This window comes from Sphaerodactylus townsendi, linkage group LG07 (assembly GCF_021028975.2).
Source record: "Sphaerodactylus townsendi isolate TG3544 linkage group LG07, MPM_Stown_v2.3, whole genome shotgun sequence".
NCBI lineage: Eukaryota > Metazoa > Chordata > Lepidosauria > Squamata > Sphaerodactylidae > Sphaerodactylus > Sphaerodactylus townsendi.
This window is the reverse complement of record NC_059431.1, coordinates 59,240,695-59,384,873: the sequence shown is the minus strand read 5'-3', so window position 1 is coordinate 59,384,873 and position 144,179 is coordinate 59,240,695. Positions and strand designations below refer to the sequence as shown.

Below are 144,179 nucleotides of genomic sequence, written 5' to 3'. Positions count from 1 at the left end.
GTGTGAATGCAGTATTGTTATGAGTTGCCCAAGACAGCGACAGTCATACTCCCATTGTACTCCCATCTTTAGGAAATGGGTGGTGGGGGTAGGTATGCATATTTCGCCAGTTGCAAGCAAGCACAAAGAGACAGAGTAAAGAGGCCCTCAGGCCAGAGATAACAGCAGGCTAAGGTGTGACCTTGGCTCCAGGTCCATGATGGCAGGCCCCAGCAGAGTCCGGCCTGACGATGTGAAATGTAGGTCCCATTTGAAACTGCTCGTTAAGTATTTTTGTAATCAGTGCTAAATGATTTATGTTTTATGAAATTTCATTTTTTTTCATTGTCAAAAACTAATATGAAAGGAACATAAAGTTTGTTTCAGTTCTCTGGATTTATTATCAATATTTTATATTCTATGATTATGAATTTTCTTTAAAATATCAATATTTTGTGCTAATGGATGCCTTTTGACTCTCTTTACAATATCAGTAGACTTTATCAAATGGTCTTCTTTGTCTCCACTTGAGGGACTACACCCCATCAGAATTGTAGGCCCAGGCTAACTGACACCCACCCCCCATTTTGTGTGTGATGCCCAGAGATCACAAAAAGTATCACATTGCTTGAACCCATCACCATTCTGGTCAGTTACTCAATGAAAACTTTGTTTCAATCAGGGCCAAAAGGGCAGTTCTAGGTTAGACCACTTAATGTGACTTACCAAGTAGTGCAATTCACAAGGAACCAGACCTTGGAGACAGTGTCTAAGATAACTGATGTCTCTTTAAAATAGAATAGAATTACAGAATCAAAGAGTTGGAAGAGACCGCAAAAGCCATTATGTCCAACCTCCTGCCATGCAGGAATACAAAATTAAAACACTCCTGACAGGTGGCACCCAACCTCTGATTAAAAACCTCCAAAGAAGGAGACTCCACCACACTCCAAGGCAGTGTATTCTATGGTCAAATAGCCCTTACCATCAGGAAGTTCTTCCTAATGATAAGGTGGAATCTCTTTTCTTGTACCCTGAATCCAAATACTCCTTGTCCTAGTCTCTGAAGCAGCAAAAAACAAACTTGCTCTCTCTCCAACATGACATTTCTTCAAATATTTAAACATGGCTATCGTATCACCCCTTATCCTTCTCTTCTCCAGACAAAACATACTCAGCTCCCTAAATCTTTCCTCATAGGGCATGAATTCCAGATATTATACCATTTTGGTCACCCTCCTCTGGACCTGTTCCAGCTTGACAAAATCCTTCTTGAATTGCAGTGCCCAGAAGGTGACGTCTGATCAATGCAGAATAGAGAGATAATATTACGACACTCGATCTAGACACCATACTCCTATTGATGCAATCCAGAATTGCATTGGCTTTATTGGCTGCTGCTTCACACTGATGTTCATTTTGTGGTCTACTAAGACTCCCGGATCCCTTTCACACATACTATTGTCAAGCCAGGTATCAACCATCGTGTAATCTGTAAATTCCATTTTTTCTGCCTGAGAGTGGTATCTTACATTTCTCCTTGTTGAAATTCATTTTGTTAGTTTTGGCCCAGCTCTATAATTTGTCCAGGTAATTTTGATTTCTGACCCTGTCCTCTGGGTATTAGCTACCCCTCTTAATTGGGTGTCATCTGCAAATTTGGTGAGCATGCCCTGCCCTCTATTCCAACATACAAGTAAGTGATAAAAATACTGAATAGCACTGGGTACAGGGCAGATCCCTGTGTCACTCCACTATTCATGTTCTGCCCCCCCCCCAAGTGAATCTGTTTGAGGTGCCCTGTACTTGGCTAGAACAAAATGGGGGAGACACAATCCCAATTCAACAGTTCTTACAATGGGTTTATTACTTGAGAGAAACAAGACCCTAACTCCTCCCTTGGGTCTATCTAAGTCAGAGTACTTGCTTGTCTTGAGCAGGTTTGAAGCTGTAGACTGTGCCTTGTCTTGGTTGCTTTAGGAAAGTCCATTGCATCTTGCTTCCTTTCAGCTCTTTCAGTCTTTTTCTAGACCTAACTGCTATTAAACTTGACTTGTACTCTATAGACCACCATATATTAATATGGACGTCACGAATATTCCAGTTTCCAACTACCCTTAACACCTCTCTCAGACTGACTGACTAAAAACTAAAACAGGGGATTGCTGGGTAAAGAAAGGAAACTGTCTATTGGGAGATGTCTTAAAGGGACAGGGGCTAACTGAAATACCCTCCCATAGAAGACTTAACAAAGAACTAAAACCATGCTAACTATGGGGAAATTAAAGCTTAATGGGGAAATAACAAAAGCCCCTGTGGGGGCATGACAATTCACTTCTCTCTGTAATGAAGATGAATAATTGGTGAGCACCCTTTGGGTTCGGTCAGTCAACCAATTACAAATCCATCTAACAGTAGCATCATGTAACCTGCATTTTACTAGCTTGCTTGCGAGAATGTCATGGGGGACCTTGTCAAAGGTCTTACTAAAATCAAGGTATGCTACATCCACAGCATTCTCTTCAACCAAGCTAGTCACTCTATCAAAAAATGAAATAAGATTAGTCTGGCATGATTTGTTTTTGAGAAACCCATGTTGATTCTTAGTGATCACAGTATTACCTTCTAAGTGCTTACAGCATGTCTAATGATCTACTATGGAATCATTCCTGGTATTGGTGTCAGACTGATTGGGCGGTAATGGCTTGGGTCCTCTTTTTCCCCCCTTTTGAAAATGAGGACAACATTTGCCCTCCTCCAGTCCACTGGAACTTCTCCTGTTCCTACCTACAGTCCTGAGATGTGGAGAGCTGTGCAGGGTCCAAGTCAGGAAGTGAAATGGGAATTTCACATAATAGGATTTCACATAAATAGCAATAGAAGGCATTGCTAAGAAGAAGAAGAAGAAGAAGAAGAAGAAGAAGAAGAAGAAGAAGAAGAAGAAGAAGAAGAAGAAGAAGAAGAAGAAGAAGAAGAGGAGTAGGAGTAGGAGTAGGAGTAGGAGTAGGAGTAGGAGTTTGGATTTATATCCCCCTTTTCTCTCCTGTAGGAGACTCAAAGGGGCTTACAATCTCCTTGCCCTTTCCCCCTCACAACAAACACCCTGTGAGGTAGGTGGGGCTGAGAGAGCTCCAAGAAGCTGTGACTAGCCCAAGGTCACCCAGCTGGTGTGTGTGGGAGTGTACAGGCTAATCTGAATTCCCCAGATAAGCCTCCAAAGTTCAGGCGGCAGAGCTGGGAATCAAACCCGGTTCCTCCAGATTAGATACACGAGCTCTTAACCTCCTACGCCACCTCCTACGCCACTGCTGCTCAGAGAAGCAACTGAATCAGAAATTCCTAGAGTAAGCAACTGTGCTTTCATACAATAATGAAAAACCAGTGAGTTCTTGTGAAGTATACACCAGATCGTGCTAAGCCAGGAAGTGTGCCAATTAAACAATCCCTGTCAAATATACTTAGCATATCAGGCCACTGACACCAGAACATGTGGATGTCCATAAGGGAACCTCCAAATTTCACCAACATTAAGATGGGGCTCCAGGTATATTATACTTTGCCTGAAGGCACCCCTGAATGAAATAAGAGAAACAGCTTGAATATGTCTAACTTGGAGGTAACTGCATCAGCCCCTTCCCTGTTCAATAATGGAGGTGATGTCTATATGATTATAGTATAACACATCCTTAATGCACAGAAGTATCAAGTTGGCAATCATCCGTACCTTAAATCTATTGTTTCTACAGGATATGATCATTAGTTCACACTTGGCTCTTTGTCCTCTCTCTAGATCAGCCTTTGACCAGTTCAAGTAACCAGTTTACTCAGTAACTTCTGCATTTATTATTTTCCCACCTGGAAATTAAAATCAAATTAGCCAGTAAGATTCAAACTTTTTGACTCCAAACCAATCATAACTTTGGAGTCAACTTGCCACTTATCTTACATTTTTACAGTATAAATATACCCTCTCAACACCCAGAACTGTGCAGCCGCAGCAGCAACACTCCCAAACTTCCTTGCTACTGTCTTTGTGGTTCTTGAACACAGGATGCTTGGAGATCTTGAGCCTACCTTGATCACTACCACACATCTTAGTTTTGTGCTCTCCTTCCACCCCAAACCCTCAGAAACACCACCACCACACACACACACTGCATCAGATAGGATTGTATATTCTTATTTGGTCTCCATGACAGCATACTTTTATTGCTTAGGTGTTAGTTCAACTTGGGTTAATACTTGGTGTGTGCGTGCGTGCGTGTGCGTGTGCATGTGTGTGCGTGTGCGCACACACTGGTGGATGTGTGAGGCTGCAGCTGTCTGAGTGCCTCCCACTTTTCTTGATCTGTTTTTCTAAATAAAGATGTAGACTCTAACTGTATTTCCCACCTGCTATATTTCTCCATTCCTATAGTGAGGTGTTAATATAAAAATTCTGGACCTGGGTATACAAAGGCAGTGGTCTCTAACTTTATTTTATCTGGATACACATGTATGTGCTCTTAACATGCAATGGGGACACTTCAAATGTTGGGGGTCATACAGATATAGGCCATTTATGTAATGCCGCTGTGGAAGAAAAGGTTACAGTAGGCAAGAAGCAGGTGAAGTATGCAAGACACATCTGACCTATGTTGGTGACTCCCATAGGGTTTTCAAGGCAAGAGACAGAGACATTCAGTGGTGGTTTGCCATCACTCTATTATTCCTTAGAGGTCTCTCATCCAAATACTAGCTAGGGTCAGGACTGCTTTTGAAAATGTTGATGAGGTAGAAATGTGAATACCAAACACTAAATTATAATTCCAATCCAGGAATGGGAGAAAGTATGACTTCACAACAGGCAAAAAACAGGCTGGGGAGAAATCCAGAACTTAAGCCCTTTTAGAGGAGGCCTTTTGCCATGGTTTACTAACTGAGCGTCTTATCCTTGATAATAAATTTCACCCTTTTACAGTACATAGAGACCTGGTATATTGATTCACTGAAGGAAAACAAGGAGAATCGGTAGGAAAGGATGAGCAATATACTCAAGAGGGTACCCCAGAAAAAGGCATAGTTTATATGTCACTACAAGTTCCCATACTTTCTAAAGGGCATCTAGTCTTTGAGGAGGAATTGCTAGGAAGTTCTAAGGGCTCTGATATGACACTATAGGCAAAAGACTACTCATAACAGAGGCTTTGGATTTAGCATGATTCCCTGAATGGCAGGCCTCAATTATCAATGACACAAACTTGGCGTATAAATATAGAACTCAAACAATAAGACACACCCAGAAATCTTTCTGGTTTACAGATCATGAGCCTTTCTAAATGTATGTTACAGGTTTAATTAAAGGTGGGGGGGATGATATAACCATCCCTGCCAGTAGATGGTACTGTTGTCCATATGAATGTTTTGGTTTGGTCTAGTGCAGTGATGGCGAACCTTTTCGAGACCGAGTGCCCAAATTGCAACCCAAAACCCACTTATTTATTGCAAAGTGCCAACACGGCAATTTAACCTGAATACTGAGGTTTTAGTTTAGAAAAACCGTTTCTAGGCGTGCATTACCAGGGAGTAAGCTTGATGGTAGTCAGTGGCTTTGCTTTGAAGCAATCGTGCAACTCTTCCAATGGGTGAATCACAACCCTAGGAGGGTTTACTCAGAAGCAAGCCCCATTGCCAGCAGCCGAGCTTACTTCCAGGTAAAGGATTGTGCTTTAGTTCTTCACATGAAAATCAGTTTAACAGCATTTAACAGCGTTTAACAGGGTTACCTACACTGCTTCCCCAGAACTAGGTCTTAGGTTTAATGCTAATACTTGAGCCCAGCAGCCCAGGCCAGCCTAGATGTGTGTGTGTGGGGGGGGGGGGAACTCTGTTTGCGAGTGCCCACAGAGATGGCTCTGAGTGCTACCTCTGGCACCCGTGCCATAGGTTCGCTATCACTGGTCTAGTGGTTCTACATTTTGTGAAAGTGGACTGCTTAACTTTTTAAAATATTTTTTACAAAGATCTGTGCTACAGACAGTGCAGGAAATAAAGTTGCCACTTTCCAGGTAGGGCCTGGAGATATTCCAGAATTACAATTAATATCCGAATTCTTCTGGATAAAGTTATTCTGGAGAAAATGGCTGCTTTAAAAGATGGATTTTATTCCCTGCTGAACTTTCTCTCTTCCCAAACCACACCCTCAAATCCCCAGGAATTCCCCAATGCAGAGCTGGCAACCATATCAGGAGACCATTTGAAAACCTTTTATTAAAGTTTGTTTCTTAACAAGTGTGTAACACCAGTAGCATATCTTAGGGGAACAGGGGGTCATTTGACCCAGGTGCTGTTTGCCTGGGTCACATGGGGGTGCATTTTGGCTGCATGTCAGAACTACATGTCAGAACTGGAGAAGCTCTCACCCAGCCCACCACAGCAAGCTCTCAAACTGCTCCCTGCCCTCCGACCCATGTCCATAACTTGTCCACTGAACCCAAGGCAGCAGGGCTGTGAGAGATTATTCTTCCCATGCCCATTTCTGTCCAGGCTGCCAGCAGTGGACTGGCAGCATGGGCTGTGTCAGCAGCAGAGAAATGCACAGCACTTGAGGGCCACACTGTCTGACCTGCTTGGTAGGTCTTGGGAGAGAGGGCACTCTGATGTCAGGAGCCGGGTTGCGCCCTAGCTGAACTGGTAGTGCTCTGCCAGGTTACAGAGAACTTGTGGGTGCAGGTTTTTTTGCAGATCCACCCCTGTGTAACACTTCTTTTTAAGTAGATGTAGAAGAAAGTGTTCAAGTAGACAGTGTCTCAGACTACATCCCAAAGAAGTATTTATATTTAAAACTTTTAGTGTTTTTAGGATTCTCTGTCCTCTGCCCCTTCTGGTTTCACCCTCATTTTAAAAAAGTTATTTGAAGTCTTTGAGGCTTTTAAAACAGGTATGTCTGGGTAAAATCAAGAGTCATCTATTTAGAAAAAGAGGACCATATTTGCTAGTATTTTCCTTAGAAAATAAAGCAGGGCACTGTGCTGCCCCTAGACTCACTACAACAAAAACAACAATAAATAGTCCTATTGGACCCAGGCTTATAATTTTCTTTGTTTTTCTTCCCAAAGAGACTCCCTTGAGACAGGCAATGTAACTTATAATTTCAAAGGTCCAACAGCATTTTTTTTCCTTTTTAAAATAAAGATGATGGTTTGGTCAAAGTCAAAATAGCATGTTTGAAGGTCCCATTACCTGCCCGCAACAGGAAGGGACGTCATGTGAAAATTTGGGGGCGATCCGTCCAGCTGTTTTGGCGTTAGGGCAAGACCAACAAACGAATGGTTAGCTTTTTATATATAGAGATTGTATGGTGCCTTTTTGGCCTTATTGTTCACCGCTCAGAACCCTTCGGGGGTTAGCGGTATAGGAAAATTTAATAACAACAACAATAATAATAGTAATAATAATCCATCATCAACATAGCAGTCCCCGTGACAGCAGGGTCATTGAAAAAGAACACGAGAAGGTCACTAGATACCATGATTTGAAAATCGAGCTTCAGTGTCTATGGCACAAACCAGCTGAGGTTGTCCCAGTGGTAATCGGCACTCTGGGCGCCATTCTGAAAACACTAGGGCAGCACTTGAACATCTTTGAATTGACAAAATTAACATCTGTCAAATTCAAAAGGCAGCCCTGCTGGGATCCGCACGAATACTATGTCAATACATTACAACTTCCTAGGCCACTGGGTGAGGCTCGAATTGTAATGAAGGCCAACAACCAGCTAAAGATCTGGCAGCTGTGAAATCTACAATAATAATAATAATAGATATGATCATACAATAAACAATAAAATCTTTCTGCCCTGCTTTTTCAGATCTCACCAAAGCGTTAGATGTGGTCAGGCAAATGATATTCTGCACCAGTCTTTGGAAGATTTGTTACAACTAAGCTTTCTAGTTGCATCCAAACTTTTCATGATTATTTAATGGATTCACATCTGACAACTTGCAAGGCAAGTAATACTTCTGCTGCAGGGCAGATCTATTTTCACAGTCAGTATGATTGCAAGCTGTGCTATCTTGAGATCAAAATTTAACCCACCAAGTTACCTCTGCTCATAGATCTGCAGTTAAAGTCTGTGAACAAAGCTAACTACCTTATGGACTACCTTTCCCAAATTGGTTGTCATGTTCTTCATAAGCATTACAATGGACAAAATATCACATGATAGCCAACAACTCCTCACAATAATTATTTTGAGGTAGCTTATATATTCTTCTATTTCAGATTATTTGTCACTTAAAAGTGACTAAATTCTCCTATTAGGAAAGTAGCCACCTCTTTTAGCATACTTCAAAGTAGACCTACAATCATGGCAAAACTGCAAGACAAATATTATGATCTACCAGGCTCGCATTTTGACTTCTATGTTTGTATGGTAGTGAGACATGGGCCTGTTTAGCAAACATTATATCTATATAATATCCAGGAAAAAATAAGAACAGTAATGAAGCTGCCTTTGTCCAAGCAAAGAGAGTGGAATTTTGAGAGAGAGAGAGAGAGAGACAGAGACAGAGACAGAGACAGAGAGACAGAGAGAGAGAGAGCAAACAATCGAGGGACTACTATACTGACTTAAGAAGATGGATAAAAAATGGCCACATTCCAATGAGGTAGCCATCACTAAGAGAAAAATGGGCTTCCCAAAGCTCAAATATAAGACTGTTTGCAACCATGGCCTGACAGACTTTGACATTAATGGGAAGTATGGGAAATTTTGGCAAGCAGTAAGAACATCTGGAGTTGCAAATCATAGGTTGGCATGCAAATTTATTATGAGAAATCAAATTTACAGCAACAGAAAAGTGTGAGCATGAAAACAGAGCATCAGTTAGTACCTTTCTATTGAAAATTGTAGCTTTGACACATCCAGATGGTCCTTCTGATTTAGAAGAGCCTCTTTAGACATCACAGGAAATGAGTTTTGAATTAATTTATATAATTCAAAGAGATGCTGTAAGCAAATCAATCTTCTTACAAAAGTAGATATCTGCTGCATATAAACTATCAGAAAGCCAATTCCACCTGCAACCAAACTATCAGAAAACCAATTCCACCTATGTGTTTCAGTAAACAAGAGCATGGTGAATGAAAAGACTATTAAAATGAAATAAAACTGGAAATTCTCACCAGACATCTAAAATAATTGACAAGGCTTTGTTTGTCTTGATGCTTAAATGTAAACTTGGAACAAAGGGCTATACTGAGCAGGTCGGATTACACTTCATATTGAATATGAACATACCTTTGATGGCTTTACAATATAGTGATTGATATAATCACATGTAGTTACCATCTCTCAAATAAGAGATTTATGAACAGAGTCCCTCCAGTTCTTCAGAAAATGGAAAACATATTGCAATAGCAAACTCCAAAGCAGCATTTGTAGAAGCTTAAGGAAGGCATCTGAGCTTCGCTTTCCAGATGGCAGCCATACAGCAGAAGAGATACTTTCTAAAAACTGATATGTTTTAAAACTGTTTTTTAAAAACTGTTTAATATTTTTTAAAAACTTTTTAAATCCATGAGTATTCTCACCTGAAGATCCTCATTACTTTTAATGTGCTGAAGGAGCAATGCTATACCCTATTATTTGCTTTTAACCTGTGTCGGAAAATACATATGCATATAAAGAGGCTGATGCCTGTGAATTAGTATTTCCCTCAACATTACTGAACTCTCTGATTTCTCAAAAAGAAATCTATTACACTGCTTTCAAAATGGAATTAAATTTTATTTATTTATTGCATTAAGTAGAACAAATAGAGATCTTAGACAACCAAGCCTTCACAAATGTTTGTAATGCCTTCCTGCTCAACGTGCATAATCTTGGCTCTGCTCTAGACATTGCACAATAACTCTGTGCTCAATAAACATAAGCATAACTAGACATCAAATGATAACTGGGAACAATACTTCCACAGTTAAGCACTTCAAGGTTGCAATGATTTCATCTGAAAAATGGATTAGGACTTTAATTGTGTCATATCATAGAAACAACTGGGATTAAGAAAAGAGAAAAGTGGGGGACCTTCAAGGACTTGTGAAGGGCATCTAATTCTTCCCTACCACTTCTTCCTCTTTCCCTTCCCTGAAAGCTCTCCCCTTTTCATGCCTTCTCTCTTTCCCATCCAACAACAAACCTACCTTCATCTTCTCCTCATTTGCCTTCAGATTTCTCTCCTTTCCTACCTCTGACAGTTTTGCCTCTAGTCAAGTTGTGTAGTGCTGTCCACCAAGCCAGACCCAGTTCTGTGGTGGGGAGTCTAGAACAGTGGTTCTCAACCTTCCTAATGCTGTGACCCTTTAATACAGTTCCTCATGTTGTGATGAGCCCATGTGACAAATGCCCATATTTGGGAAGTGGTTTCCAGTGAGAGACTGCCCTGAAAGAGTTAAGTCCTGCCCAGTCCTGTTTGGCTAGAGGAAATTGCCAGGGAGAAGAAAAGGAGGCAGCTGGAGTGCTGAGGGTTCTTTTTCCTTGGTTCCTGCTTGGACCAGGATCCAAAGCAGAGAGAGCAGATCAGGAAGGGAGATATGTCGCTGCTTGTGTGTTCTGACAAGAAGTCAAACTGCTCTATTCAGGCTGAGGAGGCTTGATAGAGTGTGAGGGAAAGCCCTGGGCTTCGTGGAAGGTGAATCCGCCACTCAGGTGCTTGACAGCTTGGCTGTCCAGACTAGTGTCTGTCCAACCCCAGTTCAAAGCCCAGTCAGGAGAAGACCAGTCCATAAAGGGGGCAGTTAGGCCTTACCAGGGGACTGCAAGGGAAGGTGGCGAGTGTTGAACCAGAGTTCTGCCTGTCTTAAGACTTGGGTGGTTGGGTGAACTAGAAAGAGTGTGGATCAGAGAGAATCTAGTGTCTGTGTGTGTAACAACTAAAAGCTGAAACCTCTGTGAGAGAAAGCTGAAGTACAATAGAACCTGTGTGTATGAGAAGGCTTAAGAACCAGAACCTCTTTAAGAGAAGAAGTATATTGGCCACCTGTGTGTGACCAAACAGAAAACTTTATTGTAACTGACTGAGTAACCTCGCAAGTAGAAGCTCTTTACTTTCTGTAATCAACAAGCGTTTAAAACCTCTCAAGTCAACTGAGAAGCCTTCAATTCTAGTAAAATAAACTTTACAAATTCTGTTTCACGTTACCCGAAGCTCTGGTCTACTTTTTCAGCGTGCCTAGAAAGGGAGGTGTCTGTCAGCATATGGGCCAACACTCTCTCATACAGAGTTTCCCCTCCATTTTTGTCAGAGGTTCCTTCTTTTATTTCTCTGGGGGAGAATTGGAGTGAGGCAGTCTCCAAAAAGGGAGTCTGAGCCCCCAAACCCTGAACACCCCCAACCCTAACATTTATTCATTTTACAGATGAAGAACACTGATGCAGAGAGTCTTAGGCAACCCCTGTGAAAGGGTCATTCGACCCTCAAAGTGGTTCAACCCCCAGGTTGAGAACTACTGGTCTAGAGGAACTTTTGTTGGGCATCTCATTTTCTCCTTTATCCCCCTTCCCAGCTCAGAACCAACTACCATATATTTAGTCAGGGGTTTTTTTGTTCCAGAAAGCATCACCTTTAAACTTACTTTAAGCTGATCTGACCAGTTTTTGCTACAGCCCCCCCCCCCCCCTTTACATAGAACCATTTGCCAGGCATTGCTCTGCTGGGGAAAAAAACTCAAAAAAGAGAGGGGAAAGCAAGGGTCACTGAATGACACTGTAAAGGAAATAATGCTGTTAAGAAGTTGAACTGCAAGAAAAACCTGGTGCAAAAATACTTCTACAGTGAACTTCATTAGTCACATTTTTGCCCACTCACACAATTTAGACAGATCCTCCTATATCTCTTCACAATCCACCTTGGTTTTCACCATCTTGAATAATTTGGTATCATCCATAAACTCGGGAACTACACTGTTCACCCCCCAATCCAAACAATTTATGAACAAATTGCATATCATCAGTCTCAATACTAATGTTTGTGGGTCCCTGCTGATTACTCCCCATCATTATCAGAACTGTCTATATCCCCCCCCTTCCTACTTCTTGTCATTTAACTAATTTTAATCCATAACAAGTACTTCTGAAATATCTTTTGGAAGTCCATGTTTATAATGTCTGGATCACAACTTAGTGCTATATTTGTTTTGTTTCCTGGTTTTTCCTGTTGTTAATACACTCTTTCACATACTTCCTTCAATCTTTTTGGAAAGAACACAGGTCAAGCACATTAACATGTCATCTGGAAGTAATGGAGCACATCAGTGATGTAGGTATAGATTTTTTATGGGGTGGGTTTGGGGCCGGGACCACACCCCCATCTGCCCCTGGAGGTGTGACCAAGCCTCCCCAAGCCCCACCCCCAGCCTCAGTGCTTATAAAAGCAGCTCTCCGAGTCCAGGGATGGCAGACTCCCCTCCCCCCTGCCACCGGCTGGGCTCTCAGCCGGCAGCCAGCAGTCCCTTCTGCCCTCCCCCCGGGCAGAGGCATAGCTAGGGAAAATGGAGCCCAGTGCAAAATCTGAGTTTTGTGCCCCCCCCGGGGCAGCCACTGTGATGCTGGAATCCACCCCCAAACAGCATCACTTTCAAATGGTGTTTAAACTAGGGAGCACAGATTCTCCTTTTAAATCCACCTTAAAGGGAGAATCTGGGGTCCCCAGTTAAAACAACATTGAAAATGATGCTGTTTTGGGGTGGATTATCCCCCACCCTGAAACAGCATCACTTTCAATGTTTAAGCTACAGATAGAAAGATAGGCGTTCTTGGTTTGAAAATTCTGTTTTGAGTGACAGAACTTTCTGTTTCCTTTGAGGGAAAATTATGGAGAAATGCAGATTGCATTTTTCAGTTTCAAATATCAATAACTGGAAAGAAGGCACCCACAATTCTTTAATTCTGCAAAATATGTAAAATAGTTGTTTTGGAGAGCATTTTTATAAAGCTAATAAAAAACAGAACTGGGCACCATACCAAAAACACTAGGGCAGCACTTGAAACATCTTCGAATTGACAAAATTAACATCTGTCAAATTCAGAAGGCAGCCCTACTGGGATCCGCACGAATACTACATCGATACATTACAACTTCCTAGGCTTCTGGGTGAGGCTCAAATTGTAATGAAATGCCAACAACCAGCTAAAGATCTGGCAGCTGTGAAATCTACCATAATAATAACAAACAACTGAAAACACTTAAAATTACCCAAAGTTGGATAACAGCCTCCTGGTAGCATCTGAACTGTCACTGCTAATAACCAGCCCAAGTTGATATGGATGCAAGAGATTGTATCTGCAAAATGCTCAACAAAATGGTCACAGTAGGCCACCAAACAATCCACTTCCTCTGGCAGGCCAGATCCCAATAGGCCTCTGACCACCTTGAATAGATCCACTGGCCTATACTATGGAATGAAAAAGTATTGTTTCTTTGCTGCCATCAAATGGAATATGCTTTAAAATGAGTCTGAGTCATATTTGTTCTGGGTTTGTCTGAAGTCTTCCACTGTTGCTCTAGCTGGCTTTCTTCTCTTCATTTATGGCAGCCCCTCAGCAGGCAAGTTTTCTGTAAATATTTGAGAAAGGGTACCCAAGAGTGATCAAGTCAACTGTCTGGGTCATTTCCTCATTCCAGAGGAATTCCACAAATAGTATCCAGCATTATTTTTGAAAGATTTAGAAATGCCAGAACCTAAATTCTGTTTTTTGTGAGCTCAAGGCAATATAAATGTTTTACTTCTTGGGGGCTTTATAAAGTAAATTGCTAAATTACCTTTTAGGGGCATGCATGCAAGACCACTAAATGTGGTTTAATTACCCCCGCCCCCATCATATTTGTATAGACAAGATGGCAAAAGAACATGAAAGATCATGTTTTCCCACCAATCTAAAATGGCTGCTAAAGGAATGATGTTATTCTAATTTGCATTTGAAATTTTGATGCAAAAATATACCATGCCAGCTAGGATTAATGCAAAATTAAAAAAGAAGTTGTTATTGTGCATATGGAATAGCTTTCTATGGTGAAGCAGGAGCTAACAACTGACTACAGGTGAGAATGTATCAAGAGGTGAGTCTCAGTTGCCCCTATGTGGATACCTGAAATGACTAAATTTTTACCAGGTTAAGTACTCTGGTTATCTAATGTTTGTGCAGGTTGAATAAAGTGGTTCAAATCTGTGATCCTAAGTACAGACCTGATGCTAAATTTTATTAAAACTGAAGGCCCTGTCTTCCAAATAAATATGTTTATATTGAGACTCTGTTCTTCTTCTGATCATTTTTTTTGCAATGATTCATCAGCAAATACACCTCAGTCTGTAACAGACACTTTAAAGATGCATGGAGTGTCATATTTTTAAAGTGCCCTCTCAGGAAAGAAACTGGTTCTTTATAAAATAATTCATTTTAAAATTGTATTGTTATATATCGAGAAACTGGTGAAGATAAATATTGATTTAAATAATGACTTAATGTTCATGGGTGTAATGGAAGACAGAAGGGTGGATAAACAATATAGTTATATGTATAAAATAATGATTAAAGCAGCCCATGCAACAATAGCTTTGGGCTGGAAAGAAAAGAAAAAATGGACACTTCAGAAATGGTTAGAACAAGTGACACTTGATATTTTTGATATATTAACCAAAAATAAGATGTGGCAAGATAAACAGAATGAAATTTTGAAGATATGGATAATATACGTGGACTGGATGAAAGAAGCTCGAGTCAATGAAGAAATATGGGAGAAGAGGCTACAGAGAATGAACTTACTGCTGTTTGTGTGACAAAACTATGAAGAAGAAGTAATGGGGGGAGGGAGAAAAGGGGGAAAGGTATTGTTTGAAAATGTATGAAGAAGGAAATTAGTATAAACTGTAAAATTCAAATGATACAATAATTTTTTTTAAATAATCCATTTTAATAGATTGCAGGTAACACTTTAATTAGAGAAAAGTGAGTGATGGTTTTAGGTCTTTGACCCAGTCTCTTTATTTTACACAATGGACACTCTAGTCAATGGGAAATCATTTTTAAGTGAACACGTCCCTCACGAAGTCCTCATGTGACTCATACAGAGAAAAACAAAACTTGGTATGTATGAGTTTATTTGAGGAGGATTTGGGCCATAATGAAAAGGGCATCACAGGCAAGCATAAAGCTGTTGCTTCATTCTGCCACAACCAACTTTTCCTGCCAGAGGTCAAATTGTGGGAGAAGCGGATGGTGAAAATATTTTCCAGAAAACATGTTTCCTTTCTTCCTTACTCTGCTTTCTTCTCTCTGTAGTTGTGCTGATGATCTAATAGCATTTTTCTGTGTGCATATTTTGGCAGTGCCCCACCACCTGGCAGCCGGAGCAGTCTGAGGGAAGTGGAATGCCTGCAAGTTAACCCTAGATTGTAAAACGCTTACAGATTGTACAGCCTCTGCCTAGACAAGAGTGCATGTAGCTGGCTTGTTTTATTTGTCTGTCCGGAAGTCCACAAGCAGGTAGAAGACACGGTCAAGAGGAGGATGGAAAGGGAAGGGAGTAGATCTGAGGGGACTGTCCGGCTCGCACGTTTCAAATGGCATTACGCGAACAAATAACAAAGCAGCCAGGAAGTTTTTAAAAATCCCTCATCTCCTCCCCTTTCCTCCCGCCTGCCGCTTCGCTCCAGACACCAGCAAAAGCGAGAGGGAGGGCGACTGCTCGCCGCTGCGCCTCCTTTGCAAATTTTCCGGAGTCCCATGTTGGGAGGAAGAAGAGCGGGAGAGGAGGCCCGCTATCTCTTTGTGCGCTATTGCAAGAAAGGTCGCTTGCTCGGGTGTGGTTTTTGAGAGTGGGGGGGAAGCACTGAGGCGCTGCCGGCTTCTCCATCCATCCATCCATCCACTCACCTAACCTAACGGGAACCAACCCACTGCTTGGGCTACAGATACAAGCGGGGGTGCGATGCATCTCTTCTCCTCGCCGACGGGTTTCCTGGGGCTCGCCCAGCTACAAGCCTGCCTCTACTGGAGCTGCCTGCTGTGGCTGCCGGCCGGCGGGCAGCCGCAGAGAAACCCGCCGCCGCTGCCTCCCGCCGCGTGGAGGCAAAGGATCCAGTGGGAAAACAACGGGCAGGTGTACAGTCTCCTAAGCCTGGGCGCCCAGTACCAGCCGCCGCGGCGCAGACACGGCCAGGAACTCGCGCAAGGCGGCCACGTGTTGCTTCTCAGGGGAAACAGCAGCTCGCCGCGCAGGGCGCAAGTGGTACCCCCCGCCGCCACCAGCCCCACCAGGAGGCCGGAGGCGCGGCACTGGTTTCAGGCCGGCTACCAGCACTCAGCCGGCAACAATGGCGGCGGCAGAGGCCACAGGACTCAACACGACGGAAGCTCCCCAAGGGACCACTCGGCGCGTCGTCTGGAGAGCTCCCCGTCCAGGGCAGGCAATGGGAGCAGCCCCCCACCACTAAGCAACCTCCGGCCTCCGCGCCGGGAAGATGGTATGGTGGGAGACGACCCCTATAACCCCTACAAGTACACGGACGACAACCCCTATTACAACTACTATGACACCTATGAGCGGTCCCGCCAGGACGGCCGCTACCGGCCCGGCTACGGCACCGGCTATTTCCAGTACGGTAAGAGTTTTCTGGCAGGCATCGGGAATGGGAAGCAGGGTTGGTCGAGGCGCAAATAAAATCATGTCACGTCTGCATGCAAATTCCCATTTAGCCGCTTGAGCTGGACCAAGACCCATGATCTCGCTGAAGCTGGCTGCGTGGCAACCCCCGCCTTCCTCTCCCGATAGCGCCTTTAATAGTGGCCAGTTGGCATCCCACTGATTCCTCAGCCACTAACCAGTATCTGGTACCACATCCCCTCCCCCTTGCTTTCCTTTTGGCCAATATGCATTTTCTCGCATGATCTTGTAGTTGATGTTAATTTTAACTAGTCTGACTTCCTTGAAAAAGAAATTAAGATTAGAAAGTTCTTTAAAAATCAATTTCTATAATCATGACAAGTCACTACTTGGAGGGGAGGGGGAGGAAATATTCAAGGCAGAATTCCCGTCCACATCCATCTTTGTGATAGACAGACTCTCTCCCCTCGAAAAGCTCTTACATAGAGGTAGTGGGGTTCAGGCTGTGAGAACCAGAGGTGTAGCTCCAAGGGGACAGGGGGGTGCACAACGCACCAGGTGCGCCCCCCCTGTGGGGGTGTGGCAAGGGTGTTCCAGGGGCGGGGGTGTTCTGGGGCGGGGGTGGAGGACGCACCAGTGTACCGGGCACTTTCCCCCCTTGCTACACCTCTGGTGAGAATTTAGAGGTTAGTAAACAGCAAAAGAAAGGCTCTGTATATTTGCTCAGAGGTCCTTCATTTAGCACTAATGGATTTGGGGGCCGAAAAAGGTAAACTATGGTGTTCCTTCCTCCCAATACAAAGGAAACCAGCAATACAAGAATTTCTTTGCTTTTGGATACCTGAGTAGGTTGACTAATGTCGCTAATTTTAAGATTAATCTTTTCTTCTAAAGGACTTAAACCCAAACATCACAGTTTGCCTATGAAGCTTTATGCTACAACAGAATTCCAACTGCATAAAAAGAGAACAGCTCTTCTGTATCTAATAGATTCCTGTTATTTTGATCTGGCAAACTGAAGATCTCTTCAGCTGGCGTCCGTATGGGAGAATGCCTTTAAGATTTATGACAGCAAAATAAGATGCTATGCAGTTATCTGCTGATCTGCAAGACACACTGTCTTTTCATAGGCTTCATTTACTAGCATTGGGAGGTGTGTGGGGGGGAGGGTCTTAGAGAGCCAGCCTTGAGCATCATGACTCTTTTCAGCTAAGGAAAAATGTAGTGTGCTGGATTTGATGATGCTATTGTTTGATTGGGTTGTTGTACTGCAGGTCTTCCTGACTTAGTACCAGATCCTTATTATATCCAAGCATCCACTTATGTCCAGAAGACATCCATGTACAACCTGAGGTGTGCTGCTGAAGAGAATTGCCTGGCAAGGTAAGAAGAGCCTCTCTACTGACTGCAGCATCAGATTCCTTAGTGAATTTAATGGGAAGATCTAGTGATTGACAATAAGGAAGCCAGTAGCGTGTTCAGGAAAGGCATGATTGTTTATACAGCATAAAGGTGGTTTTGCAAAGTGTTCTAAATATTGCAGGGACTGGTAAACAGGGAGTTTAATCTTTTCCTGCTTTCACCAACCACATTGTTTTTATTATCTGCTGCTGAGAGGTTAATGGCCAACTTACCCTTATTGGTTGGGATTTTTTGCCTCTGAATGGCCTGTTTGCTTTAATCCAAGATTTAATCTTTTTGAACAAGTCTGATCTGAATACAATCTAACTTCGATCTGTAAAATATTTGTTTCTTTTAAAAACACTATTTTTTGGGTAGTCAGTCTCCTAGTTAATCTTATTTAAAGCACAGGTAGACATGCTTTAAAATCAACATGAAAATACATTAATTGAACAAGACAACATAAGGAAAATATGGGAACACTGCAACAGAAGAGATGGGAACACTGCAACAGAAGAGATGAATGAATGACCCATTCCTTCCAAGAAGAATCTTCAACTGAAAAAAAGTTCACTGAAAGCAGCTGGGAGAAACAAATAACGGAATAAATGCAATAGCAATAGAACTATTCCAAGCTATAGAGATGGAATTCATCAAAATTTGAAGAAGAATATTCCAACAAATATGGAAAACAAAATACCCCTCAGACTGGAAAAGGTCAGTCTACATTCCAATAAAAAAGGAGTTATCAAAGACTGCAGCAACTGTGGGACCATCACATTATTTTGTCATGCAAGTAAACTGATGCTTAAAATCTCACAATAAAGACCATTACCACATATGGAATGATAAATGCCAGATGTTTGAACAAGAGTCAGAAAAGGAAGAAATGGTAGAGATCATGTTGCAAATTTATGTAGCTTACTGGAGCACATAAAGAAGAGTTGGTTTTTATACCCTAATTTCTCTACCTTCAAGGAGTTTCAGAGTTGCTTACAATCATCTTTCCTTCCTTCTCCTCCCCACAACAGACACCTTGTGAGGTGGTGGGGCTGAGAGAAGAGTGGGGAAACAAACCTGGTTCACCAGATTAGAGTCCGTTGCTCATGTGGAAGAGCAGAGAATCAAACTCCAGAGAAGAGTTTGCTGTTCTTAACAACTATACCATGCCGGCCATGATAAAATTTCAGAAGAAAATCAGCTCGTGTTTCATAGATTACAACAAATCTTTTGACTATGGGGATCATGAAAAAGTTATGTTTTAAAAGAAATGGGTATGTCACAACATTTGTTTTGATGTGCAACACATACTTTGGACAATAAACTATTGTCAGAACAGAGTGTGGAGGAACAGAATGGTTTCCAGTTGGAAAGGTGTAAGGGCAAGGATGTATTTTATCTCCCTATCTTTATAGTGTGTATGCAGAACATGCCATAAGGAAAATTAGAAGGAATATCAACAATTTCAGATGTGCAGATGACACCATATTACTGGTAGAAAAATAGTGAAGACTTGAAATGATTACTGATGAAGGTTAAAGCAGAAAATTCCAAAGCAGGATTTCAGATGAACATGAAGATTACATTGAGGAATTACACAAGTTTAAGGTTGATGATGGAGAACTAGAAATTGTTGAAGACTTTCTATTCCTTGGCTTCATCATCAACCAAAGCAACTGAGAAATCTGAAGCAGATTGAAACTGGGAAGGGCAGCATGAAGGAGCTAGAAAAGATTCTAAAGTATAAGGATGGATCACTGTCAACCAAGATCAAGATTACCACAATCAAAGTTGGACAGTGAAGAAGGCTGACAGGAAGAAAGTGGATTCCTGTGAAATATGATGTTGGAGGAGAGTTTTTACAGATACTGTGGACTAAACTAGAGAATCGACATTAAAATGGCAAATTTGTTTCAGCGTGAGCAAGTGTAAAATGATGCAGACTGAGACAACAGATCTCAACTTCACACTAATGGGATCTGTGCTGGCTAAGAAAGGCATCTTGGGTGGTATTGTATAGCTCAATGGAAATGTCAACCCAAGGTACAACTGCTGTGGGGAAAAAAGCAAATTCTATGCTGGCCATAATTTAACCAGGAATAGAGAATACAACTGCTGCTATCATACTGTCTTTATACAAATCTGTGATGAGATTTCCTTTTTTTAAGTAGTAAAGGCCTATTCTCTTTATGTATTTATTCCTGTAATTATAAATATTATCACATATTTGAAATTAATTATGCTGTTTGGTTAAATATTTTGGCTAAAAAGTCATTCAAACAAGGTCCAAACCGTAAAGGCTATTGTTTGGGGTTCAGAAGGTGCCCTTGCATAAGTAGAAGGTACTTCCACTTGTAAATGGGTGCTTATGTCCCTGATTAACACTAATTCTTTCTTCCAACAGCAGTTTTCTGTGGAAGATCTTATTTGTTTGGGTCTCCTGACCATGAGTTCTGGGGGGTACAAGAGATGGCAGCAGGAAGGAGGAGATGGGAAAGTCCCAGTCTATAAGCAGATCTGTTCAGGTTACTTAAATAACCTAAACCCAACTTAGAAATGTATAGGTATTTTACTGCAAACTTCGTAACTTCAGTTCTTGGCAGTCTGGTTAATAAGCAATTCACAAGAATTGCTGAGCTATAAAAGGCCCTTATTATAAGTTAAAGACAGTCGTTTCAGATCTGTTTAATGCCTGCATGTTTTTATATCTTTATAGTTCAGCTTATAGATCAGATGTCAGAGACTATGATAACAGAGTGCTTCTGAGATTCCCTCAGAGAGTGAAAAACCAAGGCACATCAGATTTTTTACCAAGCCGACCACGATACTCTTGGGAGTGGCACAGCTGTCATCAGTGAGTTGAGTGTTCAGTATGGTACTTTAAAATTATGTTCTCTCATTATTTATTGTGAAGTGTTTTTTTTCTTTTCTACTGTGTGGAAATAAGCTACAAGACTTGGAACCCTTTCCATGAAACACATGTTTATGATCTTTTCCTAAGAATAGAAAATAAGTCTTGAGGAGTCATTTAAGATGCAACATAAATGGGATTGAAAATGTTTTTTACACAATTAGGCATAAGAGGCATACTTATTCAATAATTAGTGAGGTATTTAGGTGAATGACATCACTTTTTGTAATATAATGTTGATACCAAACTTGAGGTTGGTCCAAACTTCTTGTGCTGGATGGAAGTTTCTTGCAGTTTTTCAAATCAAGACATCTGAACAGAATGCAAAGATACAAATTAAACTGGTGATAGTTTTTATGAAGCAACCACACATCGGAAATAAGCTTTTGGTTCTCATCTGCCTAGACCACACACTTAGAAAAATATATCCTTTCCTTCTTTAGATCACGAGGAGAAACATTTGTGTTAAATAACTGATTGAGTCCATCTTGTAGTGTATATGTCATAAATGACAATAGTAGAATATTAAAGAAGATAGTGAGCTGATGAAGTTATCATTAAGTAACTGTTGCCATTAAAACAGTGCTGTGAAAGAATAAACAGCATGTAGACTATGACCAAGGAATAATCATAAATGCAATAAAGCAATTAAAATAAAATTAGAACAGGATACAAAAGTAACAAAATGTTCAAACAATATAGGATAATAACTGGGGCTATTGATTACAAATCTTCCAGAGATAGAAAGTCTTTGGAATTTGAAGTATGCAATGTAAGCATTTTCTGTGAGATTGGTAATAATTGGAGGTTGTACTACTCACAAGCATTTTGGCATTGCTGCTTTTTCATTAAAATAGAGTAATATGATTCATATTCTTAATTTGTTTAAACTTTTTAAATGTAATGTCTGAATTTGGAGAATATAATCTGTAAATAATATAATCATTGGGGAAGAAGATATTAACTCATTCAGATTTGAATACCTAACCACAAAGATGTGTTTTCATGGAAATTGTGGCCCAGCAAAACAGTTATGGTTGTTGGTTTTAACATGGGGTTGGGGGAAAAGGAGAGATCTCTACTAATTTGTGGTGATTTGACAGGCATTACCACAGTATGGATGAATTCAGCCATTATGACTTGCTTGAAGCAAGCTCACATAGGAGAGTAGCTGAAGGACACAAAGCAAGTTTTTGTCTTGAAGATACTTCTTGTGATTATGGATACTATAGACGATACGCATGTACAGCACATACACAGGTAAGACATAGTTATTAAAATAGTTATTAAATTAAAATAGTTATTAAAAATTAAAAGACATAGTTATTAAAATGGTTTTTCTTTGGTGTTAGAATACAAGCCAACTTCAATCACTTTAACTAATCTTAAGACTTTTGCACCATGTACAAATAATACATTGCCACCCTTATAACTTTTGCATGCATCTTCCTTTTAGGTCTATGGTAAGTAGGTTTTTAGAGGATAGCCAGAAAGTTAACAAAGTGATCTTTGTTGGGATTGGCACATATGAGTTAGGGCAATGTAGGGACCTAGAGTGCCCTGATCTGGATGGCCCAGGCTAGCCCACTATTGTCAGATCTTGAAAATTAAGCAGGACCAGCCCTGGGTATTACTTGGATAGGAGATCTCAAGGAAGCCCAGGCTTGCTATGTAGAGGCAGGCGATGTTCACCTCTTGCTTTGAAAAACCTACTGGGTCACCTTAAGTTAGCTGTGACTGGGCAACATTTTCCACCTCCAGCACAGGAAAGCACAGTAGGTTTAGGATGTCTAACAGAACCTTCTGTGAAGAAGTGCTCTGTTAGTCAAGCCAAATATCAGTCTTTGTACAGCATTTTGGGGTTGCAAGATAGTAATCTATTATTTATTTGAAATATTTGTGACTTGCCTTATATGCTTAGACAAGGTGGCTAACAAAGCACAATGTAGGGATTAGTGTGTTGGACTGTGATATGGGCAGAGGTGTACGGCCTATATGGACATGGAATCACCCATGTCCTGGGAGCACACCTTTCTGTTACATGGGCGGGGGGTGCTGTGTGCAAGAAGGATAAGCAATATTTGGATATCTGACAGGAACTATATAAATACATGTAAAACTGTCAATCATTGGCTATTAGGATTGCACCTCTGAATTCCAGTTATTGACACTTGGGGGGAGCAGCAGAAGATTGTTGCTTTCATTTCCTGATCATGGGATTCCTAGAGACATCTGGTTGGCCACATTAAGAAATGAGATGATGGACTAAATAGATCTTTCATTTGATCTTATATTTTATATGGTTCTGTATTTCGGAATATTGTATTCTAAACTAAACATCTATTGGAGAACTCTTGCAATTCATACACATTTGTGGCTGCTGAGCAGTGATGTTTTATCCTCTTCTTCTGTAATTATACTAGTTCTAGCATGGGAAAAAGAGACCCAATTCTAATTGAAATCCTTGATGAAACATACTGAAAAGGGTTGTGTGTTAATATTAGTTTCAAGTCAAGATCACGATAATTATTCATAGCATGTGGAACGTACACTGTATACTTTCTTGAACAGGTTTTGGATTTTCTGTTCTCATTATGACTGGCCATAGATACTGAACATCCTGGGCCCTTGTACCCTGAGCTGAAGTTTGGAGAAAAAATTCTTATGTTTTCATTCAGCTGTTTTGTAAATCTGGTAGAAGTGTGCTGTAGGTGGCAAGCCAACAGCAATACACAGTCATTGGTACTCTCTGAATAAGTTATCTAGGATCACAATAATTAAAAAAGAAATGTGTGTAGAGATTATTGGGAACTGCTGAATGAGAGCCCTGGGGTACATGGCCTGTTCCTTCTATGAACAGTTTAACTATCAACCATTATAAAATATGTAATATTACTCTGTTAGAATCCTTGTGGCTACATGCGTTGCTTCAAAACCTATGCTCATAGGAAGAATTTTTCCAAGCAACAAAAGACTACATCAAGATTCCAGACCAAAAAAAGAAAGAAAAAGAAAAAAAGATTGCAGTTCCCAGTTCTCAATAAACCCTTGACCTTTCTCTCCATAGCAAGTACTTAACTCCTGCCAAGTGACACACAATCTGTGGCCAAGCGTTGTACTTTTCATAGGGGCAGTTGGACTCCACTTGGAATGATTTCAGAGAGAAGAAACCTGGATCTCACTTATTACATAGAATTTAAAGGCCTGAGTGTACATGGCTTAAATACAGCCGTCATTTAGGACAATAATAGGCTTTGTAAAATTAGTATAGAACTTTTTTTTAATCCATGAAAATACCAATGGGGAAATAGAATGAGCCAGATGTAACCTCTCTGTTTTCTAAATCACTGAAGTTTAGCCTTGCTGTGATGCAGTAAAGTATAAAATGGGAAAAGGAAGAATAGATTTTTTTGATTGTACAGAAAGCAAAACATTTCTATAACGATAATGACTTTCATATTGGAGGAAAATACATAATTTATCCCCCCAAACTGAGAAGTGGAAATAAGGCTCATTCTGAAACTTAAAAAAAATATTAACACCACTTCTGAATGCAGAAAAAGCAACATAATCTATTAGTAATAGAGACTCTGGCAGCAGTCATTAGTTAATCAAATGTGCCGGCCAATCATGTTTCTTGCTTTTTCCTACTTGGAGAAATATATTGACCAAACACTGCCCCACTGGAAATGTCATGGTGACAACCCCCACATCTGATGAGATCCTTCCCTGACCATGGCAGAAAAGTAAGCCAGCTGCCCCAGGAGCTTGCCAGGAGAGCTGGCTTCAAACAGCTTGGAGCAGACTGAAGGACAGGGAAGCACACAAGGATGACAGTAGCTGGTGATGCCACTATCAGAAGCTCAGCAATTGCCAGTGTCATCTACCTGACTGGCGGGGGGGGGGGGAGCACTTGTATGTCCAAAAATGCAATAATATCATGGTTGAGGGGGAGGAGCTTGCCTTTTGGGCCATTCTGGTTAACTATTTTGGATAATCAAGTGCTAGATAATAATACTTGACAATTTGTCGTGACTGTCAGGAAAAACAATACTTATTTACTATTCTGCTCATTAACTGTATGAAGTTTGGCTGATTGAGCCAAATAGTTGTTAGGAAATTAATTTTGTTAGTTTTTCAAAAGTTCAGCATGACATTTACTTAAAAATCACTCCATTGTACTGTAAAACCATATTTTAAGAAGGAACTGACTTTATAAATCAATTTGTTGGCATTTGTCACTTCAGATATGCTAACATTTGTTAAATAAAACAAAAAAAATGTAGTCTCTTGTATCTGTCCAATTCTAGGGATTGAGTCCTGGCTGTTATGACACCTACAATGCCGACATAGACTGCCAATGGATTGATATTACAGATGTAAAACCTGGAAATTATATATTGAAGGTATCCAATTTTATTAAGCAATATTTTGTACAATGATATAAAAAACTGCAAAGTATAAAGTATACTTTTTTTTCCAGGTTAGTGTAAACCCCAGCTATTTGGTACCAGAATCAGATTACTCCAACAATGTAGTACGTTGTGATATCCGTTATACTGGCCACCATGCATATGCTTCAGGCTGTACAATTTCACCGTAAGTGCTTGCTCTTTTCCTTCAAATATTTTGCATTACATTATGGCAGTGGTGGCGAACCTGTGGCATGCATGCCAGAGGTGGCACTCAGAGCCCTCTTTGTGGGCACGCATGCCATCGTTCCAGTTTGGCCGCTCGGCAGTGGCATAGCGCCAAGGGGATGAGGGGCGTGCAATGCACTAGGCACGCACCCCTGCAGGGCGAGGCAAGGGCATTCCAGGGGTGGGACAGGGTGTTTCGGAGCGTTCCAAGGACATTCCAGGGCAGGGCGGGGGCAGACGGGAGCGTGGCAGGGGTGCAGGGCGCACGCGTGCCCCAGACAGAGTTTCCCCTTGCTCCGCCCCTGGCACTCGGTCTCTAAAAGGTTCGCCATCACTGCAATATGGCACTTAGGAAGAAGAGTATGCTGTAATGTCAGGCTTAAGGAGTGCAGTACTGTGTGTTACCTTGATATCTTTCCTATGTCCCCTTAGCTTCAGAGTTGCTCTGCTTTCAGACCAGAACAATTTCTAATTAAATGAAATATTTTTTACCCCCTACCCCTCAATACAATTGTATGGCCTGAAATGAACCTACAGTAATCGTAATGATCATTTTCTTTCCCAGTAGAGGACAACACAGATCCTTTCTGAAATGGTTTTATTTTGAAATCTTGCTTTGAAGATTGAAAAAGGGAGTTGTACATTCCAACTGCTACCTAGACTCAGTGAGGTTCAGCTGTTATTCCTGGCTCTAATCGTTCTTATAGTTTGCATTTACAAACTCTCCAGAAACTGTTATTCCCAAAGCCTTGAAGAGAATCATGAAGAGACTTTCAATCTAGTCTACATGTGTTATCTTTGAGGGAGGATTGGAAGATCAACAGTGTTGTGCATTCTTTCTTGCCATGACCCTTTAATAGGAGGAAGAAAGAGCCAGCTGGAGTACATGAAGTGCTACCACTCTTCTCAAAAGTCAAAATGGGCCCCACATCCTTATTGATCTCAGCAGATTGCCAGCAGAGAGAAGATGGGTAAAGTGGTTGCTGTCCATCTGAGCCTGGCAGCAGCTGCCTCCACATCTATGCTACTAAGCCAGCGGAGATGCTGAAGTGAAACTGGGCACTGTAGCTTCTATCCAGTAGCAACAGCTTGCATTAGGCCAGGTTTGCCTCCTCCTCTGCCCCCAAGGTTGGGTGGGTTGGGTAATGCAGCACAGTTGCCTGGCAGTGATGGTTTGCCCTTTTTTGCTGGTCAGGAGTCTCAGTAGGAGTGCCCACCAGTACACTTTCTGTTGGCCATAATGGCCAGTCCACCCAATTATCTTATTTTTACATGAGACCATGTTGGAATTAGGCTGGACTGATCTTATACGCCAGTCTTGCACTATGTGTGCCTTCAATTGCACATAGAAATCAGTATGAAAAAACAAGGTGCATATCAATGAATCTTCTAGCTGTCATAGTATAGTAACTGTCTTTCTGTGCTGCTTTTTAAAATTTTTGTTTGTAGAGGACTTGAGCCTGGATGCATGGAAAAATTAAGGTGCTATTATGAATGATATCTTAGGAAGCAGTGTTCCACAATGTGCAGCAAATGAGACATGTAAAATCAGAAAAGTAGTTTCATAAAATAATTTCATAAGGCGGTGCATGAAAACTATCTCATCAGGAGTACTTTCTTCTTGCTCTTGTCCCAAAGTCTTTTAAATGTGTTAATGTTTGAATTTTTGTGGAATCAGATGGAAGAGAGAAAAGGGAGCAAGTTTTCTGTCTTCTTCCTCCTCACTGCAGAGCACCAAGTCCCAGGAATAAACTTTATTTTGGCTGGAAATGGCTGCCGCAAAGAGAAGAAAGCTGCTTAGGTTAGACATCCTTGCACAGATCTAGCAAGACCCTTGTGCTAGATCATAACTTGAATGGAAATTACAATGGAACTTGTTTTTTATTGCAGTGGAATGAACTTCAGTACTTCTGGGACTGTATTTTAATAGGCTGAGCCATGCCTTCAGTTCCCAGTTACTTTTACCACAATCAATCTTACGGATGTGCTCATTAATTCCTAAAGCCATTGAGTGAAAACCTGTCATCAATGCAAGAGAATGCACAGGACTTGAATATCTTGCTAGTGGATTTTTGAAGCTATTCTTTTCAACCACAGTAGCAACTGCCCCAGGTGATCCTTTGCCCCAGCATATGGCTGGGATTTGTCAGGGATTAGATACCTGATAGGAGTAGAGGTTACTCAGTCAACATTTTAGCAGAAGAAACATATCTTGCTAACCATACTTTTGAAATCTTACAACTAATCAATCATTTACTTATTTAGAACTTTGGATGCAATACCTACTGTACTTACCAATTGTTTATTTTTTCTTTACTAGGTACTAAGATGAAAGAAAATATATACACCATTGCCTGAGATTTTGCAAGGAGGTTATTTCATAAACTGAAATAGGATGTAAAAACTTTTGAAAACTGAAGAAAAAATGACCAGAATATATGCGTGGAATTTCAATGCAACTTTAATGCATTGAGACCTTCTTCAGAATGAATTCTCTTGCTTTGTTCATGCATTCAGCTTTTGCAAAGTGTGAATTGGTGCTTTATATGTGTTTTCAAATTCTGTAGGAAAGTTGTTCACAGAAATACATTCCTTAGACTACTGGAAATCTGTGAATGAACTTACGAAACAATGTATAACGTGCTCAGGTAGACTAGGATACCAAGAGCATGCTTGTGTACGCTCAGTCAAATCGTGTAGTTTGTCTTAAAAGACACATCTCCTCTTCCCCAATGCCATGTCAAAATTTTTTGATATCATCCCAATCAGTGCTACATCACAAAATTGTTTCATATTGCCCTCCATTTTATAGGAGGGTTTTGCTAATGCTTGAAACTTCCTGAGAATTGTGGAACTAGTTTTATAGGTCTTTGGATTAGATATAATCCTGAAAGACCAGAAGGCTTCCATCACTGCAAAACTAACTTCACACATTTTTTTGCCAAAGACAGAGAAGCATTGTTCAGTTTCCAAGAACTCTTAATATTTAATACAGCAATGCCTGTGCACCAGTTTTTTTTACACACTTACGTATGAAACATGTTTACATTTTAAATGTAGTATCAAGTTAGCCATTAAGCCAAAAGCATACTGAGATTTTGACATGAACCACTTATTTCGCACTGTTGTACAACACTAAGCAGCCCTTTCTCAATGCAGGTAGTTGTATTTGCACATTTTTTTCTTACTTGGTCAGTATGGATGGAAAACTTCATATGCAGGTCTTCTGAAAGTGCTCCGCAGGAATAGAATTTGAGTAACCTGCATCACTATTTCCAAACCTGTGGGTCTACAAAGTAGGTTGTAAAGCCTGTGAACATGGGGCATGGGTTTTTTGTTGTTGTTTTATTAGTGCATGATATTTTTAAGTGGGTCATCAAACCAAAAAGCTTGGAAATAATTGATAACCTTAAAAATCACATATGTTCAGTTTTTAAAAAAGTAATAGGACACTCAAGTGGCATCATAAAAACAACAAATCAAAACCTTGAAAATATAGCATAGATTTAGTGGGTGAAGAAGTAGGATACTGTAGGTTACTCATGAACCTGCAAAATACTGTCTTTTAAACTGTTTAATTAAGAGCTCAGAAAAAGAGAAGCTTTAAAATATTATATGAGTAGGCTGTCATAATATAACTGACATGGAATGTGTTGATGGCTCAAGAGCCAGTCTTGAAATATTTGGAACTGAAATATTACAACCCCCAAATAACCCAATTGCGATTTATTCTCACTGTGAATAAAAAGCTAACAGTGAGGAGTCTTATTTAAAACTGTGAAATTATGTCTTACAGAGGGAGCATTCCCCTCTCCCTCCCCACATGGCCTTGGTTGTCAAGGAATGGATCCTGAATGTACTCATGTAGACTATGCTTGGATAACTGTCTGACTTTTAAGAAGGGCTATATTTTGACTACATTCCATATAGTACAGTGCATAAGGAGTGGTGTACTTAGTTTGGAGCATCCAAAGTAATTTGTGCCACTTCAGTGGTTTATAACAATAAACATATTTAGCTTGAATACTGACTAAATATTCTTGAGGGCTATTAATCTTATTCCTTTTGAAATTTAGATAAAATATTTTTTTCTAATGAAAGGTGCCACAGTATGTTCTTAAAACTTTCCAGGCTGTCTTACAAATGTGCTTCTTCCTTTCCATTTACTAATGCCAGTGCCTTCTACTCCTTTCTTTAATGGTTTTGGACACCAATCCTGGCCACCATATCTTCTTACAATAAAAGTGTATTCATACATACTGTGGCCTTTCCTTTGTGAACAACTACAGGTAACCATGTACTTTCTGGCTTGTTTAGTTGCAGGCCACCTTTCTAAAAAAGCTTTTGCAGTAAATCTAGAACAAAATGGGGCTGGTATGGGTTAGCCAGTGACTACTGAGGTCAATGCAAGCACAGGCATAATGATGACGTTATAATGGCAGGTCAACGGTTGACCTACCTGACAGTTTTGAGTAATTGCTACACAGAATCACTATGCAAATCTCTAATTATGGAATGTTTTCTATGCAAAGGTAGTCTTTTCATTTGTTAAGAGCAGGGGTTATGCTGATACTTGTGATGTGAACAGGAATTATATGTTATTTTTGGACTCTGGCATTATTTACTAATCTTAATCTAAAATTAATAATTTATGCTGATTCATTGTGATTACTGAGAAATTAGCAATGACATATCAAACATTATTAGGGTGGCAGGCATTTTCTTAACTATTCTTGGTTGCTCCATAATATTTAGTACAGAAAGATTTACTGCAAGCATTTCATGAACCATGATAAACTATAAGGGATTTATGATAAATAACAGTACATGAACATTTTTTCAGTCAGGGTTTCTGTACATTCTTATGGTTTCAGTTGGGAAAAAATCTGAATACTGATTTCATTAGAAGTGGTCTATCTTGTGTCTACACAGAGATCAAATACATTGTTTTCACATTCCACATATCTGAAGGTGCTTACATATTTTAACTTGAAATGAAACAAAATAGCTTGCTGTCAGGAAATCTATAAGCAAGAAGTGTTACAAGTTTTATTAAATGCCACTTAATATTTTTGAACAAATTTTCAATATTTACTTCAGTTTTTTAAATCTTAACTCTAAAACTCATGCATTTTTTTCTGAAAATTATTTATAATTATTCATATGCTAACTTTGTATTCTTCATTGTATTTCAATATTCTTGTGCTACATTCTCATATCATGGTTGAAAATTTGTGAGAATGGCCTGAATAAAATGTTTTAAATGCTTACAGTGTCTCTTCAAGCTACCACCAACACATAGTACTCAATCCAGCTCCCTCTCATTGGTTAAGTAGAAACTTTTATTTCTTGGAAATATATCTCGGTTAAAAGGCATATCTGAATGTCCAATAAAAATACATGTATGAAGTTGTATATAATGCAACACTGAGTGTCCCTAGCTTCAGGAACTCAGTAGATTAAACTTAATAACATGGAGGTGCACAGACTTTTTTTTTAATTGGGGGATTTAGCTTCCCTATTATAATTTCAGTTTTTTTCTGAAAACTTGGGGAATATTCCAAGTTTGAAGAAACAATTTTTTTGGAGTGAGTGTGCCCCCCCCCCCACATCTGTATCTGCAGGCAGGAGGCACACTTTGGAATAAGACACATAATCCGCACCCTAACCAATTGTGACACCTAGTCGTATTAGAGTTAATAGTGTTTCAAAACACTGCTCCAAGAGATCACTCATCTTTCATGAATCCAAGTCTGTATGAACTAGTTGCTCCTCACCTTAGTCCTCCCTGCTGACCCTCAGCCTTCAGAGGATTCTGGCAGGGGGAGGGTAGTTCAATTTTTTGGAAGGGGGTGGCTCACCTTACCTCTTGAGGGCCTACCTGCTGTACTCAAAAGCACTGACTCCAAACATCACTTCCATAAAGTAGTCCAAAGTTTATTCAGGGAGATTAATCAAACCTCCTCATCCAGCAAAAGAATAACAATTAAAATAATTAAAAAGAACATGCCAAAGGAAAACCAATGACAAAATTTAGAAAGGCAATATGACCAAGACAGAGGCCCAGATAAACATACCCTCCTTTCATCTTCCTGCCTCTATCAACTCCAGCTGTTAAGATTTTTTCTAACGCCCAGCAATGGCCACACCTATCAGTATTAGACTCTGATTACCATTTACAGCTGTTATTGTTAAATGAGAAAATACAGAATTGCTGCCATTTGGTTTGCAGGAGTTACTTCAACAGATAAAGACAATTCATACAGAGTTTCATACAATTCTATGCAACTGAACAAGAAGAACTTCATGGATGGATGAAGAAATTTTACTTATGGATAATTGGAACTATACCAGGCAAAAGCTTGGATTGTGGCTACTACTAATCTTTTCTGGGTTGGTGGGCCCATTTATTATCTGACCTTGAAGATGCAAATGGTGCTCATCCAGGAGAAAATGAAACAGAAGATATAGTAGGAGAAATTCAGCCAAAAATAAGTAAAGAGGTAGTGCAGGAATACCTGGATACTTTAAATGAATTCAAATCTCCAGGACTTGATGAACTACATCCCAGGATATTAAAAGAACTCGCAGAAGTAATCTCAGAACCACTTGCTATAATCTTTGAGAACTCCTGGAGAGCAGAAGTTCCAGTGGAGTGGAGGAGTGCTAATGTTATTCCTATCTTCAAAAAGGGGAAAAAGGAAGACCCTAATAATTACCATCCAGTCAGCATGACATCAATGCCAGGAAGATTCTGGAGCAGATCATTAGACAGATGATCTGCCAGCACTTAGGAAGGAATATTATGATAAAAAGTCAGCATGAATTTCCAAAAAACAAGTCATGCCAAACTAATCTTATCTCATTTTTTGATAGAGTGACAAGCTTCGTGGATGAAGGGAATACCTTGCTTTTGACAAGGTGCCCCATAATATTCTCACAAGTAAACTAGTGAAATATGGACTAGACAATGCTACTATTAGATGGATTTGTAATTGGTTGACTGATCAAACTTAAAGGGTGCTCATTAATGGCTCATCTTCATCCTGGAGAGAAGTGACTAGTCGGGTGCCAAAGGGTTGTTTCCTGGGCCCAGTGCTATTCAATATTTTTATCAACAACTTGGATGATGGAATACAGGGCATGCTAATCAAATTTGCAGATGACACCAAATTAGGAGGGCTAGCTAATACCCCCCAAGACAGAGTAAGAATTTAAAATACCTTGGACAGATTAGAGAGCTGGGCCAAAACAAACAAAATGAATTTCCACAGAGATAAATGTAAGGTATTACACTTAAGGCAGAAAAAATGAAATGCACAGATATAGGATGGGTGACACCTGGCTTGACAACACTACATGCGAAAGGGATCTGGGAGTCTTAGTAGACCATAAACTAAACATGAGTCAGCAATGTAATGAGGTGGCCAATAAAGCCAGTGCGATTTTGGGCTGTATCAACAGGAGTAGTGTCCAGATCGAGGGATGTAATTGTACCTCTCTATTCTGCATTGGTTAGATGTCACCTGGAATACTGCTTACAGTTCTGGGTACCACAATTCAAGAAGGATATTGACTAGCTGGAACTGGTCCAGAGGAGGGCAACAAAAATGGTAAAAGGTCTGGAGTCCATGCCCTACGAAGAGAGGCTTAGGGAGCTGGTGATGTGTAGTCTGGAAAAGCGAAGGTTAAGGGGGGACATGATAGCTATGTTTAAATATTTGAAGAGATGCCATGTCGAAGAGGGAGCAAGTTTGTTTTCTGGTGCCTCAGAGACTAGGACACGGAGTAATGGATTCAAGGTGCACAAAAAGAGATTCCACCCACACATTAGGAAGAACTGCATGGAATAATGGATTGACTAGGGCAATAACAAAGTTCCTCCATAACATCCTCTTTCATACTCTGAATTCCATGGCAGGAAGCTGAGTGATGTTGGTGGAAAACTCAGGATGGATCAGACAGAACCTATCATAAAACCCATTTGCAGGATTATGAAGCAATGGTCAAGGCAGCAAAGATGATTTTCTTTGCTACTATTGTATCAGCAGAATCTCATCTAGCTCAATTTCTAAAAATGGTTCATGACTTTATAACATCTATATTTAACCTTGACAGCAATGAAAATTTTGTCCATAGCTGTGATGTTTTTGCAAAGGTTCTTCCCTCATCTCACAAGTCTCTCTCACCTGTTCCAACTTGCTTGCCTTTTTATTATGGCTAGGTTCAGATTGATCCTGCTTGTGACAAGGTCTTGGGAGGAACAAGATCACTTGTGCTCTTGACCTATGCCCATTCTGACTTTTAAAATCTTGCCAGGAAAAATGTATTGGAGTCTTTAGCTAAAATTATCAGCTCCTCCTGAATTGAGGGGGCTCTCCCTAAGCCTTTGAAGAATGCAGTAATTGGATTTCTCCTTAAAAAATCTTTGTGGGCTAGAGAAGAGATAGCCAATTTAGGTCAGTCTCCAATTTACCTTTTCTAGAGAAGGTGATATAGTGTGTGGTGGCAGAGCAGCTCCAGGGCTTTCTGGGTGAAGCATCTGCCTTTGATCCATTTCAATCTGGTTTCAGGTCTGGGTTGAGTACTAAGATGGGTTTGGTTGCACTGGTGGATGTTCTTTGGTTAGAACTGGACAGGGGGCAATCTTCCCTATTGATATTGTTAAACCTTTCAGCAGCTTTTCACATAGCTGACCACTCCATTCTCATTCAGTGTCTTGAACATGAACATGAAGAAAGGCACAGCCTTTCTGTGGTTTCACTCTTTACTGTCTGACCAGACACAAAGAGTTTCTACAGGAGATGCAGACTCAAATGCAGACTTGTCTTGTGGAGTGCTGCAGTGTTTTATGCTCTCACCCATGCTGTTTAATATAGAAGAGCCTGCTCAATGAGATTGTCCAGAACTTTGGGATTGGGTGCCATCAATATACAGATAACACTGAGCTCTAATAGGTGAATTAGCTTTGTGAACGGGCAACAGATATAAGCAGGATTTCTATTTTGAATATTCATATTGTTGAACGTAATTATCTTCACTGGAGTCTCTACACACAAGAATTCAGGAAATAATTATCAAATGGAAAGAATTCACAGACTATGGTAAAAGATTCTTTAGGTACAAATACTTAAGAATTTTCGAAGGCTTTCACTGTCGGAGCTCGTTCTGTTTTCGGGCTGTGTGGCGTGGTTTGTTCAGATCTGTGGCTGGCATCTTCAGAGGTGTATCACAGAGGGAAGTCTGTTACAGATTTCCCTCTGTGATACACCTCTGAAGATGCCAGCCACAGATGCAGGCGAAACGTTAGGAACAAGATCCACCAGACCACAGCCACACAGCCCGGAAAACACACCAGAACCACTAAAGAATTTATCTACTTGCTGGGAAACCAAACTGCAGCTGAATTTTTAAAAAAACCTGCCTTATTTTAAAAACACAAATGAAGAATTATGTGTTTTAAAAAAAACCCAGAAGGTACAAGTACAAGGCTTTAAACACAAAAAATGTATACAGACATAGACATATGTTGATAACATTTCAGAAAACTGGCAGGAAACATGTTACTTTTCAAGCAATTTCCCATTAAGTCATTTAAAAATAGACCTGCTTAAATGCACATGCCAAGAGGACTATTTTAAAAAAAGCTTCTTATAGTTATTGGGTTGAATGAAGCACAAGGACCTTTCCCTCTCTCCTCAGCATCTATTTCTGATTCCAAAAAAATTTATTCCTGGGGTTGAGGGAGTCATGTGGAGTAATGTAGGTCAGTGGGCTGAAATGAAAAGGAGGAAAGAAGCAACAAGGGAGATGTGTCCCCCTTCATATTCCCCATCTCAACCCACACAACAATTTGTCCACGTGGATTTGATGAACCCAGGAATAAACTATCTTGGGGTCAGAAAGGACTGCTGGGAAGAGAGGAAAGTAGGGAAAATGTATGACCGTTAGCACAGTTGCTGGAACCAACCCCATGACTTCAGGGTTAGAACTGTCTTTATATGACAAAGTTAGAAAAGTGAAGCCTACCATACAAAAAACAATTGTTCACAAAACCTCAATATTTTAATCTTGCATAGCTTGAGTATTAACTACTGCAAACAATGCAGTTTGGGAAAGAAGTGTTGCTGTTTCCGTTTCCTCATGCAGTCCCATTCTTCCTTGAAAGTCTTTTTTTGAAAGCTGGGATCATTGGGGAATGATGGGAGATTTTTGTTTGCTCTGCAAGGTCTTGGTTTTTACCATTTTTCCCATGCTTTTCAAAAGGCTCTCCTGACCTTCAGAAGTGGCTTTTGGGGGAGGCTGCAGACAAAGTTCCTCTCTATTCGGTATGTTAAAGATACAGAAGTCTGGATTTACAAGACAAACAAAATTAGTCTTCAAATATAATCTTTTTTCCTTGGAATGCTGTGATCTGAGAAGTTTGCTCTCGACGTTTCCTGCTGGCTTCCCATGAAGGATGAAGGGGTTGTGCCACCCGTTCTCTCTTAAGGTCCTGCTTTATAGCTGCACGTTTGGGCAACTGTTTCTGTGGGCATTTTCTTCCAAAAACTGCAAGAATGAACAGATGTGATTTTAATACCAACAAGGCAAATATAGGATTTGTCTAAAACCAAATATAAACAGATAAAATGTTAAAGTGTACTTTGTGTTTTATTTTGCTACAAGCTATGTAAGGATACTTTAAATAGAAAATGAAGTTAATAGTCAAAATGATAAGCAGCCATACGGATAACTAAACATAAGTAGACTAGTACATTCAAGTGGAAGTTAGTTTTCCTTTCAATTAATCATTTATGAAATATGGATAATAGTAATAGCACTTTATGCTCTGATTTGAATAGCCTAGGCTAGCCTGATCTCGTCAGATCTCGGAGGCTAAGCAGGGTTGACACTGGCAAGTATTTGAATGTAAGACTTCCAGGGAATACCCTGGATGTGGAGGAAGGCATGCAAACCATCTCTGAACATCTCTTGCCTGGAAAAGTCAGCTGTGACTTGATGACCAAAAGCAATTTCACAAAATCACGTAAAGAAGAAATGGTTAAACAGACTATACAAATTTGGCTTTTATCAAAATGTGAACATTCTTCACAAAACTAGAGTTGCAACTGGGTTGGGTACAAAGGTCCAATTCTTCTAACTGTCCAGGAGATTCCCATTAGTTAAGGATACTTCTACAGCTAAAAGAAGACTCCATCATTAGTAGAAAGGACCTTTGGACTCCAGCCAATGTTACCACCCCTTTAATACAAAATTATGCCTTACTTCAGCTATTGCTCAAATCCAAAATGAAGTAGTAAAAGTAAACTGACTTACCAGCTATTTCTTGTTTGGAAACATGGTCTCTAGGCGTTCTAGGAAATAAGAGAAAGTTAGCTGATTGAAGAGGAAAAGTTACTTTCTGGGAGGTGTACAATTTCCATTATTTAACTTTACAAAGTTAAGATCACATTGTCTGTATTTTTAATAACATGTAAACCATAAGATGGAAATATTTATGTATTCTGCATATTATTATCTTTTAAAATGCTGTTTTAATGTTCTGATGTTCGCTATATTGGGAGACCCCATTTGGGCAGAAAGGCAGATAGAAAGATTTTTAAATAAATAAAATAAAGAGGAATATAAAACATACAAACCTATCCAAAAGCAATTGTTTATTACAGATGTCAGTCTTACAACTAACTTATTTTTTTGGCCTGTCCTAAATAAGACTGAGCATGCTTTGCATGGTTTCAGCCAGGGTGTTGCAGTGGCTACGAGTGCCTGATTCCCTCGTTGTGCCCTGGAAACTCGCTAGGTGATCTTGGGCAGCCACATTCTCACATGCTAATCTACCTCACAGGTTTGTTGTTAGAATAAAATGGAGGAGAGGAAAATAATGTCAGCTGCTTTGGGTCTCCACTGGAGAGAAAGGTGTGGGTGTAAATGAACTAAATAAATAGACTGAATTTTCCCCAAAACCAGTAAGTGATGCTGGTACACAGGTTGTTTTTAAAAAGCAAATCTGAAAACACAAATTGACCTGAGTAGAGCACTAAAGAAGACAGAAGGACTGAGCCACTACGGCAAGAAGCCAAAAATTCTCCATCCAATTTGCTCCCAATTTGCCAACAATATTATTGCATTTTTAATGTTCTCTTTTTAGCCTTACTTTTTTACATTCTTGGATTTCTGCTTAGAGCTGGACAATGAAGGGTAAAATATAGATTCTAGCTTCTTGACTTTTGCATTTGAATGGCTGAGTAGTACATCTGGATCTTGCACTGAGTCAGACTGTGGATGCTTTGCATTTTTAACCATCATGCTTTTCACTTTATCTTTGGCAAGTGATGAAGGATCAGTTGCCCCCTTCTTTTTCATTCTCTTTACTTTGCCAATGAAAAAATCATCATCATCATCACCACCACTTTCCTCAGGGCCAGAAGACTGATTATAGAATCTTTCTTCAGTACTGTCATCAAAGTACTCTTCCTCTGCTGCAGTGTTACTTGCATCACTATCTGATTCATCTTCTGCCCTATAAAGGAGAGCACCTGGACATTTCTTTCTTTCAGGGTGCACTGTCATTTCCAGTTGACTCTCAGGAACTAATTTATGATGCTCAAAAGTTTGCAATGTAGAATCAGTGGAGGGGCATTTTTTCTCAGTGTCCACTGTTTTTTGCTTCTCTTCCTTACAATTTTGCTTCTTTCTCTTGTCAGTGACTGACTGCTCTCTCCGTTTTTTGCCTTGTTCAAATATTTGGTTATGTTCACCACTGTTGGAATGCTGGGTCACTTCAGGTTGTTTGGTAAGCTGTTCTTCTGATTTATTCTCTTCTGAAGAAATACGTCTAGCTGGCTTCTGTCTCGCATCTTTGAAGGCTTTTACAGCAGCTGGAAAATAAAAATAAAGGGTTCAAGAAACTGCAACAAAGTCAATATAGTGTAATTAAAGAGTTGAAAAACAAAAAATCCCCAGGTTTAGATGGATTTACAGCGGAATATTACAAGGAAATGTCAGAAGTATTAATTTCTGAGATGCAAATATTGTTTAAATTCTAAAAGGACAGAAAGTGCCAGAGACATGGAGAGAAATGGAGTAATAACAATTGTGAAACCAGGACGGAATCCAGAGCAAGTGGAGTCATATAGACCAATAAGTTTATTAAATCAAGATTATAAGATCTTTGCGAAAGTATTTGCAAATAGATTAAAAAATATTCTTCCTAAATTAATAGGACAAGAGAAACATGGGTTTATAAGAGCTAGAGATATTAGCAACCCACTAAGGAACGTATTAAACGTAATAGAACATGGTAAGAATAAAAAATATGTAATGATAAAGTTAGATGTATATAAAGCGTTTGATACAGTTAGTCCCAATTATTTATTTCAAACTTTGGAAATTTTTGGCTTTGGAAAACTATTTATAAATACTCTACGAGAGATATATCAAAGAGGAAAGGCAAAAATAAGAATAAATGATGGATGGACAGGAATAATAAATATTGAAAGAGGGGTAAAGCAAGGATGCCCACTATCGGCACATCTGTTTATAATGGTAATGGAATTCCTGGCAGAAAGGATTAATAATAATGGAAGGATAAAAGGATATAAAGTAAAACATGAAGAAATAAGATTGAACTTATTTGCAGATGATATATTAATAATAACGGTGAACCCGGTAGATACAATGAAAGAATTAAAAATTATCCTAGATTTTCAAAAATACTCTGGATTAAAAGTTAATATGGAAAAAACAGAAATAATGGGGGTTAATGTGGAAAAAAGACAATTATATAGAAGACTAGTAAAAAAGAAAATTAAATATTTAGGTATTATAATAACACATAGAAAGGAGAAGATGTTTAAATATAATTATGAGGCAAGATGGAAAAAAATATTAAAACATTTAAAAGAATGGGATAAGAAGACTTTATCGATTACAGGGAAAATCAAAGCACTAAAAATGTGTATAATGCCAAAAATGTTTTATCTATTTCGAACTCTTGCTTTGGAAATCAAGAAGAAGCAATTTGAGGAATGGGACAGAAAGTTGAAAGCTTGGGTGTTTAATCAAAAAAATCCAAAAATTATGAACAAGATAATATACATGACAAAAATTATTTAGGATGGGGGATACCTAAAGTGCAAGAGTACTATGAAGCATTCCTGATTAAAAATCTGATGAACATAAATGAAGAAAACGTTGAAGGATGGGTTAAATTTGAAAATGAAATAAATGAAGGGATTGGTGCCTATGGAATATTTAATAATGAGTTGAAGAGAGGGAACCAAACCGCAATAGGGCCAAGAAAGGTGTTATTAGATATATGGAGAAAATGGAGAGGTAAATGGATGCCCGGTACTCTGGATGTGGCACCATTGGCAAGTGTGGCCGGAAAAGATGGAAAAAAAACGATAAAAATATTGAAAAGACAAGGAATTCAGACTGCTGCAAATCTGATAAGAGGAGGAGAAATTATGACTTTACAAAACTTTATAGAGTTAGGAGGTAATGAGAACTGGTTGGTCTTGAGGGGCATTTGGGAAAGGATAAAGGTTTCATGAATAAGAGGAGAATGTATAATGGCTAAATGTTTTGAACTATATGTAAAATGTAAAGGGAAAATTTTTGGATATATATATATATAAGTATATGGTTGATGACAAAGACTTTATGATAAGAACATTGAATCAAAAATGGGAGAAGGAAGGTTTTCTAGACACTGGGAAAACTGAAAATTTAATAGACAGTTGGAAAAATATAAAGATTGAGAAATATATGGAATTGGAAAGAAAAGTGATATTGAAATGGTATAGAACACCAAAACAACTAGCATATATGATTAAAGGACTCAGTCCTAAATGCTGGCACTGCGGAGATCAGGAGGCATATTATAGTCATATGTGGACGGAATGTATAGAAGTGAAAAAAATTTGGACAACCGTAATGTTATATATTGAGTAACTGGTGAATATTAATATTGGGATACATAATGATTTAATGTTCATGGGTGTAATGGAGGATAGAAGGGTAGATAAAAAAATATAGCTATATGTATAAAATAATGATCAAAGCAGCACATGCAACAATAGCTTTAGGCTGGAAAGAAAAAAAAAAGACACTCCAGAAATGGTTGGAATACATCTGGGAACAAGTGACACTGGACATTTTCGAAATAATAACAAAGAATAAACTGTGGCAAGATAAACAAAGCGAAATCTTGAAGATATGGACCATATATGCGGACTGGATGAAAGAAGCTGGAGTCAATGAGGAGAAATGGGAGAAGAGATTACAAAGAATGAACTTACATAATTACAAAGAATGTTTGATAAAACTATGAAAAAATATAGGGGGGAGGGGAAAAAGGGGAAAATGTACTGTTTGAAAACGAATGAAGAAAAGGACTGATATAAAATGTAATATTCAAATGATACAATAAAAATTATTTAAAAAAACAAAGCCAATATAGTGCACAGTAATGTCACAGGGGTTTTAAATTAATTCTTTAGGACAGAGTTTTGTTTTTCTCACCATATTACTTACAAAACAAATTTTAAAATATCTTTCTGGGTAGCCAAATACAGTGTTTGCCACTTGTCTGAATGTTCTGATACTAATCAACTACTGAAAAAATTGTAAGTTATTGCCTACATATGAAAGTGTTTTTTGGGAGGGGCTATAGCTCAAAGATAGTGCAGCTGATGTTCATGCTGATGGTCTCCATTAAACTATATTCCAGAAATGAGAATAGAAAGATTCCTGCTTGAAACTTTCAGAGAACTATTCACTGGCAGTCCAGCAGACAGTAGCAGATCTGTGATTCTGTTTTATACATTAATGTTGGTTTATCAGGTAGAATAAACTCTGCACAGCACTGGAAGTCAAATTCTTAGGCTCAAGTGTGCCACCAGCTAAGTTCAAAATATGAGATAATGCTACCTTAGTGCTCACTACAGTGCACATGAAGTCTCCTCTGCTCATGTCTTTGCCACTATCACAATGAACCATAGAACAGGCAGCAATGCTTGAAGTACTGGACAGGCAAAAGGATAGGATGGTCTACTTTTATTTGCCATGCAATGACCGAGTTCATAGCTCCCATAGTATTATGCTGTAGGCAGGCCCACAAATGTTGGTGCTCCTGTCCAAGAGTGCCAACAAACTGATACTGATGAGATCATTTGTGAAACCTGAGTAGCAGGTTAGTTAGCCCAGTATATAAAACAAAAAAATGACCCAGAGAAGGAATGTCTTGTGCTAGGATAGCCACTAAAGGAATTCTGAGATGTCAGTTGTTGCTACCAACACTACATTCACTATACATCACTATATTCAATTATGAACTGGCTGTTCCCTATACAGAGGAGGAAAGTTGTACAACAGGGCCTTCCACAGACAAGGTAAGGGTCTTATCTATTCAGGGGACTCTGGATGTGTGTAGAAAGATGTGACTGTAAACTGTTTGGGATATTTTTCAGTTTATTCAGTCTGAGGATGTGAACAGGATCCTCGGAACCTTGAGGTCTATCATCTGCTTGAATTATTCTTCCCCTTCCTGGTTACTTAAATCTTCCAAGGGGGGGCCTGGCTGTCTAGATTGAAAAGGTAGTTAGGACTTCCTTGAGAGAGGGGGTGGTTGCCCCTGTCTTGAAACAGGCTATGAGGCACCCACTTCTAAAGACGCCAACCATCAACCCAGATATCAATAAATTTCAACCAGTCTAAAATGTTCCATTCTTGGGAACAGGTGGTGGTGGTACAACTCCAAGTTTTTCAGGATGAAGCAAACGGTTTGGATCCCTTTCAGTCTGGGTTTAGGCCTGTTTATGGTACTGAATGAGTCCTGGTTGCCCTAGTGCAGTGGTTCTCAACCTTCCTAAAGCCGTGACCTTTTAATATAGTTCCTTATGTTGTGGTGACCCCCATGGCCTCTCTAAACTGTTCATGAGTTCATCTGGGGAAGCGTCCCTCCATGAGCCCGCTCTAAAGGCTGTTTTCCTGGCCGTTTGAATTGGAGGAAAGAATGGGGGAGGTAGCCCTGCCCACCCGGCTGGGGGTTGTTCTGCTCGCCAGATCTGGGGTTGCTCTGCCCTCTGGGGATTGGGTTGCTGGGGGGGGGGGGGGGACTGCGCCGCAGTGGCCCAAAAACATGCTTGAAAAACATGGATCCTCATGGATCCGCCTGTTTTTTTCACTTGGTCACCCCAAAATCACCACCACACCACACCTCAACCCCTTTGCCATGTGTCTGAACACAGCAATCACTTCTCCCACGCTCCGTGGCACTGCAGTGGCCCCAAAACTTGCTTCAAAAACATGGATCCTCATGGATCCACCTGCTTTTTGCCCTGTCACCCCAAAATCATCACCACGCCACCCCTCAAACCCATTGCCACATGTCTGAACACAGCAATCGCTCCTGTTCAGACAGATAGGCAACAGCAACAATCCTTACTTGGGAGTAAGCCTCATTGAACTCAGCGAGGCTTACATCTGAGTAAATACACTTAAGGCTTGCACCAAGAAAATAACACAGGGGTGAAAGAACAGGCTGAAGTTAATTATATGAGGAGAGACAGGGACGTCACGACAAAGAAGGAAAAGAGGGAGATCAAGCGAGCAGAGACAAAGAGAAGAGACTAGGAAAAATCAGAGAGAGCCATTTCAGACTGGGATTGAGGATGGGAAAGAAAGTTAAAAGTCCAGAAACTGAGATGGGCAGAGTAATGACAAAGAACGGGGTCGGGGCAACGACAGGCAAAAGTGGGAGAGGAGAAAAATGAAGAAGCAGAGCGGGGGCAATTAGAAGGGGTGAGCTGGGGTCATTCTCAAGAAGGCGCTGGGGGCAGGAAAGGGAGGGAAAGGAAACGGAAAAGAGAGAAGAAACGGGGTGGGGGGAGAAAAGTACAGGAGAGGCTTGACTCCTTCATGCCCGCTCAGAGGTACTTTGCCGGGAGGTGGATCCTCGCCGCCCCCGCCCCTCCCCTTGCCTGGATGCTAACGCCTTGTGTTCCCCCCTCCAGGGCTGGCTGGGCGGCTTCTGGCTCTGGCAGAGGCGAGCTGAGCTGCTGGCCCCGATCTGAAGCTTGATGCTGTCTTGGCCCTGCTCTCTGTCAGCCAGCAACAGGGTTTTCTTCCCCCACCTCACTCCCTCCACCTGCTTTGACGACAGGAGCCTTGGCGACCCCTGTGAAAGGGTTGTTCGACCCCATGAGGGGTCGCGACCCCCAGGTTGAGAACCGCTGCCCTAGTGGATGACTTGTGCCATGACGGTCAGACGGAATGCGATTCTATTGATTGATTCTCCTCGACCTATCAGCAGCTTTCAGTACTTTCAATCACAGTATCCTTCTGGAGTTCTGGGCTTCCCAGGAATGAACAGGCCAAACTCCTCTCCTCTCTCAGGCCGTTTCCGCACAGCCCCCCAGGCGCCCCCACGCCGGCAAGAATTCTGCCGGCGTGGGGGTGGAGGCCCGTGCATGCACGCGAAGCACGCGCAGGCCGGCCTCAGGAAGGCCGCCGATTATTGCACGGCTCCGCATGGAGCCGCCTCTGACCCCTTCCCTTTCCCACTCACCTTGTCCCCGTCGTCGGCCTGCTGGCCTCTGAAGCCCCACCCACGCTGCCCTCCGACCTCCAGGGGTTGGAGGACAGTGAGGGAGGGGCTTCGGAGGTCAAGAGGCCGACGACGAGCACAAGGCGAGTGTGAAAGGGAAGGGGAAACAGTGGCCTGTTCCGGAGGAGTGCCCGTTCGGGCGACCGCGCAGCTGTCGCTGGGAACAGCAGCTTGTTGAGCAAAAAAGCAACCGCTTTAAAGCGGTTGTTTTAGAGGCTGCCTGACGCCTCTGGGAGAGGGGGCGAAGCCAGGTCGGGCGCTTTGCTGCGTTGCAGCTTAGCATAGCCCGCCAGAATGGCTCCCTGGGAACGGCGTTTTTGCCATCCCCAGGGCGCCATAAAAGGGCCGTGCGGAAATGGCCTCACTGTTTTCCAGAACTAAATTGTAATACGGAGCCCATTAGCACATATGAAGCCCAAATGGGGCTCATTTGACTGTTTCAGGTCACAAAAACTGCTCAACACATGGTCTAAACCCCTTCTCTCTGAAGTTCTGATCCCTGCACATGACTGGTAAATGCAAAATTCCAGAAAACATCTAAGTGCAACCCAGGGACGTCTCCAGAGAAAATACCATGTCCAGTTAGGCCTTGACTGGCAGCAGTTCTGAAGAACTTCAGAGAAAAGGTTCTTTCCCACAATTACACCATTGTCAACAATTCCAACTGTTTCACCACTTCTTTTAAGCAATTAGTATTGTCTAGACACCATATAGCTCAAAGAGGATTAAAAAAAATGACAACATGTTTTTTTAATTGATACAATTTGCAGTTAACATTGAGTGGCTGGACTGATTTGGATTTACCTTTAATATCAGAAATTTTTGCCTTCAGCAGTGGGTGAGTGGTCAGTCTAGCAATTGCTCTGTCTTTTGATGTAGCATCAGGCTGAAATAATAAAAGCAAATCTTGTTGAATGACAAAAACATAACCAGCTACCAGGGTAGTAAAATGAATATGCATGCTTTATATTAAGAAACCTATGGTTATCATTCTGAACGTACTCATTTGTATTCTACCAATTCAAAGAAATACCTCCAAAGTACTTACAGGATTAAAACCTACTCTGGTTCTCTCAGTAAAGTAAATTAGGCACGTTTTCACTGGTGGGGCAGGCCAGAGCAGTGAGGTGGGAAAAAATGGCCCCGGTGCTGCTGCTGTGGAGTTTTCCACGGAGTTGATTTGGGGAGTTGCTCCACGGAGCAACTCAGGGGCATTCAAAAAGAACCTCCATTTTGCAGGTTTTTGAAAGCCACAGAGAAAAGCCAGTGCTCCAGGGCAACACCGAGGCAACAACATGGCAGACACACTGCAGCACTAGGAGCCGTGGAGAACTACTGGCTGTACCGGAGTATTTTCCATGCTAACAACGAGGCATTTTGCCCATGAAAAATTGGCTTGGGTCCAGTCAGAGTAAATGGGAGACCAGAACAGTGGAAACGGCCAGTGTCCATAAGGAGTGCAAGAATTCTTCGGATCCATTGGTGTCCTGTGGTCCATCAATGAAGGCTAGTGTTGATGAGATGACTCAGGTTGCTCACAAGGCTCCTGCAGTGGAGCTGGCTGACCATGAGCCGGTGTCACTGCTGGAGATGTTGGAGAAACAACCGGCTTTGAGGCTTGCATTGTAGGTTCCACTGACACTAAAACCACCTTCTCCTACGCAGAGCTGAAAGGGTAGTGTGATGCCGCCCTCCTGGTTCTGACTCAGGAGCAGTAGTCATAGCAGGAAAGCCAGCAAGCCACTCTAGATCTATCTGAATCTCTTCGACTTGGGAAGCAGCACTTTCGCAGAGACTACAGCAGGATGTTGATGAGCTGCGTTTCTGTGAAGACAAGTGCGATTGCTGCCAAGTAGAAGCAGAACCTTGACCTCAGGAGGATCTGGATCAGCGCTGGCACTCTGACAACAACTGTTAGCGCTGCGACTTACTCAGTGTGTTGAGTGAGAGGTTGCTCGGCTTGCCTCTGAATGATAGCAGGTCTGACTTCTTGAAGAAGACGAATAGGATAAACATCAAGAAGATCTAGACCTGCCTTGGCAATAAGTGGTCTTAGACTTACGCTCAACTGGCTTGGAATGTGTTAATGTTAATGTTAATGTTTTAAATGTTAATGTGTAGTTAGTTTCGCTGCTTTTATAAGTTTTAGTTTATTTATGATATTTTATGATTGTATCTATTATATGTTGTGCGCCGCCCAGAGCCCTTCGGGGACGGGGCGGGATAGAAATTTGAAGCATAAATAAATAAATAAATAAATAAATAAATGTTTGTTCCCTCTGCCTTTTGGCACTGGCAGAGAGGAACCCCTGTCCTTGGAAGTTGAGGGAAATGCTCATTTGCTCATAGGGACCAAGATCACTGAGGAGGGCATGGAAACGCCGACCAGGGCCAGGGATTGTTCGTACAAGGCTGCCTCCAGGCAGGAGGTCAGGACAGAACAAATCTTACAGGTAGAAGGGATATGCCCCTTACGTAATCAGAGTTAAAATTCCTTGTGGGTGTCATTCATTGAGATTTTAGTTAAACAGAACACTTGGGAGAGCTTCCAGAAAAATCAGAACAGAAGTTAATCAGTCTCTTCTGTGGCTCGTCTGAGCCTGCGCAGACCCATGTAGGTCTGTACAGAAGGCCACGATTACAAACTATGCTTGCCTACCAATCAGAAAGTATGATATGATTCAACAGATGCAACCCACATTTTAGCATTGCCATTTAGAACTGTGAGGTGGTCAGGTTGCAAAAAAACCTATTTTTAAAAATATGTACTCACAGTGATGTAATAATTAGAAAGGATTTTTAAAATGTTGAGAACATATTTATTTCATTTGCGTAATTTGCTGTTCTTATAGTGAATACTTATTACATTTTGACACATGATGAACAGCTAATCAGAGAAGTTCCTCTGGAGGATATGAACAGCTGGGGATGTTTCTCAGTCACCTCATGGGTCAAGAACCAGAACAGTCCCTTGGGTAACCAAACTAAAGTCTACAAGTTCAGAGGCAGGAAACCAATTGTCCAATCACAGCAAACATGAAGTGGAGGAGAGCCAGGGAATCACCACTACCCACTGAAAAATAAGGTGTTCTGAATAAAGGATAGAGTGCTACAAGAACAGTATAGCTCAAGGAATCAGCAGATTAAGGAACAGCATGGAAGAACTGCTACAGCACTTCAGAAGGCATCTAAAATACCACTGAATGAAAAGGGCATTGCTGTGGATATCTAAACACAGGGGCATAGGGCCATCTAGGAGCATCCAAAATACCACTGAATGAAAGTGTATGCTGTGTAGAAGATTCCTATGTATTGGGCCAAATACATATGGCATACCAATGGTAAAATCCGATTTTCCCTGAAGGCTAATAGAAAAAGACAAGTAGTAGAATTGCCAGACCCTTAGCCTCCAGTGCTTCTACCAGCTGAATGCAAGGAGTAGCTGCAGCTTGAGATCCTGCTTCCCCCCCCCGCCCCCTAGCCCAAACAGCTCCACAACAACCCATGAAGAAACACACGTAAGACAGGGAATCTTGATAATTTGCCTGTTCTTCCACTCTACTTGCTTCCTTTTCTGCTGTTGCCTGTACATACCCCTCCTTACCACTTTACTCCCCACTTCTCTGCCCCCCTCTTCTACAGGGAATAAGGCTGAATAGAAACTCCTGCTCTTCCCTCTTCTCACAGCCTCTGCCATCAGGTGGTTCCAACCCATTTCCACTCAAGCTGAGCTGACAGAGGAGCACTGTCTACACAAGCACAGACAATACCCAACTGTTTGGGATGTTTACCAGTCCCATCCACAGGGGTAGTAGATGGACAGTGGATGGGGATGGCACAGACGTTTATGGTTCTCGCTGAGTCATGCTAGCTCCACAGCCCTTTCATCCTCCCCCCCGGATTACATTGTTAAACTATTTTCTTTTTTGCTTTTCAGACTTTTCTGCAAATCTGAGAATTCCCCAGTCCCTGGTTCTAAGCATCTCTATATATGAACATGTTGGATATTAGATATAAGGATGGTTCCTGTTTGTCCCAAGAAGAGATTTAGCGATTCTAACAATTAATCTGTTGATACTCTAGTGGACTTCCAAATTTTTTCCATGGAACATTGGAGGGGGGGGGTGTTGCTCAACAAACACAAGCCCGAAGTCCTCAAGGGTGTGTTATTCTACCACATGACCAGGTGTCATGATGATTACTTTTCCAGAAAATATTTTATAGCAATCTGTAAATGGCATGAACGTTTCTGAAATAACCTGCCTTTGAAGGAAAAAACAAAACAATGAAAACTTTTTCTGTGACCAATACTTGTTATAATAATACTATGCCTAAGAAACTTTGGTAAGTCTTCCAAAGAATTTAAGCTATGCAGAGCCACAGCACATTTAAATAAGAGTTATGTCTGATTCTCTTATGTTTATTAGAAAAGGGTCAACTAGGACAATACGTTTGTAGCATTTTCTCACTTATATCAGTCCAATAACATTCTGGGTATTATTTTTTTAACCCCCCCCCCCATTGCATCTATATTTTTAACTTATCCAATTAAATCATTCATAAATTAATTTTTATCAGTTTGCTCCTTTTGACATTAATAATGGACATGTATTTAAAATAATTTAATGGACATGTATTTAAAATATTTAAAAAATATTTAATGTATCCTACTTAGTGACATAGTGACTAAAAGATGTAGGTTTTTTTTCTAGTACTATCCTACTTAATAAATCTCTTTGGGCATAAAATGAGACAAAATTAATTAACACCATAATGATCCACAAAAGCCAAGTAAAAGGATCAAACAGTATGGCAGGATTCTGAAATGAAGGGGAAGGTGAGTCAAAAATTCTCTCGGAATTCGGCTGAAGTTTATCATATCCGAAGTAAGGAGAAAAGAATGCTTATGTCTTGAAGAATAACACTGCAACAGAATAAAGAGGAGCTGCTGCATAGCAGCTGTTGCACAGAGTGGCCACCAGACCCACAACAATTGCTCCCATCACAACCGTGCTCTCCCAAATCACTGGCGAGGAGTAAATATTCTAGTCATGAGACAATCCAGTTGGCAAACTGCTGCATATATTTGGTTTGATCCAGTGCAAAATTTTCACTTGTGCTAGAGCTCCTGTGAAACCAGAAACTCAAGAAGACCCAGTAACTGCTTGTACAAAGTCAACCTTACCATATTCCCATCTGTGCTACTGCAAGATCTTGTACAACGAATCATGGGGTTCGGAAGTGAACTCAGTGGCACAGAACCATAATAAATTACAATGCCAGTTTGAAAGCGTCTGGTTTTATATTCTTTCGTTTGCATAGTGATGCAACATATAGAATTAATGTTTATATATAATTCTTGCTGCTTTTTAAAAACTAGACCATGTCCAGTTCAAAGGCCAAGGTCACAGGAAAGAATGTGTACTTTTTGCATGGTGAAGAGATTAAGTTAAATGTCCAAAATTCCTCAGATTTTAGTGCACAGTTCAAAAGTACAAACTTGAGAAACACAAGGCTGAGTCATCTACATTACAGGAATAGTTAGTCATAGGCAGACAAATCTTACACCTTCATGCAACATTCTCACATCACCAATGTTCTCAAAGTAACCACAGCTATTTGAGTTTGAAGTAAGCATCTGTTTTCCATGGACATTTCTCAGGAAACAGTGGTTTTCATACACTGACAATCGTTTCCATTTAGACAGATTCAGAGGAATGTTTCAGCTGCTTAAGATTTACTCATAAACTAGTTTATCTTTTTCCTTCAGGAGTACAAGTAAACTTATTACATTTGTATTCATAGAGCTTGGAGCATCATTTTGGTATGTGGGGCAGAACGTGGGACAATTCAGCACTAGCCCTGACTCCTGAAGATGTGCATAGCATAAAAGTACCTGCAATCACAACCAACTCTAGCATGCATCTTCTGATGTGCCATTCAAATGGCAAAAATTATATTACTTGCTAGAATCCTAAATACTCAAATTGTAGACCCACACATCATTGAAACGCACAACAAGAACATGGTGTTGATGACAAACAATAGCTCATAAGAGTCAAGCTGCATGAAAGCACAGTTTATTTCTTCCTGATTGCTGGGCTGCAATTTTTTTTTCAAAAAGCAAGGGTCAAGAATTTATATTACATGATTGTTACAATGAGGTAAACAAATACTAACTTTTTACCAGTAACAGAAAGTGTGCGTGTGTTATAAAAAGGCACCACAGAAGTCAAGAGTTAACCCAAGTTCATTTGATTTACAAGATGCTATCAAAATTCTGTCTGATCTGGAAAAAAAAACCCCTGGGATGTTACAAAACTGGAACTGCTAGCAATCTTAAATAAGCACTTGCCAGCTAATAAGAAGCACTCTATGGGATGTATGAAGTCTGCATGCCAAACAGCAGGCATCCTTATTTTGCGGTATAACTGAAAGATTCCAGCTCAGTTCCTCTTAATCATTGGTACTAGAATGGCTAGCTGGAAGGTCAGGAAATCAGAATAATGTCCTCAAGCATCTGCAATTGCATATTCACTAACATAACATTACATGCAACACAGTTCTGTACATCAACGAAAAGCCTCATCCAGCATTTACTTTTTACTGTGATAAACTTTGGCTATGGCTTTAAAATGTATTTGCTTAAAAGTATTTTTCCAATTACAATTGGCAGGCATATGCTAATAAAACACATATACAAAATCCTACCTTTTTGCAGACAAGTTCAAAATTAAATTCTCCACCAAGGGCAAGTTTGGTAACTTGGTCAAGTTTTATTTCCTATGAGAAAAGGGGAAAAAAAGTTTATTTATTCTTCTTAGACAGTTATAATGATAAAAATCATTGTACAAATCAGAGTGAAAAAGAATGTTACTTTTGGTTGGATATTATCCAGCAGTAATAACTCCCAAACTTTTCCCAGTGAAAGATCTAAGAGTGGTCAGTAGCACTTCAGCAGAAGAGAGAGAGAGCATGGTGCTTTTGCTTGTTGAGTGGAGTACCAGATCCTTCCACTGAGTCAGGGGATGGAGAAAAGACAGAACTAATCAACACCTTCTTTCCCTCAGTCTTTTCCCCAAAAGGAAACACTGCACATCCAGGAGAAAAAGAAACAGAAGATACAGTAGGAGAAATGCAGCACAAAATAAATAAAGAGGTAGTGCAGGAATACCTAGCTACTTTAAATGAATTCAAATCTCCAGGGCCTGATGAACTGCATCCCAGGGTATTAAAAGAACTGGCAGAAGTAATCTCAGAATCACTTGCTATAATCTTTGAAAACTCCTGGAGAACAGGAGAAGTCCCAGTGGACTGGAGGAGGGCTAATGTTATCCCCATCTTCAAAAAGCGGAAAAAGGAGGACCCTAATAATTGCCGTCCAGTCAGCCTAACATCAATACCAAGGAAGATTCTGGAGCAGATCATTAGACAGACAGTCTGCCATCACTTAGAAGGGAATACCGTGATCACAAAAAGTCAGCATTGGTTTCTGAAAAACAAGTCATGCCAGACCAATCTTATCTCTTTTTTTTGATAAAGTGACACGTTTGGTAGATGAAGGGAATGCAGTGGACAAAGCATACCTAGATTTTAGTAAAGCTTTTGACAAGGTGCCCCATAGGTGCTTTCGACCCCTTCCAGTCCGGCTTCCGTGCTGGGCATGGGACGGAGACTGTTCTCCCCCTCCTTCCGCAGCCTGGGGGTCCACCTGGATTCGTCTCTCTCAATGGAGACCCAGGTGGCCCATATAACCCGGGTTGCCTTTTTCCATCTTCGCCAGGCCCGGCGGCTGGCCCCCTTCCTCTCCCAAGCGGATCTAGCCACAGTGATCCATGCAACGGTCATCTCCAGATTAGACTATTGTAACTCGCTCTACGCGGGCCTTCCCTTGCGTTTGATCCAGAGACTAAAACTGGTGCAGCATGCGGCGGCGCGTTTGCTCACAGGCAGCGCCACCTGGAAACACATCCAGCCTGTGCTGCGTCAGCTGCATTGGCTCCCAGTAGAGTTCCATATCATTTTCAAGGTGTTGGTGTCGACCTTTAAGGCCTTACGCGGCCTGGGACCATCGTATCTTCGAGACCGCATCACCCCATATGTCCCTGTACGGCCTCTTCGATCAGTTGAGGCCAACCTACTTATGGTCCCTGGCCCCTCGGTGATGCGGCTGGCCTCCACACGGGCCAGGGCCTTCACGGCTCTGGCCCCGGCCTAGTGGACAGCTCTTCCTCCAGCCTGTCCAGGCCCTGCGCGGACGGGTGAGTTCCGCGGGGGCCTGTAAAGGCGAGCTGTTCCGCCGGGCCTTTGGAGGAACCGGCCGCTGATGGTGCCTCCCCCCTTTCATGGCCCTCTGCCTCATGGCCCTCTACATCTGGGACCTGCAATTCCTCCCTCTTGGGGAGAGGATTTCAAATACGGAGCAGCTGGATGCCATTTATATTTATTATTGTATTTTTATTGTATTATATTTATTATTGTATTTTTATTGTATTTTATTGTATTGTATTTATAAGATTTAGCTTTACTGTTTTATCGCAGCTTTTAAAGATTTTGCCATTTTATTATGTTTGTTGTTGTGCACCGCCCGGAGCCCCTCGGGGATGGGGCGGTATAAAAATCTAATAAATAAATAAATAAATAAATAATATTCTCGCAAGTAAGCTAGTGAAATGTGGACTACACAATGCTACTATTAGATGGATTTCTAATTGGTTGTCTGATCAAACTCAAAGGGTGCTAATTAATGGCTCATCTTCATCCAGGAAAGAAGTGACTAGTGGGGTGCCACAGGGTTTTGTCCTGGGCCCAACGCTATTCAATATTTTTATCAATGTCTTGGATAATGGAATAGAGGGAATGCTAATAAAATTTGCAGATGACCAAATTAGGAAGGGTAGTTAATACCCCAGAGGACAGAGTCAGAATTCAAAATGATCTAGACAGCTGGGCCAAAACAAACGAAATGAGTTTCAACAGAGATAAATGTAAGATACTACATTTAGGCAGAAAAAATGAAATGCACAGATATAGGATGGGTGACACCTGGCTTGACTACACTACATGCAAAAGGGATCTGGAATTCTTAGTGGACTATAAACTAAATATGAGTCAGCAGTGTGATGCAGCGGCAAAAAACAATGTGATTCTGGGTTGTATCAATAGGAGTATAGTGTCAAGATTGAGGGATGTAATTGTACCTCTCTATTCGGCACTGGTTAGACCTCACCTGGAATATTGTGTACAGTTCTGGGCACCGCAGTTCGGGAGGGGTATTGACCAGCTGGAGCGGGTTCAAAGGAGGGCAACCAAAGTGGTAAAGGGTCTGGAGTCTGTGCCCTACGACGAGAGGCTTAGGGAGCTGGGGATGTTTAGTCTGGAGAAGCGCAGGTTAAAGGGTGACATGATAGCCATGTTTAAATATTTGAAAGGATGTCATGTTGAAGAGGGAGTAAGCTTGTTTTCTGATGCCATAGAGACTAAGATACAGAGTAATGGATTCAAGGTGAAAGAAAAGAGATTCCACCTAAACATTAGGAAGAACTTCCTGACCGTCAGGGCTGTTCGACAGTGGAATTCACTTCCTCGGAGAGTGGTAGTGTCTCCTTCTTTGGAAGTTTTTAAACAGAGGCTGGATGGCTGTCTGTCAGGGTGCTTTGATTGTCTGTTACTGCATGACAGGAGGTTGGACTTGATGGCCCTTGTGGTCTCTTCCAACTCTATGATTCTATGATTCTCTGAGAGGAAAACTTTTGAAAGCTTCTGGATCTGGATTCCTGCAAGTTATCATCTAACTGCATGTTAACATCTAACTGCATGGTTTAAATATCTACTCTGAGGGAATTTCAGTCAGGGAGTGGATCTGATTTGAAATATACTGAACTCAGTGTGAGCTGAAAGCAGAAAAGACAGGAGATCTGAGAGTTTTATTTAAAGGTCAAAGCTGAAGGTGGAATAGAAGTGAGACTTTCTACAGTGACCATAAAGAAAGAAAAGGGAATATATCTTCTGGAAACAGAAAAATCTCTAAGCCAGTTATATATCCAGATGAATTCTCAGTCTGGTGTAGTAGTGTTCTGCTAAAGTTACCTCAGGAGGGAGATTTATGTGAAGTGGGTAGCTAACAATGTCAAGACTGCGTGAAAAGGTACCAGCCTGTCAGAATTCAAAATCATCATGAATTCATTTGACAGTAAAATCTATATGAATTATCTTAAAGAACCTCTCATAACATCTAAGCAACTGAAGAAATTTATAAAACTGAATTAAGAATTGTGCCTGTGCCAGAACTGATATTAGTATATAGTTATCTCTTGCCTGATTTCCATCCACTTGAAATATCTCCTGATCCCATCTGGTTTGTTTAATAAATTTTACTTCTGTTTGATGAACTTGTGTCAGTTCTTTGGTGTCTTGAAAAGGGGGATTGGCCATAAGAAAAAGAACAGGTTCCCTTCACCTCTATGGAGTACTTAGAAAAGGTGGAAAAACCTGCTCATTATAATTTGGAGGCTGTCTGAGTCTATCACAAATAGGTAGGAGGGTGAGGGGCTTGCCATACCTTCAAATTTTCAACAGTCAATCAGAAACCATTCTGGATAAAAGCACTACCTGGCCCTAACCACTTTCTAAAAACACTCCACTTCCTGGTGGGTACCAGAAAAGGTCTGACAGGAGCCATGGTGCCCATGCACACTATTTTTGGATTTGGATTTTAATTTGTATACTGCCCTCCCCCAAAAGGCTCAGGGCGGTGAACAACATCATAATAATATGATACATCATAACATAATGCAGTACATAACAATACAGTGCAATAATAAAGCTAATGATCCCAACAATAATAGTTTCAGTAGACCCTTAACAGTATATCAATATCAAATTAGCAAAATATCAAATTAACAATACACAACATTCCCGTATCAAATTGATCCAAACACAACACCATTAGTATAAAAGAACATAATAACATTACATAATGACAATATCACAGGGCAAAAACATCATAACATCACAACATCTATAATAACAGCAGCATCATAACATGTCCATCTAAGACAGGGGTAGGGAACCTGCGGCTCTCCAGATGTTCAGGAACTACAATTCCCATCAGCCTCTGTCAGCATGGCCAATTGGCCATGCTGGCCATGCTGGTAGGGGCTGATGGGAATTGTAGTTCCTGAACATCTGGAGAGCCGCAGGTTCCCTACCCCTGATCTAAGAGCATTCAAAGTATTATAACAAAAAACATAATAGCAATAATACAACAGCTTAATTGCAAGTGAATAACATAAACATAGATGGTGACTTAATCAACTACCCCCATAGCCTAGGACTAGCAATTACCACTGCAGTGCTAGTCTAATACGTTATACTTAAGCTAGTAACTAATCAGTCCCTCCTCCCCTTACCTAACACTACCTATAATCACTAGCAATAAACAAATTTATTGACTAAATACTAACACTAAGTACCAACACTACCTAAAAACATCCAAAGCTATCTGCACTAACAAAGAAGCAATGTTCACAATCTCTGGAGATAACTATCTTCAAAGTTCCCTCAGGATCTGCTGCCATCGCTGGCTCCGGCGCCCTGTTCCTGCTGGGCACACCCAGCCTCAGCTGTTGAGGGAAAGTCCCTTGGGCGCTGTATGGGGACCCCTGCCACAGGTTCCCAACATTGTCCAGGAGTCTCTGGCATCAAGGGCATGACATCCCACCTCGGCATTCCCACTGCCGACAGCAAGGCACCGTCCATAAGCCTGTTTTTCCACTCAGGAACAGAACCTGCAGCTCGGATTTGGAGAGGTTTGAAAGTCAGTTCAGCCAGGTGTTGTTGAGGGGCCTCTGCCACTGACCCCCTATGCCCGGGCCTTCCACGACCCTCAGAAGCATCCTTCATCTCCACTCTCGGTTCGGGGGGCTCACAGCATCTGCTGGAAGGATACTTGCCTGAACAAAATTGCAATTCAGTCACCGACTGGCTCACACACAGAGCAAGTAGGTCCATGCTTTTTCTGAATGGCTCAATTTAGTCCAAATTACGAATATTACAAAGACTAGTAATATTAAAGTTCTAATAGTGCTAATAGTAGTAGTAAAAAATCCCTTCCTAGGACCTAAATTATACTAAATTACCAGAGCTCTAAGCTAGTAAACTGCTCCAGGCGCCATCTTGAAGATCAATCTATGTTGGAGACCTTACCATAAGGTACCTTGAAGCCAACATGGGTAGTGCGACAGCATTTATTCGTACAACAGTCATTTGCCTGAACCAGTATGTTCAAAATAATTATAAAGAATTATGAAATATCCATTTACTAGAGAGGACAATGTTAATCTTACTTTTTACACTATACTGTGGCTGATAAAGGAAATAACATATGGAAAAATCAGATTGATAGACAAGTAGTCATCAAAGTAACTGTGCTTTATTAAAGGCAATCTTTTACAGAGGTTCTCTTGGGGAGCAACAGAAGGTTGCATCATCTCTCTGTTAGGGACAAATCTGAAATTCTCTTGCAATTTGTATCAATTTGATATCCTTTAATATCATAGGATTTTTTTAACCTATGATGACATTATAATCCAGACAGTGTAAGCGATGACCAGTGAGGATTGCTTTGGAATCCCTAAAATAAGGTGTACACTGTGTTCCATCACAAACTAGAACAGATAGAAAGTCAGCAGAATCCTACAGGGACTACGGTATGGCTTTGCTTCTCTCCATCTCTAGAAAATGCAAAAGTAATTCATTTTTTTCCTGATAGGAATCTGTAGTTTATCAAAACAGCAGTCTCTTGCTTATTCTTGTAAGTTTCTTTGGGGACAGGGACTGTCTATGTTTTGATTATGAAACTCCATAAGGTGCAGATGGTGGAGTTTAAACAAACAATAATACTTTGGCAGATATCATATTTGCCTAACAGGAAGCTCTTCTAAGGAGTCCAGTATCTCAATTTGTTGATAAAATAACTTGAACTGCTACATAACTAAAAACAACAGGTTGATACATAAACAATGAAAATTCAGCACAATGGGAAAAGGAGCCTAGTTGACTGTGAAATCCATTGGCTTACAAAATACCTCTGTGGCGCTGATGGAAGTCCAACTGCTTGAGCTATTGAAAAAAACAGCTTGGAGTCATATCAGGCAATGGAACAACATGAAAAACAATCTTGGCCTGGCTTGGTTGGTAAATGGAAAAGATGATCTAATAGGTATGTTCAATATCACCTCTGAGACGAAATTATACAGGGGTACAGTGGCACCTTAAAGATTAACAGTATTTATTTCAGAGTTCAGAGTCAGAGTTCACTTTCTCAGATGTTATATGAGGCTCAGATTCACAAAACTCTTTTAAGGTGCTACTGGACTTTGGTATAATTTTGCAGCAACAGACTAATGTGGCTATTCCGTGGATTTTGTGAGGTCAAAAGTATCGGAAATGGACAGCATGGTCCTGTTCCTCTTGGCATACATGATAATACCAGGCTTAGTCTTGGATCTAGAGACTAATGTGAGTAGGACTCTATGTGGGTGCAGAGCCCATAAACATGAGTTCACAAAGTAATGCATTATTAATACAAGTTAAAAAGAAGAGGAACTAAAAGACAGTACATTTCATTCCGCTTCTAGCTAAATTAGACCTGTCAATGGTCATGTATTTGAATCTGAGCTTGGTATAAAACTTTCATTGGAAGAATAAAAAAACATTCATTGTATTCCCTGCCCCATCACCACCTTCTGCTACTGATGCTCTCAAGTATATAATTCAGCAGAAGACAGATCAACTAAAGTGGTAAATAAGTATTGTTTCCTTCCATTCTCTAGTATATTTGTACCTTCGATAACTGAGTACACACTAATGATCAATGAGATATCCGCCTTCACAAACTCATCTTCTGGCAAAATAGTAAATGTCAGATATACAGTCCAATCCAGATGCACGAGGTTGAAATGGCAGGTGAGATTGGTAGAGGCCTGTGCTAATGCATTTGCCCTACCCCTGTAGGTGTAAAGGGCACCTATGCTGGCTGGAAGAGCAAAAATGCTGGTGTGTGGGCATCACTCAGCTCTTCGGAGGCCAAATCCAGAAGTAAGCACAACTGGGGAGCTATGCAAGCAACCGAGCAGACACCGGTGTAGGGAGGGGAGGCCAGGGGTATTCCCTGGGGTGGAGATGACTTTAGTCACCTTCAACTGGGCTTCTAGCCCAGGAGTGCAGCCCTCCACCACTGAAGACTTATGCCACACAAAAGTGTGTGGACCTGTTTAGGCAATGGGGCACAATGGGTAGCAGGAGGGTGTTTACATTTCCCTACTTTCCATGCCTGAGTATGCTGCCTGAGGCCACTTTGGTGATGGTGTGGCACTGCCTTCATCACGCCTTCCCTGGCCACCACAACACACTCTCCACACAGAACACCATAGCACACCATCCCTATCTGGATTGGGCTCATAATCTAGTAGACACATTGATCAGCTAATTGGTGAACAGGTTATACATATAAGAATCATGAATGAAAAAGGCTGCTAAAACTGGTACAGATCAGTCAGGTTCATGAAGCACTTTATGGAAAGCCAGTGTGGTGCAGTGGTTAAGAGCAGGTGCACTCTAATCTGGAGAACCGGGTTTGATTCCCCGCTCTGCTACTTGAGCTGTGGAGGCTTATCTGGTGAACCAGATTAGTTTGGGCACTCCAACACATGCCAGCTGGGTGACCTTGGGCTAGTCACAGCTTTTCGGAGCTCTCAGCCTCATCCACCTCACAGGTTGTTTGTTGTTGGGGGGTGGGGGAGGGAAAGGAGATTGTAAGCCCCTTTGAGTCTCCTTACAGGAGAAAAAAAGGGGATATAAATCCAAACTCTTGTGTTTCTTCTTCTTTAAATCTAAGATCTCTGAGTACATTTGAATGAATGAAAGATTTCTTCCTGTGGAGTGCAACTTTGCTGCCTCCTACCTCCTCCTGCTACTACAGGAGGGAAAGGTAAGCTTGTTTTAATTTTTTTTAACTTGGAAATTCCAGGATGACCCTGAATTTCCAGGATAAAAGCCAAAGCAAATAATTTTTCAGTGAATTGTTCATGTTTACTTAACTGTCTTAACTGTCCTAAGTTATATTTTATTGTAACTGCTTTAAGGTAAAACTGTTTCAAAGAAACTATTTTTGAAAATTAGCACAAGACCTGTTCATTACCAAAATATTTTTGTTCTAATCTTGCTAATTCTTTTGAAAACGTAATGAATATTTGATCAAATGTAATAAGTCAAACAGCCACTTCAGTTCTTAGTCATACTGTTCTTTTTCCCCCTTAGTTACTTGCCTTGCAGGTCTGAGTCCTTAATTCTAGAGAGTTAATTGAAAACAGCATTATCAACTATATATCCTCCATTTGTGAAAAAAAGTCCTGAGCAGAAAACTGTCAGCTCCTTATACAAAGTAGCCCTTCACAGAATTTGTCAGAAGTTGTTCAGACAGAAAAATGTGTGATGGTGCCAAAACTTGTACATGGCTGCATCCAATAACTCTTCCACAAAGATTTCCTCCAACAGAGAAGGATTTCCTTTATTACAAGATGGGAACCACTGGATTCAACCCAAAGAATTACAGATTGTCGAATCCAAACAAAGTCTTTTTCCCCCTCCAAACTCTTCATACTGAACAAACAAAAAACATAATGACAAATTACAGGGCAAGACAATGTATACTGGGGCTAGGATCCTTCTCCCCCAAATTAGAAATGCACAAATTTTGAACTGGAGTACATCAGGAAACATTTATGAAATTGTAGCAAACTTAAACAAAAAAACAAGTTGATGTACACTGAATAGCAAAACAACCATACTCCTGAGAAGTCTTAGGGAAGGCATAAAAATATGTTAAACTGTCATATGTTAATATGTTAAACTGGGCAACTAGTATAAACCCTATCTGATTGAGTACAATTCTGACCGCCTACCATGAATGGAAAATTGTTAAAGAAAATGTTAACAGAAGCATATCCATTTTGTTGTGATAAGCATCTGGTATTTTTAATTGGGTGTGAAGGCAAATTTGGACTTGACCAGTTTATAAAATAAAGAGTGGTAATCAGTGGAGCAAGCAGAAAATTTAGCCACTGAAAGTACAAGTTTAAAACAAAGGTATTTAAAATCCAGAAGTGAGCACACTCAGCATTTAAATTGATCCAAATAATTTTTTCTAGAGGTGGCTGTGAAGATAAGCCTGTAAGTGTCTTCTAGCTACAGTCATCAAAAAGCCAAGCCAGTTCTCAAGGATAGCTGATTTCCTGTTAGTATAAGTTAAGAATCAACAGAAACAGGCAAAAATAATGCTACAATGCTCAGCAAATGCACCTTCTTGAGATTACTGCATATTTCTGTGCCAAATGTAAGAAAGCAATGCCCTTTGCAGATGACTGTGAAAACAGACAAACCATGCTGGCGTGGTGTAGTTGTTAAGAGTGGTGGGATCTTCTGGAGAACCAGGTTTGATTTCCCTCTCCTCCACATGAGCAGCGGACTCAAATCTAACTGGATTTGCTTTCCCACTCATTGCCATGAAATCTGCCGGGTGACCTTGGGCTAGTCACAGTTCTTTCCCAACTCTCTCAGCCCCACCTATCTCACAAGGTGTCTGTTGAGGGGAGAGGAAGGGAAGGCATTTATAAGCTGCTTTGAGACTTTGAGAAAGGTGAGGTATAAATCTAATTTTTTCTTCTTCGATTAGGATGAACTATTGCATGCCTGCCAAAATGGGACACACTTCACCTCAGTCTTTGGCATTTAATAACTACAATAATATCAAGAAAGCCATGATGACAGGAAGAAAGTTACAATGGTGTGCCACACTCCACCAGTCTGCTACCAGTACCAAGTAAGCAACCTGTGTTATTTGCAATGTACTTAGACTTGTGACTCAAAAGTAAGCAGCTTGCCACCTACAGACTAGTCATGACTGGGCAACTAGAAACATACAATAACTGAATTGCTTTCTTAGATGTTGGAATCAGAGCATGGACAGCTTGGCCACATAGCTAAAATTTAGCAGTCTAAGTACTTAGGAGGAATACCACAAATGTCACTGAGTGTATGAAGGCTGGATCTCTTTGCCAGTCACTTTTGTTTTGGGATTCTCTCAGCACCCCAGTTACAGACCAACAAGCATTCATGTTTATTTAAGTACTATAAACTTAGAGACAGTTCTGTATTTAAATACCAATCTGGTTCTGCATAACACAGACAATGAAGCCTCACAAATTTAAATTACTAATAATCTAATTCTAATAACTGCAAGGCTTATGTTATTTGCAGTTGTGTTCTTCTGCACATTGGCAGATTTATAAACAGTCCCAGTAGGGCTGAACATAGAGTTCACTAGAGCAATCTGGCAATGTTGTGTACTAATTCTTTCCAAGCATACTACAATATGGACAGGACTTGGATTCACTCCATTTGTTTGACTTCAAGTCTTCTAGTCTATTTTAAAACTGTTTGTTTATTGCGTGATTGGTGGTAAGAAATGTGAGTAATGTGTCAAAATCTGGAATGGGGTGACTTGAAACAGCAAGAGGAAAATATTTTGTCATAAGATGGTGGTGAAAGTTCCAGTCCTATGACCACTACTGTGGTCCAAATTTATGCTAACTTTTACAGATGGAAAAATCATTTAAATTTCATTTCTAGTGGAGGGGTATGCAAATTGCATTGCATCTGAAAAACTATTTTACCAGTTATAGAAGAATTCACCATTGACAAGTTGTAGAATAATTTACCATTGACAAGGAGTTCAGAATCTTCCCATACCCACAGATGTGTCAATAAATCTAAAATTCACTGACAATTATTTGCTGACTCAATATAAATGCACTTAGACTATACACAATAGCTATCATACCACTAACCAGAGAACAATACAATTGAGGTGACTTAACAGAGAAATGTGGTTGAATTGGGGCAAAGACAGCTCTTCCATTGATATATGTTGGTTAAGATGCATGTAACTGATAGAAAATTACAACTAACACCCAGTGGCAGAGGGGCAAGGGGGTGCATTGCGCATCAGGTGCACGCCTGGGGGTGGTGGAAAATCATCCCCTGGCCCCTCCCCTTTTTCCTTGCGCCCCCCCTCCCACATTTACCTCAGTTCCTTTTCTTTTTCTACTACTTTTTCAGGCTGAAAAAGGGAAGGCCTGCATAGAGCGAGTTATAATAGTCTAACCCAGGGGTCTTCAAACTATGGCCCTCCATCTTCACCAGGCCCGGCAGCTGCCCCCCTACCTTTCGCAGGCTGACATGGCCACAATGATCCATGCAAAGGTCACCTATAGGTTAGACTTATTTTTGATCAAATTAAAAGACTGAGCACATGGGGGAAATTATGCAGGCATTCTGAGTGCTTGCTGATAAGTTGTATTTGAGCCTTAAAGAGCGTTCTTCGGAGCTCTCTCAGCCCCACCCACCTCACAGGGTGTTTGTTGTGAGGGGGGAAGGCCAAGGAGATTGTAAGCTCCTTTGAGTCTCCTTCAGGAGAGAAAGGGGGGATATAAATCCAAACTCTTCCTCCTCCTCTTCTTCTTCTGATACTTGATTAATACACCAAGTTTCAACAGTTAATAGGGTGATAAAAGGAATGTAAGGAGGATAAGACACAAGTCAAAAGTCAACAGTATTTGATCCTCCAACCCTGTATGATTTACTTGACAGTCTGTAGTTACAAAGGGTGCATATCAACATGAAAAATAAAACTGGCCAAAAATCACCTGAACATACTACTCAGATGGAGAGGTTCTGAGATATTCACTATGGACTGAAGTAGTAAATAATAATCAAAACCAAATTCAGAGAATCATGCTTACGTTTGGGAGCTCAAGATTTCCCTTGCTGATGTTAGTGCAAAAGGCAAAGCTAGGCTGTAAAGATCTTTCCAGCATGAGTTTTCCCATCTATTTCCCTTTTTCCACAAGGCAAATAATTTGGAAGGAGGACAGTTCCAATAATTTGGAAGGAGGACAGTTATTATAATTATATTATAATAACTGTCCTTCCAAATTATTTGCCTTGTGGCAGGGATAGGAAAAAGGAAAATAGATGAAGAGAACTTGAAGGCTGATGGTTCTGAGTTTGAAACTTCCCTGGATGAGGAGTTAGTAAACTCCTTTTCAAATTTGCCAAATCAGGATTGAGTTGAAATTAGTAACAGACTGGAAGGTCCGAGAAAGAATTTACTGAAGATAAATGGGGCTTCTCAGAATCAAGAGTTTACTTCTTGCGCCTAATTCTAACAAAAAACAATTTCTTTAACTGCTACTATTAGATTCCACAGCTATTGCCCTAAATTCCAACAAGAAAGGAGTCTCTACTGACCTCTAGCCCCTCATGTAATGACACGGCTGTTACTAAGAATAGGCATACTGGTAACAACGGTTGCATTTTTACAGATTTGTTTGGCCAATTGGATTTGATAACCAGTGATTGACTAGGAAAGTCATACCTATGGAACAAACAACTCCTTAAATTTTCTCAGTATCTTGGGATTGTTATGGGTTGACCAGATAGGTTGAGGGAAGGAGCTATGCATAATTTTTTTTAAATCAAAGCTGATTTAATTCTCTTACAGGAGACCTGGTGTCTAGAGACCCCCTTCACTGAATGGTGTTTTTTTAAGGGCCTGTGTGTCTGTTTTTTGAGGAGGGTTTTTACTTATGTGGGGAGTTTTCTTTGTTTTTGGCCATGTGCTTGCCTCAGGCTTCTGAGAGGTTGGACTTCTGGAGAGTCACCAGCTCTATTTAACTGCCATCCAGCTCTTCGGAGCAGTCTCTGAAAGGCAGAGGTGCATGACATAATATCTGAGAGGCAGCAGAAGGGAAATGAACAGAGAGCAAAAGGTGAGCTCTGTTTTTTGGGAGGTTGTCCTTAAATCAGTTATAACCAATCTTTCAGGAGAGACTAGAAAGTGAATAAAAGACCTGATTGGGAGCAAAGGCGTCAGCTACTGGGTCTCAGTCCATACAGCTCAGTGAGCAGGAAGCTTGGCTAACACTCATTTTGTAAAAGAGTTTAGACTTTAGAGGGAGACTATTTGAAAGGGAGGCTTATTTAAGACTGTTATTTAAGACTACTAAATAAGGATGGTCAGGGAGTTGCTGCAGTCGTCTGCAGAATTGTATGTTTGTTTGTTTTTGCCAGAGAATGCGGGTAGCTTTACCTACAGCAACTGCAAGTTGATTGCTCTCTTGAAGAGAAGGTCTAGCAGCTTGAGGTATAAGTCTCTATTCTTCAACACATTAAGAAGAATGAGGGTTTCGTGGAAAGAGTGGAGCAGATAGTACTGGGTGCAAACAGACCAGGGAGTTCTCTAAGGAGGGCAGCTTTCATAAACAGGAGGTAGGCATTTGAAGAAATGTGACAGGTAGAAGTAGAGGAACCAGGAAGCATTCTGTGAGTTTGAAGGTACAGAATTGATTTTGAAGTTATCTCCCTTGTCTGTGAGGATAAAAAACAGGCACATAAGCAGCAGTGTCAGTCCTTGGAAAATGTACAAGTGACAGAAGGTTCACTCCATGGAATGGTCCCTGAAAACCCCCAGAGGAGACATGTGGTGGTGGTAGGGAACAGAAGCAGTGTTTTGCAGGCCTGACAAGATGTCTCAAGAGGTGTGCTGTCTCCCTGGGACAAAAAATCCTGATGTCACTAAGAGGCTGACAAGACTTGTCAAGCCCACTGACTATTATCACTTCCTTTTGACCTACATGGAAACAAATGACACTGCAAGATGTAGCTTTTAGGACATCACAAAGGATTTTGAGGCTCTGGGAAGGAAGCTGAAGGATCTGGATGCATAGGATGTCATTTCATCTCCACTTCCAGTTCAAAGGTATGGCCCAGGGAAGGAAAGAAGAATAGTGAAGGTGAACAACTGGCTTCGCAGATGGTGCCACTAGGAACGTTTTGGTCTGTGGTTTCATGAAGATGGACTACTGGAAACAGATGGGTTGTACCTCATGGCTGTAGGTAAGAACATTTTTCATAGGAGGCTCACAAACCTGATAGGAGGGTTTTAAACTGAGTGATGTTGGAGACGGTACCAAAGTACAAGTAGGGGCCTTCACTGATCCCAGGTTCATGTTGACATCCATTATGGAAACCGGGTTCAAATGATCCATTAAAAGATCAAGTGGCGTATTAGGCCTTTCTTGTGGTATGTCTGTGTTACAACTGACACCTAGATCAAGGTGTATTCTTGATATTTTATGAGAAAAAACTTGGCAAAAGTATCACGTCTAATTGTTTCTGCCTCATAAGAAAGATAAGAAAGGCTCAGATTTTGGCCCCACCAGGTGCTGAACTGCCTTGAACAGCTGGGACTGTTGTGAGCTAGCGGATGCTGAAGTAGCAGAGCAGTAATACTTCTTTGCTGCCATCACCACTGTTTATAGTTCTTCCAATAAACTCTATAGCAGTGATGGCGAACCTTTTTGAGACTGAGTGCCCAAACTGCAACGCAAAGTAGAATGATTTATCAAATTTGGTACAAGTTCACCACCAGTGTCATTCTAGACATGGCCTTTTTAGGTCACCCAGCTCCATGATAAACCAAGGGGCAGTTTTTCCACCACATAAATATGTTGTGGAAATAGCTTGGGATAAAACCTTAAAACCCAATGCTGTGGCCCTAAAAAATTGCACCCTGTAAGGTGTTTTTTCAATTTATTTTTTAGCATTAAGGAAAAGTCTGCCCACGGGTCTCCCACATAAAAGTATAGTTTAGCCCTTAATAAGATGAACGTATAAGAACATAAGAACAAGCCAGCTGGATCAGACCAAAGTCCATCTAGTCCAGCTCTCTGCTACTCGCAGTGGCCCACCAGGTGCCTTTGGGAGCTCACATGTAGGATGTGAACGCAATGGCCTTCTGCGGCTGTTGCTCCCGATCACCTGGTCTGTTAAGGCATTTGCAATCTCAGATCAAAGAGGATCAAGATTGGTAGCCATAAATCGACTTCTCCTCCATAAATCTGTCCAAGCCCCTTTTAAAGCTATCCAGGTTAGTGGCCCATCACCACCTCCTGTGGCATATGTCCAAACACCAATCACTGCGCGTTAAGTGAAGAAGTGTTTCCGCTTTATTAGTCCTGAATTCTTCCCCAGCATTTTTCAATGAATGCCCCTGGTTCTAGTATTGTGAGAAAGAGAGAAAATTTCTCTCTCTGTCAGCATTTTCTACCCCATGCATAATTTTGTACAGACTTCAATCATATCCCCCTCAGCCCGCCTCCTCTCCAAGAGCTAAAGGGGAGTCCCCAAAGCGGCTGCAGCCTCTCCTCATAGGGAAGGTTGCTCCAGTCCCTCAATCATCCTTGTTGCCCTTCTCTGCGCTTTTTCTATCTCCTCAATATCCTTTTTTTGAGATCACGTGACCAGAACGCTGGACACAGTACTCCAAGTGCTTGATGCGCACCACTGCTTTATATAAGGGCATGACGAAATCTTTGCAGTTTTATTATCAATTCCTTTTCTAATGATCCCCAGCATAGAGTTTGCCTTTTCACAGCTGCCATGCATTGAGTTGACATTCCCATGGAACTATCAACTAAGGCCTAAATCCCTTTCCTGGTCTGCTGACTGATAGCACTGACCCTGTAGCGTGTAATATGAAGTTTGGATTTTTTTGCCCCTATGTGCATCACTTTACATTTGCTACATTGAACTGCATTTTGCCATTTCTGAGCCCACTCACCCTAATTTATCAAGGTCAGCGGAGCTCTTAATCCTTTGTGGTTCTCACCACCCTACATAATTTGGTATCATCTGCCAAGCTTGGCCTGCCACGCTACCCACCCTACTTCCCAGGTCATTTTACGCTGAATAGGTTAAAGAGCACTGGTCCCAAAACGGATCGCCAGGGACACCCTCCTACATCTCTCCATTGTGAGAACTTCCCATTTACACCCAATCTTTGTTTCCTGTTTCTCAACCAGTTTTTAATCCATAGGAGGACTTCCCCTCTTATTCCTTCATTGCTGAGTTTTCTCAATAGTCTCTGGTGAGGAACTTTGTCAAAACCTTTTGGAAATCCAAGTAGACAATGTCCACGGTTCACCCCTGTCACATGCCTGTTTACACCCTCAAAGAACTCTAGTAAGTTTGTAAGACAGAGTTTGCCTACAAAAGCCATGCTGACTCTTTCTCAGCAGGTCTTGCTTTTCTACATGTTTTATAATTTTATCTTTAATGACAGATTCTACTAATTTACCAGGAACAGATGTCAAACTGACTGGCCTGTATTTCGGGTCCCCTAGATCCTTTCTTAAAGATTGGTGTGACATTGGCCATCTTCCAGTCTTCAGGGATGGAGCCTGATTTCAGGGATAAGTTGCATATTAAAGTGAAGAAGATCCAGCTATTTCATAGCTTGAGCTCTTTAAGAACTCTTGGGTGAATGCAATCTGGGCCAGGGGATTTGGTAACATTTAGTTTATCAATGGCTGCCAGAACTTCTTCCTTGTCTACCACTATATCTTAGCTAGTTCCTCGGATTAAGCCTCCTAAGCTTGGTTCAGGTGCAGGAATGTTTCCTCACCTCCTCTTGGGTGAACAGATGCAAAAGAGAATTCATTCAGCTTCTCTGCAATCTCCCTCTGCCATCTTTTAGCACACCCTTTGTTCCTTCATCATCCTACTTGGGCCTACGCTTCCTTGCTGGCTTCCTGCTTTTGATGTACTTGAAGAACTGTTTGTTGCTGGTCTTGATGTTAGCAGCCATCGTTCTTCATAATCCTTTTGCCTCCCTTACAGCTAACTTGCTTCTCTTTGCCCACCATTTGTGTTCCCTCTCATATTCTTCATCAGCCAAACTGGACTTCCATTTTCTAAAAGACATTTTCTTTTTTTTGATAATTTCCTCAACCTCTCTTGTTAACCATGGTGGCTTTCTTTTGGACTGGGTGCTGCCTTTTCTAACCTGTGGAACACATTCCAGCTGAGCTTTTATTACTGTGTTTTTAAATAACCTCCAAGCATCCTGGACAGTTTTGACTCTCTTGATTTTCCCTTTCAGCTTCCTGCGCACTATCCCCCGCATCTTTGAGAAATTTCCCTTTCTGAAGGCGAATGTAACTACACTAGTAGTTGCCACTTGTTCGCATGCTGAGATAAACGTATGTATTAAACACTGGAATAAAACTGTGTTATATGTTTCAGATTGGAGCTGAGAGTGGATGTTGGGTCTCAGAAAGCAGGATAACACAAAATAGCAGTCAAAAGCTGTTGAAGACTGCAGAAAATTTCAGTCGGAAGGACCCATTCAACATATGGAAAATATATCTAACCATCTTTCTTCAAGGAACAAGCATCAGTAAGCAAGACAGCAATTTTGTGGCAATTTTAAATGAAGTAGCTCCTTCAAACTACTATTTAAAGGCTACTGTAGGAAAGTATCTCAGCTATCACACTGCAAAAACCAACTTCAGCAAAAGGAAAAAAACTAGGTCATAACATCATTCAGTGGGGCAAACAAAAAAGCCAAAATTATAATGCTTGAACATTCATTTCCGTAGAAAGACCTCAGTTCTGAATGTCAGCATTTGCTTGGGATAGTATCCTCTAATTTTGACTCGTAGTGGATTCCAGATTATCTTCCCCAAAGTCACAATTGTTACAATTATGAGAAATACAGGGGTAACAATCTAGCAACTTCTCCTGGTGTGTGACTGGACTGGCTATTTAATTCTAGGTAATCACAATTCCAATGACAGAAGGAATCAGATGGTTTTTGCCCTTGTCGCCTTCAAATAAAAATAGAATCAGATAGAAGAACTGTGAGTGCAAATGCCTACTATTTTTTTATTCTTCACTGGCTCCTTCCTTCTCTTCAGGGAGGAGCTATGGCTCAGTGACAGAGCATCTGCTTGGCATGCAGAAGGTCCCAGATTAACTCCTTGGCATCTAAAAGGATCAGGTAGTATGTGATGTGAGGGTCATTTGAGACCCCAAAGAATTACTGCAAGTCAGAGTAGACAATATTGACTTAATGGACTAATGATCAATTCAGCAGAAGGCAGCATTGTGTTAAGTGTCTCCTTACTGTTGCACATAACTGAGGAATATGATCCCTAACACAATAGCGAGGGAGTTAATTTGGCCAATTCTCCCCATTGTGCTAGAATTCCCTCATGCCACATTATTCTAAAAAGACTTTCCATGGTGCTTTTTTTTAAAGGGGCCACAAATCCCAGCCAAGGAAAAGTTGGAAAAATCTGAACTGGATGCATCCAAAGGACTTACCAGAAGCTATTTTTGGGGAAGCAGTGAAGGAAGTCACAAAATGGCAGCCAAGATACTTTCCTTCCTTCATTACTGCAGAGATGAGAGTGGAGAGTAACAATTAGGGATGAGCAGTCTCTGCAAATTCAGAATGGTTCTTATGTAATGAACAATTTGCACAAATATGTAAGCTAAATCCAAACTGCCATTTCAGAAACCACTTCTCTTTAGTGCTTAGAAGAATCTGGTTCACAAAACAAACTTACATTAGATAATAACATTCATGCTGCTCACTGGAAGGACATTCAAATGGACTTAATTCGTGTCCTGAGGGCTTGAACTTCAGTCCTACATGAGATAGATGTCATCTGATCTATCACCACCACTTGCCCCAGTCTGGAAGACAAGGCTCTCCAAGATTTGTCATGATGGATTCGCTTCAAAAGGGGTACAGCTTGTAGAGGTCTGAAATCCAATCGGAAGTTAAGTCCACTAAAACTGGCTCCATCTTCTTCCTCTAAAATATATGGATGATTTTTGAAACTAGAAGCAAAATTTCATAGCAATATTGGTGTGCTAATACTGAACCATTTCAAATGCCATTGAAAGTGCAAGTGTTTAATGGATCAACCACTGCTTTCCATCCATATCCTTGAAAGGACTTGTTGTCTACGTTCCATATTGGTATGCAGTATGCTCACAAGACTAGTCATGTGCCATTTTTGCTGCCTTCTCCCTTTGTTTTTTTGTACCTACTAGGATTTCCCCATCCAATGCCTTCCAAGCCTTCATCTGCTCCCACAATTTCTCATGGAATCAAGCATTTGATGATTATATGTTATTTCTCTAGTCAGTGCCATTTTTGGGATGAATAACAGTCAGGGACTGGAAGACTTATTTTTGGCCACTGCTGCTCTACAGTCACTGCTGCCAAAGCCTTTTCTTATAGAACTAGTATTATAAACAAATTTTAGGTGCTATGGACAATGCTCTGACATTATGGCAAAACAGGTGAGCATCATTCCACCCTCCCCCTCTTTAGGAATTATGTGGGAAGCTTTCAATTCAATTTTCAAAGGAAATTTTGAATTCAAGTTCTTTGGAAGTTTTGCTAAATACATAAATTAAATCCTTCTCTTGGAATCAGGTTTTGGATTCATGGCATACATTTCACAGACCACTAAAACACAAATGACACTAGGAACAGCTGACGTTGAGATTAACGGAATGAAAGCAGGAAAAAAGGCTAAACACAAAGCAGATTTAAAAATTCATTTTTAAGAACAAGGGCAAACCTTGAGCTGTTCTGCCTTTTATTAGTTCTTATTACTTAATATTTATTACATTGCTTCCTGAACTGAGAAGGCAAATAATTCCAGCTGCAAATCATGTTTTCTTATTTTTAAGAAACTATCCAATACTGAATCAATTCAAAACTACACAATCACAAATTCAATTGGATTACTGTATAATAATTTATCCTTCTGGCATAGTAGTGTGTCTAAGAAGGAAGGCAATGAAAGGCAATTTAGAGCACTGTCACATATTTCAAAGAAGCTAAAGGCCACACAACTTTTCACATCAAATGCACAAAGAGAACTCACAAACATCTTTTATGAAAAATCTCTAATTTTTTTTGCACATTAGTTCAGAAGCACTGTCCCTCCAGTAATCCTGCATGTATTTGTGAAAAAGTTTTTAAAGAACCCCAGTGATATCACATGCAAAAACACATCCAGGCACCACAGCACTAGCTGAAAAACAGAGAAGGAACCTGTCCCACTATTGTCCTCCTCACTAGGATCTATCAATCCACTGCCTTCCAAACCTTCATTTGCTCCCACAATTTCTCTTAGAATCAAGCAATTGATGAATTAAATGGTATTTCTTTAGTTAGTGTCATGAGAACAGTGTAGTGCTCTATCACTGTGTGTGAGTGTATGAAATCTCCATCCTCCATCCTTAAACTGCAGTTGGTCCTTGAAATCCAAAGGATCCAAAGGTAAGTTTTTGCCAATGGAAGTATGGTTTGGGGCAATTCTCACCCCTCAGTGAAAACTCAATGAGTTTCGCAGGGCCTGCAAGACTGAGCTGTTCCGCCGGGCCTTTGGGGAGGCTGGCCGCTGATGGCCCCCCCTTTTTAACATCTGCAGATCCTGCCATCCCTCCCCTCTTTTAGGGGATTAGTTAGTAGGTCGCCAGCTGTTGTACATCTGTTGTACTTCGGTATCAATACGCTGCTTTTAATGGGGTCTGGTTTTAATGTGTATAGAGCCATTTCTTTAATGATTTATTTAATTACCTTTGAGATTTATTGATTTTATTTTGTGCTCTATTTATATGTCCCGTGTTCACCGCCCTGAGCCTTCTGGGGGAGGGCGGTATATAAATATAATAAATAAATAAACTCCCTCCCTTTACCTTGAGACATTGTGGAATTCCTACCCACTAAGCAGCACCATTTTAAAGAGCTCAATAAGATGTGGCAGGAAGGGGAAATTGATAAAAGGTGCCCCTCCAGAAGTGCCTTACAATGAAAAGTGATCTATGGCTCCAATACAGATGAAAGCATTATGCTGATGTCAAATCTCAAAGATAGAGGTGGTAGCAGAAAAGTCTACTACCTACAGAAAGGGTAAGTGAGGAGGTTTGAATTTATCTGGTTAATCATTGTCCCCTTCAGATACCATTCTAGAAGAGTCATTTGTTTGATCATTCTTAGTATCCTTCACACTTGCCCAAACGGATATCCTCTAAAAGCATGCCATAAAGTAATCTATCATAAGATATTTTTGTCAGGCAACCTGTTCCTAAGTGGTTGTTGCAGCTAAAATTATACCCTACAATGATCAAGGACAACCATTCCCATAAATAAAACGTGTTATTAAATGGCACATAAGGGCTACTTCACTGTATTGTATTGCTACAGAAGTGTTTAGAAAGAAAGGCAACTATCACTCACTTCAGTAATGTTGCTTCAGTAACTGAGTTCCAGCAATAATAGTTCAGGCATCTTTTTATCATCTAAAGGAACCCCCCCCCCCCCACTTGTTCTCTGTGCCCAATACAAAAAGGATAACAGTAAGGCAAGAAGGTCAATTAACACTTGTCATAATTTAAAAGAACATGAAGACAAATTGTGACATAAACAAATACCAGGACATGAAAGTACAAATGTGCACAGAAGACTGAGAATATATATTCATACGCAGAATGTTCATACCATCCTAACTAGCTTCAATCTCTGATGGAGAATCCAGGTAAAAGAGGAAATGTTCATTTATTTCTTGGCAAAATATCTGCTTTGTATGCAGAAAGTCCCCGATTCAGTCCCTAGGACAGTTATGGCGAACCTTTTTGAGAGCAAGTGCCCAAATTGCAACCCAAAACCCACTTAATTATTGCAAAGTGCCAACACGGCAATTTAACCTGAATACTGAGGTTTTAGTTTAGAAAAAAACGGTTGGCTGTGAGGTGCACGTTACTCGGGAGTAAGCTTGGGGGTAGTTGGTGGCTTTGCTTTGAAGCAACCGTGCAACTCTTTGAACGGGTGAATCACGACCCTAGGAGGGTTTACTCAGAAGCAAGTCCCATTGCCAGCAACTTACTCCCAGGTAAAGGATTGCGCTTTAGTTCTTCCCATGAAAATTAGTGGGGTTTAACAGCGCTTAACAGGGTTACTTACACTGCTTCCCCAAAACTAGGTCTTAGGTTTAATGCTAATAATCTCAGTGAAATCATTACACTATTGTCACACTGGGGAGCTAGCAGGGGAGGGGAGAGGGGAGTGGGGAAGAGGGAAGTAAAACTTTCACTTTTTAAAACCCAATAAACTCCCCACCACAAAACAGAAGTAAAAAGGCAGTCAAGGAAGGCAATTCTAAGCAAGAATGCAGTGCGAGGGGTGGGATAACTTCAGGAAAGCTAAATTGGTGGAGCAGTAATCTGATCTGTGGTTTTTCCTTCACATGTCATCACAGCACTTGACTGCCCACAAAAATGCAACAGGAACAGAAAAATACAAGCAGTTCTAGCAAAGACTTTGGTGTGCTTTTTAAAAATCCTAAATGCAACTTGGCTCCTCCTCCCTATTTTTGATCTGCCTAGGTGATCGGCAAAAAACTTGGGTCTGAGCATTTCCCTGGTGTTAGGAAAGGCACACGGTGTTAGGAAAGGTTTCGTTTGTTCAACCCCTTGAACAGCAGCAGCCAGCCTGCTCCAGCCTCCAGCAGCCAACCTACTCCAGCCTCCAGCAGCTCCTGCGTGCACCCGCCAGTCTACCCTGTGCTGCTCCAGTGCCTCCGCCCCACTCCTCTGCCTCCACCCCACCCCCTTGAGCAGGGGCCAGCCTGTTGTAGCCTCCAGCAAGTCCCGTGCACGCTGCTCTGCACCTCTCTAGCATCTCCACCACCTCTTCCCCCCCTCGGGCAGCAGCCACCCGGAGCACAGGCACCAGGCCCGCCAGCCGAGTCCTCCCTGCTCACTGAGGTACGTGCACATCGAGCCCAGTGCCCCCGGACAGCCTAGATATGTGTGTGTGGAGGGGGGCGATTCCCCCCCTACATGATGAACTCTGTACGTGCGTGCCCACAGAGAGGGCTCTGAGTGGCACCTCTGGCACCCGTGCCATAGGTTCGCCAACACTGCCCTGGGATTTTTCAAAAATCAGGTGAGGTAAAAGTATTCTGAGACATAGATACCTTCAGTCAGACAAAACTGACGACACGCAAAAGCGGTGATTCACTAGCCCTCTACTCATGACTGTTCTGTGTATGGTCAACACACAAACAGGGAGTGGATACAAGTATATGGGCCCCAAACTCTGCCTCCACGTGATCATTGGCTCATGAACATGGCACCCATGCATGGAAGGAGTATACACATATATCTCTGTTACTTGAAATATTCAAAAAGCAGTGTCACCAATCATAGGGAAGGAGTTGTAGGTGTGTACTCTTACATACCAAATTATGGTCATGAACCAGCAACTGCATGAAGGTAATGCCAGAGTGTGCTTGTATCCATTCTTGTTAACTGAACAAATGGAAAAGTCATGTGTTGAGGACAGCTTCATATATTCAATGAACCTGTTTAGTTCTAACTGTTGTTAATACTGGTGCCGGCAGTTTTAAAGGCACAAAATGTTTTCCTGTCATAAATTAGCACTAGTTCCCTAACTAAGGAGAAAGAACATCCATAAAGGAAAACTGATCATTTTTCAAGAACAAAGAAAAATGATGTAAACTGTCCTCCCTGACAAACAAAATCTTCCATGGCCATTTTTTATTTCTATGAAATAAATCATGTACAAAAAAAGAAATAGCTAGGATCACAGTGTTCTCTGTCTCCTTGTTGAATTTTGAAATAAGTGTTTTGTACAGTTCTGGCAAAACAAAACCTTGAAATATCCAAAAACAATTTTTTCTTCCAATAACTCTAAGAACTCCTGCAAACAATTAACCCAGTTTTTGCATCCACGTAGCTGAAATTTTAACCAGTGTCATTTTCTCAACACAGAAGGGCATTTCAAGCTTCTAAGCTTCATCGACTACTGAATATACTGATTAGTTGTCTCAAATAAATGTCAAGCGATAATAGAGAGGGAAATGAGGTTTCTGCCAGGCCACATCACTGAAATTTACTCTGAAAACAAATTTCTTCTTTTGTACAGGTACTTCTCGAGTGCCACCAAATACACACAATTGTATGAGATTGATATTGCAAACCTCTACACTAACAGCAATACTTTCCCAAATGCAAGGTGCCTCCTCTTAACACAAGAGTTTATTCAGCAAAACAAAACCCTTCTTTCCATCTGGGAAAAGCTCCCTTTATCAGATCTAGGTGCCACTATTAGCAGAAATGATCCATCTATGGAGTGGGATCTAACTATCAGCTCACATACCCAATGGCAAAAGCTTGAGTACTGTCTGAAATTGTCAGCAGTTAACAGAACTTTTGAATTTTGAGAAACTTTTTTCGTTTTTAACACATTTTCAGATAAACCTGCACACTCTTCAGAACAAAGAGATAAATAAAAGGACTCTTTCCCCAAACGTTCACAAGCTTTAATAGTTTACATGAAATACTTCATACCGTCTCAGTCTATATTAGGATGAATTTCTCGAAGAGTTAACTCTATAGTTAGTTACAAAAGGGATGCAAACATACCTGTCTTGAGGTATAGTGCATGAAAACATTCCTTAAAAGGAAATAAGCAAAGACACATTACCCACCCAAAGCAACCAGACCCTCATTCGATTGCCAGAATCATGATCCTGAGTGGGTTACAGCACTGGACTGGGTTGAAGAAAAAATCAGGTTCAAAACCCTACTCTGGCTATAAATTTTGCTGGGTGGTCCTGGGCCAGTCAGTCACTCTCTCTCAATTGGCCCGCCTGACAGAGATGCTGGAGGGGAGAGCACCACAAGTGCACCTCAGTGGAATATAAAATATAAAAGTGATGAAATGATTTAGATACATATAAGCATCAAGAGGTCGATGAGAGAGTGCCAATCCACTCAGCTAAACACTGATAAGCATTTGTAGAAAGGAAGTTCCGCTACTAAAATTTTAACAAGGAATATTTTCTGCTTTGAAACATTCTCGTCACCTAATAATCTTCCTTGCAATTACTGCAGAGCAGATCATAGGCTGCTACAAGCAGAACAGCATAGCTAATTACTAGTAATTTTCCAACTCCACATATTCTTTCCCTCAAACTTCCATCTCTTCCAAGCAAGATTCTTGAGATTCTGATACTTAATTTTAGTGCCTATTCTGTGTCGGAGACAGAACAGGAGCCTCCTTCTTAGGACCACTTCTTACTTTATTAATGTTCATGAACTTGACACAACACAGCATGTTAACATCATAATTACAAAATACCCTACACTGTTATAATGCAGTGTACTGTATAATGATTTTTTACCCCGTAGCTAATTAGAACAGTTCTGTAAATCTTGCAACTTTTTCACTCTCCTAACTTGTGTGATAACTGCTAGAAATACAAAGAGAAAATGTAGAGCCCCTGAGATCAATATAAGGCTTTGCATTTGTTTGGCCAGCAAGGCACCATTGCAGTTCCAAAGACACTAAAGCACCTGTCTGGAGATGGTGATTAAAAGTCATAGACAGGAGATCAAAGGTGAAAAGAGTTGCAAATGGGAAAAATGGGAAAAATGTAAAATGGGAAAAATGGGAAAAATGTAAAATCCTAAATAAGGAAAGTTGAGACTGATAAGATTTTTTAAAAATCTGATTTCTTTTCTAGAGTCTTTAATAAATTCTATGCAGTTTTAAGAAGTGCTACAGACTTTCAGCAGGCGCATAAAAATGCTGTTTCAGCTATTTTTCATTTTTCTGATGAGAATTCCTGCTTTTGAAATCCCTCTAAATGTTAATAAGTAATGAAAAATGATGGCACATCTGTTTATGATAATAAGACATAAAAGCATCCTTCAAGATTTATCATATGGTTAGACCTCAAAAACAGTTTTTAAGTCTGTGCAATATTTACATTTTTTTTAAGTCAAAGAAAAGTCATCCTATAATTCAGCGGGTCATTAGTACCAAAAATTCTATTACACAACAATTTGCCAGATATTTTATAGCCTAGCGCCGTGGTGGCGAACCTTTGGCACTCCAGATGTTATGGACTACAATTCCCATCAGCCCCTTCCAGCATGGTCAATTGGCCATGCTGGCAGAGGCTGATGGGAATTGTAGTCCATAACATCTGGCGTGCCAAAGGTTCGCCACCACTGGCCTAGCATGTCAATGTAAGAGAATTAAAAGAGGCTTGCAAATGCTAATAAATGCCCTGGCTAACCAAGAAAACTACACTGGTTTCAGTTAATTTTGTTGGTTACCACCTCACACACTAGAGCAGTGACAGCACTGTCCAAAAATGTAAGAATCTGGCAACTAGGAAGGATGACGTTGGGTCTCTTGAATAGCCATCCACACTTCTGATTAGCATGGGCCCTTCACAGTAATTGTTTAGAACAGAAATTAAAATTCTTAAAAGGACACTGAACAAAAACACAAGCTTAACTTGGCAATTTGTAAAGTCAAAATAGGCCAACACCTTGGCAGTTATAGTACTAAACAGTAAAATCCAAATTTAAAATAGTCTCCCATCAAGTTCATTTTGTTACTCTCACAGACATTACACTGACAGACAAAATTTAGTCTACACACAATCTCAAATGTGTTCATTGAAGTGCATTTCAAAAGAACCGGATGCACATGTTTGTAATTTAAGCAAAGTATGGTACGTATTCAAGGCAGATGCACAACATTACCTTCATAGCATGAATTTCTTCTAGTAGCCTCTGTGCACGTTTATGATTCTTCAGTACTGCATCTTCAGTACCCCTGAACAAGAAATACAGTTAATACTATAGCAACACATATATGTTCCATTATTATGCACTGTAAAATGTTATGCTAATCATAACCAACTGAATGCCAATAGCTCCCACTCTATTTTCCTTTGCCAATATGTACACATCATGAGAATATGTTTTTGTCTATGGAGAAGCAAATTCTAGTTAATAAAAGCTTTAAAGAGACGCAAAAATAATTTATATGAGCAATTCATTGCAGTTTTAGAATTCATACCCAAGTGAAACCTTATTTTCTATTAGAAAATTTTGAGAGGACCAAACAAAAAGCTGTTTCAGCTACTTACAGAACATCTAATAAAAATATTCACCTATACCTTGTCTCACAGAAAGATAAAACCTCAATATTTAATTAATCTGCAGCCACTTCCTGGACCTTCTTTGTACTGAAAGGAAGTGGAAGCCATCTTAGTGGACCAGGAAAAAAAAAGAAATTGGAAGGCTTGAGTTTTGAAAAACCTATATGTGGAGAAGAATTTCTCGGTGACCCCAAGCAGAATGCAGTTAAAACCTCTCTGATAGTCAAAGGGATTACAGAGATATACAGATGTTTTTACCTGCAGTGGCCATTTTAGACAAATCAGGGGTCCAATTACAAAAAAAGATCAGTGGAGGAGAATCCCTAGAGGCCACTGAGCAGAGTGCAGTTAAAACCACTGTGATCCAAGGGATTCCAGAGATACAGCTGGTTTTATCCATTGTGGCCATTTTAATATCAGGACATTTTTCTCACAGCGGAAGCTTTCACTTCATCTGAACAGAACCGCATTTTTATCATTTGGTGGTACAGAATAAAAACGGAGTCCCACCTTGTACAAATACCTTGTACAAATACTGGGAAGATGGGTCTTGCACGAACAGCAGGAATTGTTCTCAGAAAGGAAAACCTAAATTTTGAAAAGCAATACTTGGGAGCGGCTCTTCAATTGGAACCTGACAGCAGTACAGCTTGATTTAACCATTTCCCCTGCTCCTGTTTTCTGAAGTAGATCACCCCATACCCTAGTCTATTTGCACAATAAACGTAATGTGCCCACACAAACAAATAGCAATGTTTATGTGTGTGTGTGTGTGTGTGGGAGGGGTACGCGCATGTGTGGATTTTGACATGATGCCAATATAATCCACATACCCCAGTAGTTCCTATTTTAAGAATTCACAAAGATAGGTGATCTCATAATAGATTCATTTTTTTCTAGGTGACTCCTGGAATTTCCAATTAGTTGGCCATAGGGCCACCCCAAATTGTAAGTGAGCCAAACCACCACCAGGTAATATAAAGTAGTTTTGCTGCTATCATCTAAATTCAAAATCATCCCAAAATGGATGTAACATATCTGTGATATTGTGTGTGTATGTGGTGGTGAGGGGCTCTAACCCAGAAATAAGTTACTGTGACACTAGAAAGAACTGCATTTTACAGTGAAATTCATAAAGGAAAAAAGAAACTCACTTTTTTGACTTTAGTTTTGCAATGTGTCGAGTTAGCTTGCGAATTGTCAAAACTCTGGCCTTTTTCACTTCTCTTCTCATCTTCACAACCTATTTTTATAAAGAAGAAATATTATTTGAGTAACATAGTTTGCATTATGCAAGCTTGAAGTACAATTAGCCTCCTGAACTTCACAAAATTCTGTATTCGAATTTCTGTTAAATATCAAAAGGTTTACAAAAAAACCAGCTGAGGAACGAACTAACAGTCTAAAAGGATGTCTGGATTCTGAACAGAAACAGGCTATGGAAAAAGCCAAGACATTCCTATTTAAGCATATTTAATGTTCCTAGAGCTAGACAAGGCTGCACAGCAAGACTGCTCATTTTTGTTATCTATTCGCTTCTGCACCCACCACTGCTGCAAACCCACCTGTACTTTCTGCTAAACTATTTTTTCCCCAAGACAAGGTTTTTTCCCAGTTCACATGATAATTTTTTACAATTATTATCCTAAAGCAAACCCTTATTCCTCCTTCAGTAACATCCTCTATTAAGCATCAGTTTAAGGTTAAAAGCCAGTTTTCTGTCATAATGTTAGGTCTGAAGTTTGAAGTCAATAAGAAGACTCTTGTTGTTCAAACAGAAGTCTTTATTGGACCCAGCTAGAACATGGCTTTAGCAAAGCTAGTTCTGCTGGGCTCTTGAACAGTTACATTTATCCCCCTCATAATTCCCACCATAAAAACCCCTCCCTGTTCCCCATGGAATGTGAGAACAACACCACAGAAAGAGAGATGTTTGGGAGTCGAGGACTCAAGGACAGTGCAGTGATAGTGCTCAGTCACCTGCCGCCTTCCCCCTCCCCCGCTGGGTCGGTGCCAGGGTTGCCTCTAATTTCGCTACAGTTACAAGCATCAAAGGAAAACGAAAGCATAGGAAAGATCCATTAACATATTAGAGGTGAACATATGCATGAGCTGAACAGAAATTGTAGAGATACTATTTGGAATGACTCTAATATACAGCACAATATGAGTTACATGCTTGCTGTGTTACAAAAATCTCTTGCTATAATATTTAAAGAGTTAGCTCCAGAGTCATGAGAAGAAGTACTCTTGGTTTGATTTTACAGTTATCATCTTTGTTTTGACTTCATAGTGAGTTGTGCAACTCACTCTCCAAAGAACTTGGCCTGACGGCTATGAAGTCCATTTTGTTTACTCATACTTTTAATTATATATACATCACAGATCACTATTTCTAATGCATTTGTTTTGTTGTAAGATCATTACATTTGATTTCAACTGAAACAATCCACCATGCTTATATTATTAGGTTATTATTGTTAGTTGCATTGACTTGTTTTCCCACCAAAGTCAGGACAGACATTTCTTAAATAAGGAAACAGGACCCTAGGATAAATAATACAGTCGTTTGAACAGGAGCCCCGCAAGTTCATTAGCTTGGAAGAAGGGCCCCTCTAATCTCTGGCTGCAGGGCCTATAAACTTCATTGCCTTTTATGGAGGTTCATATAATGTGAAAAGCATGCTACTCAAGATGTTTTGTGATTTCACATCCCCAGCTGTCTTAAAGGAAAACACATGTATCAAACAGGAATTAAACTGAAACGAATGTCACTGTGAACTCTTGTATAAATGAATATCTTGACAATATATGAAAACTCTTCTACGTCTGGACAAGAGTGTAAAGAATTTTCCTTTTCAAAGAAAAATAAGTTGTGTGTGAAACTGAACTGAACTGAAATAAGGACATGTATCACTAGAGCCTCAATTATATACTGTTTTTCTTCCTTTGCATGCCAGTTCAGCAGTATTTCATGCTGACATAGGTGCATGGTAGATTTTGCATGTGTCATCTCCCTGCCTCAGCTGCTATTAGTTGTGTGCAGATATTGCCATGTGCAGAACTGAGCTTTGTACATTGTACTGCAAATGTTTGAAGTAACACCAGGATTCAGACAGTTTATGGCTGCAGTTATGGGTAGGGAGCTGGCACATGTGGGATTTTGTAGTGCCCAATTATCAGGTATCCTGGACCTCCATTTCAACTAATTTCAGTAGGGCTGGCATCCATTTTCTTAATGGAGATGTAGGATCATTGTCAAATTGGTTTAACTGGTTTATAAGATTTGGCTGTCCAAGAAATTTAATACTATTATATTGTTATGTGATAAAATCAGTATTTTCTTATCTTTTTACTGCTTGGTCTAATTCTTAATGAGTAGCACAGTTTTAACATGTTTGTATCTATTTAAATCTGATAGTGTTGTACCTTTCATAGGGCCCTTCACCCAGCCCATCTGCCTTCTGGTTTGACATTCCTAATAGCCTTCTTAAATTCTTGGCTGTATGTTAGCTTAGGTTGGATCCCTTCCTTCAGTTCAAATATAAAGCAACCCCCAAAGTAGCCAAGCATAACATTTTATTTTAATGTAATCTTTCTTTCCATACTTGCCACCCCTTACAAGGGCTTTGCAGTATATAATTTTGGCCATAAATCACTGAGTCCTGAACACACCCTTTTGTTGCTCCCTTGCCCCTCTTCCTAAGCACTAAACTTCTCTGCACTGTTAATCTGAATAGGATGCGCTGGAGCAAAAAAGCACCCCCCACACACACACATACCTGCACCATACCGTCATGAATGCAAGTTATCTGTTATATATGCCATTGGCTAGTGGAGGGGAGAGCTAGATAATATATTTGGTCATATTTCCCAAATAAGTTAGATCTGCAAGGCATTTCTTACTGCTACATTTGTGCTGTTGAGTAACTACATGACAGTTGTGTAAAATGTGAAAAGCAATCTACAGTAAAGAATTATTGCTACATCCCATATTGGTAGAAAGGGATTTGTGATACTTGCTCAAAAGGAATAGTGGATACTTGAAAACAGAAATTTCCATGTCCAGAATGAGTGCCCCAATTTCTTATGTCTTTCCTGGCATAACTCAGTCCAGACCTTTATATTGCATGATTTTACTTACCCCTGTCCATTTATAATTCCTTGGCTTGCCAATTGTCAGGGTCAAGCCTGGTATGCCTGGGGCCGATACGTTTATGCTTTTGATATATGTATCCATTGCTGCCTTGGCCAGAATTCATGGCTGCCTGTAACAGTTAGACAACTAGGCCTCCCCTTACATGCTGGTACAATGGGAAAAGGTTATTATCTGACCCCTGGGCTTCGCATTGTTATCTGTTGCTGATAGCATAACCTGGGTGCTGGGAAGAAATGGATTCAACAATGAGCAGATATGCTGCTCTGAGAATATGTGAGGGGAGCTTTAGAGGAGATAAATGTGTAACCTGAATGAGCGTTCAGTAGAATTGGCTTTGCCCTGATGGCCTGGACTTATGTACCTTAATGAAGACCACTGAATCAAGAACCAGAGATTGATTATTGGACTATGTTTACCGGGACCTAACACCAACCTGGCTATCATATTTATATTTTTCTGTTCCAGATACATATTTATTAAATGCCCACTACATACAATTTTCCTATTTCCAGCTGTATTCAGGTAAACACTTTCAATTATTTAAAACTGAAATTTAGAAATAGAATTATATTGAAGATTCTAGCCACAGATGCAGGTGAAATGTCAAGAAAAAATGCTACTAGAACACGGCCATATAGCCCGGAAAGCACTCAACACCCCAGTCATTCTGTCCGTGAAAGCCTTTGACAGTATTATACTGCTTTTAAACACATCAGTCTCTATGGAAAGTGCCATATCAGTTATATATGCCATTGTGTCTTGCCATTTCTAGTGTATGTGAACTTCTTTGGCTCCCCTTGGATGAACAGACAGTTTGTATTTTATGCTTATTTAAAACAGAGTATAGTTAATCAGATGACTGATTACCTGTATCTACATTTGTAGTGAGAAATCTTAATATTTCCAAAATTAAAGTGAAAGTGAGTGTGCCATGTAAAATTGCAGTCAGTTTTGGTTCTCCCTTTTGGAGGTATGGAGAGAAGCCTAAAAACTGAGAAACATCTCTATTTATCAGAGATTGTTGTTTTCTAAAAAGTTGGAGTGTAGTACGAAATTTACTGGGCAATCATGACCAGAGGGACATCTTTCTCAGTTCACTAAAGTCAGTTGATTTTGAAGCGCATAACATCTCTAACAACACTATTAATTTGGTAGACTTAATTAGGTGTGGATAGAGAAGCCATCACAAATGTTATCAAATAAAACATTGGTCCTTCAGATATTCATCAACTGAGTTGGGGAGCTGTATGCAACATATGATTTAAATCCAACACATCCAGTTTGTGGCCCAAAATCATCTTTGTAAACCATGAACGTAGCTTTTTCTGCTGCTTGCATGTGACTGGATAAAACTTTTGAAGCCCATGAATGGATTGAAATAAATTTATTTCTCTTCAACTTATAAATCATTGCCTGTGACTGGACAAGAAATCAGTCCATTCTTGATTAGCTCTAGTTAAAAAAATCTGGAGTAGCAGGGCAGGAAGGGAAAGATCTTTGCCTAATCCACTGAAAATCACTGTCTATTCTAGACAGTGCTGTGTTAAGTGTCCCAACTGTCTGCCATTATAGAAGATAACTTAAAATGTTGCTGTGCACCTGCCAACCAGCAATTAGTTGACTTTAGTTTCCTAAAAATATTCTACTGCATCACATAGTCCTAGAAAAAATGAATTAAATAGTGGATGGGAAGCTAAATGTATACATCTTGAATATATAATGATGTCTGGTGAATCGTTAAATTGTGGGCTTTGCATATGCTTGTTTCTTTTTTTATTATACCTTGTGAGCTTCTTGTTCACATCAACTGAAGCATCCCTGGAATAAGGATGATTCATATTTTTTCCTTCAGTTTAATGTAGCATTCCTACACTCACCAAACCCTCTTGAGGCCTTTCAACTGTAGAAGCAGAAGTTTAAGGGTGCAATTATCTTTGCCGTGAAGATTCTGATGTTTCAGTTATCCTGACAAACTCTGTCATTATTTGGGAAATTCTTGGGTTCTCATGTTTTATCACCCCCCCTTCTCATCAATCAAAAATCTTCATATTTCTTATCTCCTCACATGGTTGTCTATGTGCTTATGGGGCTTCTTATGGAAAATCATAGTTCTTTGTTACATCTGAATAATCCATTATAGTTTGTTATGTCCTTACAAATCAGGATTCCCAACATGAATTAAACCTAGAAGAACTCATCAGAGAAGGGAAATTGCCTCTGTCCTACTTTCTTCACTACTATTAGCATTTGAGAACCTAAGAAGACTCCTGCTGACTCAGACCAATGGTCCATCTAATCCAGTATCCTTTCTCACACAGAGCCCTATCAGTACCTCCAGAGGGCTATCAACAGGGCAGAGAGGCAAAATCCCTCCTTTGACATTTCCTTTTTGCATTGGTACTCAGATGTTTTCCACTTCTGGATGCACAAGTTCCCTTTAATCATCAAGGCCAGATGGCATTAGAGAAAGATGGTAGAAAGCATTGTATACAAGCAGAAGGTGAATGAATGGAAAGCTATCAATGCATATAGAGAAGAAATTTTCAAGCCCAATAATTTATTTTTTAAATTTTATTTAATTTATATTCTCTCCCCCCCTCCCCTTTCCCAACCAGGTCAAACTCAGGTATGCTGATTTAAGGATAATTTAAGGACAGCGACACTGGAACTTTCCATAGTAAACAGAGATTACTCAGCAGGAAACATTTTTTGCTACTTTTGGGTGTTTGTTAATAAATGCTGTTCCCATATGTTTCTGCTGCAATTACGGCACAACTGTTATGGTAGGCTTGCAGATCATAACACAACTGCAAATACCTATGCAAACTTTGGAAGCCAAGCAAGAGATCCCTGTGTCAGAATGGTCCAAATAGCTTTACCAAAGCAACATTATTCAATGATGAAATTAAATTTCATCTTCAACTACTAGAATGAAGTGCAAAAGGAAGAACTGAAGAACTAGGGCAGCAAACAAGGTTCCATATCAGGCATGAATGCTTTGACTTACTCGTACGTGATGCCTCTTTAATGGGAGGTAGGGTCTACCTCCCATTAAAGAAGCACTGGGTATGACTAAGCCATAGGGCCATACCAACCCTCCGAGAGCCTGTAATTCTTACATGTTGTTTGGAGTAGGTAAATGTAGAAAGGCTTGTGTGGATGAATTGGATTGTATGATTGCAAATATTTAGGCTAGGTGACCTTTGGCCAGTTACCCTCTCTCACTCTAGTGTAACTCACAGGGTCGTTGTGAAGTTGAGCTGGTGGAGAGAAGAAAACGTGTGACATTCCCACTCACAGGAACAGACTGCAGGGAAACATGATACAGTAGTTGAAATGGGCACAGTGTATTCACAGGCAATGTTGCCTCTCTCACCCTGGCCGAACTCACAGGGTTGTTGTGAGGATGAATAGCAGAGAGGAGAAAACAGGACCTTCCCACTGCAGGAAACAGCCTCTCAGAAAAGTGTGTGTGTGTGTGTGTGGGGGGGTGGTGTTCCCATTCTCCTGCCTGTCCAGTCAGGCTGTGAAACACAGCTGTTCCAAAGAGCTTTAGAAGCAACTTGACACTGGGAAAATGGAGAATACCCTGCTGATGAAGGTGCCATATTCTTAGATTTATTTTTTATGTTTTTATATTTGTTGTCTGAATGATTCTTTTATATTGTTATAGATTGCTATATATTGTTTTTACTTGCCTTGGATCCTCCTAAGATGCTCAGGTAAAAGGCAGACATACAAATATTTTAAAGTTTCCAGCACTAGCCCTTATGATTGGCTGACAGTACCATTCTGGATTGGTCAGACCTATAATCACTTAGGATAGCCATATATATTCCAATGATCCCATCTATCAGGGACCATCACTTTTTTCTCATTCACATATACGGCAATTTTCTTTTTAGCAAGATATTTTAGGTATTTGGTCGTTAAGTCGGCATACTTGCACTCGACCACTTCCTGGAGTTTCAGCCACCTCCCCCTGCAGCTCAACATGGTCCAGGGAAGCCCCAAACCATCTGGAACAGTGGCTTATCATCTTGCCAGTCTCTGGAGTGGCCGGGAAAGCTGCTACACGAATAATTTTTCTTGCTAAACACTTATCAAATGGAACAATGAAACAGCCTTTCATACATAGAGAAAGAGAGCATTCCAACTTCAGACAATAATTACGGGGATGGATTTGAAACACCTACTCCTGCCCTATCAGCCATTTTCTCCAACATTTCTCCTGCTGCTGCTCCATTGGCCATTTTCTCTACAGAAGGCAATCTCTCCGTGTGAAAACGACCCATTGGTTACTCACCGAGAAGGGGTCTTCTGCTGGATTAAGGGAGGCATCTTGAAGTGGGTGTTTCCCAACCGGATCTCAGGGAGGCAGGACTTAACCAAAGTTGTCACTTCCTGTGGTCTGAGTGGGCGTCACCTTTCTTCTCCAGTAGACACCTGTCCAAGCAGTGAAAGCTTTTCTCGGACGTAACGTGTACATTGAACCACAAGAGGAAGTAACAACAAGACAACATAACAACGATTATAACGGTAGCAACTATACAAAAACCCAACTGAACTAATGGAACTTTGGGCTGCTGGGGCTTCTAGCCAACTTAAGGTACAAGTAGTGTGACAAGGAGAGCATGGAAGAATTGGAGACTAATGATGATCCCGGGAGGGCCAAGATGCCTCCCTTACTCCAGCAGAAGACCCCTTCTCGGTGAGTAACCAATGGGTCGTTCTACTGGATGTGGGAGGCATCTTGAAGTGGGACCTCCCAGAGCAGTGTCCCCAAACGGGTGGGTCAGGATCAGTCTCCAATGATGTGTTCCAATACTCTCCTGCCAAACACAGCTTCTGAAGCTGCCGTGGAGTGTATTTTATAGTGCCTTATGAAGGATGAAACAGAGGACCAAGTGGCCGCTCTGCAAATGTCTGATACTGAGGTTTGGGTTCTAAGGGCTGCGTTAGTTGCTGCACTGCGCGTGGAGTGGGCCACTATCCCATGAGGAACCGGCTGGTTGGAGGCCTTGTACGCCTCTACGATGCAGGCCTTGATGGTGCGGCTGATGGCAGCCTTGGACATCGGTGGCCCAGATTCGGCGTGGATACGTTAATGAACATTGAGTTGGACTTGCGGATAGATTCAGTACGTATTAGGAATGCTTTTAAGGCTCTACGAACGTCCAGGTTATGCCACAACCTCTCTTTAGGATGTGAAGGGTTGGGGAAGAAATTGGGAACTACAATGTCCTGTGAAGTGTGGAATTGGGAATTGACCTTAGGAATGAAGGTGGGGTCTGGTTTGAGAACAACCCTGTCCCTATGAAAAATACAAAGTTCTTTTTCCACTGATAAGGCATGGAGTTCCGAAACCCGTCTGGCTGAGGTGATGGCTATGAGGAACAGTGCCTTCATGCGAAGCCATTTGAGATGGATCGTTTGAACCGGCTCAAAGGGGGATTTAGTGAGTGCTGAAAGTACCAGGTGTAGTCGCCAGGTGGGGAAGCGATGAACAGTGGGTGGTTGTAGTTGCGTCACTCCTTTAAGGAAGCGGATGACGTCGGGATGTCTGGAGAGTGGGAGTGTGCGGCTTGAGTGGCAGATGGTGGACAGAGCCGCGACCTGTCTTCTAAGTGTGGCGCTTCGTAATCCTTGTTCGAATCCCTCTTGGAGGAAGCAGAGGATTTGAGGAATGCTGGGTTTTTCAGGATCGACGGCCTTCCTTCGGCACCATCTGGTGAAGGCCTTCCAGGAGGAGTTATAGATCTTGTTGGTGGAGTTGCGACGAGATGCCAAGAGGGTGGTGGCTACCTGATCCGAGTAGCCCTTCTCTGTTAACAATCTCCGTTCAACAGCCATGCGGTTAGTTTGAACCACTGAGGTTTGGGGTGGCATATGGGACCTTGGATCAACATGTCTCTTGGGGTCGGAAGAGTCAGACCTGTGGTTACGGAAAGGTCTAGAATGGAAGACAGCCACGGACGTCATGGCCAGAAGGGTGCCACCAAGATCACCGATGCCTTCTCCGTTATGACCTTCCGGAGGACCTTGGGAAGGATTGGTGTAGGTGGGAAGGCATACAGAAGTGCTTTGGGCCAGGATTCCGATAGAGCGTCCACTCCCACGGCTTCTGGGTGGTAGAATCTGGATATGAAGGCCGGAGTCTGGTGGTTGTTTTTGGAGGCGAACAGGTCCAGTTGTGGTTGACCGAAGTGTTGTGTGATCATCCGGAATATGGCAGGGTTGAGCTGCCATTCGGCCTCCTGGATGGTTTGACGGCTCAGCCAGTCCGCTGAGATGTTGAGGCTTCCCTGAATGTGTTCTGCGGTGAGTGACAGTAGATGTTGTTCTGAGCAGTGCAGAATTTTCTTTGCTTCCTGGTGAAGGAGGGAAGACCTGGAGCCTCCCTGGTTGTTCAGGTATGCTTTGGCTGACACGTTGTCCGTGCGGATCAGGACGGGAGAGTTCTCGATCATTGGGAGGAAGTGCTGAAGGGCCAGGTATATCGCTCTGGTCTCGAGAAGGTTGATGGGAAGAGTGGCTTGTTGATGAGACCAGTGCCCTTGGGTGAACTGGTTGTTTGCTGTGGCTCCCCAGCTGAGTAGACTCGCGTCTGTGAAGATCTCTATCCGTTTTAGGTGTAGGTAGACTTTTCCTCTGGAGAGGTTGCGTTTCACCGTCCACCACTTGAGACTGGCTTTGAGTTGGCGTGGAAGGGTCAGGTATCGATCCTCCTTCTTCATTATTTGATACTGGAAGGGGCGAAGGAAGACCTGCAGGGGGCGTGCGTGGAGTCTGCCCCACTGGAGCATGTCGAACACTGACACCATGGTACCGAGAACACTGGCCAAGTGGAGTAGGGAAGATTTTTTGGCTGAGATGATTAAGTTCACTGAACTCCTCAGTTTGCTGATCTTCTCTGAGGGTATGAATAAGGTGTTTTGAGAAGTGTCGATGATTGCTCCGAGATGTTCCATTCTTTGGGATGGGGTTGTGTGACTTTTGGGAACGTTGATTAAGAATCCGTGACGGCGGAGAACTGACTGGGTTTGGGCGACATCCCTCTCCGCTTGTTGTCGGGAAGTGGACCTGACGAGGATGTCGTCCAAGTATGGGTGGACGTGGATGGTTTGTTGACGGAGAAGCATGATGGGGGCCAGGAGAACCTTGGAGAAAACTCTTGGAGCGGTGGAGAGTCCAAACAAAAGAGCCCGGAACTGGAATTGATGTTCTCCCACTGCAAAGCGTAGGAACTGGCGATGCGAGGGTTTTATGGGGATGTGTAAGTAAGCCTCGGTGAGGTCCAGTGAGGTCAAGTAATCCCCTGGTCTTAGGTGTTCCACGATGGAGCAGAGGGTTTCCATCCTGAAGTGTTGCAGTTTGATGTGACGGTTGATGAACCGAAGGTTTAGAATGGCTCTCCAATCTCCGTTTCTTTTGGGAACGGTAAAGAAGTGAGAGAACACTCCAGAGCTTCTCTCTGCATGAGGTACCGGCTCTATGGCCCTGATGGTCAGTAGGTGTTGGATGGCTTCCTGTGTCCGTTTGGCTTTGGCCAGATTGGAGTTGATCGGGAAGGCATGAAAGCGAGGTGGAGGTACTTGGTTGAACTCTATGGAGTAGCCCGATTGGATGACCTCTTTGGTCCAAGCATCTGCATGTTCGCCCAGCCACTGGTCCTGGAACTCCTGAAGGCGGCCGCCGACAGGGGTGGTGTAGTCAGGATTTGTTGGGGTTATTGGGATTTCTGTCGATGGCGAAATTCTTGCCCGATCTGGCTTGATGACGAAAGGACTGATTGAAGTTGCCCTGGTTTGACCTCTTGCGGAATCCCTGCTGAGGTTGCCAGCATCTGCCATCTCTAGGTGTTCTGGCAAGTGTTCTGTGGGAACGAAAGGTGGTGCCAGACTTTGAGGCGTTGGACTCCGATCTATAGTATTTTGGCATGGCCTTCTTTTTGTCCTTGGTCTATACTAGGATCCTCTCCAGTTCCTGGCCGAAAAGAATGCCGCCCTGGAAGGAAAAGCCGGATACCAGTTGTTTGGAGTGCTGGTCTGCCTGCCAGGAGCGGAGCCAGGCAAGCCGCCTGGGAACCGAAGCCATGGCCATGGCACGGGCTACTGAAATGAATGCATCGAAGTTAGAGTCTGCCAGGAAGGATACCGTCAGTAAGATGCGCTCTACTCCTTCTCTAACTCCTTGTTGGGAGGTAGGAATCATGTCCAGGAGTTTGCGAAGCCACACGATGCCCGCCCTGGCCATGGTGGCCGAGGAAGCCAGGATTTTGAAGGCCATGGCTAGGACCTCATGGAGTCTCTTAGAGACCACGTCTATGCGTTTATCTAAGGAGTCCCTTATGTTGCCATCGCCGTCCTGGGAGACAAGTCCTCCCGACTGGAGTGCTGCTATGGGGGCATCTACTAGAGGGCTGGTTATCAGGCTTTGGATGTAATCTGGGGAGGCGTACAGTTTTTTGAAACTGGAGGGGAACCCTTTGCTGGCAGAGGGGTTTGTCCACTCTTTCCTGGCACGTTTTTCAAAGTATTCCGGAATGGGGAGAAAGTCCTTGGGGGGCTCCCCATGTGGAAAATTCTTTTTATCCCCTTTGGGGCAACCCTTGATGGGTTTGGAGGGGGTAGAAGATGAAGAGGAGTGGTCAATGGCGTCCTCTGAATCTTTCAGGTCACGGGCAGTGATTGCCTTGGATATGAGTAGGGTAATGTCCTCTGTTTTGAAAAATCTAGGGGCTATTTCCCCCACCTCAGGAGTGGCCTCTTCTGGGTCCGAGAAGTGGTCTGATTCCACACATTCCCCTTCGCTAACCCCTTCTTCCCCTGGGAAGGTGGTGGGGTCCCTGTTGCGGGTGTTGGATCGTGAGGATCTGGGTGGTGAGAGGGAAGGGGAGGTGGAGGGGGATCTGCCTCGCCTATGGAATCGCTTATGATAGGAATTGATCTCTTCCCTCATGGATTTCTTAAAAAGATCCACCAACTCCTGGGCAGAGGCCTGTTGCCAACCCCCTGGTAAGGCGGGTGCCGTGGGCTGTCCTCCCCCCCTGTCGCGATCTTGCCTGGGGGCCTGAGAAGCCCCGTCGTTATCCTCCATCGTTTCCTCCTCTTCTGCGCTCATCGCGGCCCTCTCCGGGTCGTTGGCATCAGGTTGCGAAGCAACAGGGCTCTGAGGTCTTCCCTCAGTCCTGTGCTCGTTGCTGCGGCCGGGAGGAGCCATTTCGTGGTCTCCTCTGCGCAGTTGCGGCTGTTGGGCGCCCTCTGGCGGCCGGCAGGGGTCGCTGACGTCAGGCGCTTGCTTTCGCGCCTTTTTCTTCGCGCCATCCTTGGAGGAGGCGTCTTTTCGCGGCTTTTTTGCTGTCGGCTCCGTTGATCCTCCCGCCCTGGAGCGGGTCTGGTTGGCCGCGTTGTTCTCCGGCGCGTGTGTGCGCGCCTTGTGGGCTGCCCTGGTCCTCTCTGCGGAGGACTGGGAGAAGATCTCCCTCTCGGGAGAAAAGCGGCTGGCGTTTCCCCAGTGTGCCATGGCCGCTTGGAGGGTTCTGAGGGGGAAGTGGGGGGGGGGGAAGGAAGGGAGAAGATGAGCTTCCGAACCCTGTTGGGGAGGAAGAGATCCCCAAACAACACCTCCCCCCCTAGACAATACTTACAATAGACAAACACGAAGTATAAGCAGACAAGGGAAGAAGGAAAAGGAATTCTGCGAGCAGAGCTCAGAAGAGTGCTGCACTCCCTGTTAGGCAGGAAAGAATACTGGAGAAGAAAGGTGACGCCCACTCGGACCACAGGAAGTGACAACTTTGGTTAAGTCCTGCCTCCCTGAGATCCGGTTGGGAAACACCCACTTCAAGATGCCTCCCACATCCAGTAGAAGAGGCAAGTTTCACCAGTGGTTAAGGGGATTAAAATGTTCTTTAAAAAAACCTACCAAGTGTAATAGTGCCAAAGGAAATTTTTAAGGGATTTGGCATTTCAGCTTTCAGCTGTCTGCACAGGTCCTGTAGAGCCAAAAGGCGGCTATACCAGGGGGAGGTCCACTTCTACCAACAATGAAGCACAGACTGGTCCAAAAGCCCCCTGTGTGCCCATCCCAGCTGAGGAGAGTGGGACAGCTGAATGCTACAAACCCAAGTGGCCAAAACCAAAGTCTCAGATGCTGCTGGACCAGGGAGAGCTGAGGAGGATTATCTGCAGGTGATCCTAAGCTGATCACCACAACCTGGGGCAATGCCTGGGGCATTGATGACTTGGTCTGGCACCATTATGAAGAAAAAAGTGCCAAAGAACCAGCTCTTACAGAAGCCTTGGCCTCTTGGTTGCTGATGCAACAAGCTTTAACTGCCTTTGGAATAGTTCATGGCTGGAAGAAGCCAGTTCCAATAAACTAAATTCACACTCTCTCTCACTCCTTTGGAGACCTACAAGAGGAAGCAGGTTAAGCAACTCTTGCCCAGATGGTTTTTCAAATGGGGTAAGCCTGCCTCCCTCTTAGGGATCAGTTTAATTTGCATAAACTCTACCTTGCAGTGTGTAGGAGGAGCCACCCAGAGGAGGATAACTTCCCCACACTGATGGCAAAATAGGCTATTTTACATTTGAAGAAAACATAGCAAGCATGATATTATTACTGTCATGGGCTATACAAAAAAGCCAAGGATGCACTATGGCAAAAATTTAATTTACAAAGACATTGATTTTTTCTTTTCTTTTCTGAAATGTTTAGTTTTTCCTTCTTTTTAACTGGATGTAAGACATGCTTCTAATTTTGTCCATCATCTTTGGAAAATGAAGGCCATATGAGCTGTCATGTATAATGTTACTAAACACAATTTCCTGTAATTAACACTTGTTACAGTTTTTCATAAATAAATGACAACTTTCTTCACAGACAGGAAATAATCTGTAAGTTTTTTGTTTTTTAGCACTTGACTGTCTGGAGTAGCTAAAATATCCCAAATGAAGAGTTCAAAACTCAATACAATCACAACATCTATAACTTCCAACACAGTATCTAAAGCTGTTTAAAATAGCAGCTAGGTACATCAGTGTTTGTTTTTTTGGCTTTACAAAAGCGGTAAAAATCTGAAAAGGACATTTTTTGAAAGATTAGTTCTAAAAAGTGTTTTCTGTATTTTAAAGCCTAGATTTTAGCCCCCTTTTGAGGCCTCCTTTGAACTGACATGAAAACAGCTGTAGAAAACTTTATATAGAACACACATGCTATGGCCACAGTTCTTTTTAGTTGGCAGTAAGCTAAATATTTCCCTTTTGGGCATTTTTGCTTTATATTCTTAGCTTGTATTTATTCAGATAGGATCAGCCATTTCCCTCATTTGCATTAAATACATCACAGAAGACAGAATGTGTTTTACTTGATTACACTACTTGCAGTTATAAATTAATTATAGAAAAAATTAAGTGTACGAAACGGCGATGTTGAGAGAAAGTATCAAATGGGAGAAAAAGCTGTGGAATACAATAGCAAAATCAAAATAGAGAATCGAGCCTTAGACCACATGTTCAGTAGCAAACCCAGAATTTTCATCTGATGCCTGCCTCTGATACATGAAGTTCCTAGAGAGTACTTAACTGCCACTGCTTCCATCACTCTTCTTCTATGACTGTCCACCTCCCTAATGCAATTCTCAACTTGACATGGACACCCAGTCACAGAATAAAGCCAGGAAGAAGGGCAAAGATTGAAAAAAATCGTTCATAATTTTACAACAAATTTGTATTAGAGCCAGTTTATACAATAAAAATAATTAAATGAGACCACTGAGGTTTATTTAACTTCAAACAGAATACTGACCTCACCTTATGACATTCCACAATTTCAACTAGAATTACGTAGTAGATTTCAGACTGCAATTTAAGATCACGGTGCTACGGAAACATACAATTTTCCCCCTCTGAGCAGCAATTCCCTATGCCAACAGCAATCTACTATGGAAACATCAAAAACTATTTGCAACAGAGGATGGGAAGGTGAAGGAGAAAGAGTCAGAATGCCAAAAGCTACACCCAAGCTCTTGGCCATACCTAAACTGAATATCTGGATTGTGGCCTAAAATCGCAAAAGAACATGCTTAGATAATGCTGGCTTATACTGTGGTATTTCCAGAAGACCTCTGGATCTTATTTTCAACATCATCTACACAACAGAACTGCTTTAAGACTATTAATTATTTCTTATGCTGAATCCAAGTTTGGGACATTTCATACTGAAAATCTGAAACAGAGAAACAGAGCAACTATTTGACAAGAAATGTAAAATGGAAACTGAGCGTCTTAGATGTAACTTTATTTACCAAGTCACAAGCATTCAAAAATGTGCTTGAGGGTTTAATTGGTACTACCAACAAAACTTTGCCAAACTATCCTGAAGACTGAGATCACAGTAAAATAGAAAAGCTATGAAGCAAACACCAAGAACCAGAACTTGACTTCACTTTTCAAAGTTTGTGTAATGACTTTGTATGAATGTACAGAAATAAATAGGTTCTGACATGGTGTCATACATTTCATAGGAACAGCAAGTAAGAGCCTGTCTAGCAATGGGATCATGCTGAGGATCAGTCAAAATCAACCCAGTAAAAGTTACACCATTATAAAAGACTTCAATTAAACCTCCTTTAATATTGTAACATGAAACCCATTTAAAGCATTCAGAACTTACAGCAATCCTGAAAGGTAGCACACTATCATCATCTCCTTTTTATGGATAGACTGCAATTAGTCCCGTTAATTTGTTAATTTCATGAACTATGAAGAAGGAAGGGAAGGAGGGAGGGAGAAGGGATGGGGAGTAGTTTGGACATACCCTGCCTTTCTCTCCTGGAAAGAGACTCAAGGCAAATTATGTAGGGTGGTGAGAACCGCAAAGGATGGCGAAGAGCTCCAAGCAAACCTTTATAAATTAGGTGAATGGGCTGAGAAATGGCAAATGCAGTTCAATGTAGCAAAATGTAAAGTGATGCACAGAGGGGCAAAAAGTCCAAACTTCACATACACGTTACAGGGGTCAGTGCTATCAGTCACAGACCAGGAAAGGATTTGGGTGTCTTAGTTGATAGTTCCATGGGAATGTCAATTCAATGCATGGCAACTGTGAAAAAGGTAAACTCTATGCTGGGGATCATTAGGAAAGGAATTGATAATAAAACTGCAAAGATTGTCATGCCCTTGTATAAAGCAGTGGTGTGACCGCACTTGGAGTATTGTGTTCAGTTCTGGTTGCCGCATCTCAAAAAGGATATCGAAGAGATAGAAAAAGTGCAGAGAAGGGCAACAAGGATGATTGAGGGACTGGAGCACCTTCCTTATGAGAAGAGGCTGCAGCGTTTGGGACTCTTTAGTTTGGAGAGGAGATGTCTGAGGGGGGATATGATTGAAGTCTATGCATGGGGTAGAAAATGTTGACAGAGAGAAATTTTTCTCTCTTTCTCACAATACTAAAACCAGGGGGCATACACTGAAAATGCTGGGGGGAAGAATTAGGACTAATAAAAGGAAACATTTCTTCACGCAACGCGTGATTGGTGTTTGGAATATGCTGCCAGAGGGAGTGGTGATGGCCACTAACCTGGATAGCTTTAAAGGGGGCTTGGACAGATTTATGGAGAACCTATGGCTACCAATCTTGATCCTTCTTGATCTGAGATTGCAAATGCCTTAGCAGACCAGGTGCTCGGGAGCAGAGCAGCAACAGCAGCAGCAGAAGGCCATTGCTTTCACATCCTGCATGTGAGCTCCCAAAGGCACCTGGTGGGCCACTGCGAGTAGCAGAGTGCTGGACTAGATGGACTCTGGTCTGATCCAGCAGGCTCTTTCTTATGTTCTTTAGGCAGCTTACAAATTCCTTTCCCTTCCTCTCCCCAGAACAGACACCTTGTGATGTGGGTGGGGCTGAGAGAGTTCTGAATGAACTGTGACTAGCCCAAGGTCACCCAGCAAGAATGTAGGGGTGGGGAATCAAATCTGGTTCACCAGATAAGGTTCCACCACTGAAGTGGAGAAGTGGGTAATCAAACCCAGTTTTCCAGATTAGAATACACTGCTCTTAATTATGACACCACACTGAAAACAAGTATACTGAAAACAAGTATATTTCTTAGGTAGCTAAGAAAACTGTTATGGCACAGGTGAAATGTGCAATTGAGACTTTCTGTCTCAAACTATACCTTTACATTGTGGCAGTTGAGTGAACAGAAAGTACTGGCTTTTTAAAAGCATTACAGTTATAAAACAGACCAATACAGTGAAACATTTCCAATGCTAGCCCATAAAAACATATTAGTCCATGTTCACAATTTCAAGTAAAAAAGAGGCTACTAATTCATATTACTGGATCTGAACTATCCAGCAGTGAGCCAATTCTGTCTGTATCAGATTGACCATGACGAGTTTTCAGGGCTAGGTGACCATATTTTGCTCTTGCTCTTATATGTCTATAGAGTAAAGAATGAGCTAAAGTTTCTACAAATCCCTGGTTACATGGGCAGACCCGTCTAGCTTTAGGTATGTTCAAGAATCTTCCAGTCAGAAGGAGAGATGGAAGTACATTAAACCTTGCTGCTGATAAGATTCTCCTCTGTTTTGGGGTCACTATTTCAATAAGATAAGGTGCCATATATCCCTGTTTAACTGTAATCTGAGGACTTTGTGGTGAACATATTTTCTTCACCATTTACATATTCCTTATTTTGCAGTTTGTTTTTCACTGTTTTATAGGCCTCCGAAAAAGGAAGCATACAAAGTTCCTCTGGAAATATATATATTTCCTCTAGTTTCTTGATTATTCTACTCTGCCAATCAGTTAAATCAAATTATTTAAGTTATTATTATTATTATTATTATTATTATTTATTAGATTTTATACCGCCCTATAAGGCTATATAGCTTCCTGGAGTTGAATGATAATGAATATGGAGCCAGTATTTGAAAACTCTAGACCAGGCTATTGCAGCTAATATATTTTGACATAATTCAATGCAAATCACTGCATATGGTACCCAGTTGGGTAGGGCCAGAGCCTTATGGAGGAACTTAGAGTGAATAATATTCAGTTAATTATTAACTGCATTTACCCATATGGGGACATCAACAAGTAGTTGGGAATATTGTGTTTACAGAGATGGAGACTTTGGATATAGTCAATTTGAAATTGGGGGGGGGGGGTCCAAGATGTACTATGGTTAAACATTATTTTCAAATACTTGTATACTTTCACTTGGCCTATTACCTGGCCATGCAAGGACCAATTCTGCTTCTTCCAACTCTTAACAAATACCATTATCATCCTGAAAAATCTGCAGTAGAAGAACATGCTCTAAACAAAACTGGGCATAACATTTTATTTGAAAACACTGAAATTCTGGGACAACTTGGACGGTTACTATGTCAGACTACACAGGGAGACTATTGAAATTCACAAACACCAAGACAACTTCATCAAGAAGAGAATATTTTCAAGAATAACAGATATTATGTAATGATGATATAATTACTATTAATTAAGGGAACACTTAAAGCCAGAAATAAGAGGAATAAATAGGAGCCAAAATGTTTAAATTATTGTTAGAGATATTGACGTATAGGAATACAATAGAATCATCAAGATTGAAGGAGAAGTCTTCTTAAATGTTAATATAATGATGGTTTTCTTTTCGCTTTCCTCTCTATAAAGAGGAAAATATAGATTGGTAATGAAGATAATTTTACTTTAGGTATTGTTCTCTTACTCTTCTTTACTCTCTTTTCTCTCTTTTCCATTTTTTCCTCCTTTGCTTAAGTTTGGTAACTGTTTGTAAGTCTTTTCTTTAATATTTGAAAATTTTAACTAATAAAGAAATTTATTTTTAAAAAAAAGAAGGAAGAGACTCTGAGAATTAACAAAACTTGGCTACCAGCACTTAAAAACACTAGAATCAAAAGGCCAACGGTATGCTAGGTTCATGGACAATGAACTCCACCAGACACAGGATTTGTATTCACTAATACTGTTGCTACTTCAGGGAATACAAATGCGAATACAAATGTAAATGGATTGAAAACCCCATCCGCAATACAATGCAGTCAACCATACCTCTGAATAGCAAGTTCCACCCAAACACTTACTGAATGATTCCCCATCCTGGGACATGGACAATATGTACCCAACTAAACAATCCCTTCTCACTGGACACAGTGTGTAGCACACTTCTTCCTGTGATATACCTCTGAAGATGCCAGCCACAAATGCAGGCGAAATGTTAGGAACAAGATCTACCAGACCACGGCCACACAGCCCAGAAAGCCCACAACAACCAGTTGAGTCCGGCCGTGAAAGCCTTTGACAATACATTTGACAATACCATTATCTTTGATTTTTCATAATTAATTTATTGATTACTGGCCTTACAATAGTCTCCAAACTTGTTAAGCAGCCTAGTTAGACCTATTCAGGTCATAGAGAGCAAGGCTATATCATCAGCATGTAATAACAAAGGAACGTGACAGGTTCCTAAACTGGGGCATTGTGGCAGTTAAGATCTTTTTGTACATCAGCTATCTGAACTACTGAAACAGGAGTCTACACATTGAGGCAGCCATGAGTTTAGATCTAGTAGTGTCTGCCAAAGTTTAGCTTCGCTGTTCTAGGCCCACAGTCCTGTTCTTTCTAAAACATCTATTTGTGTGTGTGTGTTTTTAATTGTCTTTTTTAACCTTTAGAATTCTGAAAATGTACTGTGGGGCCAGGGCAGCTCTCTGGTCCTACACAGCTGAGTTAGTTTTAAGAAAAACTTAAAATTTGAAATAAAGCAAAAGACATTAGAAAACAAACAAACAGTTTTACTTAGCAGAATATAGATCAGTTTACAGAATGTGAACTCTCCCAAGGAAGAAACACGCCCTTGGTGCCCTCAAGTGATAGACACAGAATTTAGAACGTTACAGAATACAGATAAGTTGAAGAAGGTGACCTTCCCCCGAGGGAGAGGCACACCCCAATACAATGTTTAGAATGTTACAGGAGATTGCCCTCTCCTGGGTGGCTCTCGACGGAGGCACACCCAGTATAGGAAAACCTGAGTTTTTGTAGATGCAAAGACGTCACACAGTCCTCCCCTTTTGTTCTACGTATGATGATTCATATGTGTTCAAACTCTATTGGTCAGATCTGTCTTTGGTCACAATAAGACAACTTATATTCTACGTCACACGCTGCATGCTGTTAGTGCGTGCTTCTCTCTGTGCATATACAGAGGGCAGCAATAAAAACTAGCTTGTTGTCTTCAAGAATAACCTGTTATTCTTGGTTGGATCTCAGAGAGAGAGCTGTCCTTAGGCTATGCCTCTAGGCTATGAAGGATTCTATAGGATTATAAACCTTCCTTTTTTCCCAGCATGAAATGATTCTAACAATTCCCCAGTTTGAAATGTTAAAACATGATTCTAAGACTTATACAATGATTCTAAGACAATAGAATTATAGTAAAATACAAGTAAATGTAAATCACTCATTATTCTTTATGTGTTCATTCAACATAAATAGAAAAACACTTTGTAATTTAACTAATCACATTGATTTAACTCTCCCGTATTGTGGGTCCTTACCCACAAAAACAAGGTAATAAAATTTATATGGCTTCTGTCATATAGTAACCTGTAGTTACAGGATTCCAAAGATGTTATCTGTAGTTGCCTGCATCTCTGCTAGCAAGCTGGTAAGATGCAGGCCTCTGGTCACTTACACAGAGCCATTTTGATTCTTTGCAAATCTTTGGTTCATGTGAATTAATCCTCCTTAATTAAATACAAATTTCACACATTCAGGTCCATCTCCACAGTACTCTTTAAAACACTTCAACTTCAAGCATCAAAACTTGAATCTAGAACTTTCCATTTATTCATTTGTGTTACCACAGTGATGTACAACACCTTCCAGCTCCCCCTGACTGCTGATAAACCCATCAACCCTGCTAGGTAAGCAGCAAATTAAAAAGCCTGCTCATGAGATTTTAACTGGATATTCAGCAGGAATGTATATCAAGTCATCCAAAGGTGTTTTACTCCCTCTGGTAACAGACTCCCTTCATCTACTAACTGTTCCCTCCTTTTTTCTTTTCTTTTTTTGCTGTAAACTCACATCTGACTTATGGTGGGGTTTTCAAGGCAAGAGATACTCAGAGATGGTTTGCCAGTATTTGCTCCACATCATAACCCTGCCATTGCCACAATATTTAAAAAAAGCCAAACACACCAAACCTAACCATCACCTCATGGCCAAAACTTATGCTGTGACCAAATGCACAGTGGTCTAAAAGAGCTATAAATTATTTTGGTGTTTTGATCAAAAACTTGGAACAGAGGTACTAAACAATTAAAAAAGTAAAAGTAAAATGAAGAGGAAGACCCACCTCTTACTTTGAGAAGGGCTACTCCCAGGAAGAATCAGAGAGTCAAGACAGAGGCTGACAAACTAGAAAAATACCTAACTAAATATTTTTTACATAGTTGAAATAAAACTTACAATGGCAGGCTGGTAATTTCTAGGAAAACATTCCAAGCTGTGTAAACAAAACCCTACTTACTGCAATTCAAAATAAAACTGAATTATGTGAACAACAACTGCAACACTAATTAATACTCAGTTATCAAAGTTAGATCAATTATATCTGCATTTGAAGACAGATAGTTAAGGATAAATGGCACCAGAAAACCTTTAAACAGATCCTATACAGATATCTGTTCATATGCCAACAAACCATAGCTGTTATCTTCATCACAGTAAAACTACAGGTTCTTCAAATGCGGTCAATGAGTTTTCATGACTGAGCTACTTTTTAAAAATTATGCAGTAGTTTAGTAAGCAGCCACATGTTTTATTTTTGGCAACCTTTAACTAGCCTACGTGGCTCAACTACATACATCATTACACAAGCCACTCTGCAAAAAGTAAGCAACAAACTGCTTTTCAACAACAATCTAATACGGTTCAGCTTATGATCGATATGCAGATCTCAACTCCATATTTAATTTCTTTATAAATTGTTAAGAGCAAATGTGCTTGAAGTGCTGACAGCAGCTTGTCTTTAATATTCTTTTACTGATGATGTGGCAACTTGAGCTTGAATAATAGCTGCTGGAAGTGTTCCTAGGAAAAATGCTGTTCTCCTGAATTTTTTTGATCTCTATGAGTGCAAGTTGGAAATAGCCTTTGATGAAATTTATGCTTAAATTTATGCTGGTCTGTGAAAGAATGTCAGATTTTTCAGCAAAACATAATCTACATCAGAATATTCTCTAGGAACCGGTGTGAATAAAAATAAAAAAATTAAAAACTGATTTTTTAAAAATAAAATGTTTAAAGAAAAATCTGTCTAAAGATTGTTTCTGTTTAAGCCCAAAAGTTGTTCATCATGAAATAAGGATTAGTTCTTAATTATGTAGCATGAGGCTGTGTATTCATGCAATGTTTAAAAAAATCGGTAAATGAATTCCATTAATCCTTTCCCAATGTCATGATCTTCCAGAAGTTTCTGTAAGATTATTTGGGGCAAGAATGTTTGGAGTGAAAAAGATTTGAACCAGGAGCTAAGTGTGAGGAAGGAGAGGCAAAAAGTACAAACAAAAGTGAAACCTTTAGAACAGAACACTCCACAAGTATTGTGATCTTTGGGTGTATAGTCTATCATATTATTCTCTCTCTGGAGAAGAAAATCTATAATGTAGTGGCCATAATAGAGACACGGTTTTGGAAAATTTTAATGAAGTTCCTATCTATGGGTAAGGCAGGCATGATGCAAAATGCAAAGTACTGGAAAAACAATAGGTACAGAGTAAAACACGGAATGAAAAATAAGCCGCTGTGCCTAGGCTGATATTAGACTGGCCTCAAGCTTTCAATTCACCTTTAATGTAATATTCAAAGTGCAAGTATCTATAATGTAAATATAGTGCAAACACGCAAATCCCCCACAAAAATATATGGGAGTAAGCTCCATAAATGTAAAGTATAAATGCTCCATAAATATAAAGTATAAATGCACAAAGTAACTCTCAAGCCGTCATGACAACAATGCATAATCATCAAGAGTTTTAAAGTGTTGATGAATCAGTACCAGAATCACCTGGTGTAAAAACCCAAACATCACAGTTCTTCTAATACCAATATGATGCTTCATGACCACTGAGTACAGAGTCTTAAAATGCAAATACCATAGTGCAAAGTCAACTGTAAATAAGGACTCATAAATCCCAGTAAAGGAAACAAAAACCTCATTGTTGCCAAACTTTGGAAAAATGGAAACTCCCAACTTGTAGTACATTTTTCCAAGGTACGTCTCTTGGTCACATAGCAGATATGCTGTAGCTCAAAAATTTGGTATCCAAGAATTCATCCACCATATCCAATCCAAAAAGCAATTTGCAATAATCAGTGTTTTGGGAGAAATCCTTCCTGCATGTCATGACGTACAGGGTTCTAATAATTTACATCATTAAAAGAATTAATACATTTACATAACAGTGGCAGGGGTGCTGAGAAACTGGCATGGAATCCAGCGTGGCATCCCAGAGCCTGGGAGGGCCACAGCAGCTGCGCACCATTCCCACTGGTGGATTCTCCCGCAGCCCTTTGGATGGGGCCATTATTCCTAGCCATGCCTGATTCTTCCAGTTTTCAATAAAATGGAAGGAGGAAAAACAAGGCTCGAAGCCACTTTGGGTTCCCCACTGGGAGAAAAGTATGGTATAAATAGCTAAAGAATCAGCACTGGATCATGGTAGATTGGATTAAACTCTTCCTTTCTTCACAGGGCAACTTTACTCAACAGAAAAGAAATTACAGAATCCAACCCAGTATGTGCTCAAGGCTACAGGAGCCAAGTTTTGATTCTAAATCAATGCCTTGCCTCTCAGGAATGAACAAGTGGAAATATAATCTTCAGCATACTCTCTATGAAATAAATCCCATTGAACTAGAGGTGTTGTTGGAGTCTGGTAAATCTAGCAAACAATTCAGCTCACATGATACATTTATACCAACACACACACACACACACACAAATTAAGTAATATGCTGGGAGATTTGCTGTCTCACCCACAGAAAAGCACAATGAAATTCTGAAATTTCCAGATAAAGCTATATATGCACTTCAGTTAAAATTTGGACAATTCGGCACATACACAGAAAACAAACATCTTACCTATGTTTAAAAATATATAATTTGAACATATTAAATATTACTCAGATGATATTCACCCTGAATTAAATAAATATCAGCAATGTAGTTCATGCAAAAAACTGTGGACAAAAGGAAACCTATTACTGAATATATGCTGCCACCTAGCTACATTGTCAAGAATGATGTGCACATCGATAGGCATACATATTTTGACTACTTTATCTTCACTTCATGTTGAAAGCACAAATGCTCTAAAAATGTAAAATGTAGAAAATGAAAACATAAAAAATTATACTATAGATTTATAACTTGTTACCAATTATGCTTAAGGACTGTTTAGTTCTTTGGAAAAGGTTGTGGCTAAACACTAAATGTTGTTGCAAAACCTTGTAATTCTCTTTATCTAACAATAACTTTGCATTAGATTTTCAAAAAAATCTGTAGCTGTCTGTTATAAGGCCTATATAATTGTAATATACCTCCAAGAACACATTTCGTCATCATGAGACAGAAGAGTACTCAGCCAGACTGAGGATCTTCCACGTGCCCTTTGATGCGTCTTACACCAGCTAGACACTCATGCCTCAATATACTTAACATTCTATGAAAGCACAGGGAATGTTACTGCTCCTTGACCAGAATCTGGAATTCTTAGCACATTTCTGGAATTTCTAAGCACATTTCCTGTGCTCAGCTCTGGCAGCAGAAATGTGGGGCACCTGTTTCACCAGCCCACATGCATTTTCAAGAGCCCAATGTCATGCTCCCAATCAGGATTGGGCACCTGTGGCTTTGGTAAATAGGAAATTTTATTCCTAAAATGGCAGAGGCATATCCACGGTGGACTCATGGACGTCATCACATCTAGTCTGCCTCTGAGTGACACTGTTATAGGTTTATCCAAACACACTTGTCTCCAATTGTAAGTACATGTGATGAAAGGTCACCTCTCTATATATACATGGTTCACCACATTTGCAGTGCAATCTTAAGAAAGAAGGAAATTAAAGCACTCAGACGGTCGACCAGCTGCTACCCAGCACATCTCAAAGACTCAGTTCAAATTCCCACTCTGCCATGCAAGTCTTCACAGTGAGCTTGGGTCAGTCTCTCTGTTTCTCTCTCACACACAAACACATTCTCAGTTACAGGGTTGTTATGAGGATATAATGAGAATAATGTGAGCTGTTATATGCCCTTATTGGGGAGAAAGATGGTGTATGAATAGAGAAAATAAGTAATACAAAAAGCTGAAGATTGGTGTGGGGCAGATAAAAGAAAGGTTAGTCGGTGCCTGGAGAGGAAAAAAGAAAGTAGGGAAAGGGAAGAGAACATGGGGGCTTCCTCAAATGATATTCAAAGCAGCTTACATTGTTTTTCCTTTCCTCCATTTTAGCTTCACAATAACCCTGTCAGTCAGGTTAGGCTGAAAGTGAGCAACTGGCCCAAGGTCACCCCGCAAACTTCCATAGCAGATTGGGGTAAAAAACTGGGTCTACCAGATTCTAGTCTGCCATTCTAAGAAGAGTTTGGATTTACATCCCCTCTTTCTCTCCCGTAGGAGACTCAAAGGGGCTTACAATCTCCTTGCCCTTCCCCCCTCACAACAAACACCCTGTGAGGTAGGTGGGGCTGAGAGAGCTCAGAAGAACTATGATTAGCCCAAGGTCACCCAGCTGGCATGTGTGGGAGTGTACAGGCTAATCTGAATTCCCCAGATAAGCCTCCACAGCTCAGGCGGCAGAGCTGGGAATCAAACCCGGTTCCTCCAAATTAGATACACAAGCTCTTAACCTCCTACGCCACTGCTGCTCCTAACCACTACAAAAGGTTTGCAAAATTGGTTTTAGTGATAAAACCAACTGTACAAGTCAGAAAATCAGTAAAACAGGCATATTAGAGTGACTGCTACCACCAAATGGACTCCAAGTTGAAAATTTTTAGCAGATCTCAACAAGACCTCACTTTTTGGAGGTCTTACTTCACAAAGGATGTGGACAGAATGGAGCAGGTGTAGAGAGCAACAATGATAATCAGTGGACTGCAGAACAACCCCTAGAGGACAGGTTGAAGGGGGAAGGTTTTGTCTGCAAAAAAAGGGGGGGGGTGCTGACATTGCTTTCTTAATGTACTGCAAAGATTTAGTGGGAACTGTTGCTGTTGGCAGCAGAGGATAGCACTTGCAATAACAGATATAAATTACAGGCTGAAAAGTACATTAGGAAAAAAAATACAGTGAGAATAGTTCAGCAGTGGAATTGCTGCCTAGGGAGGTGGTGAACTCCTGTTTTCTGGCAGTCTTTAAGCTGCAACTGCACAAACCCTTTTCAGGGTTGATCTGGGCTGATCCTGCACTGAGCTGGGGGTTGAACTAGATGATCTGTAATTTAAGGCTTCTTCCAAATCTATGATACTAAGGCCAGGAGCAAAGGTGCCGGGAGCTGGCTATTGCAGTTCTCCCGGAACCTTGTCCAACACTCTTTAACCACTACATTATGCTGGATCATACTAATGAATATACCCCAGCTACTGAAACAGTGAATAGCAGAATAGCTTGGTAAACCAAGAATCATTAATGCAATAATGCATTAATCTCATGCATTAAATGCATTAATCATGCATTAATTTCATGCATTAAATGACCAAATATTTCCTTAACTAAAGCCTGAAAAGGACCCTTCTCAATCAATTACATCCCATATCAGCTACCATTCTGTAAATAACATTGCCTGATTCTGAAGCCTTCCCTTCTACTTCAATGGGGTTCCCATATCCCACAATAAGATTGCTCCAATCGTTTGTGACAGTACTGTCGAGGTATTTACAGACATGCACAAGTACAAGAAAAGATCTTCAGTATCACTGTATACCATACTACCAAGCGCAACGCTTGTTGATGTCTCAGCACCATTTGTCATAACTTATTTGTATATGCAATTTGCAATTTTATTGTATGTTGAGCCCACTATGGTGGGAGAGAGTGGGGTAAAAATCAAATAAACAAATGTTGTGCTACAGCGTTCACCAGGAGATAGCTAGGTTCCAATCCACACCTAGCCGCCCTACTCTACAACACAAGGTTGTTGTGAATATAAACGACATGCGGGGAGAGGATGGAGAACCACGCCGAGGAGGGAAAATATAAAAACGAGTAAATAAAACCGAGAACAGGAACTGGCAGATGCAATGGAGGCACATTCTACCAGCCTCCTTCCCGGTCTCGTGAAGCTGCTTCGGACACAAGACAAGAGGAGCAGAGAGAGGCTCACCTCATTGTTGAGGTTCATGACTTGCACCATTGCCCCTGTTGCTGCGACCTCTCGAACCGGGACCTCTCGAACCAGAACCTCCGAGCACGCTTCCGTAGAAGCCCCGCAACGGAAAGTACGCGCCTGCGCCGTTCGCTCCAACCTCGTTCCTCCTCCCACGTGACGCCCGACCTTCCTCTCTGTGCTGCACTTCCGTATAAAGCGGTATAGAGCTTTATGGCAGGGGTGGCCAACCTATGGCGCTCCAGATGTTCAAGGACTACAATTCCCATCAGCCCCTGCCAGCCCCATGCTGGCGGGGGCTGATGGGAATTGTAGTCCTTGAACATCTGGAGCGCCATAGGTTGGCCACCTCTGCTTTATGGGTATCAAGTCCTCCCCATTGTACAAAATAAATGTCAAGATTTTGATATCACCTGAAGGCGTCTTCAAACTGGATAAAATGCTTTTGGTCAGGATTGAGCTTCCAAGTCTGTTGTTTGTAACGAACATATACTTAGGCAGGTTTATTCAGATCCTACCGAGTTCAATAGGGCTTACTTCCAGATAAGGATGCATAGGATCGTAATAACGTTTATTTTAAAATAAGCACCGTTGGCTTTAATGATTCCAAATAAATTGGCACAGGATTGCATCCTGAATGCTGTTCGTTTTTGGCACTAGTACTGATTTTATATTACAGCAAATTACAGTAGCCTTTGTCCCTTCAAAAATGCAAAGTCAGTCAACCCCTTATCTGTCGATAGCTCTCAAACTCTAGGCAACTTCTGTTTCTTTATATTTCTCCAGATCGATTTATTTGTGATTGTTTGTCAGCCAGTGACTAACCGCCACTGATGTCTCACCTCCATCATAGAGGGCAGGATGAGTTCCTGTTCCCAGTGGATTGTTTAAGGGTAACTCACACAAATAATTTCAGGTGAGCAGCCAAGTTAGTTTGTAGCAGTAGAACATTATTGTAGAACCTTAAGGACCAACAAAATGTTTGAGAATATCAACTTCGGCTAATCAAAGCTCATTTCATCAGAAACAAGAATAAAAAATTTCTAAACTCTGTTGCTATAGAAACAAACAAAAGAGTCCTGTGGTGGCGCCATAAAGACTAACAGATTTATTGAGACAAAATCCTCCCTGTGACAGGTCGTCAAAGTGAACTTAAGTTTATTAAAGCTTCTGCTATCGTAGATGACTACAGTCTATCTCAAGACTTATTTTTTAACAAGAGGAAAAAGTACTATGGATATTGTTTGATTCCTGCTTCCCTGACTTAAGCTTCCGTCCTGCATATGGGGGCATGTACCAGTCGGAAATGGCATATGTGGGTAACTTAGGATGATTTTAAATTTCTATGCACTTCCACACCCAAAGATGTTGTTTTCCTTCCTTTTGCTCTGTTTCCATCTCTTATATTTAAAGGATCGACTATATTCTTGTCATGCTACAAACTTCTGTCTCCATCCCTTATTTTTTATGGATCAGCTATATGCTTGTCATGCTACAAGCCCTTTCATGGTCAGCCTGCAAACCTACTGCAGTCAATTTTCTGAGTATTTTCTGAAAATTGTTGTATGAATGTTTTGAAAGCAGAGCATGGCACCTGCAATAGAAGAATGCAAGGCAGTGTGTGTATTTCGAATTGGTGTTCGTCGGGGCCTGAAACTGACATTTGAAACTGGCATTTTTTATTGGTTAAGAATCCACAGTATTTTGTTTGAATATGATTAATTCCATTTTGAATTCTGATTCACCTCTGGGTGGCACTGTTGTTTAGGAATTATGGTGTTTGAAATAGAATATGCTATTTTTTCAGTTAAATTTAAGTGGATATCAGATTCCTCTATTTTGTAGAGTTTCTGGTGTAGCATTTAGATCTATGTACCGTCTTGGTGTTTAGAACATAAGAAGAGGCATGTTAGATTACACCAGTGGCCCGTCTGTCTTAGAATCCAATCTATTGGCACTGGCTAGACAGGTGCTTTAGACAGATGCTTTAGTTCACCACCAGGACATAATGGCAAGATTCATCTTGCATAGTTAATTCCTAGATTCTGGTAGTCGGAGGCATTCTTTCTCAGAAAATGAATGTTGGTACAGTGACCACTGATAATTTATCTTCCATGTAATTGTCTAACCCTGCAAAAAAAAAAGGTGATTTGTGCTGTTATCACAATTCATGTGCTGTTATTACCATTTGTGTTGTTATCACAATTCATGACTAAAGAGTGTTAGTAAATGCTTGCGACTGGAATGCCTTGCACCATGAATTTTTGCAGCACTATACATTTGTGTATATATTGAAGACTGCCAGTTTTGAGGCAGAAGATTCCAATTAAACTCAAGCACTTCAGTAAATAAAAAGTGCTTGCTTTAAAAGTCAGTGGAGCAATTCCATTACTCTACAGAATGGGTTTTTAGAAGAGCATTCGAAACTGAGATGCTGCAGTGCAGGTAGACTCTTTTGCTGTGCATATATATTATGATTTTCATTTTGCTTACCTTTCTTCCAAGAAGCTAAGACTGGCACAAATGTATTCCTCTCTCATTCTATCCTCACTTCTATGTGTGAGGTAAGTTAGGCTGAGAGAATTACTAGGATTACCCAGTGAGTTTTATGGCTAAGTCTGTCTATAGTGAACTTGCTAAACCAAGTTCTACACTTGCTCTCTATATGACAGTAATTTGGGGGTGCTGTTTTCTCATCTTTTGCACACACAAAAAATGCTGAGTTCAAAATGTTGTGGAAAGGTATGAGGCTGGGGTGGCTTATAAACTTCTAACCCAATCTCTGGCAGGGGCCCATGGATGTTCTGCACCTCACCATATGTAGACAACACGCACATCAGCATACACCGGATTCAACACAGTCAGGTAATTGAAACTGAAGATGAAAAACTGCCATATATTCCACTGCTGAGTCGATAAAACTGTGGGACATAATCTGAATTCTTCATTCTTACAGCTCAGTACTGTGTGGGCTTACTTAGAAATCCCACTGAACTTGCTTACTCTAAAAAAATATGCACGGGATTTGCAGCCTGCTTTAATTTTTTAAGGACCTAGTTTTGCTTTCTTAAACCTTTGTCACTAGGCATGAGATCTATGCCATGCACAGTGGGACAGACATATAAGTGGGACAGAAATACTGCTTTTGTAATAGTTCAAAATTGACTTAGAATTGGCATTGTGGACAACTTTAGACACTTCAGGATCCTTATGTGCCAAATTATGCTTGGAGACTGGAGATGCCTTCCTGTGACCATGTGTGGATGAACCATTCTTCTACGGAATAGATTTTGCATCTTGCAATGGTCCTTAATCAGGCACATTTATTCATTCATTAAAATGTGTTTACCCTGTTTTCTTCTGCACTGTTGGACTCAAAACAGATTACGCAATGGAAGTCCACAAATTATAATTCAGAACACACAAGTACTAAAAACAGTGTGAAACACAATAACAAAACATACCAGGCAAGGCAGTGTTTTCCTCAGGCAGAAGTTCTTATAAATGCATAAGAGAAGGTGGAGCTGAAAAGCTGATGTTCCTCAGCCCTAGCTAGAATACACTTTTTCCAGCTGGAAATAGCCCTGGATGCAAGATCTTTTGTCATTTCTCCTAATGCACCAAGTTTCCTTACGGTAACTCTGAGAATATAACTCTAACACATTACATGTGATGTACTGCCTATTCCTTCCAATTCTTTCAGTTCCTGAAAACTCCAGGTGTTTTTTTGTATGGAAAACCACATTGCCTGGAAGATGTTGAATAATTGGCAGCACAGGTGAAAACAGCTGCAACAACTTTATAGCATGAACCATATGTTTTGTAATACCATTTTCTGGACCCAGGATGTATTTCAACTACACTGGCCAGGCTAATGGTTATTGCCTGGCCACTGCGTAATATAACTCTCCAGCCACAAATATTCATATAATTTAATATGACTTGGAAAGTGTCAGTGCAACTGAGTTGTTCATAGATTAGTTTCCGTATAGTGATTAATTCATACTAATGTTAATGTGGATAAAGCTAACATGAAATAAATCCTCCAATTTGAGCATTGAAGTCTCCTGCCACGATTATTTCAACACCAGTATTTGATTGCTTCAGCATGTCCAAATATCCTGTAAAATGCAACCGTTGTAATTGTAAAGATTCACAATCAACACTAGGGGGGGAGAGAGACATAAATCACTCTATGTTAACCAGGATTAACTCTAATTCCACAAAACATATTTATTACAACTACCTTTATTCACAATATTTCCTAAGTTAAAATTAGGATGCAATACCTGTTTTCTGAACTGTGAGAGAATTTTGTGTAAAGTTAAAGTATAAAAAGAGCAATATTATTGCAAATAGTTCTGAAATGAGATGGATAAAAATGATAAGTTGGTATTCCTAGCTCTCAGCTTCAGGGTGAACCACAAAATCTCCACCTTTCTGGCTTACTCAAAAGGGGGAGCTTCGAAGCAATGTGGGTTATCTCCTGGTCACTCTTTAATCTATAGCGATTAACTCAGCTTGTGATTTACACCACCCGGCAGTCTGCAGAGACAACATGCCACGAATCCCCCACCAGAAGCCCAGTTGGCAGTCAAATGGAAGGGAAAAATGTATATTTTCCTAGGTCCTTGTCAAATTCATCAGTGGTAATGATTGCCAAGCAAGAGTGCATCCAAATGGGAAAAAAATGACCTCATTATGGCGGCAGCAGCAGAAGTGTGGATCAGAGGGGAACAGCAACAATTACATTAATTCTTGTACTACTCACCTCTATCACTGCTCCTACATTCAGTCCCACACTTTGTCCCTCTGAATAAAAAGAGGAATTTTTCAACTGCAGGAGAATTACAGGGTCAGGTGGTATCAGGGCACAATCTTGTCCAGTTGCTTTGGATACTTTTCAGTTTATTCAGTCTAAACATATGCCGAAGATCCTTGTAAGTTTGAAGCCTACCACCTGCTTGTACGATCCTTGATGTTCCTGGTTACTTAAATCTTCATAAAGGATGGGGGGTGACTGACCCACTGAGTACAAGAAGTACTTAATACTTCCTAAAGATTGCAACTCTCTTGATTCTCCTGGACTTTCCACAGCTTTCAATATGATCAGTCATGGTATTCTTTCAAAAGGTGGTGCTGGACAAAAGCTGGTCAGACCCTTGACCTTTGGTCTATACTGCAGTAGTGGCGAACCTTTGGCACTCCAGATGTTATGGACTACAATTCCCATCAGCCCCTTCCAGCATGGCCAATTGGCCATGCTGGAAGAAGGCTGATAAAGTAGCTCGAATCCACAACATCAGATATAAGGTCCCTCCTCTATAAATCCCTATAGGGTCCTGCAAGGTTCCATCTTGTCCTATATGCTCTTTAACTTCTACCTAAAACCTCTGGAGGTCATCCAGAGATCTGGGCTGCGCTATCACCATTGTATGCATGGCACTCAGTTCTGTTGTGGTTCTGGCTGATCCCAGGGAAGCTGTAGCAACCCTAAACTAGTGCCTGGATCCAGTTTTGGAGTAGATGTGAGCTGATAAACCAAAGTTTAATGTGACAAAATGGTTGGGCAGAAGGTCTGACCAAGGACTGAAGATGTTACTCATTCTGGGCTTGCAGTCCCCTTGAAGGAACAGGTCCATAGTCTGGGGATACTCTTGAAACCCAGGCTAATAGCTGGATAATCACATGGCAACTGTGAGCAGGAGTGCCTTTTCCAGTTTTGACTGGTTAGCCAACTATGGTCTTTCCTAGGCAGAAAATATTGGACTGCATGGTATATGTCCTGGTAAAATCTTGATTAAATTACTGCAGTGTGTTCCACATGGGGCTGCCCTTGTGAAGTGTTGAGAAACTTCAATTGGTAGAGAATACCACAGCCAGGATATTGACTAGAATGGATCACAGGACCATATCACTCATGTCTTGACCCATCTACATTAGCTCCCAGTTTGTTTCCTGGCACAGTTCAAGGTACTGGCCTTGAATGTCAGAACCTAATATAGTTTGGGACAAACCTATCAGGAGAACCACCTGCTCACATAAAAGCCTGCCTGACTGCTACAATCAATTATTAATTTGCATATTTAGAAAAGGCTCATGGGTATGCTGTTAAAAAAATTTAAATTCATTTTTATTTTTATACCCTGCCCATCCCTGAAAGGCTCAGGGAAGCAACAACATGTAAACCTACATTACAGTTAAAAATCATAATTTTTAAAATGCTCGCCATAACTTAAAAGATAGCCCAAAGGCAGGACCATGCCTGCTGAAAAACAACCTTTATTAACTGTTCTGTCCCCCAAGTGAATCTGTTTTTTGGTGCCCTGTACTTGGCTAGGCCAGAGTGGGGGAGACACAAGCCAGGTTCAACAGTTCAACAATAGGTTTATTACTTAAGACAATCAAGACCTGACTCCTCCCTTGGGTCTATCTAAATCAGACTACTTGCTTGTCTTGAGCAGATTTGAAGCTGTAGACTGTGTCTTCTCTTGGCGGCTTTCAAGAAAGTCCACTGTGTCTTGCTTTCTTTCAGTCCTTGTCTGGTTCTAATTCCTGCTAACCTTAACTTGTGCTCTATGGACCACCATGTACGTCACGAATATTCCAGTCTCCAGCTACCCTTGGCACCTTGCTCTGACTGGCAAGAGCTAAAACAGGGGATTACTGGGTAAAGAGGGAAATTGCTTTTGGGGAAATGTCTTAAAGGGACAGGGGCTAGCTAAATTCCCTCCCCTAGAAGATTTAACAATGAACTAAACCCATGCTAACTATGGGGAAACTAAAGCTTAATGGGGAAATAACAAAAGCCTCTGTGGGGGCATGACATGAACATACAGAGCCTGGGCTTCTAAGGCACTTGGACCCGGCCTGGCAAGGCTGCATGGTGTTCAGGACAAATGTCCCCGGATGTCCCCATTGTATCTATTCCCCTGCCAAGAAGATATTCATATGTTATTACTACTAGCATGCCAAACAAAGTGGCATCTCATCATCAACACGACTTTCTAGAACTCACTGGAACCTCTGTGGTTTACCATAGTGTTTCCGCTGAATGCTAGGACATTGTGTTGTTGGACCAATGTCACCTCTAGGTTCACCCCAGAAATGACATCATACTGTTGATGAAATGGCATTTTAAAAAATTTATTTTCATTTGCTGCTGTATAAAGCTTCAGATGTGGTTAAGGCCTGCCTAATTAAGGAAGTCTCCTGCTATACAGATACTCCATGTCACATAGGATCAGCAGAAGACAGCATATCAAGTTTGTAGGTGGACAGGGGGATCGAGGGATAGTGAATTATTAGTAATTGCTATGATAACCTTGTATCCTACCAGTGATATGTATACCACTTTTCTGAATGACTGGTCTCTTTGGTGTTAGAGATGTTTGGCTAATTACTAGTTTTTATATTTGCAGTTGTAGGCTGCCATTCTCTTTCTCCTTTTTCCTTTTTGCTAAAAATACAACTAGATATCAGCTCCACACAGCGCTGTTGTATCCTTTCAGATATATCCAGCATTTTACACAGGATGCAGATAAGAGGTCTTAAGTTCATGTCTTGAAAAATTTACTAACTTCCCTTTCAATACCCAATCTGATTAAGAGTTTCAGAGAACTTGAACAATGATTTGTGTTAGTTTGGTTGGTTTTATTAAAGGTGTTAAATGACTTTTGTTTTTTGACAGAACTCATAGCAGCTATTGTGGTAAATCTCTAATTATTGGTGCCTTTGTTCTGTTTTCAGCTGTGTTAATGATGAGGCATAAAATTATAGGTTTCCATTGTTCTAATCCAAGTGCAGTATTTTCCCCTACCTTAACAAGAGCAAGAACTCTTGTGTGATTTCTGTGTAGGATGCGCAGCTATCAATACATACAGTCAAAAGCTTCATGAGAGAGGAGATTACAACATTCCAAATTGATAATAATGAAAGCAAAAGTTCAAATGTCATGGGGCCTTTCCCCACTTACCTTAAGCTCCGCGCTACTCGAGGAGAGTAGCGCGGGGTCCCTCGGCACTCCCCACTGAGAGGGGTGGCAACAGGCGCAGCCACCCGAAGCTGCTGCTGTGGCCAGCCCTCAGCGCAGCATCCCAGGCATAACTATGCGGCACCTTTTGATGGCCCGGCGCGGAAGCGTGGTCGATGAGGTTTAACGGCGGACTCTGCAGCCTGGGATGCTGCGTGCTGCTTTGCTGAGGAAGGCAGCAGCGAGGCATAGAGGGGAACAACGAGAGTGGGGAGAGGCCCATGGTCTCATATCTTCTGAAGCAAAACAAATAATACATAAGGCTTACATGTCTAGGATAATGCACAAATATTTGGAAATACATTCTTATAGGGAGCTCAGATTTGAGGACCTGAAAGTGATGTGATAACGAAGCTATTCCTGAAGTACTGCGATTAAGAGAAAATATATATTAAGAACTTTTGTTTCTGTGTTTTGTCATGACAATAGGCAATAATAGGTAGCACCACTATGGAGGATGATTTTTTAAAATGGCATCTGGAGGCCTTTTTGCCAGTTAAACCAGTATATAAGGTGTTTTGAATTATAGAGCAAATCTGTGTGGAATTCATATGGCAATGCTATGTTTTTCTTCCCTTTTTTATTTTAATCTATTTATATGGATATACTGTCCATTCTTGATTTTACAAATAGCTAGTCAATGCATATAATTCTCCCCCTCCCTCCCCTCCCTTGCATGCCACCCCTCACTCCCCTTCCCTCACTCACTCCCTTTCTCTTGCATGGCACCTCTCCCCCTCCCTCCCCTCCCCCCGTTCCCTTACATGGCACCCCTCCCCCTCCCTTGCATGCCACCCCTAACTCCCTCCCCTTCCCCCTCCCTTGCATGGAACCCCTCACTTCCTCCCCTCCCCTCCCTCCCCTTCACTTGCATGCCACCCCTTCCCTCCTTTCCTTAGCCTCCCTTCCTCTCCTCCTCGCTTAAGGTGGGTCCAGTCGTGTCCAGATGCAGGACTCCCTCCTCCTCTCCTCCTCTCTCCCTCCCTCCCCCTGCCACCCCTTCCTCCCCTTCCCTTGCATGCCACCCCTTCCCCTCCCCTCCCTCTCTTGCCACCATTTGCACCAGCCCCATCTAGGTGTTGGGCAACTGGCTTCTGGTGACCATGATGGCTCCCACCTGCCTTTCAAAAGATGAGGGCCACCTCTTGTTTGATCCTGGCATGGGGGTCAGCATGGGGAGACAGTCCTCATGGGACCTCATCCTGGACTTTTGCACAGAGTACAGAATCATTAAGACATTATCCCAGAAAGCAAATAAAAAAATCCAAACGATGAAGCTTGGTACAGAAAGAACAGATTTTTCAACAAATTTGGGGAATGCCTCAGGTTTATAGAAAAAATAAAAAAGTTAAAGTTAAAAAGGAAACTTCTTTACAAAATTTTGCCTTACAAAATTTCAGATACATTGTGAGACCTCAGAGAAAGGAATCAGCAGAGAACTCAGTCTGACAGGGATGCCTTGCTGATAGAAGTGGATGGGGGGTATGAGGCATACCAATGCAAAGGCCTTAGAGGAGCTCCATAGTGAAGGGCGGGAGAGAGTAAGTTGTATGACAGCTGTTATCTGCTCATCCTGGGCAGAGTAGGAACCCACTAGCTGGACGCTTCCTCACTGTTCCTTCAGGGAAGAAGCTGCAAGGGAGAAGAATGGCATAAATGAGATTTGCTCTCCTAGCCACTCTTTAGGCTGCAAAAGTACCTCTGCTGTGATTGGCCCTGAAGTCTTCCTTTTAGAGCTGCAAAGATGCCTGGAAAGGAGAAACAGGTTTTTAACTTGAACGTTCAATACCCGCCCACTATAACCAAAACTCTTTAGAAAGATACTTTGGGACACTTGCACACTACAAAACTGCTCCATGCAAGAAGCTGCTTTGTTTTGTTTTGTTTATGGAAGACAAGGTGTACAAGTTTCAAGCAGTAGTTTGATCAACTAACACTTTATTGATAGGTGGTACCCTAATTTAACTGATGATTTTGGAATCTGACTGAGCTGACTAGTTTGATCAATTGCTGCTCAAGTGCTCATGGGTACTTATGCTTGATGAACTGCTAGGCTGGAAGAAGAGGCAAGTCTTGATGTCTGGATGACAGGAAGGTGCACATGTCAAGAAATATGTTAGCTCTGCTGACTCCCCACATGAACTTTCCCCTCTTTTAAAATGGAAGCAAGTATTGGCAACCTGGTCAGTAGTGGAAATGAGGGTCAACATTAATCAAGTTGATCACAGAGAGTAAGTAAAAGGGATGTTTGTTTATTTTTGAGACTGTCAAGATTCCATTATGTTATTCTAAAAGGAAATTAGAAAAACATGATAAAAGCCTTTTTTTTCTTCCACAAATTGGTAGCTTTTGTTCACCAAACCGAATGTATTCACAAAGGGTATATATAACATTAAGAACATAAGAACAAGCCAGCTGGATCAAACCAGAGTCCATCTAGTCCAGCTCTCTCTGCTACTTTCACTTGAGTGGCCCACTCTGAGGGTGCTGGCATTACTGGGAGATTCACATGCAGGATGTGGGAAAAGCAATGGCCTTCTCGGCTGTTGCTCCCGAGCACCCTGGACCTGTTAAGGCATTTGCAATCTCCAGATCAAGGAGGAGGATCAAGATTGGTAGCCATATCGACTTCTCCTCCATAAAATCTTTGCAGAAGCCTTTTTAAAGCTATCCAGGTTAGTGGCCATCACCACCTCCTGTGGCAGCATATTCCAAACACCAATCACATGTTGCGTGAAGAAGTGTTTCCTTTTATGTCCTAATTCTTCCCCCCAGCATTTTCAATGTATGCCCCCTGGTTCTAGTATTGTGAGAAAGAGAGAAAAATTTCTCTCTGTCAACATTTTCTACCCCATGCATAATTTAATGGACTTCAATCATATCCCCCCTCAGACGTCTCCTCTCCAAACTAAAGAGTCCCAAACGCTGCAGCCTCTCCTCATAGGGAAGGTGCTCCAGTCCCTCAACCCAATCATCCTTGTTGCCCTTCTCTGCACTTTTTTCTATCTCTCTTCGAGTATCCTTTTTTTGAGATTTGTGCCACCAGAGACTGATTTAATTGCTCAAGTGCGGTCGCACCACTGCTTTTATATAAGGGCATGACAATCTTTGCAGTTTATTCCCTAATTCCTTTCCTAATGATCCCAGCATAGAGTTTGCCTTTTTCACAGCTGCCATGCATTGAGTTGACATTCCCATGGAACTATCAGCGAAGGCGCCCAAATCCCTTTCTGGTCTGTGACTGCATCATAGCACTGGACCCCTGTGGCGTGTGTGTGTGAAGTTTGGATTTTTTGCCCCTATGTTGCAATTCTACCTTTTACATTTTGCTACATTGTGAACTGCATTTGCCATTTCTTATGCATACTTTACCTAACTTTATCCAAGGTCCGGCTTGGAGCTCTTACATGATCGCTTTGGCGGCTTTTCTACCACACCACTACATATTTTGGTATCATCTGCAAACTTGGCCACCAGCTACTCCACCCCCCTACTTCCAGGTCATTTTATGAATAGGTTAAAGAGGCACTGGTCCCAAAACGGATCCTTAGGGGGGACACCACTCCTTTACATCTCTCCATTGTGAGAATTTCCCATTTACACTCCTCATTTGGCTTCCTGTTTCTCAACCAGTTTTTTTAATTCAGAGGAGGACTTCCCTCTTATTCCTTGATTGCTGAGTTTTCTCAATAGTCTCTGGTAGAGACTTTGTCCAAAAGCCTTTTAAAACTTCCAAATAGACCATGTCCACTGGTTCCCCCTTATCCACATGACTGTTTACACCCTCAAAGAACTCTAGTAAGTTTGTAAGACAGGATTTGCCTCTGCAAAAGCCATGCTGACTCTTTCTCAGCAGGTCTTGCTTTTCTACATGTTTAATAATCTTATCTTTAACGATAGATTCTACTTCAATCTCTACCAGGAACAGATCTCAAACTGACTGGCCTGTAATTTCCTGGAGTCCCCCTAGATCCTTTCTTAAAGTATTGGGTGTGACATTGGCCATCTTCCAGTCCTTCAGGGATGGAGCCTGATTTCAGGGATAGGATTGCATATTAAAGGTGAAAAGATCAGCTATTTCATGCTTAGGCTCTTTAAGAACTCTTGGGTGAATGCAATCTGGGCCAGGGGATTTGGTAGCATTTAGTTTTATCAATGGCTGCCAGAACTTCTTCCTTGTCTACCACTATCTTCACTAGTTCACCAGATTCTTATCCTAGAAGCTTGGTTCCGTCTAGGTGCAGGAATTTTCTTTCACCTCCTCTTGGGTGAAGACAGTGCAAAGAGAATCCATTCAGCTTCTCTGCAATTTCCCTGTCATCGTTTAGCACACCTTTGTTCCTTTGTCATCTAAAAGGGCCTGCAGCTTCCCCTTGCTGGCTTCCCTGCTTTTGATGTACTTGAAGAACTGTTTGTTGCTGGTCTTGATGTTCTACCGGCCATGCGTTCCTCATAATCCTTTTTTTGCCTCCCTTACAGCTAACTTGCTTCTCTTTTTGCCACCATTTGTGTTCCCTCTCCTTATTAGCCCCATCAGTCAAACTGGACTTCCCCATTTTCTAAAAGACATTTTTTCTTTTTTGATAATTTCCTCAACCTCTCTTGTTAACCATGGTGGCTTTCTTTTTTGGACTGGGTGCTGCCTTTCCTAACCTTAAGCGGAACACATTCCAGCTGAGCTTTTATTACTGTGTTTTTAAATAACCTCCAAGCATCCTGGACAGTTTTGACTCTCTTGATTTTCCCTTTCAGCTTCTTGCGCACTATCCCCCTCATCTTTGAGAAATTTCCCTTTCTGAAGGTGAATGTAACGATATTAGTAGTTGTCACTTGTTCGCATGCAGAGATACTGGAATCTGACAGCATTGTGGTCACTGTTCCCTATCGACTCAACAACACTGACTTCCTGCACCAGGTCCTCGGTCCCACATAGAATTAGATCTAGGATCACCTCTCCCCTGGTTGGTTCCACAACCATCTGCTCTAAGCCACAGTCATTTAGCATATCCAGGAATGCTCTCTCCTTACTATGACCTGAACATGCATTTTTCCAGTTTATATGGGGATAGTTAAAATCACCCATTACTACTACATTTTTGTTTTTGTTGGCTTTTCTAATTTCTTTTTCCATTTCACATTCATAGGACTTTCATCTTGGCAGAGACCAGAAACACACTGAACTAAGTTTCTGACTCTAGACACACTTCTTTAAATATTTTATTCATTTTATTTAATGAGAACAGAGATGATGAATCAAAATTATTTGATAGGTTGGTGGACCAGAAATAATGTGATGGGAAACTATGAGGAACTGTAGCGTGAAGACATTCATAGCCATCATGCCTTCTAATCACTGGGTCTTGTGGAAAGTCTATTTCAGTTTCAAGTGATATAATTATGAATCAAGCAAGGTTTGTGCTTACTTTTAGTTCTGCCTACTTTACTTATGTAGAACAGCAGAGGCCATAGCCAGCATTGTGATCTGCAAAGTCAGATCTACAAGGTGTCTGCCTCACCTGGCTATATATGGCTGAGTAAATCCCACTCTTGGCTAGAAAGCATCAGCAGAATGAGCCTGCTGTCTGGACTGTTGGAAATAACCATTCTGTGTTGTAATATTAAACCTGGGATCAGTGGAAATATATCCCCCAAACCCTGTAATTTAACATTGCAATTCTATATGAAATTACTTCAGTCTATGCTCATTTAAATCAGTGGACTTAGACTACTAGAGTAACTCTGCATAGGTGAGTGGTCCTTATACCATTCCAGCTATTCCTTTGAACTCAGCAATAAAAAGCATGCTATTTTCTGAAAGAGGAGCAGAGGAATCACATGATCAGAGAAGAAACATTCAGGAATGCAGTTCTTTTAGGGATGTGTGTGACTGACACTCTCTTCTCATCGATATGTACCAAATGGCCCCCTGGTATGCTAATATGTGGAATGGGCAAAAAGCCATCTTTATTTGCTAATTGTTCTTTGAATTCTCAAACACTAACCTTTTATCACTGAAAGCTTTAAGTGATATCCATCTGTTATTGGTGCCAGTTAATCTAAATTTCATTTGTATAATAAGAGTTGGTCACTGGAGCAATCAACTGGGAAGCCAAATCTGTAATTAAATATTTAAGACAGTTCTTTTGCATTTCCTCCTGCGAATATATTGAAGTTATTTAATACCTGAGCAATTTTACTGATTCCTATGAATTTACATCCTTTAACTGTAGAAAGGGTATTGTAATTCCCACTCTAACTCATCCGATTTTTTGAAGGCAATGATGAAATGTCAGAAGGAACTGTTAATATTTATTGACCTTTTATGCAGTGCACATTTTAATAATGCATACTTGTATATTCTTGACCCATTCCTTATTCTTTGGAGAATGTATTCCTTAAAAGTTAGTTCCTATGAGGGGCAACAGTTGACATTCCACAGAAATTTTTCTGGCTGCATGGCAATGAGATAAATAGCATTAGAATGTTTGGACTTTTTCTGACATACTACAACTTCCTCTTTTTATACTGGGAAATTTCCCAGATATATTACAGCTATGACAGACAGTAGCACAGCTACAATACTAAAAAAAATATTGCCACCTCATTAAACAGTGCCTCCCAAATGGTCATAATTTAATGAACACATATGCCTATGAGATTCCAATGGAAGTCACCCTAGAAAATATATAGCAGTGGTGTTTCAGAGGCTGAAAACCTGTGAAGATATTGCAGTTGTTTTATACAATGATATATTTGCTTATCCTGTCTCTTCTCTGGTAGTTAACTAATTTCTATATTGTGAGCATATTAATTTCCTTGTATTTGAATTTTACATGTCAAGTTGGACATTGGAAGAAATTATGCACATATAAGTGAAGGAAGAATTAGATGGATAAGATATCTGAGAAGATATCTAAAAACTGAATGTTCTATTAATTGTAAAGGAAACTACTAAGCAGATAGGATCATACAGTGGTTTGTGTCCAAATGTATCTCCAAATGTTTAAACCTGTCAGTAAAGACAAAAAATATATGTTAGACGTTTTCACACCAAATCTGCAAGCTGCTTTATAAACACAAGGGATTTTAAGGAGAACGCTAATCTAGCTTAGCCACCTGCTACTTAATTAGAAGGCACAAAACAGCTAACCTTTTAAAATGTAATACAAAATACTGAAAAGGTAGCCTTTTCCATGCCTGTTTTGGTCTTTGAGGCAGGACTTACTGGGGTCAGGTCCAGCATTAGCTAATGTTTGCTACCTTGCAATTTGCTTGATTTACACAGACCTGGATCCCTGTTTGCTATTTTTCAACAACAGTCACCCCATGAAAGTCAGTGTAGTGGTTAGAGTTTCAGACTAGAATCAGACTAGAGTTTCAGACTAGAACCACCTCCACTTAATCACTTGAAAACTCTACAAGGTCTTGGTAAGTCTGCTGCAGATTGGTAGTACTTTACACTCACATGCATCAGTGACGTAGGTATAGATTTTTTATGGGGTGGGGGGGTGGGGTGGGGTGGGGTGGGGTGGGGGGTGGGGTGGGGTGGGGCCACACCCCCACCCGCCCCTGGGGGTGTGGCCACACCTCCACAAGCCCCGCCCTCAGCCTCAGTGTTTATAAAAACAGCTCTCCAAGGCCAGGGACAGCAGACTCCCCTGCCCCGCCCTCCCCTGCCCCGCAACAACTGGGCTCCCAGCTGGCAGCCCCTTTGGCCCTCCCCTCTGAGCAGAGATGTAGCTAGGGAAAATGGAGCCTGGTGAAAAATCTGAGTCCCCCCCCCCCCCATGGGCGGCTGGAATCCACTCCAAACAGCATCACTTTCAATGGTGTTTAAACTAGAGAGCCCAAATTCTCCTTTTTGTTTGGTGTTATATATAGGAGCAGCAGTGGCATAGTGGTTAAGAGCAGGTGCATTCTAATCTGGAGGAACCGGGTTTGATTCCCTGCTCTACTGCTTGAGCCGTGAAGGCTTATCTGGGGAATTCAGATTAGCCTGTGCACTCCCACACACGCCAGCTGGGTGACCTTGGGCTAGTCACAGCTTTTCAGAGCTCTCTCAGCCCCACCCACCTCACAGGGTGTTTGTTGTGAGGGGGGAAGGGAAAGGAGATCATAAGCCCCCTTGAGCCTCCTACAGGAGAGAAAGGGGGGATATAAATCCAAACTACTCCTCCTCTCCCTTTTAAATCCTCCTTAAAGGGAGAATCTGGGGTCCCCAGTTAAAACAACATTGAAAGTGATGCTGTTTTGGGGTGGATTCTCCCTCACCCTGAAACAGCATCACTTTCCTCCCAGATTTGGTGAAGTTTGATTCATGGGGTCCAAAGTTATGGACCCTCAAACGTGTAGCCCCATCTTCTGTTAGCTCCCATTGGAAACAATGGGGGATGGGGGGGCCCTTTGGGAGTCCATAACTTTGGACCCCCTGAGCCAAACCTCACCAAACCTGGGTAGAATCATCAGGAGAGTCTCCAAAACAACCCCTGAAATGTTGGCGCCGCTAGCCTAAAACTGCATCCCCTACAGGTCAAAAACAAAAAACACTAAAAATACCAAAAAAAACCCCACAAACGGGGCGCGGAGCTTCAGACATGCAATGTGGGGGGTTTGAACCCGAGAACCCCCACCCCCCTTACCTACGTCCTTGAATCTGGGAGAACCAGGTTCAAATCCCTACTCTGCTATGTAAGCTCACTAGATGACTTTGGGCCAGTCACACATTCTCAGCCTACCTCTCAAGATTGTAGTGAGGATACAATGGAAGTAAGAAGAATAATGTAGGTCACTTTGAGTTCATGTTATGGAGAAAACATGATATAAATGAAGTAAATAAATAATAAATATAACTGAAGATGGAGGGCAGATAAAAGGTAGGCTCGTTGGTGGTGAAAATGAGAGAAGGAAGTAGGGGAAGGTATATGGACTGCCAGGAGGAGGGAAAGAAGGAATAGTGCAGATGGGGAATACAGAAAAGTGAGAGGCCCCCTGCAAGTGTTTGCAGATTCTCCACTGCATGATAAGGGCAGTGTTCAGCAGGCACCAGTCTCTAGATTTGTCTGTTAATGACACCGGTCTCTAGATTTAAGCATCTGCAGATATGGCCTTGTTGACCAGTACAGAACATGCTATGTTGACCAGTGGAGAGCATGCAAGGATTTCTGTGGGGCATCTTATTTTCCTTTCTCCCACTATTTTCTGTTTCCATTTCCTGAAAGCTCCCCTAGCATCTCCCCATTTTGTGCTACTCTGTCAAATTTACTAACTAACCTCCCTTTATATCACCCCTCTCCCTTCAGCTTTCCTTTCTTCCTTTTCTCTGGCACCCTCTCACTGGGAAAACTTTGTCTGATTAGCCACTACCAGTTACCACAGCAAGCCTGGTTGTTTTGAAGAATAGGGTCTTACTCCTAAGAGAGTGGTCCCAAGATTACAGTTTACAGTCAGTGATTGTCAGTGCCCCTGATGAATAGCAAAGTGGCCATAATTGTTACAGCTGTGACTATGGGTATCCCCACATGCTGGCCTTCCCTTGTTCTTGAGTGCATGGGATGACCAAGGCTACCAGGCTAAGGATGTTTCCAGTGGCTGGCCACAGTGTAGGCTCACCAGTGGCCAGCTGCCCTAGCACAACTGCAGAGCAGTATACCAGTACCTCAGTGCAATGTCTAGGCAGCTCCTTAAGTGCTATCCCACTCACTCCAGGTTGCACTGATATTGTACAAAAGAGCCAGTTGCTGATTAATGTACTTTTACTTTTACTGCATCCAATTTGAGATGGTAACAGTACATTTACAAATCACAGTTATAATCACTGTGTATGAGACCCTCGTTAGAAATATTCTGCCACATGAATATATCAGAGGCACTGTATAATGTAGCCATGAATATAGGTTCACTTGAGAAAAAGTGATATCATCATGCGAACTTGAACACATAATAGCTATTTCCAGTCCAGCTCTAGACCTAGATGATTTATTACTTTGTACCAAATCTCAAGAGTACATGCATCTGAATTTAAAGCAGTGACCAAATGACCATTTGTTTGCTCACAGAAAAGCCAGCTAGACATATTTGTCCCTGAGTTAGATGCACTGGGAGCATAAAACTAATAGTATACCTAACAATGAACTATTTAACAGACAAAATAATAATGGTATTTAACATTTATGGAAGGCTTTATGGAACAATTTACAAACATGGGTTGGATCCAAATAAATCTGAGTGGAACTTTCTTCACAGAAAGGATCTTTCCCACATTCCCCTGTTTTCTGAAGTTCCCACCCCACTGCATGTGCTCCTGAAGGTAAGATGATACAGCATGAGAGACTGCAGCTTGAGTGAGAAATCTGCTCACACAAGAATTCCAACCCAGTGTATTTTTAGATTTTGACAAAATCAGTACTTATTGACCTGGGGATACCTGTTCCATAAGAAAGACCCACATGATGATCATATGCTTAGGCCTAGTCATTCTGTCACTAGCCTGTAAAACCACAGAAAATCGTATTCTCACTAGTGTAACATTGAAAGTGGCATTCATTTTCTTTCTGTTTCACTGACTTTGCCATTACTTCAGCCTAACAGATTATCTTCTCCCTCCTTCATTTTACTCTGCCATTGCTGGTCCCAGGCCCGAAAGCAAAAGAAAGAGGGTTCGGAGACGGACCAGCACCCCATCCCTGGGAGAAATGCCATCAAAAGCACTTTGAAACCTTACTTCCTATGGAAACAAGTGAACTTCATCGGAATCACCAAACTTGGTGTGAATGGGCTTTGAATCTGGGGATTTGGGGATTTGAAACTGGGTATCCCAGTTCCTAGGCTGAAGCCTCAATACTACACTGATTTCTGTGAGCTGGTTGTAGTGGAACAATAGTAAGCAGCTGGGTCTGGTTGAGTCATGAAAGTCAAGAGATGGATAATGCATTCTTGGAACAGATGACCAAACTTTCAGAAAGGAAAGAAGTAGGGGAGAGATTTCAATTATCCTGATATTTGTTGGGAGTCAAACTCTTCCATGACAATCAGGTCCAACAAATGTCTTACTTGCCTTGCAGACAATTTGATGGTCTTGAAGGTAGAAGAAGCAATAAGCTATTTTAGATCTGCTCCTAAGCAATAATGATGACCTGATTAGTGGAGTGGAAGTGGTGGGATCCTTAGGTGGGAGTGATCACGTTATCCTGGAGTTTGTTATATAGTGAAAGGAGATGCTAAGCAAAGTCATACACGCATTCTAGATTTTAAAAAAACCAAGAAGTATTGGATAGAAGTACACTTGGGAATGGAAAAAGCACTTAAACAGAAATTCTCCTTCACTGATAAAACTATGTTATTTGGTGTTTTGCCCGAAAATCTTCCAAAGAAGCTTAATTAACTATGTTGGCACTTGCTAATGGCCAAAATAGTAATAGTTGTATCCCACTGTTCAGGCCTGAAGAGGTTGTGATGGAGATGTGAGGGCCCATAGCATCTTGTTCCTAACATTTCGCCTGCATCTGTGGCTGGCATCTTCAGTGGTGTATCACAGAGAGAAGTCTGTTATAAGAGAAGTCTGGACACAGTGTATAACACACTTCTCTCTGTGATACACCTCTGAAGATGCCAGCCACAGATGCAGGTGAAACGTTAGGAACAAGATCTACCAGAACATGTCCACACAGCCTGTAAAACCCACAACAACCAGTTGAATCCGGCCGTGAAAGCCTTTGACAATACTTTCAACGTTTTTTTACTCTAGGGAACCCAGATTCTCCCTTTAAATCCACTCAAAAGAGGGTGGATTTAAAGGGAGAATCTGGGAAAATTTGAGGGTGCCTATCAGGGGAGCAATTTGTAAGCTAGCAGTACCAAAATTTCAGGCTATCTTCAGGATAGTCTTCTGATACCACCTAGGTTTAGTGAGATTTGGTTCAGGGGGTCCAAAGTTATGGACTCTCAAATGGTAGCCCCATCTACTATTAATTCCCACTGGAAACAGTGGGGGATGGGGACACCCCTTTGGGGGTCCATAGCTTTTGCCCCCTGAACAAAAAATCACCAAATCTGGGTGGTATCAGCAGGAGACTATCCTAATGATAACACCTAGATTTAGTGAAGTTTGGTTCAGGGGGTCCGAAGTTATGGACCCTCAAAAGGGTAGCCCCATCTACTATTAATCCCCATTGGAAACAATGGGGGATGGGGTGCCCCCTTTTGGGATCTATAACTTTTGACCCCCTGGACCAAACCTCACCAAACTTGGCTGGTATCATCAGGAGCTGAGGATAGCCTGAAATTTTGGTGCCTAAAAACTGTCCCCCTGCCGGCCAACAATGTAAAAACACTAAAACTACAAAAAAAGTGGAAATGAACCCAATTTTTTCTGGGTTCCCAAGACATTTGTCTCCACATGTCCCCATGGTATATACGCCCGGGGTGGTGGTGGTGAGGGCGTCAATTCTCAGCACCTGTTTTGTGTTCAGAGTCATTTAAAACTAAAATAGTGAAAATGAGTTGGGAAAATGGGGCAAGATTCAGCCAATCCGAACACAGGAAATGGAGGCTGCTCGTGCATGCATGAAAAAGATTGCAGAAGAGCTCATGGTGCTTAAGCAGTGCTTATGGAAAAGCCCCGGGCTTGTGGGGAACCATTCACGGCTTCCCTCACCAGTCCTGACTCAAGCATAGAAAAGAGCAGTGAGGGAACTACAAGCAGGGTGAGAAGCCCAGGAGCAGGTATGCTCCCCAGATAAGCCACGGAGCAATTTCAACATGCAAAATCAGCTTGTGTTTTCCTGAGTGATTTTCTTTTGCCTTCTCATTACAATCCAAAACCAGATAAAAGAGTTGTGCTGGGGTTGCAAACAGCAGGAGATATATTCCAGGGTTTCTGCCATGTGTGCATGTGTGGCATATACAGGTAGGGGCAGATAAAACTGGTGTGTAAAGATTGTATGTATATCTTTACCAAATACTATCCATAAAGTAATGATGTTATCAGAAAAAAAAATCACTGGTGATATTCAGTGTTTCCCAGTTATAGTCACAGGGATGTCATGTTGGCACAAATCGCACCACCTTCACAGGTATATTATTAAAGCTTTTCCCCCCAATGCCATCTTCTGCCTAAACTGGACAAGATAATGGAAAAATAAAATTTTGCTGGGCCTGGAGGGTTTCACACAAACATTTTCTGTTTAACAGGCTGAATCACCAAAGCTGCAGTTAGCCTGGTAGGGAAATAAGGCAGTCTTTAGATCCATTTGTCCACCCCTATTAGGTTAGCAGGGCTAACAGCAACTCTGGGAAAAGAACATTTCTATTAAAAAAATCATGAGAAAAGAGTTATTATTTCTTATCCCAGTTTGCCTTAAAGAATTAAAGACCCTGCATGATACAATCACAGATCTCTTGTTAAGTGTGCCCTAATTGTGCTGGGCGTGGCCTATGTTGTTACTGTTTCAGAATTTATAATCTTGGACTGCAGAAAACCCGGGGAAGAGAGATACTTGGGTTTCTATGAATGGCAGGTTGTTAATTTCCCTTCTTTTCTTTCAGCTACACAGGGTACACCAGTGAATTGACAGTTCTAAATATTTCATAACTGTTTACAGTACAAATATCTTTGTCTTCCCCCCCCACCCCGAGGTAAATTTGGTAAATCTCTTCAGAATTTTTCTCAAATTATTAGTTCTCTGCACTGTCCTAGAGCCTCTTTAAAGTTAACATCTTAAACTGTGATGCATAGAATCAGTATTCCAAAGCAAACCTTAGGAGCATTGCACAGAGCTCCAATATATTGTTCTAGATTTTGAAATCAATATAGCTATTAATTTAACTCAGCTGTGTTTTGGGCCTCAGTAGCTCAAGCACAGGGGTTAAGTTTGCTATCCATCATAACTCTTACATGTTTTTCAGAAGTTACTTCCACATACACGGTTATGAATAAGTATCAGATGAGGGATTTGAATCTTCTTTCCTTTGTGTAACATTTTACATTTGTCTTTGTTGAGTTTTATTTTCGTACTACCTGGCTTCCTCTCCTGTGGCTTTGAATTTTAAACTTTTTCGTGCATTTAAGGAAGAGTGGACAATTTTATGTGCGTGGTGAAAAAGATCAGAAACAGCTTGATTTATTCCTTGCTAGCAAAACTAACAAGTACGTATCTTTCTAATAAAGTGACCCTAACTTGGACTCATGCACAATGTTTATACATTATTTAGCGTTCAATCACCCTACCGAAGTTATGGTATTAATAAATGATGTTCATTTGTTAATGCACAGCAACAGCTCTCTAAAATGAAGTCAGCTAAGGGGCTTGTATTCAAGCAGCATAATCCTTTCCGGTGTAAATATCTGCACTATCATTATGATGCCCTGGAGACTGTGAAAACAGTCATGTACAGGTCACTGTAGATTACTGAGTGGAAACATTTCCAGAATGGTTTTTGTACATGATATTAATACATAAAAAAGAACTTACCATTAGTCTGTGTGGTTCATTCAACAGTATCACTATTCATATGATGCACCTACATTTTAAAGTTATTCTTAGCAGACTAAAAATAGAGCTATATAGTAACAGGAACTTTGTTCTGCTTAATCTGTCTATTGTTCCTGCAAATTCTCTTCAACAATGCTATGTGCTAAGATTATTTCAAGATAGCCTGTTTCAGCTTGTTTGTACAGTAAAGATGCCATAGGAATTCAAGCTTCCATATATAAGACTAGTTGCCCTCCAAATACACCCTGAAAGCAGTAGCTATGTTACCATTCCATCTTTTATCAAGTTATTCCAACCTAAATCCATATAATCTCTAAGGGCCATTTCAGACATTTCAAATCTGCTATGCAGAGTAGCCTCTCACATATAGCTTATACAAAGGAGGGAACTACTCACCTAGCATACCCATAGTAATACATGGTGGGGGGGAGGGTGCCTCAATGTAGATTAAGTGTGGTGGCCAAACAACGAACCACAGATTCACTGCAACACACACAACTTTAGAGACATTGAATCCAATGTTGGTTCATCTATGCAATGGTTATACACAAAGAAAATGCAGACATTTGTACCAGCCTTTAAGGATTATTTGTTGTGAAGAAATAAGAATATAAATTTTACCAGGAAAGTTTATCACCTTTCAGTTAGTTAAAATAGTTTGATTCTATGTGGAATATGCAGTAACATGAGATTGTTGGATATGACGAGCTAAAAGATTTATCTTTGATTTTAGCAGTCCTGTTATAGAAAACTGGTTGCCATATAGTGTCAAAAAGTTATGGTCTAAGAGTGGGTGGGGCAAGATACATTTTTATATTTAAAAAGCTTAGAATTCCAGGATTTCTATGCAGAGTATAAACCTCACATGGGAGGGAAGGCAGTATGTACAACCTGATCTCGTCAAATCTCAAAAGCTAAGCAGGGTTAGTATTTGGAAGGGAGACCATCAAGGAAGACTCTGCAGAGGAAAGCTATGGCAGACCACTTTTGCTTTTTACTTACCTGGAAAGCAGGGTTGTCACAAGTGACCTAGGCCTTGATGGCAACAGGCTCCACATATAACCAGTGGTGGGATTCAAATAATTTAACAACTGGTTGTTTACACATTTTAACAACCGTTTCTGCTGAAGTGGTGCAAACATGCTGAATCCCACCACTGCATATAACCAGATGTAGCAACTGTAACCTTTACAGAATCATGTGTTCCCTCCTGTAAGAAGGTAAAAATTGTAGCAGCTTAAGCTCAGGCTTTTTCAGTGGTGGCCTGGAATACAGTGCTAGAGGCTGTAAGAAAGGAACCCTCCCTCCCTACTTTTAGGGAAAAAGATATCTTTAGAAAGGTGCTTAGAAGTGGCATAATTGTTATTAGAGTGACCTATATGGTGCAAGTTGCCTTTGGTATTGTTTCTAGAAAGAAAAGACAAGTTAATTATGTTTTAATAAACAAATAAAACAATGCTTCAGTTAATTTCTGTTGCAATGACTGTCAGAGGATCACCAAACTAAATATGAAAGAAGTGGCACTAAAGGAGATTTAACATTTTTTAAAGTTTCATCTTTGCACTTGCATGTTCATTTAAACCCTGTTTCAACTCATCTAGAAATATGTAAGACTGGGTCTAATATCCACAAAGAGGTTTGGCAGCCTAATATGAAACACCACATGATTAAATGACAAATGGTGGCTTTCTACTAAAATGTAATGTGGTATGCTTCACTATTTCAGTGATAAAGTGGCAACTAGCCCAAATAGAAAGTCTATAGATTCACATTAGTTGGCAGTAAAAGTGTCAACTGGAGTCATGTTACCATTGTATGGAAGACTGAAAAAAAATCAGGGAAATATAGCCTCATTAAAAATTTCAAAATGCTATTATTGCATATTTTCACAAAATGTGAGATGCTATACTGAGCAAATACACTGAGCATGCACTACACTGATGGTCGATGGAGCACACACATGTAGACATGACCACTGTAGCTTGTTCTTCTATCGCACTTCTCACAAATGAGCCAGTTCATGTGGACCTTTGGACCAACAAATGTACCAGGCCTACCATACGCATGTTGCAATGCATATCCTGTGGATATTTTCTACCACCCGGAGAATATTTCCACTGGAGGAGGAGAGAAATGATTAGTTATTATTCCCCTTTCCAATGTGTCATCAATTCAGAATATAGATGGAACAACTAAGAGGTGTTCTCAGTTACACTGAGAAGAAAAATTGAAACTGTCCTGTTATATGAACTCTACTCTATTTGCAATTCTTATTGAATGCAGATCATCATCATAATCCTCACCAGCCTTATTGTTTAGCAGGCTTCTCAAATGTGCAAAGCAGAGTATACCATTAAAGTTGACAATAGCTACAATGGATTAATGCTGATACAAAGTACCCATCATATTCAGTTTATGTGCAACAAACCTCCCCCCCCCCACCCCCGGGATTAGGAGCACTGGATATGGTTACTTGAAATACAATTTAATAATAAGAAAGATGCTTTACTGTGCTATTTAGAAGAGGAAAACATCTTGAGAATCTAGACTTCACATAGGTTTCACTTCAGGCAAATACATTATCTTATTGTGTATTCCCTACAAGCCAGTAAACAGTATTTACATATATCTGTATTGAAAAAGAGATTACTCTCCAGTGACCAATTTCAAAAGAAAAAACCCCACTGTAGCAACCTAATTTTGTAAAAGACCTAAATCTGCATCCGCAAAAGGTTTTGAAAACAAGATCCCTCACAGAATAAAACTGGTATTATAATTACTGGGAAACTGAGAAAGACAAATGTAGGTTATTGATAGCTCATCAGATTGGCCAAACACCCAATTCAGAGCTCAGGGCAGGGGCAGACTACTGCACTCCCTCCCAAGTGTATACTCTGTCCTTTACCCATGTGGCGTGCTGTCATACCTTCCTTCATTTTGCATTGAATGTTACCTACACATGTTGGGTTCCTAGCAATCTGTAATGGAGACCAAAAGGATGAGGAATCTAAGGAGTAACTCCAACAGGTTCACACAAATGCTCTCATCTAACTGAACTGCTTATGAACATGTGACCTTAGGGAAAGTCTTCGAATTAACCCACTAGACTAATATAAGGGACCATCTTAAAATATTAAGTTCTATCACAACATCCCCTTAGTATCATAATCAGTATCATACATAAAAGTAATTAGTTGCAGTGAGATGGCCTACCAATTCAGATTGGTTTGGTATGCTAATTAATTTACCATTTCCCCATGCCAGTTTCTATGCCTCATGTAGCCCTAAAGCTCCAATTTATTCCACATAAAGAAACATAGAGGCAGTCACTATTGATATTATTTATGCATGTCAAGGACGTAGGTAAGGGGGGGGGGGTTTCTCAGGTTCAACCCCTCCCATTGCATGTCCGAAGCTCCGCCCCCTGTTTGTGGATTTTTTGTATTTTAATTTTTTTGGTTTTGGCCTGCAGGGGGCACAGTTTTTAGGCTAGCCCAGGGGTAGGGAACCTGCGGCTCTCCAGATGTTCAGGAACTACAATTCCCATCAGCCTCTGTCAGCATGGCCAATTGGCCATGCTGGTAGGGGCTGATGGGAATTGTAGTTCCTGAACATCTGGAGAGCCGCAGGTTCCCTACCCCTGGGCTAGCGGCACCAAAATCTCAGGCTATCATCAGGTGACACTCCTGATGATACGAGCCAATTTTGGTGAAGTTTGGTTCAGGGGGTCCAAAGTTATAGAACTGCAAAGGGGGTGCCCCATCCCCCATTGTTTCCAATGGGAGCTAATAGTAGATGGGGCTACATGTTTGAGGGTCCATATCTTTGGACCCTTTGAATCAAACTTCACTAAACCTAGGTGGTATCATAAGGATAGTCTCCTGCAGACACCAGCCAGGTTTGGTGAAGGTTGGTTCAGGGGGTCCCAAGTTATGGACTCCCAAAGAGGGTGCTCCATTCCCCATTGTTTCCAATGGGAGCTAATAGAATATGGTGGCTACATCTTTGAAGGTCCACAACTTTGGACCCCCTGAACCAAACTTCACCAAACCTGAGTGGTGTCATCAGGAGAGTCACCTAAAGATACCCTGAAAGTTTGGTGCAGCTAGCTTAACAATTGCACCCCTGACAGCAGGCACCCTCCATTTTTGCCAACATGCACATCTTTAATGCCTTTATTTTTCCGGTTATAGAGTCTTTGTCTCCCAAACTTTTAATTGTTTCAAAAAAATTTCCACCTTTCCTCATAATTATATTTTATCATTTTTTCATTCTCTGTGTTATTGTTATTCCCAAATATTTGATCTTTTTCTTAACTAGCTTTTTATCTAACATTTATCAATGGTTACTCCTAATATTTCTGTTTTTGCCAAATTAACTTTTAACCCTGAATATTTCTGGAAATCTTCTAAAATTATTTTCAATTCATTCATAGTGTCTACTGGATTGGTTTTTATGATTAATATAACATCTGCAAATAAATTCAATCTCATTTCTTCCTGCTTTACTTTATAACCTTTTATTCTTCCATTATTTCTAATTCTATCTGCCAAAAATTCCATTGCCATTAAATAGCCTGAAATTTTGGTGCTGCTAGCCCAGGGGTCTGCAACCTGCAGCTCTCCAGATGTTCATGGACTTCAAATCCCATCAGCCCCTGCCAGCATGGCCAAGCTAGTCTTAAACTGTGCCCCCTGCTGGCAGACAAAGAAAAAACACTAAATTTTTCCCCCCAAATTAGAAATGAGCCCAAATTTTTCTGCGCCCCCAATGGTGGGCACCTGGGACATTTATCCCCGGATGTCCCCATTGTAGTTATGCCTCTGGGTGGATTCAGGAGACCCTCCTGATAAGAGCACCAAGGTTTGGTGAAGTTTGGTTCAGGGGGCAATGAGAGCTACTTTTTTGATGACTCATAAAATTGTCATCCCTGAATCAAACTTCACCAAACATTGGTGCTCTTACCAGGGAGGTCTCCTGAAGCCACCCTGCAAGTTTGGTGCCTCTATCTTAACACATGTGCTTCCTGCATACACATTCAGAAATTCCCCATTGGCTGCAATGGAACCACGTCAGTTCAATAATAGAATCTGGGACATTTCTGTGGGTTCCTGTAGGGGGTCCATTTTTGAGATAGAGACACCAAACTTGCAGGGTGGCTTTGGGAAAACATTCTGATAAAAGCACCAAGGTTTGGTAAAATTTGGTTCAGAGGGGACAATTTTATAGGTCATTAAAGGATCTCCTGTTCAAAGATTTTTGAATTACCTTTCCCTATACATATTTCGCTGAGTGCAGATTAAGCAAGGTAGTTTCCTTGAGAAAATCTAGGAACAGAACTAATATTGTGACAAGAGGTGATTGTCATTGCCATTTGGAGCCCAATATCATGAAATTTGCAGAAAAGCACCAAGCTCAAGGGTTGCATTAGGTCTGATAGATGTTTACACTTTAATTTCATACAGTCTTTTAAAGAATTTTTCCACTATGTTGGAATGTTAAAGTTTTCTTAGTGTTCAATAATAAATGATTTTCTGTTCATCAGTTCATACTGTATCTTTGCTTGACAGGGAGTCCTAGAACCCGAGAAGAGCTCTTAAAAGGGCCATGGCCATAAAAAGATTGAGAATGTTTGGTTTAAGACACTACTGTATTCCCATTATATGTGTTCTGGTTGTCGCCCTACTATCCATGCTCCTAAAACTCAGGATGCAATTGGCAACTCATTGCATTGGCCATGTTTCAACAACTTTTCATTAAACCAGTCCACTATATTTAACCATGTTACCATTTTGCCAAAATATTTCCTTTATCAATTTTCTATTACAAGTACCTCTAAATATTTTAGGCATGGAGTATACTTGTTTGCGCCTCACACAAAAATTAATCAGAAACATTCTCTAATAGTTTTGATGCACTGTAATCTTCAATCAGCCAAGCAAATTTGTGTTTGGTCAAGTTACTAATGTACCCTTACTTTTGAAAGTTGTATATAATTACTTCTCAAAGATATATATAATTACTTCTCAAGGCTTTCTGGCTTGCCAGTGTGATGTGTACTAAATTTTAATGAGTCAAACCTCTGTCACATCTCAGCAGGATGCATTCAAAACAGAGGTTAATCCCAGTTTGGACCTTTGGAGATTCATTCATCACCATGTATAATTCATTCTCCTGTAAATAAATGCCATGAACATGAAGAGTTTTGGCTTGGACTAAGGTACATTTCACAAAAGGATGCAGTTAATTACTTACTACCCATGTCCTGCTGGGCATCTCTGCATGGTCCTCTTTGGCATGTGAGTGATAAGCAGTTGTCAGGACACCTCTAATTAATGCCACTAGGCAAAGCTTTTGGAAATAAAATTTACACAGCTCCTTGCCTTGAGCGCTGACTAATTCGTATTTTGGAACCACAGAATGAAACCAAATAATTTAGTGTCCATTGCTTCCAGTTTTGCCTTTTGAACAATCAACACAGAGCTATCATTCACTTTGTGACAGCAACATGGAAGTGACCTTGGCATGCAAGTTTATAAAGACACCACCCAAGAGATATGTGGGCTGCCATGTTGTAATTAAACACTTTTCACTTGACAACTCAAATTATCTAAGTTGGGGATGCATTTGAAATGAATGAAAGTTGAGCCTTGTTAAGAATACCAGTATGGACAAACTTGAAGTAGTGTTGTTTTAACACTGCTAAAAATTCCTCTTCTGGGAACTAAATGCTCAGTGTTTGTCTCTGGAAGGCTGTTCTTCAAATGTCAGTCTGATCCCAGCCCTCTCAGCTGAAATATGCTGAACATAAGAAGACCTTAGGAATCTCAGTTGTTACAGCACTTCATATCTAGGCAGATGTCTCCCAACTTTCTCTTTCTTATCTTAGTAAACACAGGTCAAGACAGGATTCTATGTGGACAACTTTTGCTTTACTTGTTTTTTTAAAGTCATTCATTACAAAAAGGAAGAAAAAGGAATGGATATAGTTTGATGCATAATTTTTGTCTATCAGTTACTAGCAAAGTGAAAATAAAAGGAGTAATAAATGTAATCTATCTTGAGGCAACTTCTGGCAACTAACACCTACACTGACCGATCAGATTCTGGGTGTGATCCTGGATTCCTTTATCTCTATAGAGGTGCAGGTCACAAACAGCCAAACTGGTGTTCTTTCACCTACACCAAGCTAGGCTTTTGTACCCTCCCTGTCTCATGCTGGCCTAGCCATAGTGATCCATGGTCTCCTCCAGAACACACTGCTGCAACTTTTTCTATGCAGGGCTGCCCTTGAGGCTCTCCAGAAGTTGCAACTTGTCCAGAAAGCAGCTCTCCCTCTGCAAAGCACATATTTAACCAGTACTCTGACAGCTGCACTGGCTCCAAGTAGACTATTGGATCATGTTTGAGGTTTTGGTCTGAGACCTTTGTATCTGCAGGACCACTTCTCCTAGTTTACCCTCCATAGGGTGTTACATTCTGTGTTGCACTGCTAGGTACCCCAGACTCCAATCATACAACTGGGAGGAAAATGGCTGGTCTCTCTCTCAAAGGCCGTTTCCGCACGGGCAGAATATGGCGGCCTGGGGACGGCAAAAACGCCGTCCCCAGGCCGCCATTCGCACAGGGGGCGCAGCTGCATCGCAGCCGCGCCGCCCTCGCGCCGCCTGACCGGCGCCAAGCCGGCGTTTCCGGAGTGCGCTGGGAAGCACACTTTCCCGGGACGCCAGCTTGAAGCTGCTGCCATGCGAACGGCAGCAGCTTCAAGGCGCCTCCCCCCCACTCCCTCCCTGCACTTACCTTGTCCCCGGGCCTCCGGCGCGTCGCTGAGGCCTGGGGACACGCCCCCCTGCCCTGCGACGCTGGAGCAGACACGCCAGGGACAGCGAGTGTCCTCAGGCCTACCGACGTGACGTGTCGGAGGCCCGGGGACATGCCGGGTCGGCCAGGCTGACGGCGCTCTTCGGCGGCCAGAATCATCCGCGCTTTTTCTGGGACCATCCATCGCGCGGTGGTCCCAAGTTAATGCCTGAATTCGGCGCAAAATGCGCCGACCCAGCTGCTTCCACCTCCGTGCGGAAACGGCCAAAGATTTCTATGGGTCTAATGCTTATGAATCCTGAGGCCAGAGATGATAACTGTTTGATTCTGATAGCTGCCATTCTTAAGGGACATCCACATCCAAGCAGACTGAAGGTAACCTAGAAAAATCTGCAGCTTCTTGCCTACCTGAGAATGTAGTTTAATGTTAATCTCTGAGTGATAACCACATGGAGAACACAGAATGCATGTATTGTCAAAGGCTTTCACAGCCGGAATCACTAGGCTGTTGTAGGTTTTCTGGGTTGTATGCAGAGGTGGGATCCAGCAGGTTCTCACAGGTTCCCAAGAGTAGATTACTAATTATTTGTGTGTGCCGAGAGGGGGTTTCTAATTGGTGATTTTGCCATATGATTTTTGCCTTAGCTACTCCCTCCTCTCAGCAGTAGCGTGCAGAACTTGAAGCAGTCATTGTTCAAAATACAACAAAATCAGAACTGATTTGAGAACTGTATTACCAACAGGATTTATGCTCCTTTCTGATAAAATAAAAATGGCTAAGCTTCTAAATAACTCTAATGTTGAAATCTCTGAAGCTGTTGCTATATTTTTACTCTGTGTACTGCAAGTTGCGCAATAATGATCTTCTTATTGTATTTGAAATTCTTGACACACACCGGTTTTATGCCTAATAAAGGTTTTGGATTTGGAACTCGAAGCAGTCTAGCAGGAGGTGCACCGGCGTGCGTGGCAGCCTGCGCCTGCACCTGCGTGCATTCGTTTCCCGCCCAAGGACCGGCACAGTGGCTGCGTCCTTGCCACAGCCCCGCCCAGGAATGCCCTGCCCCCAGAATGCCCAGCCATGCCCCCGTTGTGCCCTCCCCAGCCCCATTGGTGCTACGCCACAGTTTGAATCCCACCACCATGGGAACCTGTTACTAAAATTTTTGGATCCCACCACTGGTTGTATGGCCATGTTGCAGTAGTATTTTCTCCTGATGTTTTGCCTGCATCAGTGGCTGGCATCTTCAGAGGATCCTCTGTAGATGCCAGCCACAGATCCTCTGAAACAACAGAAGAAAATACTACTGGAACACGACCATACAAGTCAGAAAACCCACAACAGCCTACAGAACAGTGGTGGGATTGTTTCTTATGTTTCTTATGTTCTTATGTTGTGTGTTATGTTATGTTATTCTTATGCCACCTGAGCTGTGGAGGCTTATTAGGGGAATTCAGATTAGCCTGTACACTCCCACACACGCCAGCTGGGTGACCTTGGGCTAGTCACAGCTTCTTGGAGCTCTCTCAGCCCCACCTACCTCACAGGGTGTCTGTTGTGAGGGAGGAAGGGCAAGGAGATTGTAAGCCCCTTTGAATCTCCTACAGGAGAGAAAGGGGGATATAAATCCAAATTCTTCTTCTTCTTCTTCTTCTGCAGCTAGGACCTCTGTCTTTTGCAATGGTGGGTATGAGGGTTTCCTAGCTGCCTACAGATTAGACCCTCCACTAGTGCATTTACCCCTAGTGCTGGCAGGGTGCGCATCCATGATGTTCCAAGGATGCTGGCTTCATAAGTCGGTCCCCAACTTAGATTGGGCTGCCAATATCAGTAAAACAATTTGTGTATTTTCAAATGGAAACATACCCCAGCCCATGTACAAAATCCCCAGATTTTTTTTTTTTAAAAAAACTGGTTTAGTTAATTAATATGGCAGGAGAACATCTATAACAAATATTTTAAAGTGGCATTTTTTTGCTAGGAAAGATAATAAATGGGGTTTCATATTCCTGCTAGCTATCATCCTATTATTTTAGCAATTACTGTCAAAACCTTCAAGAGTCAAAGGTTGAAAGCCATATCCAATGCATGTCTGAAATCATGTCAAAGTAATTTGAAAGAATCTGGAAATAACCTCTAGGTAGAATCAGCTCTGTACCTTACTCTCAAATTCTGCCATCCAAGGGCATATTTGCATTCAGCAAATGTAGTATTTTAATTGCATGTCAAATGAACAAGAATGTGCCTTCACGCGCAATTAAGCTCTTAGTTATAGGCACTGCTTTTTCCTGTAAAATCACTGATTAATTTAATTATCTGCAAAGCACAACTTTTGTTTGTTGTTTCAATGTTTCTGTTCCTGATGCTTGAAAAAAAAAAGCTGAAACAGATTAACTATAAAACCTTAAAATCCAAAATACAAATTGGAAACAATTACAATTTAATATCACATGATTCTAAGGTTGGTAGTATCAGAGACATGGCTAGGATATCTGAGTAGAAAACATCATTTTGGGGAAAACACATAGTAAGTAAAGTTAATGCACATTGCTTTGAGTAAAACGTGAAGCTGAATGAATCCAGCAAAGGAAAATGCAAAGGAAATTAAGAATTCTAGAAATCTCATTTCTCACCAGATTAATCAAATCTGCTATGTTAGGGTGTCAGGCTAGGATCTGGGAGACCCAGTTCGAAATCCCCACTCAGTCATGGAAGCTTTGTGCATGACCTTGAGCCAGCCCACTCTCAGTTTAACCTATCTCACAGTGCTGTTGAGGAGAATGATGTTGTAAGCTGATTTGGGTCTCTGCTGGGAAGAAAAGTGGAATATATAAATACCTAAATCTATATATATAAAAATCTAACAGTGTGTTTGTCCCTGATGGTTTCCCTCAGAAGCTGTTGGTTGGATTGCCCCCAAATTTTCACATGACATCCCTCCCTGTTGCTGGCAGGTACTCGGACCTTCAAACCGCTGAAAGTCCATACCTGAGCCAGGTAAAACGTCTTTTTCCTGGCACACCAGGCCATGAAGCTGCCTCTGTTTAACTGTCACCCTTAGAATGTTCGTGCAGCCTGTCTGTCTGTGGCCTGAGGGCTTAGAATGTTCATGCAGATGGGCAGAGATGCGCAATGGAAACAGTAAATAGGTAATACTGTTAGGTAATATGAGTGGAAGTGAAAACACATACACACTTTGCCATGTGAGGCGTCAGGTGGGGTTCCCCTCTCACACGCAGATTAACTTTCACTCTTTGTGCCTCTCACCCACTGCTGCACCACACAACACATCCAGCTCATCCCTCACACACACCTCCTCCTGCCCTCCCTCACATCCAAACACCACTTACCCACTTCCTCACCCATATTTGCCACAGCTCTCTTTTACTAAAGGCGAGCTGGAGTTTGCCTTTTTCTTCTAAGAAAATCCGCGGGGTGGGGGTGAACCAACACTACCTGCTCCGCTTCTTTTGCACATGGCCCTTTACGAACCCAGGGAGCTGGCCTCGATCTGAGCGCCTCACCACCCTGCCTCTGCTGCCTGACTGGGATAGCCTGCTTGTCCCAGTTCTGCCTTACCCAAGCCAGGACTGTACGTGTCAACCAGCCTCATGGACAGTGAGATTCACACAAGCCAGCACCATATAACAATGTGCATTGAAAAGGGAAAGAGGGATTCCATTTGACCACCCCAAGAGGCTATGCTGGGGATCATTGGACCTGCATGGACATCTGTGTGGGTTGCGGACTGTGATGAGAAGGACAATTGCCACAGCAACGCGTGGCCAGGCCTGCTAGTACTATATAAAAATGACTCATTCCTTAAAGCAAAGGACTCTGGGAGATGTAGTCAAGAGGGCACTATTTCCAAGCAAAGAGGGAACAACTGGACTGCACCTCCCACAGTCCTTTGATTTAACAACACAGTCATCACTGATACAAGGGGGAGGCCTTGATGCACCTGCAAAGTTCTGACAGAGGTGATGACAGCAGGGTTTGGGGGGAGATGCCTCAGTATGCCCACCTAGATCAGTCCAGGTAAACTACCAAGAATTGGGATTGGAATTGGGCATGGGCATGGATGTGTGGGCAAGTGGGGGAAGAGACAAAGTGATAGTTGAGGAAGAGGCAGAAAGAAAATAAATATTGGGGAGGGCCAGAAAGTGAAAGCTAGGATAGGTCAGCATAAAGAGGCCAAAAGCTAGAAATAAATAAAAGTAAAAGCTAGAAGAGTTTCAGCAGAGTGCTAGCATGCCCATAGGGAATCAAGTTTGGCATAGCTGCTGAGGACCAGGTTGACAAGGGCTGTTTTTGCATGGTCAAAATATCCCGGGGTGAGCAGGGAAAATATCTCTGTGCAGCCTGGAATTCCACACAGTTCCTGAAGCTGCACAGGGTCTGCCCCAGTGTCACCCCACAATATTTACCTTAGCCTAAAATTTTCAAAAATTGCCAGTTTGGAAGTTCTTTTTAAAAATCCTGGTGTGACCCTGCTTATGCCTGTACCGTGCAAAAACCAATCAGGAGCAGGACCGGTTTATTTTTCCCACTTAGTCACCTAAACTCCCTGCCTGACGTTCATTTAAGCTGCCACTCAAAAACAACAGCCAATCAGAATGCGGGATGCTTGCAAGCTCACAGGTGCTTGCAGCTGCCACTCAAAAGCAATAGCCAATCAGAACAATCACTTGGTATATTTTCCTCAGTACAAGCTTTATTTTAAATCAATTAGAAGACCTATTCACTAGTTTTCTCCCCCCGACAGCAAAATCTTACTTTAAACCATTAAAAACACTGATCAATTTCTTCTATTCCCACAGCATATACCAGGGGTAGGGAACCTGCGGCTCTCCAGATGTTCAGGGCAGGGGCTGATGGGAATTGTAGTTCCTGAACATCTGGAGAACCGCAGGTTCCCTACCTCTGGCATATACACACAAACACCAATCATGAGCAGACCAAGTTTATTTTTCCCACCTCCCGCCTGACATTCATTCAAGCTGCCACTCAAAAACAACAGCCAATCAAAATGTGGGACACCAGGCAAGCTCACAGGTGCTTGTAGCTGCCACTTAAAAACAACAGCCAATCAGAATGTGGGACACTGGCCTCCTCAGACATGCCTCTGAAGTAAATGCAGACATCAGGCTCGTGGGGAGCAAACTGGAGCATTTCCTACTGGTCTTAGCTTTGCTCCTGGGCAGAAGTGGGGAGCCGTGCAAAGGGAAAACCCAGGATTAAAAAGCCCAAGTACATATGATCCTGGTTCAACCCCAGTGTAATTTGCCTTGCAAAAACAGCCAAGAATGGTTGAAATAAAAAATGAATAAAATTTTTTATCCAGTAATGAAACCAATTTCTGCCTTTACAACTTAAGTGGAATGAGGTAACTCATATTATTCTTTATATCTCATATGTCCAACAATCCTTTATCGGCCAGATCCCAGGTAATCTGTTCACGAACACTATAAAGGAGATGGTGAATCTATTGATCAAATGTACCTGATATTTTGGCACATGGTTGGTTTAATTTTTAATACAATTCATTCTTGGATATTGATTTATGCCCATTCATCTGTTGTTTACTATTCTACTTATTCTGACAGTAACATTTCACAGATATTTTTGTATCTACAGCAAAACACTTTAGTTACTTACCATGATATAAGATAATGAAAGGATGGTAAAGGTTTAAGGAAAAGCAGAGTAGAAGGATTTGTAAAGCAGTATTATCCAAAGTATTCAACTTCAACTGACCTTTATTAGGCATATCAGTAAAAATAAAACAAAATACAGGACAGAGCGGGTGTTAAAAACAGGACATAAAACTGGACAACGCACGTAAGGTTGGTAAAGAAGAGGTGATCAAGCTTCCATTATGTCTTTGACTTGAGCACTTCTAATAAAAATTCAGTGGTTTTTCCAGTTATCCCGCCATCGCTATTATTCAGCAGTTGAATAGTCTTTATATGCGCCAAACAACTTTTTTTATTACCTAGAGACGGGCCAAGTAGGGAGTGTCTAGGTAATGTGTACCTTGGGCAAGAAAACATAATATGCTCAAGGGTCTCAACAGTATCCTGACAAAATGCACATGTTCCATCTTGAAGTGGAATATTCAACTGTCGGTCCTTAAGAACAGCAGAGGGGAATGTGTTACATCTAGCTCGAGTAATGATCCATCTCTGCCTGGTCTCTGACAGTTGGGATAGATATTTAGCTGTGCGGCTAATTTCAGGATAGATTCCAAAGTGCGAGGGAGAGCAAGATGTCCTATCTGAAGTATCTCAATGCAGGGCTCAATGCAGAGGCGAAGCTAGGAAAAAATGGATTCTGGGGAAAAATCTGAGTTTTCCACACACACACACACACACACCCCATCACGACCAAACAAAGGGTTTTTTTTTTTGCACCAGGCCATCTCAAAGTCACCATCACATTACAGAACATGCCCCAACTCACAAATGTAAGTAAAAGCCAGATCCAGATGGTTTTAAACAGATCCTCATGGATTCATATGATTTTTGCATTGGAATGAAATAAAATCACCATGAAAGAACATGCCTTAGCCTACAGTCAGCACCAAAACAATCATGCATCTCACGCTCTGTGGTGCCACAGTGTTGCAAAAACTTGCTTGAAAAACATGGATCCTCATGATTTTATTTATTTATTTATTTATTTATTTATTATATTTGTATACCGCCCTCCCCGAAGGCTCAGGGCGGTTTCCAACAACATAAAAATTTAAAACATCATAAATATAAGTTAATTAAAATACATAAAATATTAAACTAGAGATGGCTTCAACTATTCTATTCTATTCCCCCTTTTATGAACCCACGGGAGGCCAGATGTTTACTTATTATTGTGGTTGAGATCATCCCGGCTGGCCAAACGCCTGGCGGAACAGGTCCGTTTTACAGGCCCTGCGGAAACTTTGTAAATCCCGCAGGGCCCTGATCTCACCTGGAAGCCTGTTCCTGGGTAGGGGCCAGAAACACGTAAAAGCCCTGGCCCTTGTAGGGAGGCCAAGCGGATCACCTTAGGGCCAGGGATCACCAGTGGGTCCGCC

The 144,179-nt window shown here is 41.3% G+C and overlaps 2 protein-coding genes across 3 annotated transcripts; one reads left to right on the top strand and one right to left on the bottom strand.

Annotated features, from left to right (window-relative positions):
• The first annotated feature begins 15,613 nt into the window (after positions 1–15,613).
• On the top strand, positions 15,614–30,841 carry LOX (lysyl oxidase). Of its 2 annotated transcripts, XM_048503219.1 has the most exons (7): positions 15,617–16,617; positions 17,894–18,002; positions 20,737–20,874; positions 22,035–22,191; positions 25,242–25,337; positions 25,415–25,530; positions 27,892–30,841. In XM_048503219.1, the coding sequence occupies exons 1-7, from the start codon at positions 15,945–15,947 to the stop codon at positions 27,896–27,898; spliced, it is 1,296 nt and encodes a 431-aa protein (XP_048359176.1). In that variant the 5' UTR covers positions 15,617–15,944; the 3' UTR covers positions 27,899–30,841. The 2 variants fall into 2 exon arrangements, with proteins under 2 accessions (XP_048359177.1, XP_048359176.1); XM_048503220.1 differs by lacking the exon at positions 27,892–30,841 and having other exon boundaries at positions 15,614–16,617; positions 25,415–25,534.
• A 4,137-nt stretch (positions 30,842–34,978) lies between these two features.
• Positions 34,979–106,894, bottom strand: SRFBP1 (serum response factor binding protein 1). The gene is made up of 8 exons (XM_048502540.1): positions 106,759–106,894; positions 79,316–79,404; positions 77,761–77,833; positions 50,896–50,967; positions 44,989–45,070; positions 37,729–38,452; positions 36,891–36,928; positions 34,979–36,122 (listed from the first exon to the last, which is right to left on the bottom strand). Exons 1-8 carry the CDS (start codon positions 106,786–106,788, stop codon positions 35,944–35,946), a joined length of 1,287 nt encoding a protein of 428 aa, XP_048358497.1. The 5' UTR covers positions 106,789–106,894; the 3' UTR covers positions 34,979–35,943.
• Between the last annotated feature and the right edge of the window lie 37,285 nt (positions 106,895–144,179).

Coding starts and splice junctions, on each gene's coding strand:
- LOX (XM_048503219.1), top strand. CDS start 15,945: ATGCATCTCTTCTCCTCGCCGACGGGTTTCCTGGGGCTCGCCCAGCTA. Junction 22,192..25,241: donor CATGTACAGCACATACACAG/GTAAGACATAGT, acceptor GTCCAATTCTAG/GGATTGAGTCCTGGCTGTTA. Junction 25,338..25,414: donor CTGGAAATTATATATTGAAG/GTATCCAATTTT, acceptor TTTTTTTTCCAG/GTTAGTGTAAACCCCAGCTA.
- SRFBP1 (XM_048502540.1), bottom strand. CDS start 106,788: ATGGTGCAAGTCATGAACCTCAACAATGAG. Junction 79,405..106,758: donor TCATGAACCTCAACAATGAG/GTGAGCCTCTCT, acceptor TTATAAAAATAG/GTTGTGAAGATGAGAAGAGA. Junction 45,071..50,895: donor TTGAACTTGTCTGCAAAAAG/GTAGGATTTTGT, acceptor TTATTATTTCAG/CCTGATGCTACATCAAAAGA.